This window comes from Tamandua tetradactyla, chromosome 2 (assembly GCF_023851605.1).
Source record: "Tamandua tetradactyla isolate mTamTet1 chromosome 2, mTamTet1.pri, whole genome shotgun sequence".
NCBI lineage: Eukaryota > Metazoa > Chordata > Mammalia > Pilosa > Myrmecophagidae > Tamandua > Tamandua tetradactyla.
In genome coordinates this window covers 132,965,949-133,102,531 of record NC_135328.1, presented here as the reverse complement: position 1 = coordinate 133,102,531, position 136,583 = coordinate 132,965,949, and the positions used below count along the sequence as shown (strand labels likewise).

The 136,583-nt window shown below is 57.9% G+C and overlaps 6 protein-coding genes across 13 annotated transcripts in view; 3 read left to right on the top strand and 3 right to left on the bottom strand.

The window, feature by feature from the left end:
• ADAMTS13 (ADAM metallopeptidase with thrombospondin type 1 motif 13) overlaps positions 1-9,773 on the top strand; it is a 30,960-nt gene extending 21,187 nt beyond the window's left edge. For 3 of the 7 annotated variants that reach the window (XM_077149068.1, XM_077149067.1, XM_077149066.1), the window contains exons 23-29: positions 528-657; positions 779-958; positions 1,938-2,120; positions 4,374-4,578; positions 5,374-5,686; positions 6,571-6,717; positions 7,017-8,365. In XM_077149068.1, coding sequence (XP_077005183.1) covers positions 528-657; positions 779-958; positions 1,938-2,120; positions 4,374-4,578; positions 5,374-5,686; positions 6,571-6,717; positions 7,017-7,618 — 1,760 coding nt within the window. In that variant the 3' untranslated portion in view covers positions 7,619-8,365. Of the gene's footprint in view, positions 1-527; positions 658-778; positions 959-1,937; positions 2,121-4,373; positions 4,579-5,373; positions 5,687-6,570; positions 6,718-7,016; positions 8,462-9,196 lie in introns of those variants that run through there. The other 4 variants (XM_077149070.1, XM_077149073.1, XM_077149071.1 and 1 more) reach the window with 4 other exon arrangements.
• A 331-nt stretch (positions 9,774-10,104) lies between these two features.
• Positions 10,105-17,750, top strand: CACFD1 (calcium channel flower domain containing 1). Of its 2 annotated transcripts, none has more exons than XM_077149063.1 (5): positions 10,105-10,292; positions 13,101-13,173; positions 14,577-14,702; positions 16,995-17,102; positions 17,536-17,750. In XM_077149063.1, the coding sequence occupies exons 1-5, from the start codon at positions 10,172-10,174 to the stop codon at positions 17,624-17,626; spliced, it is 519 nt and encodes a 172-aa protein (XP_077005178.1). In that variant the 5' UTR covers positions 10,105-10,171; the 3' UTR covers positions 17,627-17,750. The 2 variants fall into 2 exon arrangements, with proteins under 2 accessions (XP_077005178.1, XP_077005179.1); XM_077149064.1 differs by lacking the exon at positions 10,105-10,292 and adding an exon at positions 12,494-12,681.
• A 1,508-nt stretch (positions 17,751-19,258) lies between these two features.
• SLC2A6 (solute carrier family 2 member 6) lies at positions 19,259-26,816 on the bottom strand. Its single transcript, XM_077149065.1, has 10 exons — positions 26,696-26,816; positions 25,970-26,132; positions 24,778-24,984; positions 23,996-24,095; positions 23,151-23,362; positions 22,664-22,816; positions 22,014-22,122; positions 21,481-21,666; positions 21,228-21,373; positions 19,259-20,648 (listed from the first exon to the last, which is right to left on the bottom strand). Exons 1-10 carry the CDS (start codon positions 26,785-26,787, stop codon positions 20,493-20,495), a joined length of 1,524 nt encoding a protein of 507 aa, XP_077005180.1. The 5' UTR covers positions 26,788-26,816; the 3' UTR covers positions 19,259-20,492.
• A 35,346-nt stretch (positions 26,817-62,162) lies between these two features.
• MYMK (myomaker, myoblast fusion factor) lies at positions 62,163-72,109 on the bottom strand. Its single transcript, XM_077135843.1, has 5 exons — positions 71,483-72,109; positions 67,441-67,555; positions 66,226-66,374; positions 63,509-63,625; positions 62,163-62,788 (listed from the first exon to the last, which is right to left on the bottom strand). Exons 1-5 carry the CDS (start codon positions 71,798-71,800, stop codon positions 62,639-62,641), a joined length of 849 nt encoding a protein of 282 aa, XP_076991958.1. The 5' UTR covers positions 71,801-72,109; the 3' UTR covers positions 62,163-62,638.
• A 9,970-nt stretch (positions 72,110-82,079) lies between these two features.
• ADAMTSL2 (ADAMTS like 2) lies at positions 82,080-117,333 on the top strand. The gene is given in 20 exon segments (XM_077149062.1): positions 82,080-82,165; positions 84,000-84,090; positions 85,280-85,309; positions 85,311-85,423; positions 86,136-86,214; positions 86,322-86,424; positions 86,929-87,074; positions 87,177-87,300; positions 89,580-89,660; positions 91,914-92,089; positions 96,592-96,937; positions 97,817-98,174; positions 104,285-104,382; positions 109,475-109,601; positions 111,333-111,546; positions 111,665-111,820; positions 112,345-112,515; positions 113,019-113,195; positions 115,793-115,937; positions 116,569-117,333. Coding segments are annotated over 19 exon segments (2,853 nt in total). The 5' UTR covers positions 82,080-82,165; position 84,000; the 3' UTR covers positions 116,688-117,333.
• A 2,473-nt stretch (positions 117,334-119,806) lies between these two features.
• FAM163B (family with sequence similarity 163 member B) lies at positions 119,807-120,784 on the bottom strand. Its single transcript, XM_077135837.1, has 2 exons — positions 120,692-120,784; positions 119,807-120,211 (listed from the first exon to the last, which is right to left on the bottom strand). The coding sequence occupies exons 1-2, from the start codon at positions 120,782-120,784 to the stop codon at positions 119,807-119,809; spliced, it is 498 nt and encodes a 165-aa protein (XP_076991952.1).
• Positions 120,785-136,583: the final 15,799 nt, after the last annotated feature.

Genomic DNA, 136,583 nt, shown 5'->3' with positions numbered 1-136,583 from the left:
CACAGGAGAATATTCAGGGAGGTTGGGACAAGTACACAGTGAATGTGTTGATAGTTGAGAGAAAGATAGAAAAAGCCAATAAAGCCTGGGCATATAGGTACCCAAGAGAGTTGCTTGGGGCCAACAGAGCTGCAAGGGACGGGCCCCACACTTAGCTCTGAGCTTCCTAGTGGCCAAAGCAAAGAAACAAAATTAATTGTAAAATACATAGTGTTCATGAACCAAAACTTTAGCCACTTATTCAGTAAAACCTTAACATGTTTGGAACAGAGACCAGAAAGGGCTAACAGCATCCTTATGGTAAGATATGCCCGGCCCTTCATTATAAATGACCCAGTAAGGAAGGCCCCATTATATGAAGAATCTGAGGCTCAGAGACGTTAAATCACTTGTCCAACGTTACACAGCTGGGAAGGGGCAGAGCTGGGACTCATGCCCACATGGTGTGAGTGGGAGATCAAGCTCTCCTGTGCATCCTTGCTGAGGCCTCCTCTTGGGTCCCGGGGTCCCCTGCTGCCTCCCTGCAGGCCTGATGGAGCTGCGCTTCATGTGCGTGGACTCTGCCCTCGGGACAACGGTCCAGGAAGAGCTGTGTGACTTGACCCACAAGCCTGGAGACCGGCTGGAGGCCTGCCGGGCAGCCCTGTGCCCCGCTCAGTGAGTGAGGCTGCGCGGGGACGGCGGTCTGCCCCCCACCCCCACCCTGCTCCCGATCCAGGAAGGGAGGAATCTGAACCCGGGGCAAGGCCCCTGCCAAGGGCTGCCCTCCTTCCCACAGGTGGGAGACGCAAGCCTCTGCACCTTGCCCTGTGAGCTGCGGAGGGGGGCAGGTGCCGCTGGTTGTGCGCTGCGTGAGACAGGAGCATGGCCGTACCGTCCCCCTGCCGCACTCTAAGTGCTGGCCACTGCCCCGGCCCCGCCCCCAGGAGGACTGCAGTCCCGAGCCCTGCCCTGCCAGGTGGGTCCTTCCCAGTTAGACCTCAGCCCTGGGTGCCAGCCCTGGCTCTGCCACTTGACCGCCTTGTGGCTACTCGGACATGTTGCCTCCCTCCTCAAAGCCTCCGTTTTCTCTTTTGGACACGGTGAAGTGGGCTGAGGGGTTCCTCCCGGGTAGGGCCCTTCTGCTCAGGAAATGGCTAGCCCAGGCCCAGCCTGGGGGAAGGCTCCAGCAAGAGGGGCTCTGTGGAGTCCGGGAGGGTTTAGCCAGGTGGCAGGAGAACATGCTCTGGAGGCCTTCTGGAGTTGGCAGGACCTGCTGGCTGTGCGTGTTGGTGGGTTAAGGGCCCTGGAGAGGAGGGACCCCAGGGGCCCCCGGGTAGCCGCCTGCGCCCTGCCTGTGGAAGGCGTGGTGAGGGCAGGTCCCCAGCAGCCTGCATGGAGTCTAGCCCTCAGCTGGGGTTCAGTCGAGCTTTCCTGTGCAGGGGGCTTGGGAGGGCTGCATGTGCCCCAAGGTTGAGGGTGTCAGCTCCGCAGTTGGACGTCCTGGGTGTACGTCCTGGCTCTGTCCTCACCTCCGAGCCACAGCTCCCTGGTCCTCCGTGTCCTCACTTGCAGCTGACCCCCGAGGCTGTGGGGTTTAGTGAGACAGCGCTGCAGAGAAGTCACGTATTTATCACCTGCTCTGTGCTGAGCACCTGCTCTGCCCAGGGACTGCTCTGTTAAGGGGTAAACAAGCAGTAACAGGACAGTCGTGGAGAAGACAGACGCACATCCCTCCTGGAGCTGATGTTCTCGGATGGGTTGGGGGGTGTGGCCAGACGATCAGTAAGACAGATGGGTAAACACAGCTGCAGTGATTGGAAAACCACAGCAGGGAGGGCTGGGGGTACCAGCAGAGGAGCTTTCTAGGAAATGAAGGACTTTACTGGCAGTTGGGGGCAGTGGGGCTGGTGCTCTCGTGGTCCTGTTGTTTGGGCTTAGCAGCTTTGCCTGCCCAGGTGGCAGCACAAAGTGGCGGCCTGTAGCGTGAGCTGTGGAGGAGGGGTCCGGCGGAGGATGCTGTACTGCACCCGCGCTCGCGGAAACGACCACCAGGAGGAGACCCTGCCCGAAGCCCAGTGCCAAGGGCTGCCCCGCCCTGAGGAGCAGGAGGCCTGCAGTCCTGAGCCCTGTCCACCCAGGTCAGTTGGCCGCCCCTGCGAGGGGAGCCACGGGACACCCAGCGCAGGGTCACACAGACGAGACCAGCCTCCAGGAGGCTGTGACACCCGGCTGAGCTCGGTGTCAGAGAGAAAGGGGGGCTGTGGGTTCGAAGGGATGTGGGTGGGAGGAGACCTGGGGGTGGGTTCCCAGGGGAGGAAGCAGCATTTGAGAGGAGCCCGTGGGTGTACATAGCAGCTCTCCCAAAGGAGGGGACAGGGAAATGGTGCTGTCCCCTGGATGGGCCAAAGCTCAGCTCGGGCCTCCTGGACTAGGAGAGAATCTGTGCTCAGGCCAGTGGGGTCTGAACAGGTGGGTTAGAGCCCAGGCTGGTGGGTGAATTCCCCTGCAGTCTTCACAATTCTTTCATGATTTATTTTTTTTCACTTTGCATTTTCATTACTGAAATGCTTTCCTGTACTTTTACAGAACAGACACTCACGTTCCCACCACCCAGATTTGATAGATGTTAATATGCGGCCATACTTACTTCACACTTTCTCCTTACTTTTAAAGAAATAAGCCATTACAGAAATGATTTCATTTAAATTTAAATATTTAACTTACCTGTCTGGGGTATTTTTGGCAACATAGGGGACAACCTTTATGTTTCCAAATTATGAACCAGCAGCGTATGGTGTATATGCCACTGCTTCCCCACAGACGTCCTTTAGCAGAGCCTAAATCTTCGTGAATGTTGGGTCCTGCCAGGCTTTCCACCGGGATCTGTTCCCCATCCCCTTGCCCGGGCTACTCTCATTTCTAATAAAAGCTGTTTAAAATATCGTAGCTTTCTAATACATTTTAACTTCCACAGCCCAAATGTCTTCATTTCTTTGTTTATGCTGAAGTTCCTTGGCTATGGGCCCTGTTTTTTTTCCACTCTGAATTTAGAGATGATCTGGGATTTTTACAGGAATTACATACACACGAGCTCTGGCTACCTTTCAAGCATTGCTGTTGCCACTCTCGCCTTCTCACTGTTCTGGAACATTCCAGGAATGCTCCTGCCTCTGGGGTTTTGCACCTTGCTTGCTGCCTAGATGTGTCTTGTCTGGATGTCCCCAGGGCCTGCACCTCTATCCTTTCAGGCTCAGCTCAGACCATATAGCGGGGAAAGCAAAGTCCTCCCTGAGCACTCACAGTCCTCCCTGAGCATTCACAGTCCTCCCTGAGCACTCACAGTCCTCCCTGAGCGTTCACAGTCCTCCCTGAGCACTCACAGTCATCCCTGAGCACTCACAGTCCTCCCTGAGCATTCACAGTCCTCCCTGAGCACTCACAGTCCTCCCTGAGCATTCACAGTCCTCCCTGAGCACTCACAGTCCTCCCTGAGCCACGTTCTAAAATCCATTGCTCCCCCCGTCCCCCTTTCCCTGCTTTACTTTTCTTAATAGCATTTGCCAGCATCAAACATTTATTTGCTTTTTATTGTCCATCTCTTTCTTCTGGACAAGTGGGTCCGAGCCAGGGCCCTTTCTTTTTTAAATTTTTTTATTAATTAAAAAAAAATTAACAAACAAAACATTAAGATATCATTCCATTCTACATATACAATCAGTAATTGTTAAGCCAGGGCCCTTTCTGCTTCCAGGGAACATGTGGTAAAGTCTGGAGATATTTTTGGTTGTCACAAATAGGGGGCTTTTGCTCCTGGCACCTAAGTGAGTGGAGACCAGGGATGATCTGGCCCCAAACGTCCATGTCTGCAGCTGGGAAGCCCAGCTTTAGGATCTAAGCTCTGAGAAGTGGACCCAGTGCACAGCCCTCCAGATCCCTGGCACCTAGGATGTGCCCAGATCGATGGGAGGCACATTTGAGAGGCAGCCTTGAGGGCCTAGGACTCTGTGCTCCAGCACGGGTAAGCGGGCTCATGTCCTGGCTCTGAAAAACAGTGGTGTTATTGTTGGCTAGATGATTATAAATCCATTTGGGTGGGATCGCCAGTTTTATAGTCCTTTGCCTCCCCATGGATCCTGGAACACCCTTTCTTTGTGTTACTGAGATCAGCAAGCAGCAATACGGGGGGTGGGGGTGGGGCAGTGTTGAAGAGAAAGAGCTGTGTTCAGGTTTCTTTCCTCCAGAGGCTCTTCAAAGCCTTTCCCAGGCTGGTGAGCTTGGTGACTGGACCCGAGGAGGGCGTGGGGCCTGTGCCTCAGAGCTCTCGGATGCCGGGGGCTGAATGGAACCCGGCCCGGGCAGCACCACGTCCCTGAGGTCTCCTCTTCCTGTAGGTGGGAAGTCATGTCCTCCGGCCCATGCTCAGCCAGCTGTGGCCTTGGCACCGCCACCCGCTTGGTGGCCTGTGTGCAGCTGGACCAAGGCCGGGTTGTGGAGTTGGACGAGGCGGCCTGTGCAGCTCATGTGCGCCCACGGGCCAGCATCCCCTGCCTGGTCGCCGCCTGCACCTACCGGTGGCACGTGAGCCCCTGGATGGAGGTTAGCCCTGCCACGGGGGCAGGGGAAGACATCTGCTGTGGGACCTCCCACGTCGGGGGGCTGAGGGCTTGGATCCATTGGTGGGCCCACAAAGGGTGGGGCGAGCAGTGGGACCAGGGCAGCCTCTGGGACTGCATCCCCTGCGAAGTTCAGTTTCTCTCACCCGTGCTGGGGCAGAAGGGCAGGGCCTGGAGCCGGGCAGCTCTGTGTTTAAGGGACTTCTACGTGAGCTGCTGACTTTCCATGCGCTAGTCTGTTATTTGGTGGTAGCAGGGGCAGTTGGAACCTACAGCAGACAAGAGCTGGGCTTTAGAAGCCCCAGGGGTCTGGAGAAAGTGGGTGATGCTAAGCAGAAGGCCCAGTAACTGAGTGGCTGTATGGTCCAAACACCTCGCCAGACCTCAGACAGACAAAGATTAACGGGGCTCCGTCTCCCTCTCGAGGAGTCACGCCCACTGTGGAGGGGCTGGGAGAGTCCGAAGCCCCTGGAGGCCTCTCTGCAGCCACTGCCCACCCTGGACAGGGATGAGAGCTGGGATACTGGTGGGCAGGCAGGAGAGCAGGGCAGAGGGCAGGCAGATGGTGGCTGTAGTGGCAGGGGTGGAGGGGTCAGTCATTCTGAGGAGTGCCTGGCCCTGTGCCCCTCTGAGCCTCGGTTCCCTCACCTGCAGGATGGCGACACGTTGCCCACCTCCCAGGCTGTGCAAAAACTGTGTCTATTCACATCTGGCCAGGGTGTGTGCTCGGTAACAATCGTCATGCTGTCCCTACCACCCCCATCCCCTCTTTCCGCAGTGCTCTGTCTCCTGTGGGAATGGCATCCGGCGCCGGCACGACACCTGCCTGGGACCCCAGGGACCCGTGCTGGCTGACTTTTGCCAGCACCTTCCCAAGCCGGCGACGGTGCAGGGCTGCTGGGCCAGGCCCTGTGGAGGGCAGGGGATGTCCCGCCTAATGCCCCATACGGAAGCCGCGACTTCAGGTCAGACCATAGCTGCCACCGCGGATGCTTCCCCAGCTCGTCAATTGCCTCAGAGCCACCTGCTCTCTCCAGGCCCCCAGCCTCAGGGACTGCCCCCCACGCTCCAAGCAAGCCCAGCGGAGCCCAGTTACGTTCCTTCCTCCCTTCTGTCGAGCGGCTACTGTGGAAGGGTGGGCAGGCCAGGACATGCTCCTGGACGGGGTCCCCCGATGTCCTCCTGTGGCCTCGGCACTTCCCAGCACACTGAGGTGCATGCACCTGGCTGAAGGGGTGTGCTTGGAAAGCCGGGCTCTTCCTCCCCCAGAAAAGCAATACCCACCTTTGATTGTTAACAAGGTGAAAGGAACTTGCCTAAGTTTCCAGGAGTCAGGATTTGAACCCAGGTCTGTGTGTCTCTGTCTTAGTTTCCTGCAGCTTCCATGAGAAAGCCCCACAAACCAGGTGGCTGAAGGCATCAGGAAGTTATTGTCTCCCAGTTCTGGGAGGTAGAATCCAAAGTTAAGGTGTCAGCAGTGCCAGGCTCCCTCCGAGGCTCTTGGGGATAATCCTCCCTTGCCACTCCGTAGCTTCCATGGCTTTTGGTAATCCTTGGTGTCCTTGGCTTGCAGATGCCTCCTGCAGTCTCTCTTCCATCTTCCCCTAGCCTTCTCCTCGGTGTCTGTTTTCCTTTTCTATAAGGACACCACTGGAGTAGGGCCCACCCCACCCCAGTACGACTTCATCTGAACTAATTCCATCTGTAAAGGCCCTAGTTCCAAATCAGGTCATGTTTTGAGTTTCTGTGTGGACATGGATGTTGGGGGTACCCTGTTCACCCCGGCCCACATCCCCAAACCCACAGAATTCTATACATGTTCCACACACTGCCTACCTCTCGCTGTAATGCCCGCAGGACCTCTGATCCCTGGGTGGCCACATGCGACCCTTCACCTGGTGTCCCGCAGCCCCCTCCCCTGAGCTCCCCGCCTCCCGGAAGCTCTGCTCACCTGTGCTGCCTGCCCCCTTTCCAGGTGCCTGTGGGAGGCAGTACCTGGAGCCAGGGGGAACCATTGACATGCGCGATGCAGGCCAGGCTGACTGTGCAGTGGCCATTGGGCGGCCCCTGGGCGAGCTGCTGACCGTCCAGGTCCTCGAGAGCTCCCTCAACTGCAGTGCCGGTATGTCCAGGGGCCGCAGCAGCCATGGCTGTTTGGCACGGGGCCAGCCAGCAGCTTCCCGCACGCCTACTCCTGGCAGGATGCCTCTTGTGCATTGTCACTTGTAAGCATCATGGCATCTCGAGGCTGGGGTGCGATCATGCCCATTTTACAGATAAGGAAGCCAAGGCTAGGAGAATCTGACACATCCATTCCTTGCAGTCATGTAGTTAGGGTGCAGGAGAGCTCGTGCTGTCTGAGCCCAGAGCCACTGCGCTGGAATGGGGTGGGCTGGGTCCTCATGCACTGCCAACTTCCAGGGGACGTGCTGCAGCTGTGGGGCCGGCTCACATGGAGGAAGACCTGCAGGAAGCTATCGGGCAGGACGTTCAGCTCCCAGGCCAACACGCTGGTGGTGAGGCAGTGCCGCAGGGGCCCAGGAGGTGGTGTGCTGCTGCGCTACACGAGTCGGCCTGCTATGGAGTCCTTCCACCGAGGTTCCTTCCCGCCTGCCTCCTGCCGGACCTCTCTAGCCAGGGTCCTGATGGGCAGTGGGCAAGGCAGAGGCGGTGCCACCCCTGAGCACCCTGAGTCTGGGGGAGGCCCATGTGGCCCTGCCCTGGGGTCAGGACAAAGTCCTGGGAGGGATGCTGCGACCCTTCCCCTCTGGGGCCATGGAGCACTGTGGGCAGAAGTGGGACCCCACTCCACACCCCTGCCCTGGCACTCAAGTCTTTTAAGATACCTCGGCAGGAGTGGGAAACAAGGCTGGGTAGAGAGCAAGCTGCATCCCCCAAGCCCTGTCCCGGGGTACCACCTTCTTCTCCTCCCCAGCAGAGCTGGACACATGCATGCATGCCTGCAGACACACGTACATGCACATGCGTGCTCCCCCTGCCACACTCACCTCAGTGGAGGATGACTTCCCAGGAAACCCTGCCTTGTCCATGGGACCCATTGGGATCCCACTCCCATATCCCTCTCTCACCAGCCCAAGCTGGCTGGAATTCCCTGGCTGCTTCTAGAGGTTTCTCGGCTCCACCAGGCCTCAATGAGAGGGGTTAGCTTCCGTGGAGACTGAACTCACAGCTGCCCCTGCTCCAGCCACCCTTTACACAGCCGCCCACAACTGTGCTTTCAGTTGTGCTGGCATCTGAGAGCACAGGAAAGCCAGCTGCCCTCCCCTTCATTGTGCTCACTCCCTGCGTCCCCAGCACCTGCCTTGCGGGGGGTGGGGGGATGGATTGGAGATGGGGCGCCTAGCATAGACTCCTGGCCATAGCGATGGTGCCACGATGGGATCACCTCCTTTGTGCCAGGGTCAGTATCTAAGGCTTTTGCATGCTTACCTTCACTGGGTCATCCTGAAAATGCCCCATACCAGGTGTGTGCTGTTATCCCCAGCACTCTTACAGAGGAGGGAACCCCAGCTCAGAGAGGTGGGGTGGAGGTGAGGTACCCCGGAGCCTGACCCCACTGCTTCCTGGCTGTGAGCTGCCCTGGCCCCTAGACTCAGTGGTCTGTCCAGACTCCTAGGTCCCCAAGGTGGCCCACAGTCCCCCACCTGCTCTCCCCTGCAGAATGTGACATGCAGCTCTTTGGACCCCAAGGTGAAATCACGAGCCCCTCACTGAGTCTGGATGGGAGGAACATGGGGGGCTGCCGGGTCTTCATCGACGTGGCCCCCCAGGCCCGGCTCGCCATCCATGCTCTGGCCACCAACCTGGGCTCAGGGACCAAGGGGACCGATGCCAGCTACATCTCGGTGAGGCTGCTAGGATGGGGACAGGAGGGGGTTCTGGGGCAGCCAATCCTGGGACTGAGTGGACTTCAAAATCAGCAGTGAAAGAACGGGAGAAAAGAGATTGCTCCACCCCTTCCCCCAACAAATGCTTATTGAGCTCCCCACAGGAATGAGAAAGGAAAGGCCTTTTCTGACGGCATGGCCAGTCTACTCAGGATCAAAGTGTAATTGTAGGCCCTAGTGTAACCCTTGCTAGAGGAGGGGACCTATTCACCCCCACCCCCGCAGAGGTTTTTTTTCCCCCAGTTTTTATTGTGGTAACACACAGACAACATGACATTTCCCACTGGCACCTCCTCTGAGTCCACGAGTCAGTGGTGGGCACTGCAGTCACAGTGTGGTGACTGCGTCCATTACCCAAGTGTCCCCGTGACCCCAAACAGAAAGTCTGCCCCCATCCCCCTGAGGCTTTGTGGGCTCGGGAAGGACCCTTGTCTGCATGTATCCGCCCCTGGAGGAGGCGGCTTGGCTGCTGGAATCCGATGGACCTGGGCCCATAACTAAGCACCCCTGGCTGCAGGCCCGTGGGGAACCGAGGTCACTTCTTGGGGCCTGAGTTTCTCAGCTGGGAGAATCGTGGCCTCCTGCCAGGGCCCTTCGGAGGGTTAAATGTTGTGCTGAGTGTATGATGCCTCATATTTTAACGGTCCTGTAAATGCCAGCTAACTGTCATTTGTGGCTGGTCCTTCCTCCCAGATCCGGGAGCCGCAGAGCATGAGGACCATGACATTCCGTGGGCAGCAGTGGCTCTACTGGGAGTCCGAGGGCAGCCAGGCAGAGGTGGAGTTCAGCCCAGGTTTCCTGGAGATGGGCGCCAGCCTGCGGGGCCGGTACTGGACCCTGCCACCCAGAGTGCAGGGAGAGCAGGCGCCTAGCCCAGCCCTGCCCTAGTCCCCTCGCCAGGTACGTCTCTGGTGACCTGCAGCACCGTGGGTGCTTCTCCACTGCGAAGGAAGAGCTGCCGCTGGCCAATGGGGAAAACCGGCTTCTGCTGAATGCGTGCCAGGTGCCAGCCCAGCCTGGAGGGTTGAACTCTCTGCTCTCTGGGTACTTTTTGGTCCTCACTTCTCCCAGCCTTACTTATCCCTTTGGAGTTTTCTCCCAACGTGCCAGGGAGAACCCTCTGGGAAGGAAGCTCCAAGGCCTTCGGGTACCAATAAACGGATTGTACAGCCTAGGTGGCGTCTTCTTCCTGTAATCTGCCCAAAGCAGGCTTGAAAACTCATACCACGGCGAGGCGGGGATTCCCTGGTCGCGATGGGGCTCCTCGCCCATTACTGACAGCCCCGCCCTTGCTGTCTTATTCCTACGCGGGGAGGACAGGTGAGGAACGTGCAGGCAGGACTGGTGCTGATGCAGGTGCACCTGAAGCCCCGCCTCCACGCCGTGCCCAGTCGGGAGCGTCTGACAGCTGGGGACGGCTGTCCCTTCGCCGCCAGGCCCCGCCTTCCGAGTGACCGAGCCCTCCGGGTCGCTCCCCGCTGCGACCCTGCGAGCCCCGCCCCCACGCCTGCGAGCACAGAACGCTCCGGCGCCTCTCACTGTGGCGCAGAGCCCCGCCCCCTATGTTAATGAGCCCCGCCTCTCCCAGAAGGCCGCGCGCCGCCCGCCGACGTGGGGCCGGCTCCCCGCGCCTTTGTGAGGGTGTCGGGCTTCGCCGACGGCGGCGCCATGAGCGGCTCGGGCGGGGCGGTGGGGGCGCCCGCCGGCTGCGCGCCGCCTGCGCAGGAAGAGGCCATGACGTGGTGGTATCGCTGGCTGTGTCGCCTGTCGGGGGTGCTGGGGGCCCTCTGTGAGTACCCCGTCCCGAGGCGCATGCGCGCGCCGCCCGCCGCCCCAGCTGGGTCGGGGAGGCGCCCCCGGGGCAGGGGTGGCGGGGTGGTCGGAAGCCCTCGGGGTCTCCGTGGTGACCAGCCCCGGCCCGGGCGACAGACGCTGGGAAAGATACCGTGGGGCCGAGCAGGGGGCGTGCACGGGCCTGGGCTCCCAGTTCCCGGGGGCACGACCCTTGGCCGAGCCGCGTCTTTTGAAGAAGGGCCGGACAGCACCTGTCTGCGGGGCTGTGCCGCGGTCGTCCCGGGATGTCCACCTGAAACAGCCGGCCCCTGCCTTGGGGCTGGCGGGGGGCGGCCGCGTCCCCTAACCTTGGGGCCAAGTGGGGGGGGCATGTCTGGCCAGGTCCGTGGCCCACGCGGCTGGCTGCGAAGTTTGGGGGGCCTGGTGGTGCCAGCAGACAGGTGGTCCCGAGGGAGGGCTGCAGGGGGCCGCGGGAGCCGGTCCAGGAGGCCAGCCCTCGGGCTCTGCCGTCTACTCTTGCCTCTTCTGGTGGCCTCAGCTCGCCTCCTTCTACCTGGACCCCGGTCCTGGACACGCACCCCAACTTCAGGTTTCTGGGGAAGCCGGGCTCTTTCAGCACAAGCTCAAAAAGAACACAGGTGGGAGGCAGATGTGCTGCGGCTCGTGGTAGCAGGCCTTCCCCAGGCAAATACAAATCCACTGGAATGGTCTCTTCTTCCCGCCCATGCTGGCCATGAGGAAACATGGCCTGGAGAGAGGGTACAGGCTGTGGGTCTCAGACTGGGAGCGTCTGTCAAGGAGTCCGCAGGATTTCCACAGAGCCTGCGGGGCATGCGACTGGGGGGTGGGGCGGGCTGTGGGGGTGCAGGCAGCTGGGGCTGCCGAAAATGATGGTGGTCAGTGGTGGAGAAGGGAAAGGGCCTGACTGGCCTGCGGCCCAACCTGGAGGGTTCAATTCTGCTCAGGTGGCCTGTGGGCTGACCCCTGCCCCTCCATCTCCAAGCCATCAACCCTGCCAATGCCCAGTTAACCCCGAGGGCACATCCAGGTCTGTGCTTCTCAGGTGGGGTACCCATTCTCACCCAGGAGGTCACAGCGCTGAGCTGGGACTACAAATGAAGCCTCAGGAGAAACTGGGGGCATTGCCTGTAAAAGGGTGCATTGTTACATATGTGCAAAATGATCCATTGCAGGGCAGGCTTCAGAACGCAGGGAGCTTCAGCGATGGGACCGGTGTGCAGGAAGGGTTGTGTTTCTGCCGGCCACTCTGGGGTGGGGTTGCCCTCCTCTGCAGTGGGGATCCCGGGGGCGGGGTGGAGGAGACCTTTGCCCTGGGTCCCAAAGAGCATCCAGAGGCTTTGGGAGGAAGGAGAGTGCATGGGGCTCCCCCCTCATGTGGAAGACAGCTGAGCCTGGGAAGCTTCCAAGTGGATGCCCTTGAGCCCTTCCCTGGGGAGTTCCAGGCTGGAGCCTCTGTCTGGGGGTGGAGAAGGCGAGCTGGGGGAAAGAAGGGGTAGGGTTTCAGCTAGAGGTGAAGATGCTGAGCACAGCAGGGGCCAGGGAAGCAGGTGGGGTCAGGCCCCACTGCATCTCAGGTACACATGCCCTGGCCTTATCGGTGCTCTGTGGCCTTAGGGACCCCTGCTGCCCGGAGCCCATGTTGCTGATGTGCCAAGAGTGAGTGCCACCTGATAGGCAGAAAGACTGTCCATCGTTTTAGAAGGAGGGCTTGGGGTCACAGGAGGACACACCCATTGTAGTTTGGGCTCACTCCTCTTCCCTGCCCTGCTGTCCAGAGAAGCTTCCATGGGACAGTGGCAGTAGAATTCCTGACTGGGTCAGGCTATCAGGTGCACAGGAGCTGCTGCAAATTTAATGAGGTGGTTGCTAATTGCTGCCTTGCTTGACCCAGCTTCCTTCCCTGCCCACCCAGGATGGCTGGGCTTTGTTTCCTGCCCAGTGCCTGCCCCCGCCCCCCCCCTCCCCCCCGGCACTGCCTCTGAGTTCCCTGGTCTGGGTCTGCTCTGCTCAGTGCCCTGGGCGGATCCCAGCTGCAGGCAGCAGGTAGAGGAGGCGAGCGCTGCACACTCTCATTCGGAGTTGCTGGGGGAGGAGACAGGCCAAAGAGGTCATATTTGGGGCATGGAAGAAGCCAACTTCAGAGGCAAAAGAAGACCCCTTCCTCCTTTCACAGCCCCTTGACATTTCACAGCCAGGGGGCTGAGCTGTGGGGGCCAGAAAATGGGCCTAGAAAGATGAAGAGGGCACGTCATGGTCTCTGAGTGGATGGAAGGCAGAGCTGGGCCCAGGACCCAGGACATACCTGGTCCAGATCCTTGCTCCAAGTCCCATGCCACTGACTCAGATGACTTCCTCTCCTCCAGGTGGGCTCACTCCTGGTGAGCCCTGCCTACACGCATGAGAGATGGGGGCTTGTTTGATCCCAAACCCCTACAAGATGGGTGCCAAGACAGCCAGCCTTCAGCGTGGCTGAGTGACTTGTCCAGTGTCACGGAGCTAATGAGAGCTGGTGCCTCCTCAGCACCAGGGGTGGAGGGACGGGAAGATACCTGGCAGCTCCCTGGAGTTTGCGGTCCAGGATAATGAGAGACCCAAGAATAGACCATTTCAAGGCAGTGCACGGAGGGAGCAGCCCCTGCCACTGCTGCACTGCTGCCTTCCCTGTCTGTGCCCTCCCCTGTGCATGCCACCTCACCTGAACCTTTAAGGGTTAGGGTTACAAGGACTCCCCGCCCTCCCCCAGCCATCTCCCCGGCTAATTCCTGCCCACGTCTCTTCCCAGCTTGCGGAATCTGCGGCCTCTTCAACTGCATCACCATCCACCCGCTCAACATTGCGGCCGGCGTGTGGATGATGTGAGTGCCGAGGGGTGGAAGTGGGGTGGGGGTGGGGGGGCGAGGGCAGCGTGGGGATCCTCACCTCCTTTCTGCCCCGTGGTGTTTGGTTTTTCCATAATCTGGTCCACAGTCGAGGCCACAGCCGTGTCTCCAGCACTTCCTCTGGGTCAGATGGTGCTGGTGCCTCCTGGTCCACTGAGATGGACCACTGTCCTCTGGGAGCTCCCAGAGCCAGGGCCTGGAAAACCCACCACCAGGGCTGGTCTAGGACTGAGTTGACAGGGTAGGGTGGTCAGCCAGGTGGTGGGTGAGCAGGACCAGAGAGAGATGCAGGGTGGCTTGAGAGAGGGGACACTCGGGGCTTGAGAGAGGCAGTGCCCAGCAGTTAGAGAGCCCCCTTTGACAGTGTAGCCCTGGTCCCCTTGGAGGGGGAAGGCCAGGGGCAAGGGACTGCCTGGGCCCCTTCTGACCCATGAGAGAAGGCTGTGGGCCTATGGGGAAGTACTGGGCAGGGTACAGATACCCTGGCCACCAGAGAGCTCAGAGGTCAGAAACACCCCAGGGTGGAGTCCTGGGGAGGGCACTGGCCCAGACTTCTGGGGGCAGGTTGCACAGGGAGTGGGGGCCTGGCAGGGGCCCCAGGATGTGAAGGCACCTGAGGGGCTCACTGACCAAGGGCAGAGGCTCTCCCAACACCAGCCTGCCTTTCTGCCAGACAGGGGTGACGGCACTTTCCAGGTAGAGGGCCTGCACGCTGTCACCCACCCAGGAGGATGCAAAGAATAGAGCAGTCTCTGCAGTCATTTGTGGCTTAGCTGTCCACAGTCCAAACATGGGGCTGGACAAAATGGCCCCGAGTTCCTTCTTCGCCAGCATGGGCTTCCCAGGGGTAGCCCTGAGGCTGTCCTTTGTAGATGAACTGCTTCTGGCTCTCTCCTCTCCTGATGGAAGAGCCGGCGCAGGGGCCACCGTCCTGGCATGGATGGCTGTGGAGGTGATGGTGGGGAGGTCCCACCTGCTTCAGCACCTCAGGCCAGCATTCACCAAAGCTACAGGAGCCTCATGGGGAGGAGGGCTTTATTTCCCTCCTTTCACAGGCAGGAGGACAAAGGCAGGTAGAGACCCCGAGGTGTCCCTCACCCGTATACGGGGGAGCAGCTGGGGAATAGCTGGGCTGGCTTCCTGGAAGAGGGGGCAGGCCTTATCAGTGTCTGGGGTGGAGGAGGGAGGGCACGGGCTGGGGTGTAGCCTGGCAGTCTGAGCACGGGGAGGCGTCAGGGGTGTTCGGCTGGGTGCTGCACCCCCTCCCGCCCCCGCCCGTCAGGGCCAGCCCTTCGCGGCACCCCTCGCCCCGCTCCTCCCTCGCTGTGCCCCCGCCCATCAGGACCAGCCTGTGTCCGCCCTGCCCTCCCGCCCTGCAGCATGAGCGCCTTCATCCTGTTGCTGTGCGAGGTGCCCTTCTGCTGCCAGTTCCTCGAGTTCGCGACCGCCGTGGCGGAGAAGGCAGACAGGCTCCGCGCCTGGCAGAAGGCCGTCTTCTACTGCGGGTGAGAGCCGCCAGGCCCCCTGCCTGGGTCTCCCTGGGGTCTGCTGCCTCTGTGACCCAGCGGGCCGGTGCTAGGGTGGTGAGGGCAGGCGGGGGCAGGTGCCCTCGTGCTCTCTGCAGCCATGGCTGCCCGGAGTTGGCAGAGGCGTGGCCTCTAGCAGCTCAGCCCCCAGCCGGCGGCGCTGTCAGTGGGGGGCAGGGGCCACCCTGGGGTGCGGGCCCACCGCGTGGCGTCGGTGAAACAGCTGAAGTCGGTCCAGAACGTGCTTCCCTGCAGCCTCTCAGAAGCCGGTGGTCAAATCTAGCTGTCCTAACGGGAAAGGGGAAGCAGGTTGCCAAACAGAAAATCCTGTGGCCTCCAAATAGGGTTTTCTCTTATTTTCATATTTCTAACAATAGTACTTTCATCTGAGTCATGAGATCTGACTACGTTAGAACTGGACTAGGGCGTTGGAGGCATTGGCAACAGCTGGTGGTGGCAGCGGCAGTAATTACTATTACCCAGATTATTTCAGGACCAAACGTGGCCCTTCCCGGGCTCCTTCGGTTTGGACGTCAGAGCACAAAGATGTGTGTTCAGTTCCAGAGCCGTGTTTCACTCCGTTGAAACACGGGATCACAGAACCCGAATTCTAGGACTCTAACATGTGTCATCATTTCTGTGCCTTTTTTAAAGCTCACAATAATGTAGATTCATTGAAAATAACGTGGAAAGTAGAAGGAAAAACATTACCCATCACGCCAGCACTTGTTGATGTGTGCCTTTCCCATCCGCGGTCATTTTTAAAAACCTGTTTGTGCCGTCACTATAACCATTCCTAACAAAACACATTTTTTTCCCACTTAATATAGTAATTTAAGCATTTCAGCTATTATAACAGATTTCATAATGTCACTTTTAATGATAGTGATATTTATTCCACTGGATATATCATGGTTTTCTTAACTTACAGACTGGGATAGATGTCCAACGAAGAGGAACATGTGAGCTCAATCTTTTTGTGGTTTTGATTATTTCCATTAGGATGTGTTTCCAGGTTTGGAATATTAGGTCAAAGATTAGGATCACTTAAAAATTTTAAGTACATGAGACTAAATTGCTTTCCAAAGAGGTCACGCCGGCTCCTTCCCATCCCGCAGTGCTGTGTACGATTTTCACGTTTGTTATCTCAGGGCGAAATATTTTCCCATATGATCTTTTTTACTAACTTTCTGTTTTGAAAATTCTGTGGTTTACTTTTTAACTATTAGAATCTTGATGTCTTACCTAGCAAGTTATATATGCTTTCTATATTAAAGATTTCATAATCCTTTGTTACATTTCCAGCAAATACTTTTTCCAGCCTGTTGTTCACCTTTCATTTTGTTTTGACTGATTATCCCCCTGTAGGTGTATGCCTTTTCCATTGTAATTTCTATGGTTTTTAAACTTGGACATTTTATAAACTAGAGTAAAACCTCATACTCACATGTCCCACAATAATGGAAATACTTCACATATGATGCAACTGAACATAACTGGCCACTGCGTCCTGTCTTCCCTGCCCCACCCCTGCTTCATTCACCTCACGACTGCAGCTAACGTGCTTCTCCGTGTACCAGGCGCCCCAGGCGCACAAACGGGCAGAGCGAGGCCTGGCAGGAAAGGTACAGGCAACCTCCTCTAGGGAAGTGGCAGGAGAGAGTCTCCGGTATTTTCCAGGTAGCAGTTTCCAGGAATTGGTACCACTAGCTGGAATTCCCAGCCGGCCACCGGATCCAGAATCACCCCTCTTGCTATTTCAGCCAGAACGTGTAGTCTGGAGACCTGGTAGCACGTTAGCTGTCCAGTCCATCAACTTTGTGGTGCTTTTTACTGGACTTAAAAGAGTTCACTTTGACGTCATGCTCATGCAGCCCTTCCTGCCGTGGGTTTAAATGCTCGCCAAGCCTCTCCTGAGGTCGGCTCCCCACTCCACAGGAGAGACTGGACATGAGGCACGGGGGGCTGGGCTCCTCTGTCCCTGCTTCTCCCAGGACCTTCGTCCGCCCGGTTTTCTGAACATTGGGGTAGGATGGATCCATCACAGACTTGTCCAAAAATCGGACAAACACTTTGGGTCCTCTCCTGCACAACATTTTGCAGACAAATCCAGGGGTATACCCAGACTTTAGGGAGCCTGGCTGCAAACCTGTTAATTTCTCGGTGTGCCCTCGGTTGCCTGGGAAGGGTCTGGGGTGACTCAGGGAAGCCTGGAGGGTGTGTGGTCAGCTGAGGGTGGGTGTGGACCCTCGACCTCTGCTGCTCCTGCAGGATGGCCATTGTTCCCATCGTCATCAGCCTGACCCTGACCACGCTGCTGGGAAATGCTGCTGCCTTCGCCACCGGGGTGCTGTACGGACTCTCTGCTCTGGGCAAGAAGTGCGTCTGTGGGCCCAGCCCTGGGGAGGGCTCTGAAATCTCAGTGAGCAGGTTCTAGGAGCAGCCCCTTACCCAGTCATGGACACTGGGGCCCAGAAGTTGTCTCCAGGGTATCCAGCTCCAGGGAGCGAGAGCAGGAGAGTCAACAAGACTGGGGGGTTGTACTGAGCTGGCTCATGAGAGCCTCTTTGCACCCAGGGCCCCCCAGGTACCCCTGTCAGAAACACTCTGGGCCCTTCTCAACTCAAGAGCCCAGGCAGCCCCTGCCATTCTTAGAGGGTCGCAGCACGCCTCTGCCAGCCCAGCAGTGAGGTCTCTGGGAAATCCTAGGGACTGGAGGCTCTGCCTGTGATCATGCCTGGGTCGGGCCAGGCTGCTTGGAGGGCTGTGGGCTGGGCTTGCCCCCACGCAGCCTGGTTTGCTTTCTCTCCAGGGGTGACGCCATCTCCTACGCCCGGATCCAGCAGCAGAAGCAACAGATGGATGAGGAGCAGCTCACAGAGACCCTGGAGGGGGCTCTGTAATGCTGGCCAGCCGCCCTCCTCCCTGGCTTGTGGGACCCTCCCTGCCTCTGGTTCTCATGGGTACATCCCGCAGGCACAGAGAAGGAGCCTTGTCCTGGCCCCCATCACCCTTGCCCGTCTCTGCACCTGGACTCCTCTTCTCTCTGCTCCTTTGTCCAGTTTGGCATTCCGTGGCCCTGAGCTCCGAGGGCCTCGGCCAAGAGCAAGGGGGTAGAGGGGCCGCAGGTGGAGAAGCCTCCGAAGCTGCCAAGGCCACAGCAGCTGTGCGTGGAGAAGCATGGCCCAGCAGCCCATCCCCACAGCTGGCCTGGCCTCAGACTGAGACTTCATGCAGCTGGCAGAACTGTGGCTCTGATGCGGGCCTTGGAAAGGAGCTTCCCCAGGGGAGAGCCGTCCTGTGCCGGCACGTGGCCGCTCGGCTGGCCTCCTTGTGCCCTGCCATGGGACTTGGATCCAGGGGGTGACCTGTTCGAGCCTCCTCTTAGCTACCCAAGAGGAGAGCATCCTGCAGACTGAGCCACCCTGGGCCCTGCCTCTGCCTGCCTGCCGTCAGGACAGTGCACCTGTGGTGGTGCAGCAGCCCGAGGTCTGCCTGCTGCTGCTCCCACCGCCCTTCAGCTCTTAGTGGGCGCCCACGGTTCTCCCAGGATGTCTCCCGTCTGGAGGGCAGCTTTGGAGGTGTCCAGGTAGCTCAGCCTGGGGGGCATGTCCACTCCCAATCTGCCCATTCCCACCCTCCCTGCCACCGCCTGCTGCAGGCCTTGGTGCTAAGGAAGTAGGGAGAGCAGGCTTTCCCCTGCCCCCGGGACACCCACCCAGTTTTGGTGTGTGCTGCCCATGTCTGCAGTGGCACACACCACTGGAAGGGCTCAGCTTGAGTCCTCTCAGGTCTTTCTCCCTGGCTCCCCCAAGTCCTTCCTGCCTTTCGGGAACTGGGCAGAGGTCAGAGCTCCCTCCTCTGTGAGCTGTCCCCTGTCCCCTGGTTACCAGTGAGCAAGGCCTGTGTGAGGGCATAGAGAGCTGGTAGAGGGTCCGCCATCCTGCTTCCCTGCAGCCTGTCCCCCCTCACTGTGACACACCATAGCCACTCAGAGCCAGATGGGTTCACAGCTGTTGTGTCTGGCTGGGCCTGGAGCAGGGGTGGGCAGATGTGGGCTCGTCTACAAAGTGTTCCACCAGGGCCCAGCTTGCAGTCTTCCCACCTGCTGTGACCCCACCTGGGGGCAGGGTCTGCATAAGCTCGCAGAGCTTGGGGACCGGGTTTTGGTGTGGGCCTGAGCCCAAAGGCTGCCCCAGTTGTTTCCCAGAAGGGCCTCTCATCTGCAGGAGCCAGAGGGCACTGACCCTCCAGTAGGCCACAGGCTGGAGCGGGTGTGCTGGGCACGGTGCCCTGGCTGCTCGGGGCTGCCGGGTCCTGCTTCAGCAGACCTTTCCTCCCAGCCCTCCAGGACGCTGCACCCTGGGCGACAGGTGCTTGGCCTGGTGGGGTGCCTGCCTTCAGGGGGGTCCGGGGGCTGTGGGTGCATGGCCTCCGTGTGTGTGTGCGTGCCTTCTCCTGAGTGTGCAGTGAAGACCGTTCTACCTCTGGGAGGAGCCAGGCCCCGCCTGCCTCTCTTGGCTCATTTCTTATCCAGGAAGTGGGACTCGGGCTGCTGCTGCCCAGCCCTGCCCAGGCAGGGCTTCCTCACCTGCAGGGGTGGGGGAGAGAAGGGCATCCAGGGTGGCCTGGCCGGACCCTGCAGGTAGGCCACAGAGCTCGGGGCACAACGGAACGGCCTCAGAGCACCCAGGGTTTCCCCCTGGTCACAGGCCAGGGCTGGTCACCTGCCTGGGGGTCCCAGAATGATCATCATCCGGGGGGGTCCTGTCCTTGCAAGGAAAGTAAATGTCCCAATGGCAGAGGGGTCTTGGCCAGCCAGGCCACCAGGTGCTCCTCTGCCTCCCGTGTGTCCGGATCCACTGTCTGCCTCCCTTCACCTGCCCTGTGTTTCCCTGTCAACATTTTGCTGGCATTTGGGCAATAAAGTGAGGCTGTGGTTCATGTACTTGCTTGCTCCCTCCGCTTGTAGCTTCTCTCTTTTTGGAGCCCATGGGAAAGAGGAATGGGGTACCCACCCCTTGTGCCCTAACAGGGCCACTGGTCCACAAACAAAGCTGTTTCATTGAGCGCCTGCAGGCCGTGTCTCAGATGGGAAAGAGGTTCAGAGGAGATGACCTGCCCAGGGTCCCACAGCAGGGAGGTGCTGGAGCCTCGGTCAGAGGCAGGCTCACATCAAGGAGACCTGCCTGGGGCAGCAGACGCCATCCCTTCCAGGGCCAATTTATTGTAATAAATAGGATGAACACAGTTGGCAAACAGGAACACTTGAGAGCCCCTGTTCCTCGAGGTCAGACTGGTGCAGGAGGAGGTGACTGAGCGCAGGGCCTGGGCCCTGGCCTTTGGGAATCTGGAATGTTCCCATGATGTCCAATGAGACCCTTATGGGTGCAGACCCCCCCCTTCCTCCCCAGGCCACAACGCTCGATGTGGCCTGCTGGTCAGAGCCATGTCCTCTCTTCCCTCACCACAGAGGGGAGCTGGGAGCATCGCTGTGTCCAAGCAGGCTGCCCAGTCCTGTCCCAGATGCCTGGCCTTGCTCTCCGGTGGCCAGGCTGCCTCCCCAGTGGGTCTCAGCCAGTGTGTGTCACCCACAGGCTGTCCGAGTTGGGGCTGGGGCTGGCTGGGCACTGCCGGCCCGGGTTCTCGATGCTTGGTCTTGCGCCTCTGGGGCTCTGGGGCACGAGGCCAGTGGCCGCTCCTCCTGGCCTTGGGGCACGAGGCCAGTGGCCGCTCCTCCAGTGGCCGCTCCTCCGGGCAGGCCCCAGCCTAGCGCAGGAGGGATCTCCTCTGGGTGCGGAAGAAGGACTCGATCTGCTCTAGCGACCGGCCCTTGGTCTCAGGCACGCAGCAGCCAGTGAACAGCAGGTTCACCAGGCAGATGGCGGCGAAGAAGAAGAAAGGAACCTGGAGGCCGAAAGCGTTCTGGGGGCACAGAACGGGTATGGGGTCATACGGGGGGGACCCTGCTAATGTAGGCCAGACTCACTGGTGCTGGCATCAGCTGCTCCCCTGCCCAGGGCTGTCCAGGGCCTCTGCGTTGTTTCCAGGAGGAAACCCACAGGCCTTAGTGTGGCATCTAGGGCCTTTAAGGTCTACAAACAGCGTGCCCTGCAGCCTACCTTCCCAGGAGCCTGCCCCGGCCCGGGGCCTCCTGCCTCAGCCTCAGCCCAGCCCTCTCCCCCAGGACCTGCCCATCGGGTTCCAGTGGCTTAGCTCCCGCCTGCAGGCCTGGCCACAACTGCCTGACTGGGGGTACACTCACTCTCTTCTGGGGCACCCCTCAGGCCTCGTGCCCTACGCCCTGCAGCTCCACTCTGCTGGGACTGAGCACACACACACACACACACACACACACACACACACCTGCACAGCACCACTGGGCGCTCAGTGTGAGCCCCCCCTGCAGACCTCGACAGGAGGCCTGGCTCCCCTCGGCCACTCTCAAGGCTACTTCTGTTTCTCATGAGGAGAGGCCTCCCTGGTCCAGGGCCGGGCACTCACCACCACTGGCAGGAAGGACTTGGTGAGGGCGAAGGCTGTGAGCCAGCTGCCGAGCACACAGAGCCCCGAGGCCACGCCGCGGGCACGCAGAGGCAGGATCTCGGACATGAGGAGCCAGGTGATGGGCCCCCAGCCCATGGCATAGCCTGCCCAGAGAGGGGAGAGGGGCAGCTGACGGCCGGCATGCAGGCCTGACACATGCCACCATGCACAGGCCGGGCCTCTTCCCTGGCTGCCCGCCACCCGGCCTCACCCATGATGAAGGACATGGCAGCCAGCAGGGGCACCAGCGTGAGGTAGCTGCTGGAGGTGGCCGGGGGCAGCTCTGTCCCCACCACGGCCCCACTCTCCAGACCCACAGTGCTGTTAGGGGTCAGAGGCCTTGGACCGAAGTGGATGTACAGCCCCAGCGTCAGGTTGGCGGCGAACATGATGGATGCTATGGACAGACAGATGGCCCTCCCGGGGCCAGGACCACTGAGGCAGCTTCTCTGGGGAGGCCCCTTTGCGAGCCCCCCACGCAGCCCATGCCCGTGCATCCTGGGGCTCATGGGGGCCAATGTGGGACTTCCCAGCAGAGCAGCAGCTGGTCCAGAGCTGGGTCCCATGGAACCCACCGTGGGGTGGCCAGTGTGGCTTGTCTATTCATGCAGCCCACTCCAGCAGACCCTCCCGGAGCTGCTGGTGCCTGCCCACCTCAAGGGCAGGCCCGGGCACTCCCCAGTCCCAGGCTTACCCAGTGCACACCCGGCAAGAGCGCCCAGGGAGGGACTGGGGAGCACTCACCCGAGACAAAAAGCAGCACCTTGCGGCCAGCCAGGTCCATGGTGAGGGCGGCTATGAGCACAGAGAGGAGCCTCACGGCCCCCACGATGGCTGCGTCATCCTTGGGGGGCTGTGGGGAGGGAGGCCCCACACTGAGAGGCAGCAGTCCTGCCCCTGGCCCAGGGCAGAGACATCTGTCGCCTCCACCCCTGCCCCTCGACCCTGAGCCTCTGGATCCTGCAGAATTGAGGCTTAAAAATGACTTGCTATTAATCTCCAAATCTCATCTATGTCTGAGCCTGAGCACAGGCTCGTGAAGCGAAGCTCTTATCTGCGCTCTGCAGACGAGGAAGCTGAGGCTCACAGGGGAAGAGGCGCTCCAGCAGGGGCAGGGCCGTGGGGGCCCCGAGCCCGGGCGCGTGCATGCCTTCCCACAGCCCTGTGCATTTCAGTGGGAACTACCTGCGCTTGGGCAGGTGAGGGCCCTGGTCGCCTCCACCCCGCGCAGACCTGGGTTCGCCTGTCTGCTCACTGCTGGGTCCCTGACACCTGCTCGGGGCAGGTACCCTGAGAGCACAGGGGGCGCTTTGAGCCCAGGCCTCTGTGAGGGGCCTGGCCTGGGCAGGCGGATGGCCAGGGCCAGGCTGCGGCGGCAAAGGGGCCACGCTCACCAGCAGGACGTTGGTGCTGTCGAAGATGGGCTGCAGGTAGACCAGGATGGGCGTGACGCCAGTGAGCTGCTGCAGGAAGCGCATCAGCAGGGCGATGGCGATGGGCCGGTGCACATGAGGGTCCCGGACCTCTGCCCACGACACGCGGCTGCTCTGGAGACACGGGACTGCCGCTGAGGGGGCGGTGCTGGGGGTCCCAGCAGGCGACCGCCCTGATCCTCCCACTGCACAGCGGCAGCAGCCCGGGCTCTGGGGACAGGCCCAGGGGAGCCCTACCCCCACCCTGACTCCTGGGGGAACGGGTTGGCGAGGCAGACTCCCCCTTGTCGCGCTCTCCCGGCAACCCAGAGTGTCTGCTGCAAACCTCTCACCTCACCTGACCCTCACTTGGCCCAGGTCTGGGGCCGGGACCACCACTATCCCCACAAAGAGCAACCAAGGCTCAGGAAGGCTGGCTGCCCGCGTGGGTGCCCCACCCCTCCTGCACCTGAGTCTGGACGTTGTCCTGGATCTGCTCAAACTCCCAGCGGATATCGGCGTCCACCCCGCGCAGCCAGGCCAGTGCCTGCCGTGCCTCCTCCTCCCGGCCCCGCGAGAGCAGGAAGCGTGGCGAGTTGGGCACAAGGCTGAGCAGCAGGACCATGGCGAGCACGGGGCCCTCACCGGCCACCGCCAGCCAGCGCCACGGCAGCAGGAGGCCTGGGAGCGAGAAGGGGGTGAGAGGCTGGCGGTCTCAGCCCACGGCAGAGCTGAGCCTCTGAGCAACCTCATCTACCCTTCAAAGTCTAGCCCAAGTACCACCTCCTACAGGAAACCTTCCTGGATTGCCTCGGACCGCCCATGATCTCAGCTAGGAGTGGCTGCAGACTGTCCAGGCGCTAGCACACAGTGGGTCCACCACAGAGTGGCAGCTCCATAAAGGGTCTCAAGGGCCACAGCAGGGTGAGGCAGGGGCCAGCTGCTCAGGCTTGGCCCTGAGCCTCCACCTCCCCTCCCCGACTGCATCAAGCAGAACAGCTGCACTCTGATCTGCTGTTTTCTCGAGGGACTTCCCACATCAGGCTGTATTTGATGGAGCATTCTGTTTAAAGAGCACTTGAAGAATGCTGGTCCAGGAAAAGCCCTAATGCCCAGACAGGGTGGGAGACAGGTGACTAAAGAGGGGCAGGAAATTACCTAGAGGCACACAGCATACCAGTGGTCGAGCTAAGCCTGGAAGCCGGGTCTCTTGCCACCCAGGATTCTTTGGGGTGAAGCATTATTTCCTTCTCATCCGGGTCTACTCCGCACCCCATCACTCCTCCCTCCAGTACTTGTCTGAGCAATACTTGCCAAGGGCATACAGGGACAGCGATCCAAACACTGCCATGAGCTGCGGTGTAGCCCCCAGGGCCCCACGCACTCCTGGGGGAGAAATCTCAGACACGTAGACCTGGAAGACAAATGCGGCCCCCACCAGGCCTTTGGTGAGGAGGTGCAGGCCCCCCAGGCCCAGCCTGGATTGGGGAGGCTGGCTGTGGTGAACTGGGGGCAGCAGGAGGTAGGAGCAGAACTCAAGCTGGGCTTCTCATGGCCTGAGGAATCATGGCCTGATATCCCCCTGCCTCAATTTCCCTCAACGTAAGTGGGCAGAAGACTCAATTTCCAGCTTCACTGGAAAGCTAGAAATTAAGCAGCCCCAAGGACACCCAGCCTCTGGCCAAGCAGTAGAATCTGGGTTACCATCAAGGACCCTTACCCCATCCTCTGAGCTCCCTCGGGCCAGCTGACCGGTAAGCGTGGAGCTCGGAACAAGATCAGAAATTCCCAGGGAAGGCACCAGCAGCGACTTCCCTTCCCCAGCTCTTACTCAACAAGGATTTTCTCCAGTTGAGCAATGTATCTCTCTGTGGTCAAGAAATGGGTCAGGAAGTGTGGGGAGTCCGGCGTGGGGGCAGCTAGGGACATGGGGGCAGGTCTCCCTGAAAGTAGCTGCCCTGGCAGAGGCAGGTTGGAGCGGTAGGCTGAGCCACAGAGGAAGACAAACACATTTCCGTTGTCCAGTGGGGACAGAAGCCAGGACCACAGTTAAACTGAGGCTGTGAGGAGCCCGGGCTGGACGGGCCTGGCCTCACCGGTATACAGGCAGCCGTGAGCCCCCCAGCAAAGCCCGTCAGCGTTCTTCCCAGCAGCAGCATCCAGAAGCCGTGGGCACCTGCCATGAGTGCGTAGCCGGCGGCCGAGGGTACAGCTGAGAACATGATGCTGAGTTTCCTGCCCAGGAGGTCGTTGAGGACCATGGCGCTGAGGCCCCCAGCTGCCGCTCCCAAGGTGAACACGGACTGCAGAGAGAAGAGGTGAAGACAGACGGAGGGCACTGAGCCACCCCAGTGCCCACCAGAGCCAAAGACTGCCTCTTCTCCAAGCTGCCAGGCTGCCTCCAGGAGGCTGTGCTGCAGGGCAGCTGGTCCAGGGTTCAAGCCAGCGATGGTAGTAAGACTCCTGTCTCTGGGGGCATATAAGCACCATGTGGACACCAACTGTTAGGGATGCCACAAAGGGGGTCCTGCTTTGGGGAGGAGTGGGGGCCGCATGTCCACAGTAGCCCTGTCCAGTAGGAAGTTTAAACGTCTAACATTCAGGGGTAGTGACCAGGTCCCAGTCTCTGCTACTCACTAGGGCAGTGTGACTTGGGCACAATGTTTCTCCTGGCCAAGACTCCCCTTCCTCAGCTGTATTATGGGGAGAGCAAGAGTACCCAGCTCTCAGAACTGCTCAGGGGGTCAAGGGACTTGGGTGCAAAGTGCCCAGCTCATGCCTGCACAAACTAAGTGCCCAGGAAACACACAGGGTTTTCTCTTGGTCACTCTGCCATAATTCTAAAACCCAAGGCTTCTCGGATTGTGGCTTGAGAATCCTGGGCACTTAGATCTGGGCCCTTTCTCCCCATTTGCCCACGCCCTGTCCTGGGCACATGCATGAATGGTCCCTGGAACTGCCTCACCCCATGCATGCAGACAGGGTGTCTGCCCTATCGTCGTAGCCCTTCCATGACACCTCCCTGCATGGTGTGTGGGTCTGCGGAGACCTTGAAGTATACCTCCCTCCGCTCTTACCCACGCCTTCTCTGCTGGCTTTCACTTCCTCTTTTGTTTCAGGGCAATCATCTGGCCTCACCCCAAGACCTAAGCTTCCTGGGAATGGGGGGAGTGGGGCAGGCCCTGGAGGGGGTCTCAAGGCTGGCTTTTTGGGGGTCTCTCGCTGGGAACAGAGCTCGGTGGGCCCTGCCTTGCCCCACCCTGTCCCTGTTCTGAGCCTGGCCCTTACCCCAAACCAGGAGGCCTGGGCTTCCGTGAGACGCAGGTCCAGGTCCAAGGAGCGCTCCAGCGCCGGGATGACCGGGGAGGTGTAGACCAGGGCATAGCCGAAACTGAAGTTGCCCAGCACCGCCGCAAAGGTGGCCAGGAACACCCTCCTGTTCTGCAGGGCCCTGGTGAGGAGGCGACAGAAGGCCCGGGCTCTGATTCCCTCCCCCCCACACTGCTGTCGGCTTGGAGCCCAGCAGCCCAGCTCAGCCAGCAGAGCCGGGAGGCCTGAGTGGAGGGCGGGTCTGATCGGCATCCTACCCACCCACCCAGGGCCAGTAAACCCAGCTCTCCTGGAAAATTCTCCGGGCGTGGGAATAGTCTGAGGCTGTGTCTGGTCACCAGGGCTGGGTCATTTTTCTCCAGGCAAGAGGAAGCTTGGGTTTTGGTCCCAGCTCTGTCACTGAAGGCTTGCTGTGTGACCTTAGCCAAACCCCTCACCTTCTCTGGGCCCCAGTCTTCCTGTCTGTGCCAGCTGGGGGCTGGGTTCGGGACTCCTTTAGGTGGCCCTGCCCTAGGGGGAACCAGTTCCTTAGACGACTACAGGGCCTGAGCCAAGAGGGAGTCAGATGGCCGGTGGGTGGCCATCCACCAAAAGTTAAAGGATGCCCAGGTGGGAGCCAGCCGCCTGCCGGGGACCAGGGCCATTCCCAGCCCCCACCTCCTCCCCACGCTCTGCGACTCTCACCCGACCCGCGCCCTCTGCCACTGCGACGGGGGCGGCCTCTCGGGGAAGGTGTCGTAGTCCCGGGCCTCGGCTCCCAGCAGGGGCTCCTGCATGGCGGGCCTCGCGTCTCAGGGCGCGCCCAGGGGGTCGGGGCCCGGCAAGGACGCGCTCGCGCCCGCAGCGGCTCGGAGCCTGACATCCCGCCCGGAGCGCGCAGCTCTGCGCAGGTGACCCGCAGGGAGGCTCCGCCCCGCGCCCGCCATTGGCTGCAGGGCGGCCCTGCAGAGGCGGTGCGGGCCAATGGGGCGGCCGCACGCTGCGCGGATGCTCGGGATGCGGAGCCGCTGCCCGCCGGGGCGGGGCGGGGCGGGGCGGGGCGCGGGCGCCGGACTTTCCCCCGCGCGGCGGGACCGAGGGGGAAGCCCGGGGCGGAGGGACGGGGTCCGGCCGCGTCACGCAGGGCCTCGAGGGCAGCCCGGGTCCCGTCCAGCCGGGTTCCCGCTGCACGCGGCGCTGCCCGCTTCCATCTGTGTGGCAGCTGTGGGGCGGGCACCGTGTCCCCTTTCTGTGGAAGGGGGCAGGTGGCGCTCAGAGAGGCGCAGCGGTTCGCCAAGGTCACGTAGCGCGTATGCGAGGAGAGGGCATCTCACTCCCCCCCAACGAAGCCTGTGCGCCTCGCCTGACCCCCCCCCTCCATCGCGTCCCAGGGTCACCGCTGCCACCGGGCTTCCCCTCCCTGTAGGTGTGGCTAGTATCCAGGACAGCGGAGGGTGTGCGGGATGGGGGCAGAGGAAAGAGGGGGCAGGCAGCTCCACCGACGTCTGTCTCTGTTCTTTTCTAGATTGTAAAGATAACTTGGGCTTGTAAATCACTCGGGTGACAAAACTGAAATGAAAAAAAAATTAAGAAAAGCAGAAACTGAACTCTCCCTAGGAGCAGCCTCCTAAAACAACACAGTGGATAGCTCCAGCTCGCCCTTTGGATTTTTTCAGGAAGAGGAAGAATTCCCCTGTGGGATGGATGTGTCACAGATATTCTTAAACTGGTCGCTTGTTGTTGAATATCTGGGTAATTCCCAAATGATTGGAAAAGCTGTCAAAATAGTAAGGCTTTCCCAAAAGTTATTATAATTCTTTTTATTATAATTGTAATGTAACTATGGAGAAGTGATAGAGGGAGAAATAGGGAGAAAGCCCTGTCCATCTCCCAACGGGGTTTCTTTATAAAATTAATTTTAATTACACAAATAATTCACATTCCGCTTGTAAAAATGAAAACATTTTGACCCTACCATGGTCTTCTTTCCACCGCTACAGAATTAACAACCCAGCAGGGTTTTTAGTGTCTCCTTCCTTCCAGTCTTTTCTCCCCAAGGGCCTGGTTTGCATATTTGTCACCAGGGTGTGCAAACATTTTACACGACATTGTAAATAGTTTCTTAGACTCAGGCTCACTCAATAAATGGTGACTTATAGGTATTGATATACAGTCCTTGTAACTGTATTTTAAAAATTGAAATATAACAAATCTTAAATGTACAGCTCAATGAATAAATCTCTCTGTGCACCCCCATAATCACTGCCCAGAGCAAGAAATGGAAGATTTTTGGTCAACCCAGAAAATCGCTAGGAGCCCTCCCAGCCATGCCCCGGGAGGCTCTACTGACCTCTCTGTGCGTCATTTCATTTCCCTGTTCTTGAATGCCATGCAAATGGAACCACACCCTTTTTGTTTCTGCCTATTTTCTTCCCTAACATTATTTTTTTCTTTTAAAATCAACTTCATTAAGGTATAATGTACATACAGGAAAGTGCACCTAACCCTGACCCTAACCTTTTTTCTCTTTGTTTCTTTTATTTTATTTGTTAAGGATACCAACATACAAACACAAACATCCTTACCATATGATCATTCCATTCTTGATATATAATCAATAAGTCACAATACATCACATAGTTGTATATTCATCATCATGATCATTTCTTAGAACATTTGCATCAATTCAGAAAAAGGCATAAAAAGAAACAGAAAAAAATTCATGCATACCATACCCCTTACCCTTCCCTTTCATTGATTTCAATCTACTAAATTTGTTTTGACATTTGTTTTCCCTATTATTTATTTATTTTTAATCCATATGTTTTACTCATCTGTCCATAAGGTAGCTAAAAGGAGCATCAGACACAAGGTTTTCACAATCACACAGTCACACTGTGAAAGTTGTATCATTATACAGCCATCTTCAAGAAACATGGCTACTGGAACACAGCTCTACATTTTCAGGCAGTTCCCTCCAGCCTCTCCATTACACCCTAACAAAAAGGTGACATCTATATAATGGTTACAATAACCTCCAGGATAACCTCTCTGCTCTGGAATCTCTCAGCCATTGACACTTTATTTTGTCTCATTTCTCTCTTTCCCCTTTTTGTCGAGAAGGTTTTCTCAGTCCCTTGATGCTGAGTCCCAGCTTATTCTTGGATTTCTGTCCTACATTGCCAGGAAGGTCCACACCCCTGGGAGTCATGTCCTATGTAGAGAGGGGAAGGGCAGTGAGTTTGCATGTAGTTTTGGCTGGAGAGAGAGAGGCCACATCTGAGCAACAGAAGAGGTTCTCTAGGGGTGACTCTTAGTCCTAATTTTAAGTAGGCTTAGCCTATTCTTTGCGGGGTTGTTTCATATGAACAAACCCCAAGATTGGGGACTCAGCCTATTGCTTTGGTTGTCCCCACTGCTTGTGAGAATATCAAGAGTTCTCTACTTGGGGAAGTTGAATTTTCCCCCTTTCTCACCCTTCCCCCAAGGGGACTTTGCAAATACTTTTTTATTCACTGTTCAAATCACTCTGGATAACTCTAACCTTTTGACGACTGTATAACCTGGTTAGCTGCCACATCGATCAAGATATAGAACATTTCCAACCTCATACAAGGTTCCCATTCTGTCCCCCTCTCTCCCACCCCCAGGAAACTGCTGGTCTGCTTTCTCTGACTGTAGATTAGATTGATCTTTCTAGAAATTTATATGAAGAGAACTATGTCTTAAACTCTTTTTTGACCTGACTTCTTTCACTCAGCATGCTTATGCGATTCTTTTATGTTGCTTGTTGAGCTTTTTAGTTTGTTATGCTTTGAGGCTGAGTAATGTTAAGTGAACTAAAATGGCCACCTGCATCGGACATTGTGGGAAAAAGACCTGGTCCCAAGAAGGGTTTTGCTAGAGGACAAACGCAATTGACCTGTAGGTGTTTTCCAAGAAAACAGAACACACCCTACAGGGTTGCTGAAAAGGAGCACCTGATGACAAATTTAGTTTCCTTGTAGTAAAGAGAGCTTATCAGAGGGGACAAGCGAATTGTACCAATTGATGTACATCTGCTTCCCATTTTGTGAGACCCCCCCCCATGTAAAATTAAAAAGTTAATATTGGCCAATCAGACAATGATTCCGCATTTGCCCTAAATGAGCTTACCCTTTCCACCGCAAGGGTGGAGCTCCCTTCTATTTTCTGATTGGGATGCTGCTCGATTTCATGAATGACTCAGTAAAGCTGTGAGACCCTAAGTTGCGTGAAGTTTGTCTTTCATCAGTTTTGCATCAAGAGTGGGACCAAAGGAGAAAGGTGAAGACGGCTGCTGAGCCCTCTGAGTTCTCTGTCCCGGGGCTGTCTCCAAGAGCCATGAGTAAGGCCCTCTGGAAACTGAGCTCCACTCTCTTTGTGTTGGAGCCTCCGATCTCACTAGCTTTTAGCCCAGAGACTGTGAGGCAATCTTTTAGGCCAGAAGGCTCACATTTTAAGACCCGAGTCTCTAGCCTTTTGGTGCAGTCTGGAATTTCATTCTTGCTACTGCTGGTTTCTTTGTCCTGTGCACCAGGTAAGAAGTGAACTGATACAGATGGAATCCTCAAAGACTAAAAGCATTGATTTTCACCGTCTGGCACCCCAGCAGACCATATGTTAAAACATTATGGACCCGAGGGCCCGGGTTCGATTCCCGGTGCCTGCCCATGTAAAAAATAAATAAAATCAATCAATCAATCAATCAATCAATCACTGGGCGGGTCATGGTGGCTCAGCAGGTAAGAATGCTTGCCTGCCATGCCCGAGGACCCGGGTTCGATTCCCAGTGCCTGCCCATGTAAAAAAATAAATAAAACAAATAAATAAATAAAAAACATTATGGAGCCCGCGCAGGTGGTTCAGTGGCAGAATGCTCAGCTTTCATGCGGGAGACCCAGGTTCGATTTCCAGACCATGCACTCCCCCCAAAAATAAATTTAAAAAATTTTAAAATTATGGGACTGGAAGCTATGCCTGTCTAACCAATAGGAAAATGTCACAAAAGTCAAACTAGAATTGCGATGGCCTTCATAGTAAATGTCCCAGTTAGACAAATTTACTCATCTCAGAGGTGCCGTCGAAGAAAAGGGTTGCTGAGTTAGGCCAAGAGGAATGCCTGTATTAATTGGTACCCAGATTCTACTAAGAAAAGCAAGACTGTAAAACAGTTATTATAAGCTAGTGAGTTTTCTATTTCTATGTTTTCACATCTGACTTGTGACTGAAAAACCTGAAATTGAAACTATATGCTCTCTATTTGTGTCTGGGTCTGTGTGTTCTGTCTCCAGATGGCATTATCAAATTAACATGTAAGAACTCTCAAAGAGTTCTACTCAAATATAAGCATGTATATAAAAATTAGTACTCCCACAGTCCTGGAAATTAAGGAAACCAAACTTCTAATATTTCTAATGAAAAAAAGAAAATTCATAGAATTATAAATATTTTTAAAAATTTCAAGCTCAAAAATAAAAAATAAATAAATAAAAAATAAAAAAATTCAAGCTCATGTAATTCAGAAAAACCTTTGATCAATGGGACGAGCTTAATATTGTTAGTTAAATAAAAATGACTATGCCTTATTAGTTATCAAGTAAAATACAATCTAAACACAATTTTATTTTAGTTTGGTATATTCTCCCTAAATTTACCCTTCTTTGCTAACCAAATAAGCTAGCATTTTATCTACTTGGTCTTTAAGATGATGAAAAATATAAATTTGTTGTTAACCAGGTTGAGTTGTTATTCTGACAAACTTTATTTTGAGAATAATTGTGTCTTGTAGGAGGTCAGCTTGAAGACAGTTTCTGAGATCTTTTTGGTTACTTAAGCGTGTGTCAAGTATGCAGGACGTGTTTTTGTTAAGAAAAAAAATGGCTTTGTCCAAAAGTGAAATGACTGGTTGTGCAGAATGAGGGAGAGAATGGATAGGGGAAGCCCGAATGGATACTGGAAGTTGTAGAAGGTTTGCAGGAAAGGAATTTCATTTGTCGTGGTCAAGAGTGGCCAAGATTTGTTGCGGGTCAAGATGGCGGTTTAACAACGTGCGCATTTTAGTTCGTCCTCCAGAACAACTACTAAATAACCAGAAACAGTACAGAACAGTTCCTGGGGCCACGATAGTGACCAGACACACAGCATACCCCAGTCTGGACCAGCTGGACTGGCTGCGAGCACCCCCCAGAACCGTGAGTTCCCAAAGCTGCGGCGGCCAGCGCCCCTCCCCCACAGGCTGCTTCCCAGAGGGGAAAGGAAAGGACTTTACCAGCAGCAGGGGCTGGGCACAATCCAACGCCAATTGTGGAACTAATTAACAAATTCTGACTACTAAAAATAGGCCCCCAGCTTAGGTGAACCTGATCAAAGCGGAGGTTGCTCATTTTTGTCCAGGCGCCAAGGGGCAGGACTGACAGAAAAAGGGGGAAAAAAAAAACCAAGAAGGAAACAGAGGTTTTTGTGGCTGTATATCTACAAAGGCTTGACTGCCTCTGGATACAGCAGCAGGACTTTTCAGGCTGCCACTGCCCCAGGCACAAGTGAGCTCTTTTGGGGGCTTGTCTGGAGCCTGTGCCTTCCCGGGGGGGGGGGGGGGGGGGGGGGTGTGTGAAGCCCCACCCAGGTGGAATCCCTCCATCAAGGAATTCAGACCCCAGGGCTTGGTAATTTGAAGCCATTAAAACCAGCCTACACCCTCTCCTCTGTCTCCACCACGCCCCCAGCAGGGAGAGTCTGCCAAAGTTAAAGGTACCGCATCATCTTATGCTGGTGGGACCTGCTGTCAGACAAGCACCACATACTGGGCAGGATAAGAAAAACAGAGTCCAGAGACTTCACAGGAAAGTCTTTCAACCTGCTGGGTCTCACCCTCAGGGAAAACCGACGCAGGTGACTCTTTCCTAATGATAGGAGGCCAGTTTGGTCTGGGAAAATCTGGCTGGGTCTATAATATCTAAGCAGACCCTCCTAAGCGTGTGTGGGGGCGGGGTGGGGGGGAAGGCACAACACAACCAGGGCAAGGAAATAAGAACTGAAAATTTCTCCTCTGTTAAACAAAACTTAAGCTAAATGTTCAGATAAAGCTGAACGGAATGTCAAACAACAGATAGAAAACAAATTCATCCAGCAAGAAAACCCTAGGTAAAAGAAGTGAAAGCAATCTCCAGAATAAACTAATTAAGGTAATTAAATGCTTAGACACCAGCAAAAAATAACAAATCACACTAGGAAAATTGAAGATATGGCCCAGTCAAAGGAACAAACCAACAATTCAAATGACATACAGGAGCTGAAACAATTAATTCAGAATGTACAAACAGACATGGAAAACCTCATCAAAAACCAAATCAGTGAATTGAGGGAGGATATAAAGAAGGCAAGGAAAGAAAAAAAAGAAGAAACTGAAAGTCTGAAAAAACAAATCACAGAACTTATGGGAATGAAAGACACAGTAGAAGAGATGAAAAAAAAATGGAAACCTACAGTGGTAGATTTCAAGAGACAGAACATAGGATTTCTGAACTGGAGAATGGAACATCTGAAATCCGACAAGAAACAGAAACTATAGGGAAAAAAATGGAAAAATATGAGCAGGGACTCAGGGAATTGAAAGATAATATGAAGCACACGAATATACGTGTTGTGGGTGTCCCAGAAGGAGAAGAGAAGGGAAAAGGAGGAGAAAAACTAATGGAGGAAATTACCACTGAAAATTTGCCAACTCTTATGAAAGACTTAAAATTACAGATCCAAGAAATGCAGCGTACCCCAAAGAGAATAGATCCAAATAGTCATACTCCAAGACATTTAATAATCAGAATGTCAGAGGTCAAAGAGAAAGAGAGGATCTTGAAAGCAGCAAGAGAAAAGCAATCCATCACATACAAGGGAGGCCCAATAAGACAGATCTCTCAGCAGAAACCATGGAGGCGAGAAGACAGTGTGATAATATATTTAAATTATTAAAAGAGAAAAACTGCCAACCAAGAATTCTATATCCAGCAAAATTGTCCTTCAAAAATGAGAGAGAAATTAAAACATTTTCAGACAAAAAAATCACTGAGAGAATTTGTGACCAAGAGACCAGCTCTACAAGAAATACTAAAGGGAACACTAGAGACAGATACGAAGACAGAAGAGAGAGGTGTGGAGAAGAGTGTAGAAAGGAAGACTATGAGTAAAGGTAAAAAGAAGGAAAATTAGATATGACATATAAAATCCAGAAGGCAAAATAGTAGAAGAAAGTACAACCCATGCAATAATAACACTGAATGGATTAAACTCTCCAATCAAAAGACATAGTCTGGCAGAATGGATTAAAAAACAGGACCCATCTATATGCTGTCTCTACTCAAAGGACACGAGGCCAGGGACACAAATGGACATTTACACATCAATGTTTATAGCAGCATTATCAACAATTACCAAGAGATGGAAACAGCCAAAATGTCCATCAACAGACAGTTGGCTAAACAAACTGTGACATTTACATAAGATGGAATATTATGCAGCTGTAAGACAGAATAAAGTTATGAAGTATGTAACAACATGAATGGACCTTAATGACATTATGCTGAGTGTGATTAGCCAGAAACAAAAGGACAAATACTGTATGGTTTCACTGACATGAACTGACATTAGTGAATATACTTGGAATATTTCCTTGGTCACAGAAACCATCAGGAGATAGAAATAGGGTAAGATAGTGGGTAATTGGAGCTGAAGGAATACAGATTGTGCAACAGGACTGAATATAAAAACTCAGAAATGGACAGCACAATATTACCTAACTGTAATACAATTATGTTAAAACACTGAATGAAGCTGCATATGAGAATGATAGAGGGAGGAGGGCTGGGGCATAAATGAAATCACAAAGAAAGATAGACGATAAAGATTGAGATGGTGTAATCTAGGAATGCCTGGAGTGTATAGTGATAGTGACTAAATGTACAAATTAAAAAAATGTTTTTGCATGAAGAAGAACAAAAAATGTCATTACTGCAGTGTGCTGAAAATAGATGGTACTTAATATTTAAAAATTTCAACTAATGTGTGAAACTAAAACAAAAAAATGTTTATTTGGTACAAATCTATACTTTGACTAGTGCATCTCCTAATATAACTTATGTAGATAGTTGATTGAACATCTTAAGTACGTGGAATTTTGTATGGGACATGAGATTTTGTTGGTTTGTCCAGGTGATGCCCTGATGAATCCCAGAGTGATTTGATCAGTGAGTGGAAAAGTATTTGCAACGTCCCCTTCGGGGAATGGTGAGAACGGGGGAAAACTCAACTTCCCCAAGTTGAATTCTTGATCTTCTCACAAGCAGTGTGGACAACCAAAGCTATAGGCTGAGCCTCCAGTCTTGGGGTTTGTTCATATGAAACTTAACCCCACAGGGGATAGGTCAAGCCTACTTTAAATTAAGCCTAAGAATCACCCCCAAGAGAACCTCTTTTGTTGCTCAGATGTGGCCTCTCTCTCCAGCCAACACAGCAAGCAGACTCACCACCCTCCCCCTGTCTATGTGGGACATGACTACCAGGGGTGTGGATCTTCCTGGCAACATGGAACAGAAATCCCAGAATGAGCTGAGATTCAGCATCAAGGGATTAAGAAAAACTCTAGAATGAGCTGAGACCCAGCATCAAGGGATTGAGAAAACCTTCTCGACCAAAAGGGGGAAGAGTGAAATGAGACAAAGTGTCAATGGCTGAGAGATTCCAAACAGAGTCGAGAGGTTGTCCTGGAGGTTATTCTTATGCATTAAGTAGATATCACCTTGTTAACCAAGATGTAATGGAGAGGCTGGAGGGAACTGCCTGAAAATGTAGAGCTGTGTTCCAGTAGCCATGTTTCTTGATGATGATTGTATAATGATATAGCTGTCACAATGTGACTGTGTGATTGTGAAAACCTTGTGTCTGATGCTCCTTTTATCTACCTTGTCAACAGATGAGAGGAACATATGGAATAAAAATAAGTAATAGGGGGAACAAATGTTAAAACAGATTTAGTCTGAAATGCTAGTGATAAATGAAAGGGATTAGTAAGGGGTATGGCCTGTAAAATTTTTCTTTTCTGTTTGTTGTATTATTCTGTTGTCTTTTTATTTCTTTTTCTGAATTGATGCTAATGTTCTGGGAAATGATCATGATGATGAATATGCAACTATGTGATGATATTGTGAATTGCTGAGTGTGTGTGTTGGGAATGTTTGTTTCTTGTAATTTTTTTCAATTAATAAAAAATTAAAAAAAAAAAGAGTGGCCAAGATTTGAGAGAATGATACTATTTTCCCGAGTTTTCTTATCAGAGAGTATCCTCATGCAAAATTAGAATTTGGTTTTCTCTCTGTTAAAAATGACAACATTTTCTTGCATTAATGGTCTGCTTTTAGTGAGAGGTTATAAACCACAACCTCTTAACCATCTGAGTGATCTGCCTAGAAGGCAAAGATTCCACGTCTTATCAGAATAATACCCCTTATTCATATTTATATTGACCTTTATAGTTTTAGAGAACAAGTCTTCTTACTTTTAAAAGAACTGCTTTTTATTTATTTATTTTTTTTACAATCATGCTAACTCCTATTTCCTCTTAAAATCTTTTATTGTCACTTTGGTTAAATGGGGAACCAAGGGCGGGCCTTGATGGCTCAGCAGGCAGAGTTCTCGCCTGCCATGCCACAGACCCAGGTTCAATTCCTGGTGCCTGCCCATGCAAAAAAAAAGAAAAAAAGATGGGGAACCAAATGTTGTTTCACAGTGACCCATTTTCCTATTGAACAAGCAAAGCATACTCATCAATGCATGTCTGCACCCCACTTTGTAAGAGCCGCCGTTATAGTTTCCTAGGCTGCTCCAAACAAATGCCATGAAATGGTCTGGCTTGAACAATGGGGATTCATTAGTTTACAGTTTTGAGGTCGAGAAAATGTCCAAATCAAGGCATCATCAAGGTGATGTTATCTTCCTGCAGACCTGCTGCGGGCAATCCTTGGCTCTGCCACAGGTGAGGCAGCTGGCAGTGACCGCAGGTCTCTTCTCTTCCGGGTTTCGTTGCTTTCAACTCCTTGATTTCATGGCTTTCTTTTCTCTTCTGAATTTCATCCTCTTCTAGAGGACACTTAACTGAAGTGCCCTTAATAAAAGATCCAACTTGTGATGGGTTTATACTCACAGAAATGGATTAACTAAGAACACCCCTTTTTGGGGGACACAGAGCTTCAAACCCACCCACTCCCCGCCCCTGACCATGCAAAATGGAAAACTAATGCCAGCCAATCAGAATATTTCCCCATGTGCCGCGGCATCTGCCCTCTAGAAGCCTCCCCCTTCCAGCCCCTAAGGGAGCTCCCTTCTCCTTAATCTCGTTGGAACGCTGCCCAATTCATGAATTGCTCGACAAAGCTGTGAGACCCTAAACTGCCTGGAAAGGTTTTCTTTGATCCATACGATCTTACAGTATGGATGTAGCACCGTCTGTTTATCCACTCGCCCTTTGATGGATGGTAGGGTTGTTTCCACTTTTGGCTGAAAGAGCAGAGCTGGTCTTGAACATGCCCACGTTTAACTGCCCTCAAGCGTCCCACTGAGTGGCTGGACCTTCATTTGTTGATGAATCTGCCATCATTGGACGTTAAGGCTGTTTCCAAATTTTTGCTTTTAAAATGGGCAAGGTGATGGGCATCAGTGCCCTTGACATTTCCTTCTGCGAGCACTGTTCCTGTGGCCCCCAAAGCCACTTGTCACCCCCTGTGGGTGGGTCTGCCACCTTCTCTTCTGCCACTGCCTCCTGGCCCTGCCCCAGACAGGTGCTGGGGGGCCTGGTCTCTGAAGATGCCTGCGGGCACTGTCTTCCTGAGCTTGGGCACCGAGGGCTCAGGAAGCCCCTCTGTTTATCTTCTTCAATCTGGAGCCCTCTCCCGCTTGCCCCACCCCCAGGCTGGAAGCTTCAGCTTAGGAGCAGCGCGTCCTCTGCTGGGTGACCTGGAGTTGCGCTTCGCTTCCCCTGCCCTCCCCACCCCCTTCACCCTTGCTCCAGCCCCTCCCTGAGGGAGACCTGGGGAGGGTGGGTTCTTTAGAGAAAGGGCCAGAGTCAGGCCACTTGCAGGTGCCTGGCCCTGGGGAGCCTGGCAGCTCTGGGGTAGTTCCCTCGCAGGACCCGGGACCCCCGTGGCTGAAAGGTAAATGCTCCGCACAGCTGCTGGGGTGGGCAGAAAGGAGGTCTGGTGGCCCACCAGGGGCAGGGTGCTGGGGACCCCTGACACCTGGCTTGTCTCCATCCCTGGCCAGTCCTGGGCATGGGATCTGAACTAATGGCTGCGGATGAGTCACTGGTGGGCCAAACCCTGTTCCCGGGCTACCTTCCCAGGTCTCAGCTGCCCCTCGGGGGCTTCCTGGGAGCCACTTTGCTGGCTCGAGCCTCATTTTTCTCCCCTGTAAGATGGACCTTGGCGCCCACCTCCCCACCCCTGCAGGGGGAAAGGGAGCTGGCCGTGCAGATGCTGCCCCTTTGCGGTTTGACTTAGGCCCCTCCAGACAAGTCTGGCGGCTTCCAGTGCCAGCAAAACTGGCCCAGCTGCATGCCAGGACCCCTGGCACCTGGGTAGAGGTCCCGGGGGTGGGGGGTGGGGGGTGGCTGCAGTGGGAGTGGAACCTGAATTTCCAGACCCGTTTCTCTCCAGGGGGAAGGTAAGGAGGTGGGCGTGGGGTGCCAGGACCCGCGGTGTTGTCACCTGACGCACCTCACTGCCCTTTGCCATGCATGCCCAGCCTGCAGGGGAGGAAACCGAGGCAGGGGGTATCCCCGCTGAAGGGCACCTCGCAGCACTGTGCTCCTGCCCACCATCCGGCGGTATCTGTGAGGGAGGGTGGGGCCTTGCCCAGAGGACTTGCTGCCCCTCACCCCTCCTTCCCACAGATGGGCCGGCCAGGGTCCCCATGGGAGACAGTTGCTGGCACCCAGCTGTCCGGCGCCCCTGAGGCCCTGGGCGATGACCCCAGCGAGGCCGCCCCCACCCCGGAGGACTCGGACATGGTGCCCTCTGTGACCCTGGCTGCGGCTCTCACCCTGCTGCTCTTCCTGCTCTCAGCCTGGCTGATCTGGGATGCGCCCCTCCAAGGCGCCCCTCCATGTGGGCTCCCTGGGCGGATCCGGGATGGCTCCAGCTGTGCCCTGAGTGCACTGGAGACCAGCCGTGGTCGCGGAGCCAGCAGGGTGGACGGGCCCCCAGGCACGCCCTGGCTGGACCCTGAGCCTGGCCACAGCAGCCCCGCTGCGACCCTCGCCGCCGCCGGAGACCTCAAGACCCCAGCTACAGGACACGGCTCTGCTGGCCAGCTGCAGGAGCCCGAGGAAACCCTGGCCCTGCCCTTGGACGAGCTGCGGTGGGGTGGGGTGGGAGACAGCTGAAAATCCAAATCCCGCCCCCTTTCGCGGTTTGCTGGAGGCCCCGCCCTCCGGGGCGAAGGGGTGTCTACAGCCCTGCGCGCCCCCGGCTGTGCTTCACCGGAATCCCTTCTCCATCCTGGGCCCCTGCTTTCCCAATCAGCAGATAGCGGTAGCGATGCCTCCTTCTGGGGGTGCTGGGAGAGCCGGCGGGGACGGGAGCGCTGCCACCTGCTCCGGGGATGCGCTCCCTGCACCCCCCCCCCCCCCGCCCCGCTCCAGGGGGCGGGTGCGCTGGCCTATGCCACCACCTGGTGGCCGCATGCAGAATTGCACCATCTGAGATGTGGCTCCCATGGGGTGGGGGGTGGGGGGCACATCAGGACAGAGGAGAGGAAGCGGGTGTTCTGTTTTTTTTGTTTCTTGTGGAAAATTTTGAGATTGCGCATCAGCACAAATCCCATCACCCGGGAGAGAACTGCCCGTGTTTTTTGTTATTTACCTTCTTTCCTCCGTTTCTGTATCTATAATCTTAAAAATAAAAAAATCAAGGAAGGAGGCAATTTGTGAGCTGCCGTGCGGGTGCGGAGGGGCAGAGGGGCCTGTTTGAGTGCGTTTCAGGGGCGCCCGGTGTGGGGTGCGGGCTGAGGGGTGCCCTCTTGGGTACGAGCCCCCCACCCCCAGCCTGCTGACTCCCAACAGGGGGTGGAGGCCCGGGAGTCCTTGGAGGTGGGGTCTGGAGGCTCCAAGATTTCCTGTACCTCTCATTGAACAAATATTTATCGAGACCTGCTATGTGCGAGACCCTGGGGCAACTGGACAGGGACGCCCCCAGGAGCTCACTGCAGGACACCGTGGTGGGGGAGCATCTGGGGCCCGAGGAGGAGCTGGTTGGGCCAAGGGGTTCTGGGGGAGGCTGGTCCAGGAGGAGGAACTGACTGTGCAGAGGTCGCCGCGGGATGGGGAGTGGGGTGCTGTGCAGGGCAAGGCGGCTCACTGCCTGCCCTGGGGTCCCCTAGCAGAGGCTCCTTTTCCTCCTCTTCCGGCTTCTTGAAGGCAAACTACCTGCAAGCTGGTCCAGGCTGGGGTGGCCTGGGGGCTGCAAACCCAGATATGGGTGGGGCCTTCAGGATGCTCAGAGACTTTCCCTGGGATTGAGGTGGGTCCCCTGGACATTGAGGGGACTTCCTGAAGTGGGGATGTGCAGTAACCATCTACCCCCCCTCCCTCCCATCAGGCACCTTCCCCGTGCCTGCAGGCCCTGGGCTGGGGGGCAGCAGAGTAAGGGTTCTGCCATGGCCCCAAGGAGCTCCAGGCCTGCGAGGGGGATGCAGACAGCCAGGAGAGTCCTCCAGCCCTCTGGCCTTCTGTCCGGGTGCAGGGTCCCCCGGGCGTGGGGCTCGTCCCTACCACACCTCTTTCCTGCTGGCCGAGGAGGTAGGACGCAGGCAGGCTCTACGCCTCCACTCCTTTAACAGGGTGCTCACTTTTCCACTTTCACCCTTCTCGATGCATCTCTGAGGTCCAGCGTGGAAGGGGTGCTTCGTAACCCACGGGGTGAGGAGGAGAGCCTGGGCCATGGGCTTCTCCCGGGCAGGACCCGCAGACCCCACATCCCACCTGGCATCTCTCGGAGCTGCCAGAGCCCGGGCAAAATCTCCCCAGCGCGGAGACCACGTCCACACCTTCCAGGCACTCCCCAGCCCCACCCCCACCCTCCACTTCCCACCCTCTCCAGGACTGGGTCAGCAGGAAGAAGACCCCTGTGAGCCTGGCTCCCCGGCTGCCCCGCACTAACGGGAAACGCAGGCGGGTTCCGTGGGTTGGCATTTCTGAGTGGTGCCCGCCAAGCGCCGTGCGGTTTTTAGCTGCATTTCAGGGTGGCCGACTCGCCAGAAAGGTCCGGCCCCACTGTCCCCTCTCCCGGGAGCCTTCTCGTCAGTGCCCAGGCTAGCAGAGGCATCTGTGCACCACTCGGCCAGGAAGTAATTGCATCTGAAAGGAAAATATTTTTCTGTATAATTCAGTGACCCGTTTTATAAACATTGTGGTTCCACCTTGGGATTTTTCCTGCCGCGGACCCCACCTCTCCTCCCCACTCTTCCAGGGGTTGCCTGGGCAGCCAGATGCCTGGGGAGAGGAAAATATGTGCTTTTGGGGGGCTGGGCCCAGGGCAGGGGTGGGCCAGCCCGAGAGGATCCCGAGGTGGGGCAGATGGATGGCTCCTCGAGAGGGCTTGCAGAGATGCCAAGGAGACAGCACACTGGTGTGTGTGTGTGTGTGTGTGTGTGTGTGTGTGGCCTCCCTTCTGCGTGTGGATGTGAGGGGATGCGGAGTGAAGCTGACATTTCTTTCTACCAGTCTGGTGGGTGGGGGCTGTTGGCAGGGCGAGGGTAAATCCACTGGTAGAAGGGCAAGCCAGTTTCTCCTTCGGGGAAGAGGTCATTCAGTGCCCTTGTTAAGAGACCCAGTTCTGGAGGCAGAGGGCCCCAGATTCAACTCTCTTTTCGGGGCTCTCTAGTTTGGCAAACTCGCTCAACCCCTGAGTCTTGTTTTAGAACAGGCAGCTGGAGCTCTGGGGCTGATACTGCCATTTGCCCTCCCTATCTCCATTCCTGTCTGTCTCATTCCTTCAAGCCCCCTCATTTCATTTGGGGTGGTCAAGTGCCTGGCTAAAGCACGCTATCCCCCCCTTCCCTGGCAGCCAGGTGGTCACGAGACTCGGCCATGGCTCATGAGGTATAAGAAGTGTCTGGGGAGGCAATGCTTCCTGATTAGAGCCAGAAAGTCTTACCAGGGAAGCTTTGGTTTGGATCCACCCTCTTCTTCTTGCCCGGAATGCAGGCGTGTTGCCCGGAGATGCAGCTGCTATTTTGCAATCATGAGGGTGAAACCCCCAGGCTAAGGACGGCAGACAGGAAGGAAGTAGGAGCTGGTTCTTTGGTGGTGGTGTTGATAATTGGACTCCATTTTTACTTGTTGCAAACTCATTCAATCTTAACCCGTACGGAACATCAACCCTGACTACTTGGGGGTTACAGGGTCTGTAAGACTGGCACGTGGACACGAGGGTGTGCCCGGAGCTGGCTGTGTGGAAGGGGAGCCTCCTCATGCCCTCACTCTGAGCAGAACACTGAGATTCAGCCTCCAGAGGGTGTAGGGGTGGCTCTCGAAGTCAGGCTAGGCCCTGCCTCTGCATGCTGGAGCTCCAAGATGTGCTCTACCTCAGGCTTCCCGTCAACAGGTAAGTAGCCCCAGGTACCCGGGAGGATAGGACTCACCTGAGACCGAGTGCCAGTCAGTCCCTTCTCCCAGCCTCCATCTCCTCTGTGAGCCGGGGACAAAACCCCGATAAGGTTCAAATCCCGGGGTGGTGGGGAGACAGGAAAGGGGAGGTGTGGGGGGGACTTCTCTCTCTCCAGCCCCACGGGGTTGAGACAGAGGAGCACCCACTGGAAAGCAGACAGATGGACAGGTGGTAGAGGGGGTTGCTATCCTTCTGCATAAAGGGGGGCAGGATCCCCCTGCAGGGTGGAAGCCAATCCCGAGAGCCAGGCCCCGCAGGAACCCTCTCTCCTCCTTCCCACCGCTAACCTGATCGGACACACCTGCCCAGACGTGTCCTCGCTCGCGGGGCTTCCTCCTGGGGTTTCTCCCAGCTCACCTGAACTAGGTGTCACCTGCTGGGGAGCCCGAAGGTGAACGGAGGACAGTGTGTGGCTGGAATGCCCCCTCCGCTGGCCGGTCAACCCTTCTCGGGCACTGAAGCCCCTGCCCACTTGCTCCTGAGATGCTGACCTGGCAGCCAAACAACCCGGCACTGAGTCTTTGCTGTGCCGTCCTGCACACCACGGGGTGGGGGGGGAGGCGGGCTCCGTTTTTCATCTGGGAACTAGGGCGAGCAGAGTGGCCTGGTTTGCATGGACAAACCCAGGCTTGGGTGTCACGTGCACTTAGCTGGCTTTGGTTCCCGTGATTTTTTTGACACACAGGGATCCGAGGCCCGGAGGCAACAGTGTCCCTGGATTGAGGATGAGGTGTCAAATCCCGATGGGGTGAAGGGAGTGCTTTGGCCCTCCTACTGCCCCCCCACCTTCTTCCCCCGCAGCCTCTGGGACTGGCCAGGCTCGGGGGAGCCTGAAGGGGGAGTGGGGGCTCGGGCACAAATGCCCCCCAGTTAGCAGAGGCCCGTGTCCGCCCTGCCAGCCTGGCGCCTCTGCCTTTTTGTGGCCTTAGCCAACAGCCTCTCCCAGCTCCCAGCCAACTATTTGTGGGCTGCTAAGTAGCACAACAGCTGCTTTTCTTGCTAAAGTGTGACAGGACATTTTTCCGGGATGGCCGGACGCTTCCTGGTCTGAAGTGTGCGGAGCTCTGTCTGGCTGTCTCCGCGTCCCCGCCCGCCCCCCTCTCTGTCCTGGCCCACTGGCAGCCAGGTCAAGCCGGGACCTCTCTGGCTCAATGTGCAGACAGAGCCCACATACAGCCCCCAGGGCTGCAGGCAGCCTGGGCTCCCTCCCGACCCCCCACCCCCAACGGGTTGTTTTTGGCCCCCGTGCTGGGCCGTGGATTCCCTGCCAGAAGCAATTACTGAATTTTCATCTTGTTTTGCTGACGGTTTAGAGTATGTCAAAAATGTTCCATGGGGAGGTCTGGCTCACTTTGGGGGTGAGTGGTGGGGGTGGGGGGATGTGGGGACTCGGGAGCCTAGCTGTGGCCAGGTCCCCGGGAGCAGCTTTTGGGGTCACTGGCGAGGTGGCGGGGGGCAATTAAGGGTGGGTCTGCTCATAGTTACAGTTGTCGTTTGTCGGTGCAGTCTGCAGACGCTGTGCTGAGTGCTTGTGAGCCTCACCCTGTGGCCCCATTTATCCCCAAAGCTGCGTGGGATTATCCTCTCCCATCTTACAGAAAGGGAGACCGAGGCTCAGGGTCACGGTGCAACCTGCTGAGGTCACAGCCCTGGGAAGAAGTGGCCGAGGGGTCTGTACCTCAGGCCAGCCAGCCTGACTCCTGCGTCCCCCCTGGCCCGCAGTGGGCTGGGGGCTGGGGGTGCCAAGAGGAACCGGGCAGGGACGGGTTCCCCTGCTTTCCCTCTCACCGCTGGGGTTGGGGATGGGCTCGGCCTAACTGGAAAAGCCCGCTGGGAGCCCTCCACCCCACTGCCCCCAGAGGAGGAGTAGGAAGTGGGGTGGGGGTCAGGGGCTGCCTAGGAGCCCAGCTGTCCTGCCCTGGGGGTGGGCGGTGATACCATGTGGCCACACCCTCTGCCTCAGTGCCCACCCCAGGGGAGCTTGCAAAAGGGGCTACAGCCAGAAACAGGGCTAGGGTCTCCTGGGGAGAAGGGTTTGTGCACCAGAATATGGGCTGGGAATTTAAATCGTGCTGGGGCGTTTGCAGTTCGTGGGTCCGGTCTGGAGCCCCTGAGGGCCGTGGGGAGGGGCCAGGTGGGCCCAGGGCTTTGCAGCCTTGCTGCCCGTGACTGCCCCCACTCATGTTCTTCTCGGGGTGCAGAGAGCACCTCTGCCGTCGCTCTGCCCGTCCGGTGCTGCTCTGGGGGGGAGCCCACTCCCTGAGGCTGCAGCCAGGGAGAGAGGAGGGACACAGCCACCAGCCCCTTGGAGCTGGAGCTGGAGCCACTGCCGGAACCAGCCTGCCCAGCAAGTGCACGTGCTGTCTTCATGCACATGTGTGCATGTGTGCGTGAGCCCCACAGACACGCACACGCCCGTGAGCACCAGTGTCAGTGGTGCAGGTGTGTGCACATGCTCGGATGGGTGTGCTGCATTCTATGCACACGTGTACATGCGGACATACATGCATGCACACGTGTGTGTTCATCATGCTTTGACAAAGCCATGCCACTCCCCATTCAACATGCCCCGTGCTTGGTCATAGCCTCTGCTCGCTTGTCAAGGTGCTTATCGAGCCGTCTTAGTACCCAGCCCCATGGCCCACCCTCGGGGGGCTCCCGCTCTGGGTAGTGGTGGTAGGGTCCGGCCTCAGGGGCGATGTACATGGAGGCATGCGTGGGGTGCCATGGGGCTCAGCAGAAGGCTCTGGACCCAGCCTGGAGTGGGAATCCAGGATGCATCCTGGCAGAGGTGGCACCTGAGGTAGGTATAAACATAGGTGTGGGTTGAGGGCATTCCAGGGTACGGTGGGGGTTGGGTGTGGGGGAAGGGGCTGCACTGAGTGGCATAGCGGGGTACAAGGGCAAGGGGCCAGCCTGCACGGGCAGGGCGGGCCTGGGTGTGGGAGGCACTTGTAGGTGCCGTGCGGGGCTCTGCATGTGTGCACACGTGCGTGCGTGTGTCTCGTACCTGCATTTGCACGGCCTGGGGCTGGCTTCGCTCGGCCCTGTGGCCCTGAACAGACGCATGTGCTTGGACTTCTGGCAGCCATGTCAGGGGAGAAGCAGCTGGGTCCCTGCCCCTCCCCGACGTTCGAAGGCTTCATCTGGGAAGAATGCAGCACGTCGGTCAGAGGCGTTTGGCCCAGGCCGGCGCTGTGACCCAGGAGGCCAGTGTGAACTGGAGTTCTGGGTCGCGAGCTCTCGCTGGCGGCGCTGCATGTAATTGCATAAGTGCAGCTCCTTGGATGAGGTCTGGGGGCCGGCGCGCCAGCTGCCGGAGGAAGTGGTTCTTCGGAGAAGGCCCTGTTCCTTCTGGTAGATAAGGAGTGATTTTGCTTTCTCCCGCCTGGAGGATGGATACCAGGTCTCCGCTGTCCTTAATGGGCCCGGCCGGCGGGCCTGCAAGGAATGGAGAATTTGGGCATTTCCGGGAACAGCTGGGGGAGGGGCTGCTGGCCGTCCGGGGCATGGAGTCCTTTGCCTGAACAGGTCACGGCCCCTTCTGCCCTGGGACCAGGCCGTGGACCGCCAGGATGCAGAGCCCTAATTGGCTCTGAAGCCACCAACACTGGGCACCCCCTGTGCCCGGCAGGCTGCCACTCCCACACACTGCTGCCCGGCTTTCCTCGTCCCAGCTCACCTGGGCCCACTGCCACCCTCTTCCAGGGTCCTGTGTGAGCCGGGGCCACGGGGCAGAAGCCCAGGGAGAAAGCAGCAAGACCAGCTCGCATTTTTGTGAAGCTCCTGACTGCCTGGCGAGTTGGGGAAGACCTTGTAGATTTATCCTGGTCGGCCCCATGGCTGCCTATTGATGTGACACTCTCCAGGGTCCCGTGCAAAGGGCACCTCTAATGGGGAAGCCCTCCTTTCTTCCTGCCAGGAGCCTGCAGGCCCCTGTATTGGAGTTGTTGGGACAACAGTCGCCTTCCTTCTAGAATTGTCGGTTGGGCAGGTCTTGCCAGGACAGACTCCCCCGGGAAGGGGCTGGCGTGGGCTTATGCAATCCCAGAGCCCTACGGTTGGGACCTGCGGCCAGCAAGTGGGACCCCCACGGGCCCTGGTGAGCCTAAGCATCCCGTGTGTGGGGGTGGGTGGGGTGGAGCTGGAGATGGCAGATGCTGGTGCCCGGTTGGCCCCTCAGAGAGGCTGCCTGGTTCCCCAGGGCAGGAGGGGCTGCAGCCCCTGGCAGCCAGCTCCTCTGGCTCACACATTCCCCTTTCCACGAGACACGTCCTTAGCAGAGTGAGCGCTCTCGGTGCATGCAGGTCCCTCTGCTAGGGCGAGAGATTGGTCCCTTCCCGGGACTCCCTTCCTCTACCCTGGCTATGTTCCCTCCTGCTTTCTGCAACGCCCAGACAGAATGCATCTAAATCAAACGTTCCCAGCACGGGGGGCCTGGCCCCTAGAGTGGCTGGGCAGGGGGGCGTCTTCTGTTCCAAGACACCCTGGCTTTGAAAACTCTCGCAGATGCACTTGGAAGGAGAGGCTTGCATGAAGGATTCCCCCAGGTCTGCGTGGAGCCAGCCCCATGCCTCTCTCTGGGTAGCTAATATTTCCAAACACCCCAGATGGTGGCTAGGGGAGCCCCCCTAATAGCACAAGGCCCACCTCTGCCTTGGAGCAGACTTGTAGAGGTGAGGGACGCTCCTGATACCTGAGGCCCAATCTAACCCGAGTGCCTCATGCTTCAACTGAGTTGCATGGCCTCTTGGGGGGAGCAGAGATGGTTTCCAGGGCTCAGCAGTCTCCAAGGTTCCCTCCGTGAGAGGCAGGGTCAAGGATAGCAGTCTCACCGTTTGGGGCCTTGACAGCCCCCTCCCTGCAAAGCTGGCTGGCCCGAATCGCAGACGCTACGACCTGGCACAGGCCCCCGGACTCTGGAAGGCTGGGCTGCAGCTGACTTGGCCCTCTCTCTGGTCGGGGCTGAAAACCTCGACTCCTGCCAGGTGACTGGGGTGCTGCCGCAGGCCAAAAGCAAAAAAGGCTGCCTGGGGCCGGCCCTCCAGAGCGGGACCCACCCGGGAGCTCCTGTCCACCGTCTGGGCTCGAACTGACCTGGCGGTCTGGGGTGCAGACTGCCCTGGGAAGACCAAGGGATCCCTGCACGGGAAGGCGCTGCTGAGGGCTTGGAAGGTGAGACCGCCGGGACAGCCCCAGTTCTGCTGCAACACGAATCCCCAGCTCAAGGCCTTCACCAGTGCCTCAGTTTCCCTCAGCTGTTAAATGGGACGAGAGTGGCACCTACCGCTCAGGGCTGTTGTGCAGGGGGATTAAACGGGTCTGCCCATGGGCGAACTTTCAACAGCAAGGAAAAGTGCCTGCATTTCAGACGATTTTGTTCTCTTTTTGTCTATCCGCATGGTCCAATTTTTCCACAACTCATGGTTGACTGGGGTTGTTGTTGAGAAAGGTAGTTTGTGTTCTTGAAAAAGCCTAAACTCATCAGCTGGCTGCGTGTTGCTTGTCTCAGAAAGAAGTAAAAAGAGAATTGACAAAAAATGCCTGCAATGGCTCAATTTAACCCATGCTGATGTGGTGTCCACTGATGCTCAGCTGAGGACAGGAAACCCCCCCCCCCGGACATGGGGTCCCGGCTCTTGGGGGGCTCGGCTGAGTGGCTGTCTGGTGGTGGGGGGAGGGGTCTGTGGAAGAGGGAGAATTTAATGAGTAAGATTTCAACAGCTGGGGTGCAGCAGGACCCAGGAAAGTACCAGGTAGAAGGAACCTGTGCTGGTGCACATACCTGCACGTGTACACACACATACACGGATGGGCGTGCACACACACGCACACGGATGGGCACGTACACACATGTCCACACACGGGGCACAAAGCCTGTGCTCAGGGTGGGGGTGGAGATGCAGTGGAAGACGAGCCTGTTGAGGGTGTCTGGGCCTGCTTACTGGGGCAGAGTTGGTGCAGGGGTGAGGTGGTGAAGGAGGGTGGTGACGTGGCAGCAGTGTGCCCCCTGGGATGACGGGTAGAGGGCAGCATCCCCAGGCCTTCCACGGGGCGCCTCGCTGGGGGAGGTCTAAGCCCAGGGGGGCATGTGTGCAGGGTTCTGGGACCAGGGTCTGCCAATTTCATGATTCTCAGAGGTTTCTCGGGGACAAGCCCCAGAAAGACATGGCGTGGGGTCCTAGAAGTCGCAAAACACTCCCCGCTGTGTCCCCAGCCACTCGGCCTCACCCTCAGGGAAGACACCAGGGTTGGGAAGGTCTGCGGAGAAGAAGCCTGCATGCTCCTCTGGCTTGGGACTGGAACCGTCTCTGACTCCCCAGGGCCAGGGGCGTGGAAGGGCTGCTTTGTCGGGCTGGGAGGGGCCAGCTGAGCCCCAGGACATGCTGTCCTGTGACCTCCGGGAGCAGGGCAGTGTCGGGGATGGTGTCTGACCTTGTGTTCCAGGGCGGAAGGGATGGGGGTGGGGTGGCAGAGTGTCCTCAGGACGCAGCTGGGCCCAGCTGTTCCCCGATGCCTGGGAAGCCACCCAATGCGCTGCAGCTCTGCTGACCAAGGGACCACCTGTCACAGGTATCAGGGATCCACGGCCTCAAGGGAATAGGACAGAGCCAAGAGCTGCTTGGCTGGCAGAATTCTGGATGGTCTGCAGGCATCCTGAGGGCTTCCCAGGCACCCCAGGGCCTAAAGAGGTGTGCTGACAGCCCAGCTCTGAAGATGCCCTGTGCCCAGGTAGGCAAGGGAAGACCCTGGCATCTGATGCAACAGCTTAGAGCGCCTTATCATGCTGGCCACAGTCTGACAGAGAGAAGCCAGCTGCTGCTGGCAATTTTGCTGAGGATCTGGAGACATTCATCTTCAGAGATCTTATGTGAGTTCTGCTGGGAGCATTCACCATAACAGGGAGCCCTCGCCATAGCAGGGAGCACTCGCCATAGCAGGGAGCACGGCAGACCATGGTACATGCTCTGAGGCAGACCTTGGGCAGGTGACCTTTCCTCTGTGCACCTCAGGGCTCCCATCTGTTGACTCTCTCCTGCAGCTGCCTCCTAGAAGCGGGGGTTCCCAGGATGGGCGCAGGTCCCTCTGGAGGGGCAGAGCCTCTGCTCACTGTCCGTTCCTCCCAATGCGTCTGCTGGGCTCTAGCAGCCTCTTCTGCTTCCTCCTGTCCCTGCTCCCACTGGTATGTCCACTCTACGGGGGCTGGGACTCTGTCTGCCTCATCACTGCTGTCTCTTTAGGGCCTCAAACAGTGCCTGGCACACAAAAAATTTAGTGGATGGATGGATAAATTCATCAATTATTGACTCGTTTGTTGAGAAGGGCAGAGTTTAAGAATTGGTCCTTGGAGGCAGGCCTCCTGGGTTCCAAGGTCTGAGTCCAGGATTTCCAGGCTGTGCGACCGTGGGTGGCTTATTCAGTATCTCCTTGCCTCAGTTTCCTCATCTGTAAATAAAGGTAACACTTTTCTGTTCCTATCAATGTGGCCAATGAGAAAAAAAAACAGCTAAAAGCACTGGATAAAAATATTTAAAAATCCACCATCTGCAGCTGGTCAGGGAGAAAGTAATGCTCACACCAGGGACGGAGAAAAGAGAGAACCCAAAGCTGGGTTCTGCTTTGCATGGTAAGAGAGGCCACTATTCTAAATCTGAAACAAACAAACGAAATCAGAATTTATTGTTTGCTGAGCAGGGGAGAGCTCCAAGGGTAAGGCTCAGATTCCCTGGACCAAGCTGGTCTTACCTAGAGGTTCAGGAAGGGTGGAGCTCAGGGATGGGAAGATTTTCACAAGTGGGAGAGAGTTGATCTTAAGGACTGGTTGATTTCCAGCTATGGGGACACAGCTTGGGGAGTGGGAGATTGGAGGTGAGGGGTACCTGTTGCTGACTGGTTGACTGAAGTGAATTGTCCCCAATAGATTGAGGTGAATTTTAAGGCAGTTTTGGTGTTTCCTTGTCATTGCTCTGGCCCGAGAACAATCTGTCTCTTCTTTTTACGTTGGAGCATCGGAAGTTTGATTCTCACAGTTAAACTCCAGCACAGTTAAACTTTTGCTGCCTTTGGGGTGAGGGGACTGTGCTCGTTTGAAGCTGTTGTGCACCCCAGAAAAGCCATGTTTCTCTAATCCAACCTTGTGGGGGCAGACACAGCGTTGGGTGGGACCTTTTGATTAGGCTGTTTCCATGGAGATGTGGCCCCACCCACTCAATGTGGGTCTTAATGAGCTTACTGGCATCCTTTAAAAGGGGAACATTTTGGAGAAAGCTCAGACACAGATGCTTGTTGATTCTGAGAGAGCCGTTTGAAACCAGGAGTCCAATCTAAGACATCCAGGGAAAGATGCCTTGGTTCAGGAAGGCCGATGAAGTTCAGGGTTTCTCTCTCAACTAGCAAGGCACATGGGGAGCATGGTGACATCTGCTAGCTTTCTCTCCGGGCTTCTCGTTTCATGAAGCTCCCTCAGGGGTGTTTTCCTTCTTCATCTCCAAAGGCCTCTGGCTGCATGGACTCTCGTGGTTCTTTCTAAAATGTTTCCTCTTTTAAAGGATTCCAGTAAACTAATCAAGACCCACCTGGAGTGAGTGGAGTCACATCTCCCTCTAATCCAAGGTTAATACCCACAGTTGGGTGAGTCACATCTCTGTGGAGGTAATCTAAGCAAGTTTCCAACCTACAGTACTGAATAGGGATTAGAAGAAATGGCTGCCTCCACAAGAAGGGTCAGGATGAAAACATGGCTTTTCTAGGGGGCATAATGCTGTCACACTGGCACAGGGAATCTAAGGAAGAACCCCTCCATAAATCTGGGACTACCAAGGGCTCCAACCCTGTGTCGACATAAACTAGAAGATCCACCTCCCCCACCTTCCAGCTTGTGCAACAACACTGCCTACGGCAAGCCTTGGTGCTGAGTAAAGGAGGAAAACAATTCCTCAAGAATTAATCATCACAAACTGGTAAACTCTTTCTGCCCTTACCTCAGACTTAGAAAATTTCTGTGAAGTTCTATAGCATACGAACAGTACAGAGTAACATATCATTAAATCCACAAGGAAACGAGGTACCGTGAATGAAAGTCAACAGAAACAACAGGCAGTAGAATCAGATCAGCTGAAAAACTCCTGCTATTGGAGATATCAGACCTAGAAAATAAAATGGATATGTTTTAGATAAGAAATCAGAAAAGGATTGACTACATTAAAGGACAAGCACGTATGAAAAAGAACCAAGTTTAGCTCCTAGGAATTAAAAAACCTAGTACATGAATTTAAAAATCAAGGAATGGTTTATAACAGTTTAGTCACAACTAAAGAGGAAATTAGTGAACTCAAGGCTAAGGCAAAAGAAATTAGGAAAATTGCCCTGAGAGATTAAGAATTGAAAAATATGAGAAAGGTAACAGAAAACATGGAAAAGAGAATAAGAAGTTATAACATATGACTAGTTGGAGATCCAGAAAGTAAGGAGAGATAGAATAGGGACAGGGAAGACATTTGTAGAAGATTATGGCTGAAATCATTCTAGCTCTGATGAAAGTTAAACTGGAAAACCCACCCTCCCCCTTAGCTATTGCAAAAACTGCCTTAAACACAAATTTAAGAAGCCCAATGGAAATTGAGAAAAATAAGGAACCAGGAATCCACACCTAGTCACATCAGAGTGAAAATGCAGAACACCAAAGATAAAAAAGACTTTAAAAAGAGTCAAAGATAAAATATAGATTACCTTCAAAGAGAATTAAACTGAGCACTTATGTTTCAATAGCAACAATAAAATTTCTAATTCAGTAGAAACTAGAAAATGGAGAAATACTATCTTCAAAATATGGAGAAAAAATAACTTCCAACCTAGAATTCTATATCCAGTAAAAATGGACAGAAATAATGGCAGTTTTAGGCAAATAAATATTGAGAAAATATTGCAAAAATCAAACCCTTGCTCAAGGAAATTGAAAGGATTTACTGGAGGCAGAAGAAAGCAACCCCAGATGAAAGAGTTGTGGTATTAGAAAAAATGAAAAAACAAAGAAATTGTTATATATGTGGGTAAATATAAACAAATACTTACTATAAAAATGTCTTATGGGGTCTAAATAAAGACAGTAAAAATACAAGGTAACACAACCCTGAAAGTTTGGAGAGCCATGATTGAAATGTAAAAGTTCTAAAGTCTTGTGATGTTCACTCACTTCAGACCTTGATAAGTGGAACAGTCACAAAGGAAATAGAAATAGGGTAAATAAATTCTAAATCAAAAAGAGAAAAGTGGGATAAAACAGCTCCAATAAATCAAAAATAAAGCAAGGAAGGAGAGAAAAAGTGGGATAGATAGAAAGGACAAAATAAGCTGGTAGAAATTGCTATAAGTAGATTGACAATTGCAATAACTAAAAATTAGTGACATGTTCCAGTTAAAAGATAATGACTTCAGGTCAGATAAGAAGGACAAAATCCAGCTATAAGTTCTTTAAAAGGAACATCTCTAGAACATAAGGATACAAAAAGGTCAAAAGTAAAAGTTTATCCAAACACCAAGTCAGAGAAACTTGGAAAAACTACATTCATATCAGAAATATATACTTTAAGTATGAAAGTATTACTAGAAATTGAGTTTATTGCTTGATGAGCAAAAAAGTTTGATTTATCAGGAAGTTATAACTGCTCTTAACTTAAATGCACCTAATAACAAAACCTCAAAATATATAAAGCAAACTCTGACAAGAACCATAAGAAGAAATCACAAATCCACCACCAGACTAGAAGATTAAAAAAAATGCAACTTTACAGAGTTATAATTTACATACTGTAAATTGACTATTTTAAGTTCAATGAGCTTTTGTAAATTTACAATTATTGTGTGGCCATCATGATGTTAAGCACGCCTAAAAATCCTCTCCTGCCTCTGCAGTCAATCCTTCTTCCACCCCAGCCCTAGACAACCACAGGAAAATATGTCCTTAAACTTAATCCATTGTCCTTAAACCTACCATGGCAAGTAGGACCTTTCAATGAGGTAACTTCCAGTAAGGCATGGCCCACCTCAAGCAGGATGGGACTTAATCACGTTGTCAAAGTTCTTAATTAGAGAATGAAATTCAGGAACAGAGAGACAGCCATGGAAGCAAGGAGCTGAAGTTCAACTGATAGAGAATGTAGAGCCCAGGAGGGGCCGCCATATGCATTGCCACGTGACAGAGGGGCCCAGGACTGAAGATCTCAGGCAGCCAGCACCGGAGTGCCAGTCATCGGGGAGAAAGCATCATCTTGATTTGGACTTTCTTTTAGCCTCAAAACCATGTGCAAACAAATTCCATTGGTTCAATCCAGCCCATATTTGCTTGAGCAGCCAGGAGACTAACATACCATTCTAGTGGGTGTGAGGTGGCTCCTCACAGTGGTCTTTACTGTGTTTCCCGGATGACTGATGGTGTGGAACATCTTCTCCTGTACTTGTTGTCCATTTATGAGTGTCCTTTGATGATGTGTCTGTTTCTATCTTTTGCTTATTTTTATTGAGTTATCTTATGACTGAGGTTTTTTTTGGTATGCTGTATGGCGGGGGTCACATTTCATTCTTTTTCCATGAGAGTATCCTGTTATTATAGCACCATTTGTTGAATTTTTGTTTGTTTTATCTTTCTTTGTTTGCTTGTCTGTTTATTTTTGGGAAGTGCATGGACCGCGAATCGAACCCTGGTCTCCTACATGGCAGGCGAGAATTCTACCACTGAACTTCCCTTCTATCCCCTCTAGTGATTGAGTTTTGAGAGTTATTTACCCATTCTGGATATAAGTCTTTCAGCAAATATATGTTTTGCAAATATTACCTCCCATCTATGTTGTGTCTTTATTTGCTTAACGGAATCTTTTGAAGAGCAAAAACTTTCAATTTTGATGAAGTCCAGTTTTTCTTTTATGGATCACACTTTTGGTGTCATATTTAAGGAAACTGCATAGCCCAATTAGGACTCTGATCCATTTTGAGTTAATTTTGGGGAATGGTATGAGGTAAGGGTCTAGGCTCATGGTTTTTGCCTGTGGACATCTGGCTGTTCCAGCGCCATTTGTTTTAAAGACTACCTTTCCCAGAGTGGGAAAATTTAATACTCCTCTCTCAGTAACTAGTAGCAAACAGGCAGCGACCTACCAAGGATACTGAAGATTTAAACAATGCAAGCAAACAAGCTGGATTTGATGGGCCTCTCTAAAATATGAAGAATCAACATTCTTTTCATGTTGGGCAGTAAGAAAAATGACCCCCACCGGGTCATTTTGTAGGATTGGTAGCTTATAGATGGTGCCAGTTAGAAACTGATAACGACAATAATGAGGATAAAACAGCTTATAAGTCTCCTTATGTAGAAATTTAAGAAAGAAGACATCACAATGGAAATTAAAATGAAGCATGCCCAGTGCCTGTCCCTTGGAGGGGTAGAGAAGCTTCAGAGCTAGCATGCGAAAACACTGTCCAGCGCGTGGCAGCTCAGCGCCTCAACGAAAGCGGCACTCAGCTCTTTGGCCCCCACCTGCCCCCTCTCCCTCACAGCTCGTTCTCTGCTCTACACACTTGTTGATCTGCTCGAGGTCACCTGCTTGTGCACTGGGTCTGATGGTGGCTGTCCAGAATTCTTCTCCAGCACTCTGGTGAAGCAACAAATCCAAAAGCCACATTTCCCGGGACTCACAGTCCAGGCAGCAGGGCCAGTGGTTGTCCGACAGTACAGGGTGTGACAAGGGAGGCCTGTGGGGTAGAGGCCGGGGCACAGGGTTTAGGACACTTCAGCGTGGGACCAAGTCTCGGCTCTGTAAGAGCTGTGCCTTGGGACCTCGGGTCCAGTAGTGCTTCATGGGTCCTCCGTGTTCCAACCTATGAAATGGGGACAGTGAGACGCAGCACAGTGGGGAAGTGACCCCAGGAGCGAGCACCCCTTCCAAGCTATTAAACTTGATTTGGGTTGTGATGGAGGCCACCTGTGGTATAAGCCAGTGGCGGCCAGGGGAAGAGACGTGTTTGCAGGGGAGACAAGCCAGATCATGCAGGTCACTGAAGGCCTGTGGCCACTGTTCGGCCATCCCCCCGGGGCTGCAGGACACCCCAGTTTCCTCTGTGCTCCTCCTTTCCTGCCCTGGAGGGCTGGAGCAGTCGGGGTGCCTGGCAGAGGCTCACGGCTTCCTGGAGTCCTGAGCCAGGCTGCGAGGCTCCCTGGCGCTGTGTGTGGGGAGGGGGTCTCGACCTGCCTGAACATCTCCCTGAAGTGGTTGCAGCTGCCCAACAGCCTGGCTCTGTCCGGGGCTGCAGGCCAGCAGCTCCCTGCTCACCGAGCCATTAGGGAAATACCACTCAGGGAAGTGAGGGCCCCGCTTCTCCACCCTCAGAGAAAGTGACAGGTCAGGAGCCCCCCAGGCCCACATGTGGACCCTCCAGTGGGCTGTGCTCAGGGGCTGGGGCAGCCGCCTGCCTTCGGCCCAGGCCGTGGCCAGACCCAGAGCCGGGGTCTGCGGGGTGGAGGTGGGGGGGCGGTGGCTTTGCTGCATTGTCCCATTGGATGGTCCCAGCAGTGCAAGCAAGTGTCACCTATCTGGAGGTGGGGGGAGCCCCCTGGTCTACCCTCACAGAGGTGCAGACCTCACTGGGGGTGCCCTCACGCGGGCCCGGCCCCCTCTGCCTCACTGGGCACTAAACTGCCGCGTGGGGCCTCTGCTGCACTTTGCCCGGCAGTGGCCCTTCCCATCTCTTCCCATCCTTCCCCGCCAGGATGCAGTGGTGGGGGTGACCAGGGACCCCTCCTGGATGACCTCGGCTCTGTGCCAGCCACTCAGATGCTTCATACCATGGTCAACGGGCAGCTCCCCCAGACTCCCCTCGCAGCCCAGGGCAGTCCGCGAGCACCCTGAGAGCACCAGGGAGCCCCCAGGGGAGCCCTTGCAGGCCTCCGTGGCTCTGCCCTCCTCTGTGCCCCGTCCTTGGTGGCAGGTCCTCGACCTGTGCCCTCCTCTCCTGCCCTCCTCTTCTCAGCTGCTGGAAACCTCTACGGCAGCCTTGGGGACAGGCCCCACTGCGCCCGGGTGGACCTTGCTCTACCCGCCACCCCCTCCCGGGGCCTCTCACCCTTCCTCCTTTCAGGTCACCCCCATGCACGTGCCGTGTAAGAAGCCTTTCCTGACCCCATCCCAGCCCCATCCCACCTCCCCTGACGGCTCCTTCATTTATCCACCTCCCCCTTTAGACTGTGCGTGTCCAGAGGGCAGAGGCAGGTGGGGACACTGTCCTGAAGCTTCGGGGGCAGGACGGAGGGGCACAGGCCCTGGCTTCCTGCCAGTCCAGATCAGACCCTGGTTGGGGGGAAGAGGGTAAGGACGTAGGCAGAAGCTCCCGAAAAGAGCAGGTGCTGCAACAGCGGGGCCACGACATGCTGTCGGGAAGGAAGGCCGTCCGCCCTCTGGGAAACAGAGCGTGCGAGGCTCCAGTGCGCCCACCGCCTAAGGCCTGTTACCGTATTCGGTTTTGTTTTTTTTTCCCACATTTAAAAAAAAATTTTTTATTAATTAAAAAAAATTACAAGAAACACAAACATTCCCAACACATACACCCAGCAATTCACGATATCATCACATAGTTGCGTATTCATCATCATGATCATTTCCCAGAACATTAGCATCAATTCAGAAAAAGAAATAAAAAGACAACAGAAAAATATAACAGACAGAAAAAAAAAATTTTACATGCCATGGTCCTTACTGATCCCTTTCATTGATCAGTAGGATTTCAAACTAAATCTATTTTAACATTTGTTCCCCCTATTATTTATTTTTATTCCATATGTTCTACTCGTCTGTTGACAAGGTAGATAAAAGGAGCATCAGACACAAGGTTTTCACAATCACACAGTCACACTGTGAAAGCTATATCATTATACAATCATCTTCAAGAAACATGGCTACTGGAACACAGCTCTACATTTTCAGGCAGTTCCCTCCAGCCTCTCCATTACATCTTGAACAACAAGGTGATATCTACTTAATGCATGAGAATAACCTCCAGGGTAACCTCTCGACTCTGGAATCTCTCAGCCATTAACACTTTGTCTCATTTCACTCTTCCCCCTTTTGGTAGAGAAGGTTTTCTCAATCCCTTGATGCTGGGTCTCAGCTCATTCTAGGGTTTTTCTCAATCCCTTGATGCTGAATCTCAGCTCATTCTGGAATTTCTGTCCCACGTTGCCAGGAAGGTCCACACCCCTGGTAGTCATGTCCCACGTAGACAGGGGGAGGGTGGTGAGTCTGCTTGTTGTGTTGACTGGAGAGAGAGGCCACATCTGAGCAACAAAAGAGGTTCTCTTGGTGATTCTTAGACTTAATTTTAAGTAGGCTTGACCTATCTCCTGTGGGGTTAAGTTTCATATGAACACACCCCAAGACTGGGGGCTGAGCCTATAGCTTTGGTTGTCCACACTGCTTATGAGAATATCAAGAAGACTTCAACTTGGGGAAATTGAGTTTTCCCCTGTTCTCACCATTCCCCGAAGAGGAATTTGCAAATACTTTTCCACTCATTGATCAAATCACTCTGGGATTCATGAGGGCGTCACCTGGACAAACCAACAAAATCTCATGTCCTATACAAAGTTCCATGTACTTAAGGTGTTCAATCAACTATCTACATAAGTTATATTAGGAGATGCATTAGTCAAAGTATAGATTTGTACCAAATAAATATTTTTTTGCTTTAGTCTCACACATTAGTCGAAGTTTTAAAATAGTAAGTACCATCTATTTTTAGCACACTGCAGTAGTGACATTCTTTTGTTCTTCCTCATGCAAAAACATTTTTTGAATTTGTACATTTAGTCACTATCATTACACGTATTCGGTTTTGAGCCAGCCCTCACTGCTGGAGAGGGCAGGGGGCCTCCATGCAGACACTTTCCTCCACCGTGGGCCATCGGTGACCATGAGCACCAGACAGACGCCCGCCAGGCCAGACTGTCCCTCTCTCAACTTGGATTGGCGCTCCAGAGGAAATTAAGTCAGCTCTCCCCCAGGGCAGTCCAGTTTCGTCCTGTTCTGGTAGGAAGGGTGCAGACGGTTGGGGGGCAGGCTCAGGGCAAAGCCGGACAGTCCAACTCAGAACTGGGCCCCGAGAACTAGGTATGTGCAGGCTCACATGCTGGCGTCCACACTGTTCTTCAAGTCTCAGCCTCCGACTCGCCTCCTCCAGGCAGTCTGCCTTCCTTCCTCAATTCATAATCTTTGGCTGCTTGATGGAAAACATTTTGTTTCCACGGCAAAATGGGGGCATTGGGTGCTTTTTCTTAAATGACCCTGATGCCAACTATGAGTGGTGGGTACTGTTACACTTGGGGAAACTGAGGCTGGAGAATGCAGGGCGCCTGGCTAAGGTGAGAGAAGGACCTGGATGCAGGCCTGTGTGTCTCGTGGCTCCCACCGCTGCCTGTCCTCACTTCCCAACCACTTCTGGATGCAGCCAGTGTGGACCCGATCCACCCACCCAGGTTCCAGCCACAGGCAGGGAGATGGGGAGAGGGGGTGTGGGGCCAGCAGCTGCATGCCCAGGCCATGTGTGCCCCTGCTGCCCCCTGCCCGCTCGCTGGCCCTGGGTCCATTCCCTGGGGCTGTCGCCTGCCCGTAAGCTTCTTGAAGGCAGCGCCCCCTCGCCCCCATCCCACCACCTTCTGTGGGACCTCCCCTGCCACGCCCCCAGGGCTGGGCGGTGAATTCGTGTCCCCCCCCCCTTCCCTAACTACAATCCCAGCCGAGCAGGACAGTATATGAAGTGGATGGGGAGCTGTAAAGCCTGTTTAAAAGGGGCAATAAAAGTTTTGGGTTTCGGATCGTCTTACTGAAGAGGAGAAAAACAGAGACAGGAAATTTCAGTAGCAGACACGACAAAGGTCGGACACAGCGGCTGCGCTCAGATGCAAAACACCTCCGCTGTGCAAACAGAGGGCGGCTGGCGGGGGTCCCAGCGCCAACCCCACCCCATGCCAGCCCCACGCCAGCTCCAGGGGAGGCAGAGGCGGGGGCGGCCGCTACAATAGACTGTTTTGTCTAGTCGTTGTAAATGTTTATAATACTTCTCTGCATTTGCACTGCCCGAGGTATGTGCCCCTCCCGCCGAGCCGGGCTGCCAGTCTTTGAGTGTGCACGCGTGCATGTGTGTGTGTGTGCGTGCGCGTGTGCACCGCCCAGGCGTGGGAGATGCTGGGGCTGGAGTGTGGCGCTGGCCTGGACGGGTGCTAACTGCCTCCTTCCTGCTGAAAGCCAGGGAGGCGTCCACTGGGTCCCTCAGGATCTGCACTCGGTGACCCGGGCATGGCCAGACCTGGACCCTGATGCCCCCCCAGCCTGTGCCACCTGGGAAGGTCAGGCTTTCCCACGCCAGCACGTCCCCGGGGCCGCGCCGTCCCTGTCGCTCCCCTAGACACACCATCCAACCCTCTACCAACCCGGGAGCCCCTAGCCACAAGGGTGGGGTTGCCCGATAAAAGGCAGGAGGCCGAGTTAAAGTAGAATTTGGGATAAACAGCGGAACATTTTTTTCGGATGAGTGTGTGTCATGCAAGTATGTTGCAAACATTGCATGAGACGTACTCATACTAAACAACAACGAAAAAATCACTTTATCTGAAACTGTAATCTGCCTTGGCGTCCCGTAGCTTAGCAGGTGACCCTGCACACATGGCATTTAAAACTGATTTAAGATATGCAACCCCGTTGCAGGAGTGATGTGTTCAGGAGACGCATGTGGCCAGGGGCAGTGCCCCGCGTGGTGTAGAGCATTTCTCTGTGACAGCAAAGTCTCCTGGCCGCACAGCTCTGCAGCCTGTGGGAACAGCTAGAACTTCTCCCTCCGTTGGGAGCCCTCAGGACTGGGGTGGCTGGGGATGGCGTGGGAGGGGGACCCCCGGGGACCCCCTGGGGACCATGGTGCTCAGAGTCCACGGACAGGAAGACCCCAGGGCTGAGGATGTTTGTACTCTTCCTGCGTCTCGAGGTGTTGGGGGGTCACCCCCAAACCTGGTGGGAGTCCCCAGGTAGTCAGAGCTGGAGGAAATGCTGGGGATGATAGACGAGACCCAGGCACTGCCATCAGCTGCCCAGTGACCCTCTGAAGGGCCTAGGAGGGGCGGCCGGGGGGGCTGAGGGCTGCAGCGCGCCTCCTGATGGCCTGTGACTTACAGCCCTGGCCGGGAGCCCGGACGGCCTTCCCGAGTCAGCTCCAGGGAGTCGCCCAGGCTAGGATGAGGTGGGGGGGTGGTCCTTCTGAGCCCGCGGGCCGTGCCCTTCCCCAAGCTTTCTGGAGCACCCGCCGCCCTGGACTTCCCACAGCGGAGAGGGTGGGTGGGTGGGGGCCACTGTAGCAAGGGGGTGGGGGGAGCAGGGGGCACCCAGGGGCAGTGACCCCCTCACTTCCCTGTGGCATGGCCCCCAGGGTCCGTTCCCCACCTCCTGCCTGTGGGGGGCACTCAGAGTCTCCCTTCAGGGAGCCGTGGGGAAATGGGCCCGGGAGGGCAGAGTGTGCGTGTGCAGGGACGTGCCTGCGCGTGCATGCGCGTGCTCCTCCACTAGTCCCGAGAGTGGGGACAGTGCCACACACCTGCGACCGCTGGCCTGCGGGGGCTTCTGCAATCCGTGCAGGCCGGGGAGGTTCAGCTCTCTCGTGCGCAGCAAGAGGCTGATGATGCTGCCCTTCCCCAAAGGGCAGGGACCCGGAGAGGGGGTGGGGATGGGAAATGGGCTGTGGGCTGCGGGGCCAGGGAGTGGCAGGACAGGCCCCCTGCCAGGCAGAAAGAGGTGAGCCACGGGTGGGGGTGCCGAGGCTGGGCTGGTACAAGGGTGCAAGGAGGGTCTGCAGGCATGGGGGCTTAGACCAGCTCTTCCTGGGGCCCTGGAGACAGCAGGAGGTGCCGTCAGGACAGCAGCCAGAAACCCTACTCTCCAGAGGAGGCCCCTCCTGGAAACACAAACAACCCCAGGCAGGTGAAGGAAACTTGCTGCCCCCGGCGGTGAGGGGTCCCCAGGAGGTCTTGGGTTCAGGAGGTGATATCTGAGAGACCCACTCCTGCCGCCTTGGGGTGTGGTGTTGCCAGGAGAGTTCTGAGGCGTGGCGGGGCGGTAGCTGGCTCCCCCCGGGCACCCTGCTGAGCAGGGTCCTGGGCCAGCCTGCCCCTGATTCCCTGGGCCCCCGTTCAGGCCTCCTCTCCCCCTCCCTCGCAGCAGGGAGCTTCAGGCAGGATCGGACGTAGTGTGCAGAGCCCGAGGGCGGAGGGGGCTAGAGCCTTCCGGCGGGTAGGCCCTGGGGGCAGGGGACCTCAACCTTGAACGGACTCCCCACCTCAGAGCTCACAGCCAAAGCTGTGTCCCCACCGCTCTGCTCGCTCAGAGGCTTGCCGATGAAGTAGCACACGCCACATGTGTGGTACATAGCAGGATTCAATAAACAGGAGGCCTCAGATCGCTCTCAGCCCCTGCGTGGTCAGGGATTGGGCGGCCTGGTGGCCACAGGGCTGCCCCACTGGCCCCTGAGTGGGCCTGAGACGTGCAAGGTCAGTTTCCAGGAGAAGACGGACGGAGGGCGCACAGCCCCCTTGGGTCTGGGTGAGGGTGGCTGTGGCAGGTAGGGTCCTGCCAGTTGCGCCCAAAGGAGCAAGTTCTTTCCTTTCCCGCAGGGTGCTCAGTGCCTGGTAAATGCTCAATAAGTGGGTTCTTTATAGGCACTCAGGGTCACATGGATGCATAGCCATCCTTGGGGCTGCTCAGGAAACCAGGAGAGGACTTTTTTCCTGGATGCTCTGTGTGGGGGTGAGGCGGGCGGTGGGAGCATCTGTCTGGGGCTCTCACCAGGCACAAGTGTTGGGAGGGAAGGCAGGGTCAGAGGTTGAGATCGGGGGTTGGGGTCAGATGCAGGCACAGCAGAGGGTGGAGCAGTCCAGCTTGGCAGGGGTCCCTGCGTTTCCCGCCTTCTTGTTGGTCTTGGGCAGCAGCAGGACAAAGGACATGGCCAGCGCACAGTGGTAGAAACTGTGAACGTAGGTGTAGTCCCATTCCTGGGGGGAGGGGGAGCGGGGAGGTGGGGGTAGGGTCCGCCTGCGGCCTCTGATCCCCTCTGAGGCCTCTCCCTTCCCGATCCGCACTGCCTCCGACCCCGCTTGCATAAGCTTCTCTGTGGCGGGTCCATGGCCCCTGGCCAGGGACATAGGCCCTGTTTGTCCTCCAGACCCCAGCCCAGGGCCTTTTCCAGAAGCTTCCCTTCCTTCCCAGGTCATAGTTGTCCATACCTCTACCTAGGGTCTGTCCCACCTCCTGGACATCTCTCAGGTGAGGCTGGGAGGCTGGGGCTCTCTCCTTCCCTCCCTCCTCCCTCCTTCCCTCTCTCCTCCCTCCCTCCTTCCCTCTTTTCTCCCTCCTTCTCTCCATCCCTCCTCCCCTCCCTCCCTCCTCCCTGTCATGACCCACAGGCCCCTCTGGGCTCCTGTCTAACGCCCGCCCTCTGCAGGCAGGACTCACACGCTGCTGGGGTCTCTCCGGGACCCTCCCCAGCTCCCCTTAGAGCCCCCAGTGGAGCTGGCGATACTGGGGTCCCCTGATGCGTGGAGCAAAAGCGCCAGCAGGAGCATGTGGCCTGAATGCTGCCAGGCCTGAGGATGCACACGGAGCCCCTCGAGGGCAGCCCCGCAGACCCAGAGGCAGGTTGGGGTGCGGGGCGGGGCATGCTGGGCGGGGCGTGCTGGGCGGGGCGTGCGCGGGGCGTGCGGGGCGCGAGGTACCTCGAAGAAGAAGCGCAGCATGAGGGCCAGCGCTCCGAAGCAGAGCCCGGGGCCTATCTGCTGGGCGTAGACGCTCTTGTCGGGGTACAGGCCCCTCTTCTCCTTCATCTTCTGCAGCTGGTAGGGACAGGGCGGTAGGGAAGGCGTGCTCAGGCCTGGCATCCAGGCCTGGGAGGGGGGCGACGGGGGGACGGGGGGGCCTCCACCCACCCACACACCCTCTTCCGGCTGGCACAGGGAGAACGCGGTCTGGGCGGCGAGCTCACAAGCCTCCCCCTACAGGGAGAGGGTTTATTTTGCCATTGGCTCCCGGGCACAGCCAAGGCACAGAGAGCTCAAGGGCTCGCACAGCGGCCTGGCAGGGTGAGGCTGCACTAGAGACCCCCGACCCAAACCACCCACATCATCGCCAGAGCTAAGGGCATGGCTGGCCAGCCCAGCCCTGGGCCTGCAAATCCTGCGCCTCCTCCAGGCCGTGCCAGGTTTGAACCCTGCTCTGCTGGATGGAAGCTGTCGGCTGCTCCACCCCATCAAGTCCCTGCTTCTAAGGGGTCTCCTCTTCCAGGAAGCCCAGGAGGGCTCCCTGCTCCCCTCCAGCCTCTCCAGGAGCTCCTCGCACGGTTTCTACCTCCCAGCCAAGGGGAACAGACGCGGGGTTCATTTACAGTAAAAGGACAGTAAGTCTTCTGCCGGGTCTGGTCAGCCTCGGTCACCAAAGGATTTATGAAGCCACGTCAATTTTCTGTTTCCTGGAATTCGGCGTTGCCAATGAGGAATTGAGGGCCTGGAATGGTGCTGGCAGATGGGGATATGGCAAGGAGGTGGGAAGCTCGGTCTGGGTGACTGTGCCAACCAGTCCTGCGGGCTCGGTGGTACCCTGGGAGGGAAGGCACCTGCCCAGAGCCACGGGCTGAGCCTGAGCCCCCGCCTGCCCGCCCTCCCTCTCTCTCCACCTCCTCTCCCTGTTCCCAAACCGCTCACGCAGAGGGTCAAGCCCCTGGGAAGAAAAATCCACCCTCGTTCCAGGAAACAGACTGCCTTTGAAAATCCGAAATAAGCTCCACATTAAACGGTCTAGAAAATGCAATGTGATGGAGGGAAGCAGGAGGTCCGACCACTGTCTCCAGGGCCTAGGACAGCTCTGGGGCATCTCGTGGGAATGCTGGAGAGTGAGTTCTGTCCTAACTCAGGCAGGACCAGCCTCCGCTCAGGCCTTGCCAAGACTGGCAGGGGGAAGGAGCCTCCAGTGTAGAACAAGGAGCTTTTATCCTCTTTCTGGCTGGGGAACGAGCCAGATGATCAGAACCGAGAACTCACGGCTGACGCGTTCCTGCACGTCCGTTCATCCCCGCAGCCCTTGGTTGGCCGAGGCGAGCCTGACGGCGACACGGATTGGCCAAGGCCTCATAGCTTTGAGTCCCCAAGTCCAAGTGGACGGCGTCTCCCTTCCCTGCCTCGTCCTGCCGGGCCACTGTGTGAACCCCTGAGCTCCCTGTTCCTCGGCTTTGCCAGGAAACCAATGGCAAAATAAACCCTCTCCCCGTCGCAAGTAGAAATGCATGACATGTGTTTGCAAGTTCACCACTGGCACTCTCGCCTCTGTGTGCCAGCCAGGAGTGGGTCGGTGGGCACCCCTCTCTATCCACCTGGCTTGGACGCCTCCTCTCTGAGCCTGTCCTCCTGCTCCCGGGACAGAGCAGCCTGTTTACGCCTGGAGGCTGTGCCATCCCAGGCTCTGTCACAGACCTGGAGTGGGCGTGCAGCCTGGGCTGGGCCAAACCAAATCCTTCCTAGCACTTGGAGTTGGGGCCCTGGGGTGCTTTGAAGCTGGTAAAATTTGGAGGGTTTCAACCTGGAGCCTCGGGCCACCGGCCAAGGACCCTGTGGCTTGCACAGCGGGGCCAACCTGGGGCCTGCCAGCATCCCTGCACTGCATTCCTGTCCCCTGAGAGGCACAGTGTCCTCCCTGCTCTTGGGTCCCAGAACACGTCCTGGGTCCATCCTGCCCTAAGGTCCCTCTTTAGCTTGGGCCAGTGGGGGTGAGGCTGGGGTCTGATGCTTAACAGCTGGGCGAGCCTTGGAAAGACAGGGGGTACTGCAGAGATTGGGGACCATGTATGAGGGGCCTCATGGGCTGCCTTGCTCCTGGGGTGCCCATCAAGGGGATTCCAGCTCAAGCTGCTTTGACACTTATGAGCCATTTCATCTTCCCTCTTTGGTAGAAACAAGCTTAAGGCTCACCCCCTCTAGGAAGCCAGCCCAGATTAACCCAGGCCATCTTCCAAGCTGTCGGAGAATCTCCACAGTAGCCTTTCTCTTCACTAATAATAGCAACAAAAACTGATGATAATAATGATAATTCACTGGTACTGCTGAGCACACTAGAAGCCAGGCCCCTGCCAGGTGCGTTGTTTGCATTGACTCAGCAGGTCTGTAGAAGGAACCCTGGGAGGTAGGCATGTACCGACACAGCAATCGCCACCTTACAGAGGTGGAAACCAAGGTCAAGGGGTCAAGCAACCTGAGTTAGGTCTAGAGCGAGTGAGTAGAGACAAGATGCCAAGCAAGTGTGCCGCTGGAGTGCCTGGTGGGTGCCTCTTGTGTGTTTTTGCTGAACCTACAAGGGCAGGAGGGAAGTGGGGACCCCGAAGTGGGAGGACGGCCTGACCCCACCCCCCACCAGCTGGCCACCCCCACTCTCACCGGCCTGCACGCACCCATTTCGCAGCGATGATGAGGACGGCTGTGCCGATGGGGCCCGAGTACACCCCGTAGCCCCAGCGGTCATGGTAGACCCTCACAGCGATGGTCAGCACCCCGAACATCACCACTGTCGACCTCCGGGGCTCGTCAAAGTCAGCCAGGGCTGCGGGGCCAGGAGCGAAGTCAGGGCAGGCCAGGCAGCCCCTCCTGCCTGCCCACTGCAGCTCAAGGGGCGCCGCAGACCCCTCAGCAAGCAGGACCCCAAGGCCCAGCCCAGGCTCGAAGGAATCTGAGTTCCAGACAGTTTTCAAGGAGAGGAGCAGGCTGCTTCCCAGTGGCCCCAGAAGCTAGGATGCCACTAAGGGGAGCCCTGGACACAGACCTTTGTACAGATGCACAGGTATGGATCCGTTCTCCCGACTGATGTGCAAATGCACAGGTACGGATCCGTTCTCCAGACCGATGTGCAAATGCACAGGTACGGAATCATTCCACAGAGGACACACGCCCGTGCCCACGATGGAGAAAGGACCTGAGTCCTTCAGAGGGGCTGGTTAAAAGTAGGGGGCCCGGGCAGGCCACGGTGGCTCAGCAGGCAGGAACGCTTGCCTGCAATGCCACAGGACCCGGGTTCGGTTCCCGGTGCCTGCCCATGTAAAAAAAAAAAAAAGTAGGGGGCCCTTGAGTAGCCGAGACAGATGTGCCCTGACATCTAAGAGTAGCCATGAGGTGACATTAGGTGAGAAGAAAAAACCACGTTGTGGAACCATGTGCTTTTGAACAGTCTCAGGTTGTAACCGGAACTGAAAATGAGGTGTGTGTGTGGATGTTTGCATGGGTCTCAGGAGGGGTCTTGGAGGCCAGACCCCGGACAGCTTGTGAATAGGTCACCTAGGAAGAGAGGGAGGGGGCGGAAGGAATTTTGCTTTGCTCCTTCGTACTTCTCCTCTGCTGTTTGAATTTGTCATAGCACGCATTTATTAAGCGTGTAATTTGTAAAGGAGCCGAGAAATAGGAAGCAGGGCCTTTGAGAACTGCTTACTCACTTTCATAGGTTAAGGCACGGCTCTGAAACGCAGGAGTGGGAAGCGGCTTCCACGGAGGAAGGGTCAGGGGTGGAGGGTCAGTGAGCTGCCCTCCAGTGCTGGGGCCGGGCTGCAGGTGTCCCCAGCAGGTGGACAGCCAGCAAGAAGCCCCATTTGCAGGGCTGGGTGGGAGGGGCCACTCACCCATCAGCGAGACCCACATGCTCAGGGCTGTCCCGTAGACACTGAAGTATTCCAAGATGTCCTGACGCAGGAAGCACAGCATGGACAGGCCTGGCCCCGTGCAGGCGTGGTAGAGCTGCCAGAAAACCCAGAGAACACGTCCCTCCTGGGGTGACGCCAAGGGCTTCCCTCCTGAGTGCCGGGCAGGGTGGGGCTGGCTACCTGGGACACACTCCCGGCCCAACGGTTGTCCCTTCAGGAGAAGCCTCTGACCTGACACAACCGAACCAAGGCTAGGGTTCCCTCAGATGAAGACCCCACCAGCATGTACCCTCCACAGCCCGGTTGACTGAAAATCACTTAAGTGTGTATTTAGTCACTCGTCTTTGGATGTGAGGCCAAAGCCTTCTCTTTGGTGGGGGTTTGTTCTCCAGAGGGCTGTGGGGGCTTTTCTGCATAAATCCCCCGCTAGCAGCAGCTAGAGTGTACATCCGAATTCCTGGGGACCACTGAGCAGCCCCCCACCCCCACCCCTGACGTGCTGTTCCATTAGATTGGGGGTGGGTCAGAAAAGTTTGCATTTCTAAGTTTCTTGGCACTGCTGGTGTCCTGGGCTGGCAAGAACCACACTTTGAGAACTGTTCAACTGGACTGTTCACCTCCTGTTTCTTTTAAGTGGAGGGAGATCTCAAATGCAGCAGTTTAGGTGCAGCCATCTCTCCCCCTTCCATGATCTCCCCACACCTGATTTAAAAGCAAGTGTGAAAGTAGAATGCGCTGAGAGTATTTTCCAAACAGTTGACTTACTTCTTACAGAAAAAACCCAACTCTGTCCTTCCCCATTCACATTTCCTCATTCTTAGGAATATTTAATTCCATGACATAATTATTTTGATAAGTTCAAGGAGCACAAACAGGCTTGGGCACCAGCACAACTGAGTTCCTCAGCAGGAGGGAGCAGGAGTTCTGGAGAACAGCCCAGTGCTGGGGGTCGTCACAGAGGAAGTGGGGCCCCTGGGGAATCTGAGAGTTGAGCAAGTGGGAGTCTATTAAGAGGACCCTACTGATTATGATGCTAAGCAACCGAAAGTAAGGTGAGCCCGGGGCACATTAATAGAGGTATAGAGTCCAGAACAAAGGAGGAAATGGTCCTGCTTCTCTCCATTCTGGTCAGGCCAACCCAGAGAACTGCGTTGGGCTTCAGACGCTGGACTTTTTGAAGTGACCTTGGCAGAGAAGAATCTAGAGCTGAGCAGCCACGTGGTCGAAATGGCTGTATTGCTCAGGAACGAGAAGCTTCAGGAGGAGCCTGATCAAGGTTTTCAAATCTCTGTGGGGGGAGGAGGAGACCTGCTGTCCCTGCACTGGCCCTGCTCTGTGGGTGACTCGGACATTCTCCCACTGCCCTCCTGCTCCTCCCAGAATTACATGTGCCTCCCATGCCTGACGCCCTTGTGTGCTCCCAGGCAGATCGGCATGTGCTGTTACAAACTGAATCACCATGTGATTCTGGGTGGTGTCAGAGTTTTGCCCACACTGAGAGCAGGAATGACGTTTGTCTTGTCTCTGCAATGACCCCGGCACCTAGAAGAGAGCTGGCCCACAGTGGTGCTCAATAAGTGCTGGCGGCGTGGGGACAGGCTCTGCGGGGCTCAGGACTCACATGTCCCCTCAACCCCACCGCCCTCAGTCCAGCCTGTCGGTGGGAACTCAGCTGACCCCTGCACGACAGGTGTGGAAGGCGAGTCCAGAGCAGCACGCCTGGCCCAGGAGGCCAGGGCAGGGCAGGGCTTGGCAGCTGGCAGCCAGGCCTCCCAGACCAACCTCCATATTCTGCGGCAAGGGGCAGTCCCCGCTGAGCTGGGGTGCTGGCGGTGGCAATTGGGGGGTTACGTGGTGACAGTCCCAGCTCTGGAGACTGACGGGGTGCCTGGGCACTGGCTGACCATTTGGGTCTCCTCTGCCAAATGGGACAAGAATACCCACCCCATAGGGCAGGCGGGGGGAGCTCTGTGTGACAAAGCACTTGGCATGGTGCCTGACCCAGAAATGGCGATCGCCATCCACTGGGGACGTCTCCCTGGAGCCATTTAGGAGGCTGAACTTGTGATGGTACAATGCGGGCTTTTGGGAGAAAGGGGCAGAGTGTGGTCTTGGGCCTGGAGGGCATTTGTCACAGGGACCAGCTGTCCCTGCCACTCGAGGCTGGCCGCAGAGGCAGCTGTGGGACCAGCCGAGACCCAGGCTGGGGGTGTCGGGGAGTGGTCTGGCCGATGCCTGTGGTGTCCTGGGCTGGGTCTGACATGGGCCTGGAGACAGGACCCCTGACCTCGCTCCCTGGCCCTAAAGCCCTGACACCGGCAGAAAGGTCCCTCTCCCTGCTGGACCCCTGTTTCTTGTCTAGACTTTCTAGCCCTACCCAAACTGGGGTCCTGTGAGGAGCAAATGAAATGGCATTTTGGCAACATGCGTCCAGTGGGCTGGGGGTTTGGGAGCATGTTTGGTTTGCACTGCGACCCAGGGGACTTGACCTCCCCCTGGGCCTCAGTTCCCCTCCCCCCCCATCCAATGGGAATCATTTTCCTGATTTATGCTACCCAGTGCCCTCCTGGCCCTGCCCCTGGCCAGGCTGGTGGCATGGTCACCATCACCGTGAATGCCTCCCCCTCGGCAGTGGGGTCGGAAGACCTCCAAGGACCCGGCCTGACCCAGCTCGCCGCTATCTGCAGGATTTATCTCTGGGATTGTCTACGGGACGACCGTGAGGGCATACCGGTGTGCATGCGTGCTGGGTGACCACCACTGTGTCCGTCGATCCCACACACACACTCACATCACGCGTGCTCCCTGACACGCTCGCCCCAGAGGCCCGGCTGCTGCGCGGGGAGGGGAGGCTGGCCAGGGCCACAGGCTTCCACCTGGTTGGCACTGCCATACCAAGGAGTCCGGGTGGGCCACGGCCTCCCCGTTGTGGGCCCCATGCCAGGATCAGGCTGTAAATGAAGGGAGGATCTATGGGAGATGAGAGAGGAAGACTCAGAGAGAGACGGGGTGTCACTGAAACAGAGACGAGGATGAGAGATGGGTGGAGATTGGCAGGGAGATGATAAGTTGATAGAAAGATGATAGGTGATGGAAGTCAAATGGATGGTCGCTGGGGGGTGGCTGGCTGGAGGGAAGAGGGGACAAAGTTAGAGAGGGAGAGGGCACGGGATTTGGAAAGAGCTAATTCCGTGGGGGTGTAGTTCCAGAAATCAAAAGAGAAGCAGACACAGATGGAGAGAAAGAAAAGAAAGACAGAAGCAGAGAAAAAAAGAGACAGAAAAAAACAAGAAGAGAAAACCAAAGGGGCAGAGATCCACAGGAAGGTAGAGGGGGGCTGAGATAAGAAGACACCGAGATGGGCAGAGACAGGCATCATGACGGAGAGCTCGAGGGCTTGGAAATAGGGTGCCAGGACCTGATGACAGCTACCCAGAAGCAATCAGAAGGAGGGAGAGAGAGGGAAAGGCAGAGAGAGAGAGAGAGAGAGCACCGGCCAGCAAGCCAGCCACACAAAGAGAAAGACAAAGGAGGACCCAGAGAATTCTGGAATCAGACACACTGAGGCCCCCACACCTCCTAAACCACCCTTCCCTGCTCAGCTGCTTCAGGGTGCCGCTGGGGGGGGGGGGGGCGGAAGCGGGGGCCCTGGTGTGGCGGGCATTCCCCGGTGGCCTCCGGTGGCAGAGCTCGTGCCCCGCTGGCCGACACAGCGCGTGGCGGGCTCGCTCTCACTCACACCCGGTTGGGACCACAAAGGCTTTATCTAGGACACATCCACTGGCACAGATGGGGAAACTGAGGCCCAGGGAGGGGAAGGAGCCTCCCCAACCCCTCTCAGAAACACACCTAAGATCCCAGTCTCCTGCCCCCTCCACCCCGGGCTCTTTCTTCAGCCTCCAAATACCGCTTTTCTTCATCGCCCCGCAGAATGAAGGTGGGGGGACGACGGCCCCCTCTCCCACCTTCGGAGCAGGGCCCTTGGGTGGGGGTGGGGTCTTCCCGCGGCCCCCGGACTCACCGCCACGAAGAACATGGTGAAAAGGTAGACCATGGCCTCCATGTGGAAGCGCCTCCTGGCAGCGATGCTGACCGCGGGGAGGAGGGCCAGGCTGCTGAGGGTGGGCAGCAGCAGCTTGGCCACAAGGGTCCCCATGGGCAGGGGAGGAAGGCTGGCTGGGAGGCGGGGTGGTGCCGGCCTCCCGGGTCCCCAGGAAAGGGGACACGAGAGGGGGACGGGCTGCTCCCTTTCGCGGGGGCTCTGACGGCAGCTGCGCTGAGCCGGCCAAATGCCCTGAAGGCAGGCGGTGGTATGCAGGGAACCTACCCAGCGACACATGGAGAGTCCGACAGCTGAAGGTCACGTGGTCCGGCACTTGTTTCTGATATAGATATATATATATATTTTTTTTTTGAAAGGCCACACTGATCTTCAGTGAGAGAGGAACCCATGGGTGCCATCCTCAACTTCCAGCCATTTCCCACCCTGGTCCTCTCACCAGGCCTGAGGGCCCTGAATGTAAAGGTCAGGGGGCTCTGCTGCTGGGTGTTGTGTCCGTGGGTGGTGAGAGAGGAAAGTATCCAAGATTTAGCCAATTCTCATGGTTGAAAATCCCTTCCAAGCATTACCAGCCTGCACTCATTTCCTACTGGCTGGCTCTCTGCTCGCTGCACAGCAGGTTGCCCTGGTGATTTGATGAATGAAACCAGGGTCTCTCCTACTTGTTACATTGTTTCACACCTTGAGTAAACACACCCGGAAAATATCTTAGTGTTCAAAGCACAAAACGGACACTTGGCTTAGCCTTCTTTTCCTCTTTAATAACAGCTCTTTGGCTGTCCTTTAGGGAATTACCTTCCCCATTGTGAGAGGTTTTGTGGGGGCTACGTGCCAGGGCACCCCATGATCTCCTGGCCAAGCTGGGCATTGTTCTGAGCCCCCCTCTCCGCCGCCAGGCACACTCTCTCTTCCTGCGTGGGTGGATGGATTTGTTGATTGATGCGTGGACTGATTGAGCAACAACAAAGGAACAGCTTTTACTTCGACCTCTCTTTTTCTTACCCAGCATAATTTACCTACAATGAAAAGCACAGATTTAAATGTATAGTCTGATGAGTTTTGTTAAGTGTACCAGCCCATGTAACCCCCACTTTAAGGTAGCTGCAGGGCATGGCCATCACCCCAGGCCATTTCCTGGTGCCCTTCTCCCAAACACTGAGAGAGACGCGGATGTGTTGTGGAATGCCCCGTGAGTGGAGCCACGCAGGGGTCGGGCTTCTCTCGCTTACCCGACCTGCCTAATGCTTGAGACCTGCCCCCTCGGTGCTTCTGTCGGTGGCTCCTTCCCTTTTGCTGCTGGGTGGGAACGACTCGGTGGCCCTGCCGCAGCCTTTCCTCCTGGACGTGGAACCTGGGGGCAAGGATGGCAGGAGCCAGGCAGAGGGAGGCTGAGTGACATGGGTCCATCTCCACAGCAGCGCCTCAAAGAGAGGCTGAGGTTGTGCTGTCCTCCCGGGGCCAGCTGGCTCTCATTTTCCCTTTCGGAAATCTTTTTTTTTTTGGGTCTAAGGCTGGCCAGAGCCAGTTGCTGCTGTTTGCCAGGAAGGTCCTTCCTGATACATCTGGTCACTTCGTTCTTCTGTTCAGGCCCTTCCAAGTGCTCACAGGACTGCCCCCCCGCCCCCCAGCCCTGGCCCCCTGGCCCCCAGGCCCCCAGGCCCCAGCCTAGCCTGTCCCCTCTCCTCCTCCCCACCAACCTGACACGCCCTCTCCTCCCAGCCTCTCACCCCCTCCCACCCTACGGGAACTCCCTCCCCTCCTCCCCCCCAGCAAACACCCTGGGGCTCACTGCAGTGGCTGTGGGGGAGGCACCCGAGCTGAGTCCCAGGCGCCCCTTGCTTCCTGTCCCAGCACTCACTCTGCTGTGTCCTGGAGGCTGGTGCTGGAAGGCTGGGATTGCTTGTGCCCCCACTGCACCCCTGCAACCCGAGGCAGGGGCTGCGGCCAGTTGGCTCGTGCCGTAGCTCCCTGCACCCAAGCCTGGCCACGGTAGGTGTTCCGACAAACACCTGCTGAATGAATGACTGTGTGAAAGAATGAATGAAAGTCCCGAGGAGGCTGAGCAGCTACTTCAGCCCTGCCTCCTAGGCGCGCCAGCTCCCTCTCCAAACGGGAAAACCAGAAGCTGCCAGGCCCTAGGCTCCGGGTTAGAGCTTGTTGGAGGCCGCAGCCTCCTTCCCCGCCAGGACGAGTGGAAACCGGGTGGGGAGGAAAATACAATTAGGTGTCAGGTGTGTGGAGGGGCAGCAGAGGGGAGGAGGGCTCTCCAGAGCCATGAAGCCCTCTCAGAAGCAGGAAGACATGTCACAGTTGGTTTTGTGCATGAGTGTATGAGTGTGTGTGTGTACGTGCACGTGTGCATTGCTGCTGTAAACTCCAGGGCTCAGGGAAGAGAAGAGAGAAGGGGGAGGGGTGGGGCCAGCTACGTCTGCAGTTACACGTGTTGTAGCAATTAAGGAGAAAGGAGGTGAGGGGGGCTTGTATCAAAGCAGAGAGGTGGGTACTTTGCCTAGCAGCGCCCACTGAAGGTGGGGCATGGAGTGGAGGTGGAGTGGGAAGCTTCCTGTGTGCAGCTCCTGTCTGGGACTTGGCCGCCTGGCAACAGACCAGCTGGCTTGAGGAAAGGTGTATAGCTCTGCACAGGACTGGAACAACCCATGGCTCTCCCTGGGGCAGGAGAAGAGATCGGCCCTGAGATGGGGAGAGAGAGTGGAAGGGATAGGCTGGCTGCTTTTGGAGGTGTCACTGCTCCTGGAGATATGGGGAGCCAAGGATGGGGCCAGGTGGGTGTGAGGTCCACCTGGGCAGGCCCTGAACCAGCACGGACGTGAGCTGGCAGCCCCCTCCCCCATGCCTCCCACCCTCAAAACCCCTCTCAGCCTCACTTTCCCGTGTGCCATTTGAGGCTCCCCTAAATCCTGCCCACAGCCTCCCCACCCATCCCCAAAGGCTGTACGCTGTCCAGACTTCTTCCCAGGCCACGCGCCCCTCCTCCAGTCCATACTGTACCCATCAGCCTTTCGTGACCCCCAGCTGGGCGCGGCCCCTCTCAGTCCCAAACCCCAGAGTGCTGCGTATGTGTCTTGAAAACCACTTAACAAACACATGGACATTTATTCAGCGTAGGCCCCGGGCCAGCCACTCTACCAGCGCTTTTCACAGCGAGCCCCGTCGTATCCCAGGGCAGCCCGTGGGGTAAAAGCTGCTACTGTCCCCATTGTTTTCTGTAAAGGACAGTGCGCCCAGAGGCCCGAGAAGACAGGGGACCTGTCCGAGCTTACCTGGCCGACCTGACTCCCAGCGCAGGACCCTTTCTCCAGCTGGGCCTGCCGCCCCCTAGGGACCGGGGCAGTGTCCCTGCGGCACCCCCATCTCTGCGAGCACCGGCTGGCCCCTGCCCAGAGCAGGGTCCTGGCAGACCCCGCCCCCTCCACATGGCCCCTGCGGCCAGCCCAGCGGCACCCCTTCTGCCCAGCAGGTGGCGCTGGTCCCAGTGGGACCCAGCAGGGGCCAGTCCTGGCCGGCAGACCTGCGCCCCCAGCTGCCGGGCACTTGGGTTTTACAGTGGTACCCGAAGCGCACAGCATGCCGGGCAGCTCCGCCTGGCCTCCAGGGCAGCTGTCTGAGTTTGCATTGGTGTCTTCCGCATTTTCAGCCTCTGTGTGCAGTGCTGGGTCATCCGGAGCACAGCGGCCTCTGGCCTCAGCTCTCCATGTGGGGGGCCCTTCGAGGCACCCCCGAGGGAGTGGGGCCCGGGCTCGGGAGGCAGCGGCCAGACGGTGCTCCTTTTTCTTGGGTGTCCGTCTGCTCTGCAATGGCAGTGGTGACGGGCCACCAGGAGACACCTGCAGTCGCCGGCCATGATGGGCAGCTCAGGCCCACCCTGGCTTCTGGACGCCTGCCTGGCCCGCAGCAGGCACACTGCCTTGCTGAGCCTCAGTTTCCTCGTCTGTAGCGAGCCGCCTCCCACAGACCCTCCAAACCCAGCGCGGAGCAGGGGGCTCTCCCTCTCGGAGGGGAGGGTCTCATTATCCATTTGGGGGGATGACAGATGGCTGCCTGCGGGCCCCCGTGCTCTCGGGGCCTGGGTTCTGATTCCGAGACCTGTGGGACAGCCACGGGACGGCCTGGGATCCTGTCGGCAGGTGCGGAGGGGAAACTGAGGCTGACGGGGACGAGGGTGTGTGCTGGGTCACCTCAGCCAGCTTCTCCCACAGAACCAGGAATTCGGGTTTCATCGCTGCCGTAACTCCTGGGGGTGGTGCTGGCCGCCCTTGGGGAGGGGACCTGGGGCAGTGGAGGGGTTGGTGGGGACACGGGTCAGGGAGCCGGGGTGGACAGAAGATCCTTCCCACTGGCTTTTGTAGGTTTGCTGGGAAATCACTGACCTTTGTTCTTGGGACTGCCGACCCGTGTCCCGGGCAGCCGGCCTCTGTGGGTCTCAGCCCCGGGGGGAGCGTGGTGCCGGCTAGTGCCTGTCCAGCCGTCTGTCCACTCGGCTTTACTCCCCTGGAGTGTGGCAGTGAGCTCCCTTCTGAGGTCAGCCATGTCAGCGGCTCCCGGCCCCCATCCTGCCACAGATTTGGGAATGAAAGAGCCATTTTCTTTTGGCATCTGCGCCCACAGCGGCCTAAATGCCTCTCCTCTCCCACACGCCTGAGTACCCATCCCCCAGTTGAACTCAAAGCCTCAGCCTAAGAGAAACTTCTGGTGATTTTGATCCAGAGAGAAGGAGAAACAGGAGGGAAAGGACAGTCCATCTGTGGTCTGGGCAAAGCATCCGAGGCATTCCCCCCACTCGATCCCAGCAGTCTGCAGCCCTCTCCTCTGCTTGGTTCTGATGTGGGGATGGGGTAAGGGTGGGGCCCAGAAATGTCAATTCCACAACTGTCGCCTGAGTCTGGGGACAGAGTACTCCTGGACGGACACTGAAGTGGGTTGGGTGGACTCCGGGGAGCCGGGGGCCGGGGGCAGGAGCATCTGGAGCAGGCGGGCAGCTCCACAGTTCCCCATGGGCCGCCCCTGCACACATGGCCCCTCCCAGTCCCTTGGCAGGCCCTGTTGCATTCTGTTCCAGCCTCATGTCCCTGCGGTTGCTTCTGTATCATAACTGGCCTGGCCTCCTCCCATGTCCCCAGGGCCCCACACCCCTCAGCTGACCAACCCCTGAGAACAGCCGAGCTCAATCAGGGTCCAAGGACCTTGGGCTCCGGTCCCCAGGGGCCACCCCGGGAGGAGGTCCCACAGCTGGAGCGTGCTTCTGCACAAACGGCTGACGGCAGGAGAGCCAGGCAGCTCTGGGTGGCAGAGGGGGCTCAGTTCCAGCTTCAGCCCGGGCCCGCCATGGCCTCAGCGTCTTTCTCTGCCTGGAGATGACAGAAGGTGCCAGACGCGGCCCTCGTCAGAAATGGGTCACATCACTGATGGAAGCGATCAGCTCGGCATCTGCCAGCAAAGCCGATGGCAGACCCAGGCTTGACCCTTTTCCCCGTCAGCTCGTGCGACGCTATCGCTGCCCCCACCGCCCCCCGTTTTCCAGGCGAGGTTGCTGAGTCACAGAGAGGGTTCAGCACTCGCCCACACCACGCGAGGGGCAGGGGCGAGTCAGGACCGGAACTGAGGGTGCCTGGCTGCGGAGGGGAAGGCCTCGTCCGCAGACGTGGCCACGGGTGCTATGGTCTGGAGGCGGCTGCGCTCTGTGCTGTGTCTGACCCTCCGCCTCCTAGGCTGCCCTTGCCGCTGTGTGCTCCGCGGCCCGGCTCTGCTCTCCCTGATCACTCTGGGTGGCAAGAAGAGAGAGATAGGGGACCGCGACTGCCCCTCAGTGAACATCCCTGACATGGGGGGGGTGTCACAGCTGAGCAAAGGCCGCGAGGGAGCCCTGGGCTGTGTGTGGGGAGTGGGGACCGTCAGACGGAGCTCCAGGGGCCCTGGCACCCCAAGAAGGGGCTACTGGGAAGGAGAGATGGGAGAGGGAAAAGGGGCGCTCCGACCCCTGCTTTTTTCTGGGTTATATATTGGTTGTTCTTGTGAGGTCTCTGCGCTGGCTTAAAGGGGGGACTTTTGGCCTTGTCCAGCAGAGCAGGAAACCAGCCGATCAGGAGGCGAGAAGCCTGAGGGGGCCAGGCTGGCTGGGGGCCGGGTGTAGGACCCGGCAGGGCTGGGTGCAGCAATGACCTCTGGGGAAGTTAAGTCCTGCTCTGTGCTGGGCGAGTCTCAGGTAGTGGGGGCGGCTGCTGGGGCAGCCACAGCCCCTTATGCTTCCCCTGGCACTACCCCTCTGAGGCCCGGACACCCTGTGGCTCCGATGACCCCTGCAGACTGGACCAGTGGTTCCTTGGTGGCCATGAAGCCCTGGTCAGTTGGTTCAGGAGGCCCCTAGGATGTGCCAGGCCCCAGTGCTGCAGCAGAGAGGACACCTGGGGTGTTTGGGGGGAAATGCGGCCGAGGGCCTGTACTTGCAAGCTGGGCTGTGGATACTCTACTGCCTGGGCCTACCATGGCCTCCCCAGTGGGGTCCCCAGACCCTCCACCCTATCCCCCACAGCTCACCTGCTCTGGCTCACTGCTCCCTTCTCTTCCCATGCCTGCCCCAGAAATGTGCTCCTTTTCCTGTTTCCCAAGTGACTTCTCAAAAAGCCTGGAAAGCTCCCAGGGAAAGACAATCTTTCCAAAGGACAGGTGACCCCAGGAACCTGGGCATGAGGCTGTCTGTGCTGCCAAGGCGCTGGGACCATCAGCAGACCTGCAAGGGCGTCTGCCTAGGGGAGAGCAGACGCAACTCCTGACCCTCAGGCCCCGAAGACCAAGGAGCACAATTCCCCTAATACGGGCTGGGCACCCAGGGTGGCAGCTGCGTCAGGAGCAGCCCTGGCTCTGGAGGGCCCTGGCCACAGCTCAGGGGTGGTAGTGCTGGACAGATGTGAGAAGCCAAAACAAAGAGCTGGAGAAGCTGGGGAGACTTCCCTGAAGAGGTGGCCTTGGGCGGATTGTGAAGAGACAGGTGCAAGGGACCGCGGGAGGGGAAACCGGGGTTTGGGATTGCTTCCTTCAGCAGCTTTCCAGAAGCACCAGGCACAGTCGGAACTATGAGTGATGCTTGGCGGGATGGGGCCAGGGAGACGGTGACCTCCCGGCCAGCCACGTGATTCAGGGAACCCCGTGCACAATAGAGACACAGGCCCCCTCTTCAAAAAGCAGGACAATGCATTTTCCTTGCTTTGCTGCCTCGGTCTCTTGTGATGGTGTTGGATTTTTGTCCCGTGTTCTGCTCCTGGGGCGCAGGGGTGCTTGTGAGGTGGGGGCCCAGGACCCTGTCCCGTGACCCGGTGGCTGACCTTTGCCCTCCTGGGGTGGGGGAGCCAGCCAAGGAGAGCCTGCGGGGAGGTGGGACTGCCAGGCCCAGAGCGCGCTCCATTGTCCCACCAGGCGTCACTGCCAACAAAGATTCAGAGGAAAACTTACTAAGACTCTTGTATATACATATACAAATTTGTATATACATATACAAATATATGTCATTTTTTAGAAAAATAAAAAAGTTGATGGTAATGATAAAAAAAGATTTAAGCCCTCTAGCCTCCTATACTCTGGAGCAGCTAGAAGGAAAAAACCTGAGAGGATCGTATGGTAGCCCATGACAAACTCTGGGATCTGTCCTGTAATCACTTGTTGAAGAGTGCTTTGAAAACAATTGCTTTTTTATTTCTTTGCTTTGCTTATATGTTATACTATACAATAAAAAAGTTAAAAAAAAAAAAAAAGAATTTCGAGACGGCTGCAGAACATGAAATCTCAAACACAGGTCCTCCCGGGCGGGTGCTTCTGGGTGGATCCTTCCAGGCAGGTCCTTCTGGATCCTTCCGGGCAGGTCCTTCTGGATCCTTCTGGATCCTTCCAGGCAGGTCCTTCTGGCTCCTTCTGGGCGGGGCCCTTCCGAGCCGGGTCCTCCCAGGCGCCGCCCTGTGCGAATATATACAGCTGTGCAGCAGCCTGCTGACCCTGGCACGTTAGGTTCTTGCTCTCTATCCTCTCCAGGACCCTGCAAAGGTGGATCTAGAGGGTACGCGGGCCAGGGGTCTCCAGTGGCTCGTGGAAGGAGGTATGGCGACCCCGATCCCCGAGGGGTGTCTTTCAGAGAGGCACTTTCTGCCCAGACGGTCCCTCTCGGCCCCCACCCGGTGCTCCTCAGGGCCTCTGGGGTCCCCGTGCCTGGTCCCGGTGCCTCCCCTCCCCTGGTGCCCCCGCGGTCAAGCAGCAGCCATGGCCTCCCTGTGAGCCCCGAGACGGGCTTGCCCTGGGGTAGTAGGCTGTGGAAGAAGCCCTGGCAGCCCCGGGCCGGGGGCCGGGGTGGGGGATCTGGCTGGAGCAGGGAGCGCGGCCTGAGGGCAGCACACCTGCAGGAGGTCACAGAGACAGAGGTGGCTCCCCCAGGCCTGTCTCCCGGGTGACCGTGACCGAGCCGCTGGAGCTGAGAGAGGACGCTGGGGTGTTGGTGAAGTCTGCCGCGGGGTCCTTCCCAAGGGAAACCGTTAGTCACCCTGGCGCTGGCTGGGTGTGGCTGCCAGAAACGCTGGGAGCTCGGGGTGGGGCCAGGGCACAGCGCCTGGCGGCTGGCTGGTGGGAGGGTGCTGGCGAGGCCGGGGAGGGTTCCCGGGAGGGTGTGCTTGGGTCTGTGAGTACTGTGCGTGGGTAAGAGTGTGAGTAAGGGAGCGTGTGAGTGCATGAGAGGCTGTGGGAGTGTGCCAGAGAGTGTGAGTATGTGAGGGAGAATGTGTGTTGGGCAGTGTGAGATGAGAGTGTGGGTGTACAAGACGTATGTGTGAGGATTGTGAGGGTGTATGTGTGCAAGAGTATTGTGAGTGTGTGAACATATGTGAGTGTGTGAATGTATAAGAGTATGGGTGTGAGGGTGTGTGAGGCAGTGTGCATGTGTGGGTGTGGAAGAGTCTGTGTGTGATTGTGAGAGTGTACAGGTGTGCACATGTACTATATGAATGCATGTGAGAATGTAAGAGAGCATGAGTGTGTGAGTGTGCATGTGAGTGTGGGTGTGTGCAGGCACAGGAATGGCGGATCCGTCACATTTGCCCTGCAGCATGCTGACTATGGCGGGGGAAGCTCGGGTCCCAGGACCCCTGGGGCTAGGTGACAAGGGGCAGCCCTGACCGCCTGAGCCCCTCCTGCAGAAATGGGATTCCTAAGACCTGCCTGCCCCGGTCTGCTGGGGAAGACAACCACTCCCACACCTGAAGGACCCCACAGACACAGAGGGCACAAGCGGGCTGGGGTCCCAGACTTGACGCCTATCTGACCATGGGCATTTGACAGCATCTGGGCCTCAGTCTCCCCGTCTGTAAAATGGGGCTGATAAGATGCTGACCCGGCAGCCCTTGCCACATAGGAAAAACTCAGTAAAGGGTGGTGGGTGCCATCCTTTCTGCTGTTACTGCTGGGTGCTTTCTTCCCAACCCTTCCCATCAGTAGTCAGACTCAGAGCAGAACTTCCCCCTGGGTGGAATTTTCAGCCGCTCAAGGAGGCAAGTGAAGGAGCTGTCCACAGGTGCCTCTGGCTGGCTCCTGGGGAGCAGAGGCAGGGGATTGGGGAAATGGCTCGAAAGACCTCAAGAATTGCTGCCTGGCTTCTACCCCTCCCCCACCGTGGTCCAGGACGGAGGGCTCTGGGAACAGCCTTGCAGAGTCCGGGTCCGCCCGGGGTTTCCCAGAGGGGCTTCCTCTCCAGCTGCGCCCTGTGTCTCTGACTCAGCAGGAGCAGAGGTCTGGGCCCAGCCAGGCTGCCGGGGCCCTGCCAAGCCGGTTTTGAACATCTGCAGAGCTCCCCGCCCCTCCCCCACTGGCCCTGGCCACTCGGGCCGTCTGGCCAGCAGGCCGGAGGCGCTTCCGTCCCCTCCCTAGAGCCCTTGGCTGTGTCCTCGCCGGGTCTCCCTCAGTCCGTCCAGCTGCCTGGAACGCTGCCTTCTGAGACCGGCAGACGACCTGGCGGCCGGCCTTCCCTGCCGACCTCACTCAGTCTTTCCATCCGTGAAATGGAGAGATCCAGCCGGCCGCGGCCCGAGCCCCAGACTCCGACCCGCCTCCCTTTCCGGGAGCATGGGGGACCAGGCGCTGCTTGCGGGAGGACATGGGCCAGGCCGGGCTGGGGGCTGGGCTCTGCCACCCCGACCACCCCCAGGACCCGGCGCTGGCTGTGTGCGGCTCCCCGCCAGGCCGGCCGCCCCGCTCACCGCCCGGGCCCCGCAGCCAGCAGGCAGCTGGGCCGGCCTGGCCGGGCTCCAGAGGCGCAGAGCGGGTTAAGGCGCGCGCCAGGACGGCCGGCGGGGCGGGGGCGCGGCCTGGTGGGAAGTGTGAGTTCCTCCCCGCCTGCCTGACAGCTATAAAGGCGCCGCGGGCCGCCGGGCCGCCACTGGGCTGCGCGCCCTCCCTGGGAACCCCCCTCTTGGATGCTCTTTGAAGTGGGAGAGGGAGGCGGTGAGGGGGAGGGGGAGGAGGAGGAAGGGGAGCGAGGCAGGCCCGGCAGCGGCTCTGGACTCGGCGCCTCCCCCTGCACGGACGCACCTGGCGCCTGCCTGCCCACCGCAGCTCGCTCCCCTTTCTCCAGGAGGCCAACCTGCTGACCCCGGCCAGGTAGGCATCTGACCCCAACCCCGCTTGGCACGACTGCCCTCCTGGGGGCACGGGATGCAGCCCACCCAGTGTGGGGCTGGGGGCCGGGCTGGCAGAAGCATCTCCCCCAGCACCCCTGGGGGAGTCATTACATAACAGGAGGGGGCCAGCAGGGAGGGGGTCAGGAGGCTCGGAGCAGGGTGCAGGGTGGCCCCTCAGCTGCCCAGCCATGGACCGCCCGAAGCTTCCGTGTGCACAGCAGCCCTCTCCTGGCCGGCCAGCCGGTGGTTTTGGACCCCAGGGAGGGATGGATCCCGCGTGAGCCGGGCCTGGCCTGAAGCCAGCGGTGTCTGGGAGCCTTAATGAGAACCAAGTGTGGGGCTGTCTCAGCACCTGTCTCGGCTGCAGGCAGGAGCTGGGGGCACTGGTTAGCTCGTGGGGGGGTCGCCCACTGGGACTCTGGGCTGGGGTGCACGTGGATGGAGACCTGCGGGGGAGGGGCCGCCAGAGCGCAGGGGTCAGCGGTGGGTAGGCAGGCCGCTGGCAGGAAGGGGGTCTCTGGGATTCAGGCTCCAATTTCTAGGACAGACTGCGGCCTGGCCCAGGGAAGAGATGTTCTTGGGGGTGCAAAGCTCTGGAAAAACTGCAGGTGTTCAACTTGCAAGGAAATGAAAGTTTGATGGAGACTGGTAGAGAGGGAGAGAACAGGGCAGGTCTGCAGTCAGCCCTAGCATGGGGGTGGCTGTCATTCCTGCCTCCCTGGGAGTTAGCTGGGTACTGAGGACAAGGCCCAAGTTCTCTCTGGGGTCTGGGGCTCATTCTCCTGCCTTGCTGTGTGGCTTTGGACAAGTTGACATCCTTCTCTGGGCTCTGGGTTTAGTGGTTTCTGATATCCATTCTGACACGCAGGGCCTGAGGAAATCTTCAACAGAGGGGACAAAAGGGCCCAGTCCTTTCCTTGGTGGGGGGTACAGGGGTGTATGCTGAGGAAGCAGTATGGGTAAAGGGGCCTGGACCAAGAGGGTAGAGGCAAAAAACAACAACAACGCCAAATTCCCCAATTTGAGCCCTAGCAGGGAATGCCAAGTGGTTTGGGGCTGGGGGTACTGGACTGTCAAGAGGGAGGGCAGCCTGGGGCCCTGGCCTGCCGGCCTCCAGGGCATGAGTGCACCCCCCACCTCCATGTCCTCGGCCCCCACAGGTGCCTGGCCCTACCTCACCTGCACATGACAACAGTGAGCATGCTCCTCCCAGAAGGAGGGGCCCTGGGGGCTCAGGGGGTGGGTGGGGAGGGCCTGGCAGCCCCCTGTGTATCCATTGGCTCCTTTGCAGCACCGTGAGCTTGGCAGGGAGGGCCTCACAGCCCAAAGAGGTGTGAGAGTTCATGTGCCTTGCAAGTGCTGAGCAGGTGTAAAACCTGAGTTGACCTAGCTCTAATTCTCCCATCCAGGCACTGGAACCTGAGTCCGGGTCAAATGGCCACTTTGCCGGAGGTTCTTTCTCGTCTCACGATCCCCCCTCCCTGGCAAGCCTGTGCCTGCAGCCCTCTCGGCTGCCCCTGCTTTCCCCTTAGGCACTTTCCAGGGAACCCAGGCATTCAGAGGCATGGCATAACATACGCACCTCTGCTCTGGAGTCCTGGCCCACGGCAGGCATCTCCAGTGGCACCCTGAGCCTGGATGGATGGTCCATCCCTCCCCTAGGGCCCTTCAGGCAGCCATAACCAGTCAATCCTAGATAACCTTGCAGCCAGGGAGCTGGATGGGGCAGAAGGGCTTATCCCTGAGGTGTACCTTGGTCAGCTGGAGGAGGGAGCTGGGCCTTCTCTGAAGGTGACAGTGGCCTTGCTTCCTAGGATGGATGGCAGACGGCGGCGTCCATGCTGGGCCTGGTCACTGCTGGCTGTAGTGCTGGTGGCCAGGGGAGCTGCGCCTGCTGGGTCCACGGTGAGTGGGGCAGCACTGTCCCTCCCAGGCCAACTCGGCCTGCAGATGGGTGACTACTCCCAGGTGAACTGGCCTCAGGAGGGGCCATGTGGTAGGCTGGGGGCACATGTCCAGGGCCTGGAGCTCCACCCTTAGCTCCCAAGAACTTGTCTTCTCGGCCAGCATGACCAGCCCCTCCACGGGGGTCGGCCCCTCTCGAGCCCCTGCCTTTCACTTCCCGAGGGAAGGCCCGGGCTAAGACTCCCAGCCTGGGTGGGTCATGCCCTGTGGAACCAAGGCTGGGCCCAGGTGGCTCAGAAGAAAAAAGGTGAGGGCGATGAGGTCACCGTCCTAGGATGCTTGAGGTCTTCAGACCTGGGGGTGCCCTGTGGCCCCCACCCCTGTAGAAGTCCCTCTGCAACTGCCCAGGAGCTTTGAACCCTTCCTGGGAGTCAGGGCCTCCTCTCCCACGGGCAATGCCCTAGGGACCACCGCCTTTTTTTTTAAATATATTTTTATTGAGATACCTTCACGCATATACAGTCCATCCACAGTAAACATCAGTGGCTCACAATATCATCACATATTGTACACCCATCACCATGATCACTTTTAGAACATTTGCATCACTCCAGAAAAAGAAATAAAAAGAAAAAAGAAAAAGAACTCATACATCCCATACCCTTTACCCCTCCCTTTCATTGACCACTAGCATTTCCATCTACCCAATTTATTTTACCCCTTATTCCCCCATTATTTATTTATTCCTTACTTTTTTACTCATCTGTCCATACCCGGGATAAAGAAAGCATCAGGCACAAGGTTTCCACAATCATACGGTCACATTATAAATGTCATTATACAATCGTCTCCATAAATCAAGGCTACTGGAGCACCGCTCCACATTTTCAGGTACTTCCCTCGAGCCTCTCCAATACACCATAAACTAAAAAGGGGCATCTATATAATGCTAAGAATCACCTGCAGGGTAACCTCTCGACTCTGTTTGACATCTCCCAACCACTGAGACTTGTCTCATTTCTCCTCCCTGTTTGGGTTGAGAGGTTTCCTCAGTCTCGTGGGTCCTGGCTCATCCCAGGGGCTCTGTCCCACACTGCTCGAGAGATTTAGACCCCTGGGATCATGTCCCACGTGGAGGGGAGTGGTGGAGAGTGGCCTTCTTCTGACAGTAGTGGGGCCTCTCTCCCAGGACAACAGCCCAACGTCCAACAGCCTGGAGGGGGGGTGCCGACGCCACGGCCTCCTGGTGGGGCGAGTGGACCAAGTGGACGGCCTGCTCCCGCAGTTGCGGGGCTGGGGTGACGTCGCAGGAGCGGCACTGCCTGCAGCAGAGGTGCGGTGGCCGTGTGGGTGGCTGGCTCGGCACAGGACAGGGTGACCTGGTAGGGGGTAGCGGGACAGGGTTATTGGACCGGTACAGGGTTTCAGATGTGCGGTCCCGGGAGTGACTCAGTCTCCCCACTGGCTTCCTTTGAGGGCGCAGCTCCTGCTAGGGCCTAGGCAATGGTATCCTCCTGGGCGTTGAAGAAGCACGGGGAGGTGGTTGGTCCAGAGTTAAATAGATGAGCAGATCTGAGTGCAAATCCTGCCTCTTCTGAGCTGTGTGACCTTGGGAAAGTCACTTGACGTCTGAGCATTCTCATCTGTAGTGTGTAAAGCCCAGCTCACGTTTCTGAGAATGCACAAGGCAGTGTGTGTTCCCACTTTAGAAGAGGCCCAGCTCGTGGTAAACTTGTCATTGCTATTAGTATGATTGATTTTGAGGGAAGACCCTGTGCCATGTGCGGGGGTTACAGAGGTGACTCGGTGGGTAACCCCTTTCTCGGGGCGTGGGAGTGTAGGAAACACATCCAGTTAACCTGAACACCTAACCAGGTGGCGGTTCCGGTGGAGGGGCAGGCGCTGATAGGGGTTGGAAGGAACCCCTCAGCTGGGGGAGCTGGGAGGGGCTTCTGGAACGAGGAAGTCAGAAGCACTCCCCGAAGCTGGGCCACAGCCTGCTGCTCGAGGGCCTCTGCTGCTGCTCAGCCCCTTCCCTCCTCTAGAAAGAAGGCCATCGCCGACGCTGCGGGCAACCGGACCTGCACCGGCACCTCCAAGCGGTACCAGCTGTGCAGGGCCCAGGTGAGAGCCCGCTGCCCCTGCCGCAGCCCGTCCTGCCCAGCCTGGACCTTGCGGCTCTGCTGGCCGAGCTGGTCCTTGTGCCTCTGTCCTGACTCCTTGCTCCCCAGGAGTGTCCGCCAGACGGGAGGAGCTTCCGTGAGGAGCAGTGCATCTCCTTCAACTCCCACGTGTACAACGGGCGGACCTACCAGTGGAAGCCCCTCTACCCAGGTACCGGTGGCCCTGGGGCCCCGCCTGGCGGGAGTGGGGTGTGGGGGCGGCCCCTTAGGCATCCCCACCCCCACACGATGTGTCATACCCCCAGGGAGATAACAGAGGGCCAGTCGGCTGTAGCTGGTCATATCCCTGTGCAGCGGCTGAGAAAGGCGGGGTGGACAGGTGGGGAAAACTGAGGCCCAAGGGAAGCGCTTTTTGAGGGTCTTGCATGGTCAGTTGCAGAGCTGGGAATGGACCCCAGGCTTCGTGCCCCTCCTCCACATCATCCCCCCAAGCATGTGGGGACCACACTCCCTGCAGATTTGGCCCCTGCAGCAGAGAGAGTAGCCCCATGTGGGTGATGGGGGCTGCCCTCTCTGCAGGGAGGCAGAAGGCTGGAGCGCTCCGAGCCCTCCTGGAGACCCACATCTCAGCCTGTTACCACCTCGAGACCCTGCAGTGAAGGGTGCTGTCTCGGTGGGAGGGTGGCCCTGACACCCTCTGGCTGGCCTCTCCTAGATGACTACATCCACATCTCCAGCAAGCCCTGCGACCTCCACTGCACTACCCTGGACGGCCAGCGGCAGCTCATGGTGCCCGCCCGCGACGGCACGTCCTGCAAGCTCGCCGACCTGAGAGGGGTTTGCGTGTCTGGAAAATGTGAGGTTGTTAAACATTGTAGCAAAAGTACCGCTGGCCGGCTTGCGCCGCGCGCCCCCCTTTCCCCAGAGCCCTCCCAGCAGCCGGCGCCTCCTTCCTTCCTGCAGCCCATCGGCTGTGACGGGGTGCTCTTCTCCACCCACATGCTGGACAAGTGCGGCGTCTGCCGGGGGGACGGGAGCAGCTGCACCCACGTGACGGGCAGCTACCGCAAGGGCAACGTCCACCTCGGTAAGGGGACCCAGCCCTGTGGCATCGGGGCTCCCGCTCCCCAGGTGCTGAGGGCAGGCTCCTTCCCTGCTTGGGCCACCCTATTCTTCATCCCCAACCGGGTGGGCGGCTGGGGGCTCTGAAAGGACCCTTTGGGCAGGGAGCAATGAGTGGGTGTTCGATAGGCGCCAACTGCATACCTGGTGTGTGATATGCATTTGACTCGGGGATTGCATTTAGCCTTTACAGCAGCCTGTCAGGGAGGTGTGGATATCACACCCATGCAGGGGGGAAACTGAGGCACGAGTCCCAGTCCTTGCAGCTGACTTGGGATTGGAGTCTGAACTGTTGTGTTCTGGGCCGTGGGTCTCTGAGGGCTGGGGGAGGCTTCTCAGCCACTCTGGGCTGGCTTGGCAGAGCCCCTCCTTTGCTTGGGCAGTGACTTGCCACTTTTCAGAGTAGGTTGTCACTTACATTTCTGGAGGGCATAGAGCACCCAGCATTGGCCTGAGTGCATTTCTGGATCATCATAATTGCTTGTAGAATTAGGCTGGGCCATCACAACTTCTGGATGAGGAAAGGCAGAGCACGCTGAAACCCACCTAGCAAGGTGGGGAAACTGAGGCACACGGTGGGCTTTGATTGCTTGCTGTCTGGCCTAGAGCCGACCCCCTTAGGCATCTGTTGGTGTCCTGAAGGTTGAGGACGTAGCCATCCCTGTTTCTGGTGCCCTGTCCCCAGATGAGGAAGATTGCCGAGCTCTGGTCAGCTTACAGGCAGGTCCCCACAGGAGAGGGCTGGGGCAGGTGGGAGCTGGATGGGACCCAAGGAGGGCAGTGCCAGAGTGAGTAGGGCCAGGGCTAGGGGAGAAGCTGTGTCCCGTTACTGGAGGTCCCAGAGGCCAGCTGAGGGTCTGTGGGCGAGCATTCTGCCAGGTGCAGTGGGCAGAGGCCATTTTCTCTGGGGCCCGGCTGCAGGATGAGGCATGGGCAGAGGTGCCGTGCATTACCCTCTTCCTTTCACAAACCCATGCAGAGGCCTCTGTGGAGCTCTGGGACTTGGAGGCAGGGAAGGCCAAGGGGCAGGAGACCTGTCTTTGTTTGGGCTCCTGCTACACGGCCCCAGAAAGCTAAGTAAATACTTGGGGAGTTTGAGAGCTGATTGTTATTAAATAGCCATTATTAAAAATTAAAGTATATACATCTACAGACAAATAGAGTCTATCAGAAGCAAAGAGAATAGATGCCCCAAATGCGTCATTTCCTCATCAGGCCTCTGCTCACCAGCTCTTTTATCTGCACTGGATGCCCAGCCCCTCATCTGTGGGTCTCACATTGGCAGGATGTGGGGGGTTAATTGTCACCCCCACCCCCCACCCCGAAAGCTGCAGCTGGGCATTCACCCTTGGCTTTGGAGGGTGAGCTCAGGGTCCTCCAGGACCTGGACGAGGAGGGTGGAGTGAGGAAGAGATGCGGGCGCTGGCCTGCACTCACCCGTGGGCTCCAGCCCTTCTTACGGGGAAGCCCAAGAGTCAAGACTGACCCCCAGTGGACCTCTGACACCCAAGAGCCCCTTTTTGCTGCCCTCTCCCTGACGCTGTGGGACTCTAGGGCTTTTTCTTCTTCCTAGTCTTCCCCTGCCCCCACTGCTGGCAGGGACTCTGCTTCCTTGGGCCGCCCTGGGGCCCTTGGCCCCTTTCTTGTGGGGTGCACCCTGAGGCTGCCTTCTTGCTCTCCCCCGGGGGACTCGGCGATGATGGGCCGATGGCTTTACCTCCTACAGACCTTGTCTCAGTGGATTGTCAGTTCTGCCTGTGTCTTCCCTGCACTTTCTCACGCACAGCATCGGATGGAGTCAACCATTGTGATGTGGCCATTGCGGGGATTTAAAAATACATAAAATTGTGGGCTCCACATGCTCAGAGCCTTCCAACATCACCCCAAGTTACAGAAAGAAAACCGAGGCCTGAGGGTTCCTGTCATGGGCCCAGGGACCCTGGCTTACTTGTGGGCCCTTGGGCTGTGCATTGCTTGGGCACGGGTGGGGCAGGAAAGGGCAGAGGTCCTGGGTAAGCATGGGTGGCTTGGCAGGGCTGAGAACTCACCGCCAGCGTGGGCGTGCAGCTGTAGGGATGGGCGCATTCCCCTGGCCGCCCTCGCCCACCCCGAGCACAGCCACCCAGGGCTGCCTTTCTGGTCAAGAGGGGGCGGCCAGGCTGGGCCTCACCCACCACCTGGTGATGCCACGTCAGCCGTGGGCTTCGCTTCGGCCAGTGACCAGCAGCCCTCCCCCACCCCCAGGTTACTCTCTGGTGACCCACATCCCGGCCGGGGCCAGAGACATCCAGATCGTGGAGCGGAGGAAGTCGGCTGATGTCCTGGGTGCGTATGGGCCCTCGGCAGCCTCACAGGCTTGCGGTCTGGTGCGGGGCAGAGGAGGGGGCTGCTTGCGCCTGGAGGCCCCACAGGGCCTAGTGCTTGGGTGTGTCTGGGAGAGGGGGTGGTCTTAGGGAAGCAGAGTCCCCTCCCCTGTGTGAAGCACCTTGTGTCTGCTTGCCAGCAAAGAGGGTTGCGATGACAGGTAGTGAGATCCCCATCACTAGGAGAACTTGATACAGGCAGACACGATGGTTGTTCAGTGGGATCCCAGTCTACACCGGGTTCGGGGGTGAGACTTAGAGGTGAGAAGGTCAAGTTAGAGCTGCAAGGAACGAGACGGCCAGTCCGAGGTCATGAACAACTGAGGGAGGATTTGAACTCGGGCTGGGGCTTCACAAGCTGATATTCTTGGCGCCAGATTATCTCTGGTGGGAGTTGGACCTCTGTGTGTACGTGTGTGTGGGGGGGTATCTACCAACTTGAGGATTCTGGAGTTGTTACTTGCATAGTGGTCGAGGCAGTGAGGCCCCGCCTCATAGAGATGTCTGTGAAGCTGCCTTGGTGAGCCGTCAGGCCACGGCAGGCGGGTGCTCTGAGCTTGGCCCCATCCTGTCCCGTCCTGTCCCAGAAGCAGGTACCAGGCTATCCGCTGACTCTGGGCTGCGTAGGAAGCATTCTTAGCCGTAGAGGCAGCCCCCTATCCCCTGTGCTTTGCGCAGACACGGCTCTTTCCACCAGGCTCACCTCCCTGGTGCTGTGACACCCGCTGTTCTCACAGACCCAGATTAGGAGAAACGCTTTACTCAGTGCTCGAGCTCGAGCCTGGCCCCTTGGCTCTCCTGCCCCTGCCCCGACCCACCAGGCCAGCCCTTGACACAGGGCCTGGGGCCAGAGTGTCCAGCGACCCTGGGGGCCGTTCTGCTTGCCCACCAACCGTGGGGAGCTGCTCGGTGTCGCCAGGCCCCCGGGCTTCTGGCCAGGCCAGTTGCTTTTGTCGCTGGGTAAGCTGAGGAGGCTGGAAAGCAGCGTGTGCCCGAGCTGGCTCCAAAGTGCTCATTCTTGAAACCGATGTGTGGAAGCGCCAAGTGCTGCCTTGGAGCGCTGGGAAAGCTGCAGGGAGAAAGGTCATTACTGCCGCAAAGCAGATTTTGGAGTCTGGCCCCTGTTTTAACCCCTGAGGCTCACCCCGCCCCACTCTCAGAACTGGTACTTTATCCAGGTTATTTTTTGACGCTAACAGGCAAAGGGCATTTGTCCAGCCAGCACGGTCTGCCCATGGCTGTCAGAGAACAGAAACTCTTAGCTCTACGCCCCTCTGCTCATGTGGCAGCAGGAGCTTCGGGAGCTGACCCCTCTGCTCCCACGGGCCAGCTCCCGGGACCTGCCTTAAAGGCAGCCTTTGGAAGACAGGCTGCTCCCAAGTGCCAAGTCTGCCTCTGAGGTCCGGATGCCCTTGCCAGCCCCAGGGGAGCACAGCTCGCCCTGGGCAATCAGCTCTGGGCAGTTTTCCCAGCCCCCCAGGGGCAGCGGGCCAATGGACTGCCAGGAGTTTGCATACCTGCTCCTTTTTGCCTTGTGCTGTGGCCCGGGAGTGCCTGTACCCCTGAGACCTCCCAAGTGTCCCCCCCGGACCCTGCTGCACAGTGGGGGTGACTGAGACAGTGCCCTGGCCACCCTCTTGGGGTGGATGGAAGGGGAGAAGCTCAGACCAGCCGTGCCAGCTTTCTCAGTAAACGTCGTCACTCCCAGTGGGAGGATAGAGTTGGCCAGCGTAGGGTGATGCCCAGGCCGGACTGAGACTGTGGCAGAGCCAGGCTGGATCACCCAGCCCATACCTGGGAGACACCTGCCGCTCAGTGCCTGCCTCCCGGGCCGTGGGTTCCAGGTCCAGCCTGGTCCCTGGGGCGTGGCCTTGGCTCGACCCCTCCTAGCCCCTCGGCTGCTTCAGAGGCGGCCAGAATAACAGGACCAAACAGGCCCCCCGCCAGCTATTTTCAGTCGTCTAGACAAGTCCTTAGCTGTTTATTTTAGGCTGATAGGAACGTGCATTCGCATCTCCCGGCGCTCCCTGGTCGTGTTTGACATAGTGCTCCCGCTCCCCCGCCGTGCAGGACGCCTCCCTCTGCTCTCTGCTCGGGGTGTTTTGAGGAGGGTGTCGGGGGAAGGGGGGACAGGGTTGGCCGGAGTCCCCTGAGTGTGTGGCCGGCAGCCCCCACCCCCGCCTGGCCGGCTCACGTGACTGGAGCGCCCCTTCAGCCCTTGCAGACGAATCCGGCTACTACTTCTTCAACGGCAACTACAGAGTGGACAGCCCCAAGGACTTCCACATCGCTGGCACCGTGGTCAAGTACCGGCGGCCCATGGACGTCTACGAGACGGGCATTGAGTACATCGTGGCGCAGGGACCCACCACCCAAGGACTGAACGTCATGGTGCGTTCCCGGGGGCTCCGGGGGGCTTCACTCACCCACTCAGTGACGCACCCGTTTGTTCGCTCGCAAAGTCGCTGCCTCGTTCATTCACCCAGTTCTAAGTCCATTCAAGGAGTCCCTCATTTCTTCATTAGTCCATTCGTTCATTCACCTGACCACTCACTTGCATAATCGTTCATTCGTCCGTTCATCCAGGATGCGGCCAGCACCTCTGGTACACAGGCATAGCAGGGAGAGGGTACTGTGGTGGAGTTTCCGAGTCCCCCTTAGTTTCCTGCCCACCCCCTGGTACCGTGGTGTTTCTGGCAGGGCCTCAGTGCTAGGGGCCCAGGACAGTGCTGGTGGCCCCTGGTCCCCTGCCTCTGGGCAGGCCTGACCCCCTTGGACACTGCCTCCTCCAAGAAAGCTGGGACCCTTTGTGCCCAGATGCCTCGAGTGTCCCGCCATGGCTTGTGCCTAGGAACAAATGTCAGAGTGGCTTTAGGGGCTTGCCACTGAGGTCTGGGCACGTCCAGATGAGTTCTCTGGGGGCCTGTGCCTTTCTAAGATGCCAAGGCCGAGGAAGTATGGCAGGGGAAAGCGTTCAACCAGGGTTTGATGTCACCAGGCCACCATGGCAGATGCAAGTGTTTTCGCTTTACAGGTGAAGAGACTTGGGCAAGAAGCTGGCATGATGCTATGGCACTGTAGGTGACGGGTCTGCCCAAGGCTGGGGCCAGCCGTCCGTTGGACTCCCAGATTGAGCTGTGAGGCAGCTGCTACAGGGACCTTTGCCCACCCCATGGGGGGCTCTGGAGTTGAAGTGTAGCCCGCCAAAGTTATTGCAACATGAAGCCGTGGGCTGAGCCTTTATACCCTGGCAGTGACCTGTCATCGGATGCAGATTGCCCCTTGGGCTTTGTGCCCTCTCCGTAGGCCTAGGCACGTGCGTCCTCTTGCCTGGACCGACTTGTCCACAGCCCAATCTCTACCATCCAGGCTCCAAACCACCAGCCAGGCCACGTCCCACTGCCCCCAAGTTGGTACAGAGCGTGACACTGGGCCACTTTGCTTTCCTTACAATATGGATGGCCACAGGCGCTGGCTGAAGCCCCCTGGGAGAATTTTCCTTTATTTTCCGGGCCCCCGGAATGGGCTGTAGTGAAGCGCCAGTCCATTTCAGCTTGCACCCCTAAGTGAAGTTGACCAGGCTCTGAATCAAGCTGGTCCATTTCATCCCCCCTCCCTGTATCGCGAGGGTTCCCCCACAGGGCAGCCATGGGCTACTGGAGAGATGCTGGTGCGAGTCTTGGATGACGTGGCAGTTTTGTGCATGTGCCGATGCAGCTTTCTTGTGCCCTCTGGCTCTGGGCGTGCCTAATCTGGGACTTAACATTTCCATTTTATCATGGAGTGACCGTATGACCCAGGTCATTACAATTAACTCTGGCTGCACGGGTGACCGATGACCTGTGGTTAAAAGTTCCATCTCCAGCGGAGCCGGTGGTGCCAGGAGGGCTTTTCAGATGATGCTTAGTTCTTTGCTGCAGATGCCCCGGCCTGGCTCCAGAGCCCTAGCAGTGTACTGTGATGTCTCCTGTGGCCTGTAACAGGTAGCTCTGTGGTTGTGGGGTCTGGGAGGTCATCTGGCCCAAGGGGCATGGCCGCGTGTGCCACTGCCTGGAGCTGCTCCAGAGCCCATCCTACTCAGGGTCCATTCAAAGCTGGTGGCCTTCATGTCACCTGGGACATGGAATCGACCAGAATTCTTCCTCGTGGCGGGCATGTTGGGGTGGGGGCAGAGATCCGAGGTGCAGTCATTTACCCTTCTCTTCCAAGAGGAGGTCCCGTCATTCCCTAGACTAGTGGGCTCTGGAGCTTTCCTTTGGGTGGGGGACTGCTGGAGTCACAGGATCTGTGGTCCCATGGATGGCCACGTCTCACCACGTCCTCAGCGTCCGGACTGCTTCCCGCATGTCGGGTCCGGTTACCATGGCACCATCGGTGTGGAGGATGATGTCGCCCCGTGGGACGGTCCAGCCCATGTAGTGAATTATGAGAGGGTGGAGGGAGAGTTCCTAAGGCTCTCAGTCAGAAGTTTTAGGCACACTATTGTACAGCCCATGGGGATTCAAATTGCTTCTGGACCTCCTTTAAAGAGGTCCAGAAACCTATTTGCCTGTTTGATGGCTGTGTACCGTCAGCCTGCGACAGATCAGTCTGCGCCAGGAAAGACCCCATTTCTACCCCAAAGCTGCGCCTGCAGACCCTGGGGTCCCTGTCTGGGTGAGCTAGTCCTCTCGTCTTGGTTTTGTAAGGAGTCATACTGCTGAATTAAACGACGCGGCTGACCCCCTGAGCGCATTAGCGCCAGTCTGTTTCCTCCAGGACGTGATATTAGCTCTGATTCACTCTCTGGATGGGTTTGTGGGGGGTGGGGGGTGGAGGGGGTGCAGAGATCAGGTTCAGGGGCTACCCCTTACCTTTTCCCACTTGACAGCTCTCACCTCACAGGCCAAGGGGCCAAAGTGGGGGTTCTACCACCTCCCACCCAGACCCTGGTTCCGAAAGTCACAGTGTTTGTCCATTTCTCCAGTGTGCAGTCAGCCAAGCAAACGGCTGTCGGCCCTTTGGGGAAGACCCAGCAGGGATTGTTATTATATGCATGTGCGGTGGGGCCTTCCCGGGGGAATCAGCCTTCCCTTCATTTAATGGATCCTGGGTCTGAAAACAGGTTCGGATGTGGGACTTTGGCACAAGGCTGTGCATTTCATGGGGCAGCTGGCCTCCACTCTCTTGTCATCCACTCTCAATTTCGTCTGATTCTGTAGATTGAGCAGTGCCTGTTCTGGGCACATCTACCTTGCCCCTCAGGTGCTTTGTCCTGTTACAGAGGTGCAGAGGCCTCTGGGGGCTTCCCTAGGGATGTGGGGCCTGAGGACAGTGGCTGGCCCTACCTTGCCCCAAAGGTTCTGTTGCCCCCACTGCCATGGGGAGTCCCACTCTGTCATGGCATCTCCTGCCGTCAGCCTGGTCTACAGAGGACGTGCACTGCTCTTCCAAGTGCCCTTCTAAACGACACCAGTGAATAGTGTACACTCTACGCCCACCCATAGAAAAGTTTACCGCAGAAGTTTCCAGCCTTTTCATCTCTGTTCCATCGGCTGCCACGGCTCACCCTTCACTTGGAGTTGGCCGTCGCATTCTCCAGTCTTCCAAGACCCATCTGAGTGGCGTGTGAGCCCTGGGTTCTTCCAAGGTTCCTGCCCAGGGACTAAATGCTTTATCCCAGGAGGGTCTCCCACGGGACAGCCTCTCCCTCCTGCAGGCGCCAGCGTCCCCTGCTCTCCTGGCTTCTGCCAGGTCCCACTGGCTGGACCCCTAGTTCCCTGTCAGGGTTAGTACGCCACTCGCCCTGAGTCTGGAGAGGCCAGGGGAGGCCTGGGGTGGGGGGCCAAGTGGCCTTGCGAGTCAGAGGTCTCTGCAGCCTGGAACAGACGGATGGGGCACGGTCTCAGACCAGGGGCTTCAGGGCATCTGAGATGCTGAGTTTGTCACGCCAGTTGACTCAGCTCTCCACACCCTGTGTTCCGGGGTCTCCTTCTTCCCAGCTGGGACCTGTCCCTGTTTCTCTGATACTTCGTGGTTCAGTCCTATGCCAGAGTCTCTGCCTCTTCTGCCCTCAGGCTGCAGGGCACAAGTGTTTCGTTACTGTTACCGGTTACCACCCTCTGGCTTTATCACCTGACTCCCTTCCAGGGAGTGGAGGACTCGGCTGGGGGCTCCGTGCGCACCCGTGGGGGCTTCCCATTGCACACGGCTGGGGGTGACCCTGCCCCCAATCCCAGTTGAAAGTCTGCTTCCCAGGGCCATGCCTGCCACCAGCCGCTTTGGGTCGCTGGCTCTCACTCCTTCGGCATCTGGGGAAGGAAGAGTTTCTGGGATAGGCTCAGAAATGACCCTCACTGGGGGGCGGGAAGTGGGCTGGGGCAAGGGGAGAAGCTGGGCTGTGATGCTGTCTCAACAGGGGTCTCGGCACCCCCGCCCAGGGGTGGCCCCTCCGGGTTGTCCTGAAGTGAGGCAGGGGTCTGGGCTTTGTAGTCCCACCTCGGCCAGCCGCAGTGGAGGGGGTGGGGAGTGGCAGCAGCGCGGCCTGACAAGGGGGAGTGGCAGCATTTAGAGTGGCCGACACGCGGTGGTAGTAAAGAGAAGCTTGGCTTGACCCCTTTTGGAAAGTTTCCCGCCTCCTGTGTCCCCCTTTTGCCTGCACCCAGGATGGGCCCCTCTCTGGCCCTCTGGCGGTGTGGACGTGGGTATGGCTGGGGCTTGGCAGCCTCCTCTGGTCTGGGGCAAGGCCTCGGTGGGGAGCCCACTGCAGGTGCCTCTCCCGGCAGCTCAGGAGCCTGCAGGGGCTCCCAGGGGATGAACCCAGCCTCCGCCTGGGCAGGGGTGCGGAGGGGTGTGTGGGGCCTGGACCGCAGTGAGGCCTTGGGCCAGGGGTTGCACTTCTTCTCCCTCCCCAGGTGTGGAACCAGAACGGCAGGAGCCCCTCTATCACCTTTGAGTACACGCTCCTGCAGCCGCATGCCCACCCCATCCCGCCCGTCTTCTACACCTTCTCCGAGCCGGCCTCCGAGAGCACCGAGAGCCAGGAGCTGGACGGGGCCAGGCTGCTGGGCTTCGTCCAGCACAATGGCTCCCTCTACGGCCAGGCCTCCTCGGAGCGGCTGGGCCTGGACCACGGGCTGTTTGGTCCCCCTGGCTCCCGAACTAAGCTGGGGCTGAGCCAGGGCCGGGAAACCAACGACGTGTGTGAGCAGGCTGGCAGCGGGCTCTGCAAGGGACCGCCCAGGGGCAAGGCCTTCCGAGGTAACTGGGAGGAGGGGTGCTGGGGGGGCTCCCTAAGGAGAGGGGCCTCGGACCACCTTGTGCTTGCAGCAGAGGTCCCTCGGGGCGGGACTAGGGTGGGTGCTTTATCTGCAGCTGGCTTTGGGCCGGGACTTCACCTCTGCCCGCTTTACGTTTATTCCTGGGTGCAGATGCAGTGATCCCCATTTGACGGGGGGGGTGGGGGGACTGAGGCTTAGAAGAGAAAGTGACTTACCCAGGTCACACGGTCCGCTGTGGAGTCCCTACTCGGGCTCACTGAGTGGCTGCGACAGAGAGAAAAGGGGGCGCTTGCGGGCTTCAAGGCTAGTGGAGAGACAGACAGACAGACAGCATAACAGGATATGGCAAGAGCCCAGGCAGGGGAAGAACAAGGAACCAAGGGGCCCAGGGAGGGCTCCTGCACAGATGGAGGGGTTTGACGTTTCAGGCGGGGTGAGAGTGTGTGGCAGACAAGACAGCAGGACGGGGTGAGAGTGTGTGGCAGGCAGGGGCAGTGGAGACCCAGGTAGGTGAACACAGGTTTTCCTTGCTCCTGGGAACAGCAGGACACAGAGGGCTTGGGGGAGGAGGGGCTGGAGAATAGCCCAGACTTCAGACGAATGCCCTACGTGCATGTGGGGGCAAACTTCTGAGGCCCTCGGCGTCCTTATGTAGAAGGACTTTCTGAGGTCGACCAGAATCCCCTTTACAAGAGCTGTCCGGCCTGCCCTGGATGCTTGTGCAATCCACTCGGTGACCTCGGCCAACTCCTGTCCTTTCAGGGAGCAGAAACCTGCCTCTCGGGCGCTGGCAGCTCAGCTCCCTTGGGGTCCAGTCCCACTGGTCCCCTGGGGCTGAGTCTCCTCTCTCACTCTGTAGGTGGCAACACCACGGGGACAGCTCTCGCGGGGGACAAGGATGCCCAGGAGGCAGATGCCCGCTTCACCTTTCCCTCGGCCAATGCCATTTCCGACCAGCTCCCCAGCGCGGGATCTGACTCGAAGGAGCACCCCGTTAATGAGACTGGGAACAGCATCTTTGCACAGGGTGTCCCAAGGAGCACCCCAGCTGACAGTTTCTATGTGGACTACGAGGAGAAGGAAGGGGTCGGCCCCCACCTGCTCAACGGCTCCTTCCTGGAGCTGAGCAGCGACCGGCTCGCCAACACCTCCTCCGAGACCCTGTCCCCCAATGCCAGCCTGCCCACCTTAGCCGGGAACAGGACGCAAAAGGCCAGGTAGGAGGCGACCCCCCATGCCTGGCCCTCGTCCAGGGTCCTCTGCAGTGTGGGAGAGGCCAAGGCCCGTATGGCAAAGGGGGCCTCCCCACGTGGGTCCGGCCGGGGACCTTAGAGGTGGGTAGGAGCCAACATTGTCAGTGTCCCCAGAGTCACCCTCAAGGACCTCAGTGGGGGTCAGAGCCTGCGGGGGGAGCCCCTGAACCCAGCGCCCGTGTCTCAGAGCCAAGGCTAGGTGGAGAAAGCTGATGTTTCTGAACACAGGTTGTGAGCATAACTCCATCAGCAGGGAGACATTTGGTCCTCACGGCCATCCTGTGTGTTAGGGACAGGACCTGGAGGCCCAGAGCAGGTGAGCGATGGAGCCTGAGGGTTTAGTGTCCCTGGGTTCTACGTCCAGCAGCTCCCTTGGATCCACAGCTCTGATGCTGCAGGCAATTCCCGAGCCGGGGGTGGCTCAGCACCCACCTTCACTGCAGGCCCGAGAGAGGAGTGTGGAAGGACCCAGATGGCTACTTAACCAGGACCAGACCCTGGAATCAGGGATCAGGAACAAGGTCTCCTGCTGTCTGGGTCAGCCCTGCCTCTGGGATGGGCCGTCAGACACCCTACGTGGGGTCAGGCCCCAAAGCCAAGGCCACGGCCACGGCCACAGATGACTGGGCAGCCACCAGGACAGGAGACCCTCTGGGTTTGGAGCTGACTGGGGGTGGGGTGGCCCAGGCCTGCCACTGTCCCTGATGGAAGACAATCCCCAGTGAAGCCTCTTGGGCCGGGGGCGGCCACCCCCTCCAAGAAGGGGCTGCAGAAGCTGCTTTCCCCAGAAGCCCACTGGGCAGTGAGGCTGATTTAAATGGGCTGAGCCAAACTCAGCTGCAAATGGTGGTGGGTGAGCAGTGGAGGCAGGAAGGGACTTTTCACTTTGAAGACCCACCCAAACCCGTTGACTCTCAACACCAAAATGGATTGAAGTTGGGACAGGGCCAGAGTGGGGACGTGAGGTGGGTGTCCTCCAGGAGCTTGGGGCTCTGGTGGGTGACGCAGGCTCTGCTCTTGCGGTGATGTGGTTTTGGGTGACACTTTCACCCTCCCCCGCCAGGGGCCAAAAACAGCAGCACCCCCTCCCCGGTGAGCTTGGATCCGGAACTCGCTTCGCTCCCCTCCTCTCTTCCCTTTGCTCGTTCGGTTTTCCGGGGTGTCACTCACAGGAGGTGTGGGGTCTAGTAGGGCCACGGGCCTGGAGTAGCTCTGAGTCGGCAGAAGTGGGTGAACTGGGAGGTCTGAGTCTTCCAGGGGCCCACTGTGATACCTGCATCCTAAGAGTGTTCCAGGGCGGGGCTGGGGGGTGGCTGCTGTGTGGGACTCTGGGGCTGGAAGGGGGTACGAGGTCTGCTTTGAGGGTATAGGGGTCTCAGTGCCAGGGGAGGCTCATGGGAAATGAGGATGGAGGGCGAGCCCAGCCCTGGTAGCTTCAGTGGGCGGTTAGCTGTGGGCCTCGTGTGGGTTTCACCTCCCCTGGCTGCGGCGGGGATTGAATTTTATCCTGCACGTGAAGCACATGGCGAGGACTTGAGAAATAGACCCATGTTAATAAACTGAACCCCCAGGTCGGGGAGGGCCCCTTCCGGAATGAACGACCCTGGGGGGTGAACAAGGCCTGCTGTCCTTGTCTGCCGAAGAGGCCCCACCGCCCCACCTGGCTCATGGCGTGGAAAATTCCGGCAGCCTTGTGAAGCAGAGGACTGGACACCAGGGGCCTGTCTCAGCTGTGTGTCCAGGCGTGTGAAGCTGGATGCACCTCTAACCCCCCTGGGCAGCAGCTTCTCCATCTCTAAAGTGAGGGACTTGTCCAAGGACGCCGAGGGGCCACCAGCTCAGAGAGGCAGGGGGTCCGCATCACGGCCTGGGCTGGACACAAGGCTTTGGGGCCCTAAGCCAAAGGTCTCTCCTGTCCCCCTTCCAGGTGAATCTCACCTGTCCCCTCTTCCAGGTGAATGTCACCTGCCCCCCCCATTTCTAGGTGAATCTCACCTGTCCCCCCTTCCAGGTGTATGTCACCTGCCTCCCTTCCAGGTGAATCTCACCCCATGCTGCTCAGTCCCATGAACAGAGTGGATTTCTGAGCCTGTGTATGTGGGGGGGGGGGGGTGCTTCGGCCCCTGGTGAGTCCCTGATTAGGGGAGGTGAAGCAGCTCCCCTGACTAGGCCACCCCCCGAGGGTGCCACCCACAGCACCAAAGACAGGCTGGGGAAAGGAAGGGCCAGGGAGGCTGCCGGGGAGTCCACCAGGCCAAAATAGCCACGTCTCCGCCGTGTTGTCCAAACACAGGAAGTCGTGTCTGCTCGCAGAGAAATCAAAGGGGCAGCCCAGAAAGGAAAGCCTATTTTTATCTCAGAAAAGCTTCAAACAGTCAGGGGCAGGACTAAAGCCAGCAGACCCACACTCTGGGAAATCATGCCTGCGCTCGGAGATGTGCCCCCTCGGAAGCCTGGGGTGGGAGAGAGGGAGAAAAGGACGCTTTCTGGTTCGCGTCTCCACAAAGCCTGTCATCTCAGATGTCTCGGGCCTGGGGCCTGTGTAAGCCCGGGCCCCCCAGGTGGCTGGGCAGAGACCCCACCTGACCTGCAGGTAGGGCCCCCCAGGAGGCTGGGCAGAGACCCCACCTGACCTGCAGGTAGGAGCGGCCGGCACGGCAGGGTCCTTCCTCCAGGTGGAGGCCAGAGAAGGTGCTTCGGCCGCTTCCCAGGCGTTGTGCTTTCAGAGCTGAGCACCAGGTGTGGCATCGTCGTGCAAACGCACACAGGGCTCTTCGAACTGAGTTGAGAGCACTGCGTGGGGAACTGCCCCCATAAATACCTTTTTGGGCTTAAAATCCCAAGGGTTATTTTGAGCCAGGCCTGTGCTCTCCGGGTGGAGTGCAGGGCGGGTGTGCATCACGGGATAAAGGCAGCGGAGCTTCTCCCTGGCTGGAGTGGCAACACTGGCCGCATCTTTTCATCCACCTCCTTTTGTTGTTGGGGAGAATTTGAAGCTGATGGCAGGCAGGGTGGGGAGCCTTTAGGGGTTGGCCTCCCAGGCTCTCCTGCCCCCCACAGGCTTTACCTGCCCGAGCTGGGGAGACGCACCAGTTAAGGCTCTGTGTGTTCCCAGATCCTTTATCCTGAAATGACCGAATCTCAGAATACTGCGCCCCATTTCAGTTTTTTTTTCTTTTAAGGCTCCCAGTTCTTTAATCTGGGGGACAGATGTCCCCCTAAACCCACACTTTCCCCATGGAGGGAAAAGCCCTGGCGTCAGAGCTGCCTCCTCCTTCCTTCCTTCCCCAGCCCCTCCCCACCCCACAAGCTGGACCGGGGAGGAGGTGATTTTGGGGCTCAGCCATGGCCCCCTCCACCCGTCACTGCCCTCTGCCCTGTGACCCAGATACCAAGCTCAGAGCCAACCCCAGGAGCGTCTCCCTTCTCAGCGTTCAAGGGTCACGAGACCCCCACCCCACCCCCACCTTCAGGAAGGTGAGAAGCCATCTGGCTGGAAGGGCCCTTGGAGAACTTCAAGTTTCAATGCCCCATTTGACAGATGGGGAAACTGAGGTGGAGGGGAGTGATTTGCCCAACGTCACACAGTACTTTGGTGCCAAGTGGAGATTTAAAGCGAAGCTTCCCAGATCCTTGAAAAGGACTCTGTTCCAATGAGCTTGTGCTCTACTTCTAACCTCGCTGTAGGAACCAGGGGTGAAAATATACACATGTATATATAATACATATAATATCTTTAAGAAATAGATATACATCGCTAGGTGTGGGTTTCCAGAGCTTTCCAGATTCAACAGCCTTGTGTCTGCCCCTTCCCTTGCTCACTATCAGCCCTGTCACCTACAGCGTTTCGCCTGGGGCCCTCTCAGTTTTAAAGCTTCCTCTTATGTTTAGGAAAGAGGATGGGGGTGGTGGCCACAGCGAGTGTTGGATGGACCTTGGAGAGACCTATAGAGCAGCCGGTGGTCACGGCCTCCCTAGGCCTCTGTCTCTCTCCTCCTTATACCCCCCTCATCAGGGAATTCATTACTAAGGCCCATGCTGGGAGATTTCCTGGGGCAAGTTTCAAAGTTCTTCCTGGAAGTGGGAGCCTCTTGGAAATGTAAGCCAATCCAAGCAAAATGGAGGAGCATTATCTGACCTACTTCTGAGACTCCAGAAGCCCAGAAGTCAGCTCAATCCCCCCAAATCAACTCCCCAGCCAACCCATGACCGTGTATTTATCCCGGGATCAACACAAAAGCCTTTTAGAATAGGCATCTGTAACCCAGCTTCAATACTTTCCCTCCCTTGCCGTCCACAGAAGTGAAATAAAGTCCCAAGGAATGGGCCCGTGGGGTTGCCCAGGTGCAGGCACAGAGAAGGGTGCAGGCACAGAGAAAGGGTGCAGGCACAGAGAAGGGGTGCAGACACAGAGAAGGGGTACAGGCACAGAGAAGGGTGCAGGTACAGAGAAGGGTGCAGGCACAGAGAAGGGGTGCAGGTACAGAGAAAGGGTGCAGGCACAGAGAAGGGGTGCAGGCACAGAGAAGGGGTGCAGGCACAGAGAAGGATGCAGGCACAGAGAAGGGGTGCAGGCACAGAGAAGGGTGCAGGCACAGAGAAGGGTGCACAGAGAAGGGGTGCAGGTACAGAGAAAGGGTGCAGTCACAGAGAAGGGGTGCAGGCACAGAGAAGGGTGCAAGCACAGAGAAGGGGTGCAGGTAAAGAGAAGTGTGCAGGCACAGAGAAGGGGTGCAGGTACAGAGAAAGGGTGCAGGTACAGAGAAAGGGTGCAGGCACAGAGAAGGGGTGCAGTCACAGAGAAGGGGTGCAGGTACAGAGAAAGGGTGCAGGCACAGAGAAGGGGTGCAAGCACAGAGAAGGGGTGCAGGTAAAGAGAAGGGTGCAGGCACAGAGAAGAGGTGCAGGCACAGAGAAGAGGTGCAGGCACAGAGAAGGGGTGTAGGCACAGAGAAGGGTGCAGGCACAGAGAAGGGTGCAGGCACAGAGAAGGGGTGCAGGTACAGAGAAAGGGTGCAGGCACAGAGAAGGGGTGCAGGTACAGAGAAAGGGTGCAGTCACAGAGAAGGGGTGCAGGCACAGAGAAGGGTGCAAGCACAGAGAAGGGATGCAGGTAAAGAGAAGTGTGCCCCCTTGGGCCCAGGGGGGCTGTACTTGGGGCCATGCAGCCACCTGTAGTGTCCAGCTTTAAAATGCAGATGGAAGCCTGAGAGATCTGCTAGGCCATCTCCCCTTCCCTGGCTTGGGGTGGGGTGGGGGTTTCTCAGGACCCAAGCCGGGTGGGCCCTGTCTGTGTGGGCTGCCACTGGAGCAGAAAACCCCAAGCCGTGAGAGTTGTGGCTCCTGCTGCCACTTGCTGTGTCCCAAACGAGCCTATCCATGAGACTTGGGGACCGGGCCTGGGCACACATCAGCTCCAAGGAGAAAGTGTCCCAGCAGTCGCTGAACGGGGGCTGCCTGGGTCCTGCCCAAGAATAATAAGCTGGTCATTGGCCGGAGACCACAGGGGCCTGAAGTGAGGGTGGAGGTTCCGCTCCCCTCTTCTGCAGCTGAGCTGTGTCATTTTGATCAGCGGAGACTAAATGGCTAGTTTCCCCATTCAAGCGGAATCCCAGCTGAGAGAGGCCGCAGGACAGAATTCTGGCACATTCTCTGCACGGAAGATGCTTTCTTAGGGCGGAAAAGGGATCTGCTAGCAAGAAGCCTGCATGTGTGCAGGGAGCATGTAAGACGTTGGGGAGCCCCACACTCTGACCCCCTGGTAGAGAAGGAGACACCACAGCTTTAGTGCCCGGAGTGCTTGTTCGGGTCCTTGTGATGGAAAAGTGCCAACCTCAGGTCAGTCCTGAGATGCCTCTGCGTGTGGGGGCTTGGACCCTTGGACCAGTTCTCTGCTTTCGGTGGTGGCTGCTTGGGCCCCGACAGGTGGGAGTGACACCCAGGGCCCAGGACAGGTGTGTCACTAAAGCAAACCCAGCTGCCCCCCATCGATGAGCAACACTGACAGTGGCCTGCCCGAGCCCCGGGGCAGTCCCCGCGGTTCTCACGCCCTCTCTGCTTGACCTCGTTTGCAGGATCCGGCCCAAGGCCCGCAAGCAAGGTGTGAGCCCAGCAGACATGTACCGGTGGAAACTCTCATCCCACGAGCCCTGCAGTGCCACCTGCACAACAGGTATGGGGCTGCCCTTGGCCATGCCTGCTGAGCCCAGCTGTCCTGAGGAGGGGAGCCCCGGTGGCCCGCAGGGAGCCTGTCCAGAGGTTTCCTCACCTGGGGGGCAGTAGGTAGGACCAAGGGGGCTGGGTGTCAGACAGAGGCACTCTGTGCTCGTGATCAGATCCGGAACCCCTGGGGATTACGCAGCCCCACCCGCAATACTCCCTCATTTACCATCATTCATCTCTTGTTCTTATCAGAGCAAGACTTTTCCTACCTTTGGTTGAAGAGCAAAAAAATCTCGGGGGGTGGGGATTTAACTTTTGTTTACAGCAAATACAGAAGGGGAAATGGACCCCTGGCCTAGGGAATTGGGCAAATTCTGGGCCCTTCCAGCAGGGCAGGGGTTTGGAGGGGAGCAGAAAGCTCCGACCCCCAGGGTGCTGGGACAGACGGATGCTTGTGCCCAGCGAGCAGCGAGCTGGGGTTTGAAGCTGCCGCCACACTTCTTTCTCTAGGTCAGCTTCTTTCTCTGGCTCCCCACCCCTAGGTGTGCTGGGGTCAGTTTCTGGCCCGGAGTCAGGTCCCGGGGCTTTGGTGGTGGGAAACTTGTGGGGAGGCCCTGGTGCCAGCTCTGAGCTTGGCTGTTATCTGCATTTGGGGCTCCTTGCTTGCACTGGGGATGAGACGCAGGGCCGCCACTCCCCGGCTTTGTCGCCCCAGCTGCAACCCTGGCAGCCAGCTTGGGAGAGGGGTCACGGCAGGAGCTGGGAGGGGCAGTGCAGGGCTCTGAGCAGAACCAAGTCTCTTGCTCACGTCCTGCTCGCGCTGGCCCATCTTCTCTTGAATGAGTCTCTACAGGGGGGCGTAGGACACACTCGGGGCACCTCTCCGCATTCCCAGGGGAAAGGCAACCTTTGGGGGTGCGTGGGTGGGGATTTGAGCACATGAATCCTACTGTCTGGCTTCCCACCTGCTGTGGCGGCAGGCTGCAGATTGCTGAACTGGGATGTGTGCTTAGCTAACAGGTCATTGTGGGGGTCGACCACAAACAGGAAGGGAGCCTTTGGGGTACAAGCTCCAAATGTGGACACTGTTGCTTGGCTTGTGGAGAGGCTGCAGCGCAGAGCCTGCCCAGGAGAAGGAGGGTGCTTGCCTGGGAAGTGAATCTTGGCACCGGCTACAGGGCAGAGCTGATATGACCCTGGGATGGTGGCCCGAGTCTCCTGGCAGACCCGGCTGTGGGCCTGTCTTGAATTGAGAGCCCCTCAGTCCTCCATGTGCCCCTGGACCCTGGGCTCCCGACCCACAGTGCTGGGACTGCCCAAAGCATGTGCTCAGAGCCCACCCGACCCAGCCCAACCAACATGCTGGCTGGGGAGGCGACATTGCTGGGATGCCTCAGTTTGCCAGGCTGCTGTGTCAAGTGTCACACCCCAGACGGTTTAAATGACCATCATCATCTCACAGTCCTGGAGGCTGCAGACCTGATAGCAGGGTACCGGCCAGGCCAGGCTTCCTCCGTGGGGTCCATGGTACTCTGGTGCCTGGCGCCTCTTGCCCGCACCCCTGCCCTGGCGCCTCTTGCCCGGCACCCCTGCCCTGGCGCCTCTTGCCCGCACCCCTGCCCTGGCGCTTCTTGCCCGCACCCCTGCCCTGGCGCCTCTTGCCCGGCACCCCTGCCCTGGCGCCTCTTGCCCGCACCCCTGCCCTGGCACCTGGTGTGCTCTCCTTGTGCCAGCTCTTCCGGTGTCTGCAGATTTCCGGCTTCGAGCTCCCGTGGGCTCTCCCACTCCTGGCTTCTGGTGTTTTCTCTTCATGGATTATGGATTTAGACCCACCGTGGTTCAGTTGAGCCACGTTTCAACTGCAAAGAGCATCTCCAAAAGGGCCCGCTTATGTCACACGCACACCCACACCCACATAAACGTGAATCCAGAAGGATGCGCCTTTTACTAGGGTGAGAGATCCACGTACCACAAGCGCCTCTGGAGCAAGATGGCCATGGAGGTGAGAGGCCCGGCTCCAGGTGCCAGAGAGGACACAGGGCCTTCTTTCAGCACCCAAAGAGTGGCCAGGCAGGAGAGGACCTGGTCTGTCCCATGCGGCCCAATGTGTGAAGTGGGACAAAAAATGAAGGACAGAAAGAAGACGGATCCAGCCCTGGCCAGAGGGAGATATGACCTCTAGATAAAGCTGTCCAGGAGCCCCACGAGGCCCCCGAGAAAGAGGGTGGGCCCCTGTCATGGCAGGAGGCAGTGGGGACGTCGGAGGAGTGCTGCAGCAGACAAAACCAGGCTGTCCTGGGCATGGTGCCCTCCCGGCACCGCGGAGGCCAAGTGCCTGCGAGATCCCATTTTCCAGGGTCCTGAGTCTGGGGGCGGGATAGGTCGTACACCTGCCATGGCATGCGGGGTCTGTGCTGACGCCCAGCACAGTGTCATCGGCGCCCCGCCAAGAACCTGTGCAAACGGCTGTCAGAGCTGCCTGGATCTGCGGCTCTAGGAGGGGTCTTTGTTTTCCTTTTTTAAGACATTCTTTTTGAGCAGTAGATATACAGGTACATTAGTCTGACCCTCAGCGTGGCTCTCAAGCGTTGATTTACAAACCATTCTGTAGCCCCTGTGGGGACCTGGAGGTGTTTTCTCCTCTGTCTTGTCCCGGGCACCCTGCTGCTCAGCTCTGTTTAAAGGAGCTGCCTGGACTCAAGAGGCTGGAAGATCGCTGCCTGCGAGGCTGGAGTTCCGACCATTGGTGCTGCCACTCTGATGCCACCCTGGGAAGGGGAGCCTTGGGGTACCCACTTTGGAGAAGAGCAAGCCAAGACTCACTGAGCCTGGTGGGGTGCTTGCTCACGTCACATCACCCAGGGGAGACTGAGCTTGGGTTTTAGTCCCAGGCCATCTTGACAAAGACCTGCCACCTGTCCCCTGTGCCACGAGGAGGAGCAGAGGGAAAACCTGGTGTTGGTGAGTGTCCGGGATCTCGAACCTCAGATCTCCTAGGCCCAGAGCTGAGGCCTGGAACATTCCGACTGGACCTAGCTAGGAAGGTCAGCGCTCCCCTTAGAGGAGGGTAAAGATTACACAGCCCAAAGCACTGGCAGGACAGGAACCAACTGCAGCCTGGCTCTGCCTTTATGAAAAAAAAAAGAAAAGCAAAACCTGTGCCGGCTGCTTGCAGGCTGCTTCCTTCTGTCCAGGGTTGGATCTTGGAAAGGCAGGACCTCACTGGCCTTCAGACACGTGCTGCGGGGAATTGGGTGGGAGATCGAGGTGTCTGGGAACTGGCCACCCCAGCAAGAGCATTTCATTCCATGATCTCCATCATCCAGAAGGCTGGGCCTCTCTCTCCTTCTCACTTGCACACTCTCATGCATCACCTGTTACCTGCACATGTGCATGCATACACACACACGCACACCAGCAAAACCTAACCCTACCCAGGGGCAAAGCATTTACCAATGCTCGCAGCTCTCCGTGAGTTGTCCTGGTCTCTTGGCCCCTGTTCATGTTTGGGTTGTGTGCCAGCCTGGTGCCAGGACAAGGGTGCAGGGATGAGGACAGGGGAGTAGAAAGTGGAGGCGAGGTCAAGGAATTAACAATATAAGACGAGGGCTGCCCTTTATATACAACGGTGAGATTTAGAGTCCTAAGGAGTACAGAAAGGTGCACACACCAAAACGTCAAAGAAAGTTCAAGGGGACATTGGAGAATGATTGGGCCATGCCCTGGGCAGGCAGGGAGGGCTGAATACCTGATATGGCATCTGGGGAGGCTGGCAAGGATGAGGGTGGTGAGGTTTTATATCTACCCAACCATCCACCCTTCCTTCCTTCCATCTGTCCATTCATCCACCCATCTGTCCATTCATCCACCCTTCCTTCCTTCCATCTGTCCAACCATCCACCTTCCTTCCTTCCATCTGTCCATTCATCCACCTTCCTTCCTTCCATCTGTCCAACCATCCACCTTCCTTCCTTCCATCTGTCCATTCATCCACCTTCCTTCCTTCCATCTGTCCATTCATCCACCTTCCTTCCTTCCATCTGTCCATTCATCCACCCATCCATCCATTCATTTAATTTCTTTTGTGCAGTCACTCACAAGAGATTCATTGATCTGAGAACTGAAAGCACGCTTTGTGCAGCAGGTTTTAACTTCTAGAGTCTCAGGTTCCTTGAAAGGTGAGAAAGGTGCTAAATTGCCATCACACACACACACACACACACATCCAGCCTTCCGCACACAGCCACACATGCAGCTGCACGCACACGCACACGCGCACACACACACACACACACACACACACACAAATCCACAGACGCACATAGTCACTTGTCAGGAGAGATGTGGGTCCTGTATTGAGAACTTCTCCTTTCCATGTCGTCTGTTTCTTGTTTTATGGATGGGGAAACTAAGACTGAGAAAGCAGAGGCCTTGCCCAAGTCCACACACTCGGTGGCAGGGTGGGGGGATCTACTGGAGGGGTCTTTGACGGTATCCCTGAGGCCCAGCCCCAAGAGAAGACGTGTCTGTGAAGCTGCCTGTGGGCTGACCAGGAGAGGGCAGGCGTCAGTCCACCTGGCCGAGGACTGGCAGTGCCCTCACCGTCCCATGAATCGGGCTCTCCGCTTCTGGAGGACCACTGGACTGCCCTGGCGAGTGGCTGGCGGGCGCTCAACTTGGCTTGTTCACAACTGCATGTCCGTCTTCTTCTTCTCCTGGAAGTGCAGCTTCAGTCCATTCCTGGGGCCTGGGCGCCCTGGCATGCCGTCTCCTCGCTCTGACCCATGACCCTGCTCGTGCCTGGCAGGGTGTAGATGCCCCCTGAGCAGCTGCTGAGGGCTGTCTCTGCCCCTGGGCGGGCTACTTTAATTTATTCATGGCTCAGGTTCGGTGGTGAATGGCGTGGGTACCCAGCCGGGGCTGGGTGCAGCGAGGGCAGGGTCTGGGGTGTGGGCGGGCAGGCCAGACCCACGGAGCTACCCTTCCTGAGCCTTCCCAACAGAGAGCGGGTTGGCTCCTGCCGCCATCCTCCATGGGTAGACCAGGAAGCCACCTCCCAAGGCCCCAGGTGGCCTACAGCCTCTCCCCTCTCCCACACACAGGGGTCATGTCGGCCTATGCCATGTGTGTCCGCTACGACGGCATCGAGGTGGACGACGCCTTCTGTGATGCCCTCACCCGGCCCGAGCCAGTCCACGAGTTCTGCGCTGGGAGGGAGTGCCAGCCCAGGTACCCGCCACCAGCATCCTGCAGGCTGGGGGACGGCGCAGGGCTCTGCTCTGCTTCCGCCTGGCCAGCAGCCAGACCCACGTCCTGCTCCGTCACATCCCGACCCAGCATGGTCCTCTCCGCACTTGCCCCTCGGCAGGATAACCTGTCCCCAGACATAGATTACTGAGCATACAGTAGGTGCTCAATAGATGCTCATCACTGAAGATTTAGAAATATTCTTGAAGGTAGCGATACTTTAGGGGCACCCTTGCCTCCCCACCCCCAGCTCACTTGGTATGTCTAGAATTTTTCTTGGCATGGGCAGGCACCGGGAATCGAGCCCGGGTCTCCGGCATGGCAGGCAAGAACTCTGCCACTGAGCCACCGTTGCACCGCCCTGTCTAGAATTTTTATGAAGAGATCTACTGGCATTCCCGCCCCAGGGTGCCTACCCTTGTAGACCCCATCAGACGGGTTCCCGAAATACATCCTCTTCACAGTCCTCATCATGGTGGGGGCAAACGCTCTGTGAGCCCACTACAGCTGCTGCCCCTGGTTTCCAAACAGGAAAGTGGGCCACTCCTGACCCGAGCACGGCTGAGCTCACTCTTTGCCTCTGGCCTTCCAGTCTCATTCATTAGCCCAGGCAGCTTAGGCCAAGCCGAAATGAGAGGTCTCCCCGTGGCATGTTGGGGTTCTGCTCCAGAAGTTGACCTTATGTTCATTTCCACCACGGTTGAGAGTCAGGCCCTGATTCTGGGTCAGGGAGGGGAAGATGTGAGCCAGCAGGGGAGGAAGGGCTCTGGGCCTGGACTGGGAGTGGGGGAAGGGGAGGAGGGCACTCCAGAACGGGACAGTGTTAGTGGAGGGTCAAGAGGGGATTCGGGCTCCCCTGATGTGGCTGGAGCACATGGCATGAGATTCAGAGGTAAGAAGAGATTAGTGGAGGTGAAAAAAGGTAGAGTGGGTGGAAGAGGTGAGAGGAGAAGAGGGGAGGTGGTGGGGGAGGTGGGGGAGGTGGGGGAGATGGCAGAGGTGGAGGAGGTGGGGGAGGTGGGGGAGATGGGGGAGATAGAGGAGGTGGGGGAGGTGGGGCAGGTGGGAGAGGTGGGGGAAGCATGGGAGATAGAGGAGGTGGTGGAGGTGGGAGAGGAGGTGGGGGGTGGGGGTGGAGGTGGAGGAGGAGGTGGGGGGTGGGGGAGGTGGAGGTGGTGGAGGTGGAGGTGGAGGTGGGGGAGGTGGAGAGGGAGGTGGGGGAGGTGGAAGAGGTGGGGGAAGCATGGGAGATAGAGGAGGTGGGGGGGGTGGAGGAGGAAGTGGGGGAGGTGGGGGAGGAGGAGGAGGAAGTGGGGGAGGTGGGGAAGGTGGGGGGGATGTGGAAGAGATGGAGGAGGTGGAAGAGATGGAGGAGGTGGGGGAGGTGGGGGGAGGTGGGGGGCAAGTGGGGGGGAGGTGGGAAAGGAGGGAGAGGTGGGGGAGGAGCTGGTGGAGGTGGGTAGGTGGAGGAGGAGGAGGTGTGGGTGTTACAGGCTCCTGGGGCAGGTCAGCGCACACTCAGAGCTCCACCGTCCTGGTGGGACTCCCAGAAGAGCACTGGGTGGTGGGGACTCCCTCGGCGGACCTCACTGCCTTCTGCCTGGCTTCCCCTTGTGATTGGGTGTCCTGGGTGGAGCGGGAGGCCATGCTGTCTGGGGTGAGGGCGGTGTGGGGTCGGGCCTGGGAAGCTGAAAGTACCCGCCCCCGAGGCAGGTGGGAGACCAGCAGCTGGAGCGAGTGCTCGCGCACGTGCGGCGAGGGCGTCCAGTTCCGCATCGTGCGCTGCTGGAAGATGCTGTCGCCCGGCTTCGACAGCTCCGTGTACAGCGACCTGTGCGAGGCGGCCGCGGCCGCGCGGCCCGAGGAGCGCAAGACCTGCCGCAACCCGGCCTGCGGGCCCCAGTGGGAGATGTCGGAGTGGTCGGAGGTGCGGGCGCGTGCGGGGGCGCGTGCGGGCAGCCTGGGGCGGGGCTTCCCGTCCGCGCCCGGGAGAGAGGGCCCATCTGTATTGGGGGGACAGCTGTGACCCCCCCATGTCCTTTCAGTGCACAGCCAAGTGTGGGGAGCAGAGTGTGGTGACCAGGGATATCCGCTGCTCGGAGGACGAGAAGTTGTGCGACCCCAACACCAGGCCCGTGGGGGAGAAGAACTGCACGGGGCCCCCCTGCGACCGCCAGTGGACCGTGTCCGAATGGGGACCGGTGAGGGCAGGTCCCGGAGAGGCGTCCTGAGGCTCCAGGAGAGTGGGCCTTGGGCCTCAGTTTCCCCATCTGTCAGGGTCAAGGACATAGGGAAGAACCCCCCAACTGGTCTTTCTCCCCATTGTTACTGGAATCAAAACTTTTATCCAAGATCAGGTGGCTGACACCCTGGTCCTGTTTATAAGCCCTCTGTACCTCTGTCTCTCTGTGTCCCTCTTTCCTTCTCTACCTCTGTCATGTGGAAGAGGGACACTGGGATGCTAGCCGGGTCCCCTCTGGCTGGGGGGTTCACAGACCGCTCCTTTGCAGCTGCCTTTCTTCCCCTGGGTGTTTGTCACCAAGCGTGCGTTATTTTTGTGATTAGAAAAGAAACTGTGATTTCAAAAGCGGTTACCATAGCAACCACGCCCCCACACTGCCTGGGGAGCCCTCCTTCTCCCCTGGAAGCAGTGCCGGGGTGGGGGTGGGGGTGGGGGTCTGGGCGGAGCGGACGTCCCTCTGACCCCACGCCCTCCCCACCGCAGTGCAGTGGGAGCTGTGGGCAAGGCCGCATGATCAGACACGTGTACTGCAAGACCAAAGACGGCAGGGTGGTCCCCGAGTCCCAGTGCCAGCTGGGGAGCAAGCCGCTGGCCATCCACCCCTGCGGGGACAAGAACTGCCCTGCCCACTGGCTGGCCCAGGACTGGGAGCGGGTGAGTGCCCCCGCTCTGACCAGGTGGCCAGAGACCAAACTGGCCGAAATGGTAAAAAGGCTAGAAGAGAAGCCTGAATCACCAGTTGTGAAGGCTCAGTTCATTCAAGATTCATCTGATACAGACGAAGCCAAAAGGGTAGGGAAAGCCCTCGGAACCTGCCCAGTCTAAAATGAGGCGGATGCTCAGAGATGCCACAGCCCTGCCCGGACCCCTCCCCACCCCCAGGCCTCCGGGAAGCCAGGGCGGGGCTGGTGGAGGGGCAGCAGCTCCTGGCCTGCAGCCCTGGCTGTGAGGACTCTCTGTCCCCGCTGACCTGTCGTCTCACCAAGTTGTCATTTCAGCCAAATCCCTTTCCACTGGTTATTCCAGGCAGGTCACAAGGAATTAAAACTATAGCAGGCACAGCTTTTTTCTGCTAAGCTGCTTTTGATGGTTAGCGACCAGGGTTTGCTGAGGGTGTGTGCTGGTCGAGCTGCTGATCCCTCTGTCCCCTGCCACAGTGTAACACCACCTGTGGGAGGGGTGTGAAGACGCGGCTGGTCCTGTGCATGGAGCTGGCCAACGGGAAGCCGCAGATACGCAGTGGGTCCGAGTGTGGGCTGGCCAAGAAACCCCTCGAGGAGAGCACGTGCTTTGAGAGGCCCTGCTTCAAGTGGTACACCAGTCCTTGGTCAGAGGTGAGTGTGCCCGTCAGCCCCCCTGAGGCTGCTCCAGTTCAGACCTGAGCTCTGATCCCACTCTTGGGCCTCCTGTCCTCCCTCAAATGCCTCAAATGTCCCCTGTCTCAGCTTTCGTTGAGGTTGTCCTCCCTTGGAAAGCTTTGCAACTCTGCCAAGTAGCCTGGCCACCACCTCCATGAGGCCTTCCCTGATTTCACCTTGGGTTGCCCCAATCCCCCCACCCCCACCCTGGGCCACTTGAACACGTGTGCTCACTAGAACCTGTGCCTGGCACCCACCAAGGGGCAGATGGAGGCCAGGTGGGACCTGGGTGCTCTGGGCTGAGTCTGACATGGCCCAGGTCCCTGCAGCACAGTGGAGGCAAGAACATAGCTTTCAGGGATACAGTGGGGTGGCTGAGTGTAGCACGGGATGCCGACAGGGTCAAAGAGAAGCTTGTGGACACAGGCCTGGACTCTCCATGAATCTGTGGGTGCTTCAGCTCCCAGAAGCCTCCAACCTGAGGATGCTGGGTGCCCAGAGTGCTTCTCACCTCCTGGGCTCAGAGGACTATGTGGCTGGGCCTGGGCCTGATGTGGCTAGAGGGACCTCCCTTCCTCCTCCCATCAGCACCTGGAGGAGGGCTCTTCTCATTGCTTGGAGAAAGAGCCTGAGGGTCAGAACGATGCCTGACCTGCCCAGGTCCCTGACCCACTGGGGAGCAGCGAATGTTGGAACCCCAGTTTCCTGTCCCAAAGTCAGAACCAGGCGGGCGAGGAACTTGAAATGAAGGGAGACCCAGACCAACCCCCCACGGCCCCAGGGCAGGGAGCCCCTAGGTGGGCTGGGGCTGGCCTGCCTGAGATAGGTGCGGCCTGTGTCCCAGCTGGGGTGCAAGTGGGTAGGTGGGCCATCCAGCAGAGCAAAGTATGTCCGGCGGATTTCTCCCGCCGTCTTTCTCTCTGACTTCCGCCCTCCCTGAGGAGGCCTGCTGGGGATCTCAGGGTCCCTGGAGCTTCTCAGAACCCTGACCGTGTCCTTCCTGGAGACACGTGGGTTTCTATCAATCGTCCCACACTGCACCCCATCTCTCGTCTATCTCTGAGCAGCATGGCCATCATGTGTTCCCAGCCCGTCTTCTCAGCTTTGGAGGCCATCAGCTCTCAAGGGGGATGAGTGGGGGCCCCCAAACAGTCTTTGAGAGCACTGGTGATAGACACAGTAGAGCATGTGTTCCCGCTGCCACCACTGCCATGGTCAGGCTGAGACCCGGGCTCTCTGTGCCTCAGTTTCCTCATGAGCCAACCCTGAGTTCCAAGGGGATGCGGTGGGGGTGGCAGTGGGACTCAGAGTCCCATAAGCTCCAACCACACCTGGGTCCTGACACCGACACCCCAGGCTGCCACGCTCAGCCCCAAACAGGTCAAAGGTCAAATTCTAAAATTTGAGAGTTCACTGTGGAGATCTGAGTCTATATGCCTGGGATGAGCGAGGACCAGACTGGGTTCAAGGTTCCAGGGGAAACTCAGGCCACACACTGCCCCCCCCCCCCGACAAAGCAGCCTCAGGGGGCAGCATTCCTGAAGTGCCCTGATGTTGGGGGGTGGGCAGGATGAGGGGTGCCTCTCCCCAATGGATGCAGGGGACCACCCATCTTTTCGTCCCTGGTAGGGAAGTACCAAGCTCTGTCCTGGAGGTGGCATCTCCCCATGACATCGGGACCTAGGTGGGGGTCAGGAAGTGTCCCCCCCTCCCCGCTGCCCCCTCCGCTGCTCTCCAGGCTGCAGGGACAGAGGCTGGCTGCAAGTGCATTCCTCCTGCTGACCCCCAGCGGCGCCTCAGGGGCTCTGCTGGGCAACTGCCAGAGGCAGATTGTCCTCTGACCGCCAGTGCCAAGCCAGCCTCTTGCTGCCTCTGGACCAGGCAGCCCCCAGCAAGTGGGCCCCCTGCCCAGGCTTAATCAGTTCTCTCTGTGCCTTTGCACACAGAACCAGAGGGCAGCCCCGGGGCAGAGGTTCCCCCCACTCTGCTGCCCCAACCTCAGGGAGCCAAGGGCTCAGGTCCCAGACGTGCCTGGGTGATGTGGGGTCACCATGTGGCAGGAGGGGGGTGAGACAGCCACCGCCTGTGGGATCTTGGCAGGGAGACTGCGGGGTAACTGGGGTCAGCAGATGTCCTGGTGCTCTGGAAAGCTCCGCGGGGTTTTCCAAGGGGAACATCTGGAGGAGGGAGCTGGGTGGCTTCAGAAGACGCATCTAACTGGCCCCTGGCAAGCACAGCTCTGGGCGTGTGTATATTTCTCGAGATCACAGCACCCCAGGACCGGCCCCAGAGGGCTGGGGAGAGAGGGAGGAGGGGCCACCACCTCTGTGCCCTGCACGCCCCCTTCCCCTCACCGCCTCTCCACTCTGGACGGCACATTCAGTGTTCTCAAATGTGCGTCCCTGCGCCCTGCGTCCGCGGAGATCCTGGATCTGGCCCACGGCAGTGGGTGGGTGGGTGAGATTTCCCCACGTGCCAGCTGAGTGTCCGGGTGGTAGGCGCCCACCTGCTTGGGCCGAAGCCCCTCCTGTTCGGTTAGGGACCCTGCCTGTGTCGTCTCTCCCCCCACGCAGTGCACTAAGACCTGCGGGATGGGCACAAGGATGCGAGACGTGAAGTGCTACCAGGGCACCGACCTTGTCCGCGGCTGCGACCCGCTGGTGAAGCCCGTTGGCAAGCAGACTTGTGACCTGCAGCCCTGCCCGACAGAGGCCCCTGGTGAGGGGGGCTGAGCATGGGCAGGGGATTCCCAGAGGAGGTGTCATCTCAGCCAGCACCTGGAGGTCTAGGGAGGAGGCCCTGGGAGGCGGGTCCTGTGGCAGGGTGGGCCAGGTGTGCTCAGGGAGGTGCAGCTAGACGGGTGTGTGCGTGCGTGTGTGCGTGTGTGTGTGCGTGCGTAGGGTGGATGGGCTCGAGGGCCCCCGGGAGCCACGCTGAGGCCTGTGGTTTAGAAAAAGCATCCAGCTCCCTGTGGGAGGACAGCGGCAGGCCCGGGGCCGGCTTTGGCACGGGCAGGGGCACGTGACGAGTTGTGCTTTGGACATAATCGGGTGAGATTTGCCACTCCTGTGAATGTTGGCCCCTGGGGCAGCACCCTTCCCACTGCACACAGCAAGGTGTGCACACCCCGGGGACATGGGGGCAGGAGTGGGGTGGCTGCCGCTCTGCAGAGAAAGAGAGAGCCATCCCCTGATGGGGAGTTGGAGGGCCCCTGCGTGTGGGCACAGAGTAGGGTGGAGAAGGAAATGGGGAGCACAGGGGCCTCTCCATGGTCGAAGGGAGGGATGGGCTGGGGGTACATGGAGATACCTCCCCAAGGCCCCTCCTGATACCTTGTGCCCCTCCCCAGACGACAGCTGCCAGGACCAGCCCGGCACCAACTGCGCCCTGGCCATCAAGGTGAACCTCTGCAGCCACTGGTACTACAGCAAGGCGTGCTGCCATTCCTGCAGGTCGTCTCCCTCCTAGGGCCCCCGCACGCCCTCCCTGCACGGCCGTGACGCTGAGCCTCAGCCCAGGAGAGGGCCTATCGCGGCGGCCGTGAGACTCCGCACTCATCCGGGACAGAGGGCCCCCCAAAGTGCCCGTGCAGATCCCACTCCAGCTGCGGGAAGTTGTACATAGAGACGGAGGATCGTGTGCCTGGGGCCGCCAGCCCCCTCCCCGGGCAGGGGGTGCTCCCTGAGCATCATCACCACCCAAGAGATTACAGGGCCTGACGCCCAGGGGTGGAGGTGACCCTGCCTGCCAGTCCCTTCCCTCCTCTAGGGTCAGCCTTCTCTGGTCCTTGTGGATTTCCCCGACACCGAAGAATGGGACGGGGCAACCAAGGAGACCCACGGGTGCCCCCCGCAGAGCTGCCAGTACTTAGGTGTGTCTTCCAGAGGGTTTTATTGGCAGCACAGTGTCTGCTCTGAGTCTCCACCCAGCTCTCGTGTGCACAGAGGGACCCGTGCCTCGTGGGCACGGTCTGCGCGGGAGGACTGGGGTCTGTCCCTGCGCACGTCGCCACAGCTCATCGTGTATGTTAATAAAGTGCTTCTATTTATGGGGCATAGGGCAGTCTCTGTGGCTTCCGGCAGGAGGAACAGGGCCTGGAGGCACGGGGCAGCCATCAGGGAAGCATATGCTGAGCCCTGGTGCAGGCATGGACACGGGCCCTGGGGGAGCTGGGGGGCTTGCAGGACCTGGGGACCTGGGACGGGGGGAAGCCTGCCTCAGGGCCCAGGGTGCGGGGAGGGTGGCAGGACAAGGCCAGGCCGCCAGGACCACTTCCTTGGCATATGGGCCCTGCTTGTCTCCAACCCGGCCGGCTGGCAGTCCAGCCCCCCAGCTTCTGCAGGACTTCGAGATGCCGCTTACAGCTTCTTCTGTGTCCCTTTGGGAGAACTGAGACGCCAACCCAGCACCTTCCAGCCCTGTGTGCGTGTTGTACTTGCATCTCAGGCTGGGAACTGAGTGACGACTGGAAGGTTCTTTTCAGACCCGTGAGATCATGAGGTCCCAGGCAGTGGCTCAAGGTCCCCAGCTTGTTTTGAGGAGAGCTCAGTCACCATAAGCCAGGGGTCTGGGGGCCTCCGTGCCCTCCCCCATGCACCACCTCTCGTATTTCCTGCTCCATTTTCCTTTCTGGGCTCTGACCTGGACCACTGTCATCCCCTAGTGTGGATGATTCACCCGAGACCCAGAAGGTTCTGTCTGTGTCAAGACCTCCAGCCTGCTCCCCAGGAGCCTGGCATCAAGACCGGTGCTTCCCAAATTCTGAAGAGCCATACAGCACACCCTAGAAACTAAAAAACCCATCCTCCCCAGAGGGCCCTAGTCCTGATCCCACTGCCCCCGTTGCGGTCGTGGCCCCTCTGGAAGCTGCGGAGAGAGGGTCTGACTGCGGAGGGGCCCAGGCCCAGGGAAGGCTCTGCAGGGGTAGAGCCAAGTTTTATTTGCTCTGGGGCTCTTAGGGGGCACAGCCGCAGGTCCACGGTGGGGCTTGTGGGCCAGGTGGACAGGCACACCTTTCATCGCAGAGAGCTCACCGTGTCCATACGAACGCTCAAGACCAGGAAAAGGGACAGGACACTGGAAAGCAGATAGCCACTGGAAACGCTACCTCCTGCCCCCCACCCCGAGTCTCCTACCCCCCAAGTTAACGCAATAAAAACGAACTAGATGGGGATTGGACAAAGAGTGGGGCATCTCGGGATGGAGCCTATCAGCATGTCCACCCTTCAGCCAGAGGTGACAGCGAGGGGTGGGCAGCAGTGCAGAGAGTGACCAGAGGAACCCCCAGCTCCGTGCACGCCCTGGGGGCTCCGAATGCATTGCATTGGCCCATGCTCGGGGCCTCCCGCCCCCACCTAAAAGACTGGTCTTTTGAGAAGTTTTCTTAGCTGGAGAGCACGCTCTGCATTCCCTGGGGGAAAGGGGCTGCCCAGAGGGTGAGGGGCTTTGGGGGACATGCTGTGGAGAGAGCAGAGGTGGGGGAACCAAGCACCCCTGGGTGTGGGGCATTCCTCAGGGTGGGCTGGAGGGAGCTGGAGGGTGGGTCAAAGTTCTGAGCCCTGGTGGGAGCTCGGCCAAGTGGGCTCAGCTAGGTCTCTGTCGGGGAGCAGCCCCCTCTAGCTGGCTGGGGTCCGGCCGCGGACAGGGGCTGGTCTCAGAGTGCTGCCCCTGCAGGCTTCTGGGAGATGGGGGACAGGCTGGAGGGGTGACTGGCCAGACCGTCTCCCCTGCACCCTCAGGAACTCCTGAAAGCCAGAGCGCCAAGTGCTCCTGGAGACCAGGCCCCACATGGTAGAAGACGGGGCCACCGAGGCCTCCTGGGGGGTTAGTGGGCCTTTAACCCCTGGTCTGGGGATCTGGCCCCCATACTGTGCCTCAGGCCACCTCTTTGATTTCAGCTTTGGGGCCATGTCTGGGTGGAGGCACCGGGCATGTATTTTAGGGCTGCCACTCCCCAGTTGGGTGGGGTGGGACGTGGCTCTTCCCTCCCTTTATCCCAGAAAGCGGTTCAGGGCTGAACCTCCCTGTTGCCCCTGAAACTCCCCCTTCAAGGGGTAATCCGTTCATCTGCAGGGGATGCAGCTGGCATGGCCCCTCAGCCCAGGCAGGTGCTTCAGAGGGGGAGGGAGGGAGAGGGGGCCCCAGAGCTCAGGGTGGTGGGGGCAGAACACTTACTTGGCCCCTGACGGCCAGGGCCGGCCCATGCTGCAGGCCCCGGACAGCTGTGGTCACTGTTCCTTGAGTAGGTAACAGGTGAGGCCGCACAGGCCTGCGGAGGCCGCCCTTCCATCCCGCATTTACGAGGCGGAGCCTCGGCCCCAGGAGTCTGGCTCCCGCGGGCAGCCCCCTGCCTGCCTTCCCTCAGGTCCCAGTCCCCAGCGCCCTGACCCCGGGCGACACCCCCCTGCACTGAGCCTCACCCCTGCGATGAGCCTGGATGCTCCCCGAGGGCGGGGCCACGGGGACCACAGAGCCCCATGCCCGGGGCCCCCCAGCCGGCGGGGACGTCAGGAAGGCTCGGCTGAGCCCTCTTCCGGGCGGGCACCCCATGGAAACGCCCCCGCGGTCTCGGGACGCCCGGGCGGGGCTCAGACGTCGGTGCTGACGCTGCGGCTGCGGGAGAAGGCCTCGCGCATCGCCGTGAGCCGCTGGGGGTTGAGCGCCTGCAGGCCCCCGAAGCCCGCAGGGGGCAGCTCCGCGTCCTCCTGGCCGGCGCCCTGGCAGGCCACCCTCTCCCCGCCGTTGCACGCGTCCTCGTCCTCCGCGGGCTCCTGCAGGAAGAAGGTGGGCGGCTCGTAGTGGGAGCAGCTGCGGCAGAGGGCGCGTGCCCGCGGGGACCGCTGGCTGAAGGAGGTGGAGGCGGCCGGGTAGAGCGCCGGCCCGTTGGTGAGCACCAGGCTGCGGCTGGGGGGCAGCGGTGGCAGGGGCGAGTGCACGGTGAAGTCAGTCTCCTCCTCGTCCTCCTCTGACTCCTCCTTCTTGCAGCAGTAGTACTGGGGCAGAGGGTGGGGGCGCTGCGTGAGCTCCGGGCCTGCGGAACCCCGCTCCCCACCCAGCCCCCGTGCAGGCACGCCCTGCAACCGCCCCTGCAACACAAAGTGTGGCCAGCGCTTTGCAGTGATTGGCTCATCGTATCCTCACAGTCTTGGGTTGTCAGCTCTGCTTTGCGGGTGGGGAAACCAAGGCACAGAGGAGCTAGGTAACTTGGCCGGAGCTCAGGCAGCCAGGTTGGGCTCAGGCACCTCGCCCCCGTCCAAGGCTTCCCCGGCTTCCCCTCCATTCTCAGGAAGACCTGGACACTGCCCGGGAGGGGAGCGCCCAGGCCACTTGGCTGCTGGGTACTGCTGACCCCGACTCTCACCCTTTCTGAGCCTTAGTGTCCTCGCCTGACAGGTGTTGGGAAGCCTCCCTGCCTGGCCCCTGAGGACCTGCCCAGGCACCCCCCCAGTCACCCCCCCCCCCCCACCGCATACCTGCAGCCGGCAGTAGCACAGGACTGTGATGATACAGAGACGAATTACCGTCGCCAAGATACCCCCAGTGATAACCACCGACCCAGCTGTCATCCACCCATGTCTCCATCAAAGGCCTGTAAAACACACCCCTCAGGCACGGTACCCCCTCCCCAGGAGGGGACAATGAAGTCCTCTGGGACAGGCACAGAAGCGGCAGGTGCTTGGGCTGCGAGTTCAGGCTCTGCCTTTGTCAGCAGCTTGGCTGGGGCCTCTGTCTCCCAGTCGGGGAAAAGAAGGCGCCACCAGCGCCTGCCCTCGCGTGGCGTGTGGGATCCCGGGGGCCTGTGCTTCAGCCCTCCGTGGAGGGTGTACCAGACGCTGGCGTACTTGCAGCCGGGCCCCTTGCGCTCCTGCATTTTTAGGTTGACCCAAGTGCAATCAAACCAAAGATAGGGTTTCAAAAGGCTGCTTTTCTCACCTGATGGGAAGGTTCTTATTTTCCCCTATCCTTAAATAGTATTCTGCAACATCAATTCTCCCAGCTCCTACTTGGATTCTGTTGTTTAACATAACTGACCCTCTTTTGATATTTAGGTTGCTTACATTTTTATAATATTTTAAGTGATATTTTAATGAGTGTGTTTGTAGCTAAGTGTTAGGGACCGGCCACTTGAACCACAGGCCTAATGGATGACTTTTTCAGGAGAAATTCCTGGAAGTGGAATTTCTAGGCTCAAGGACGTGCCTCCCTGTGCAGAGTCCCCTATATAGAAAACATCACACACACGAAGCAGAGAGGACAGACACACGTCCCAGCAGCACTCACACTGCTCTTTTGTCTCACCTCTCTGTCTAGCTGGGTGCTGATAAACCAACCCTCTGGAGAACAGTGCCCCAATTTATGGCAAATACTCCTGTCATGGCCAGTTTCAAGCCACCCAGGGTTAAATCTGCTCTCAAAATCCCTGTGCGTGTAAAGGTCTTGCCAACCACAAACCAGTGGGAGCCAGCCCAGCCCAATACTGCCTCTGTGTCCCAACCTCCCCTGCCCCCACCTGTTTTGTTTTTGCAAGGGGTGGGGTTGGGTGGGTGGGAGCCTGGAGTACTTTAAAGGAAACGCCAGAGGATGTCAGTTTACCCATAAACACTTCAGTGAAAAATCTAACAGATGAAGACTTAAAAAATATATACATATCTATATATATATAATTATATATATATAATTCTCTTTTTCCAATCATCTCCAAAATGCCTTTTTACAGTTGGTTTGTTCAGAGCAGAATCCAAACCAGTGGCAACAGGCTGTTGTGACTCTTACAGCTCTCCCTAGAACAGTTCCTATTCACTCTCCCCTCCCCCCCCCCCACCTTCAACTCATGTTGTTTAGTAAAGAAACTGGGTCATTTATTTTATAGAATTTTCCATGTACTGGATTTGGCTGGATCCTCATGGTTGTGTTGAATGTATTCTGGGATCATTGGTTTGTCCTCTAAACTGGCCAGTAGACCAAGCTACCCACTGTAGTCCGCGTAGGGGTCCCCGATGTGTGGGAACCGCTGTGGTCAGCCTGACCCGCCCATTGCAAAGCTCCCCATCCGCCTTTCCCCTAGCTCCTTTCACAGTCAGTGATCCCATTATTTCATTAGGAGTTGCAAAAATGTTGTCATTTCTTCTGCATGTATAAGCCCTGCTGCTTCTCTAAAGAAGACCTTTCCTTTATAATCGGAATGGCTTTCCCTTTACCAATTTTCAGAATAAGAGGTTGGTGCTGTTCTAGTTTGCTAGCTGCCAGCATGCAACACACCAGTGACAGACTGGCTTTTAATAAAAGAGGATTTATTTTGTTAGTTCTTCAGAGGAAAAGCAGCTAACTTTCCACTGAGGTTCTTTCTTAGGTGGGAAGGCACAGGGCGATCTCTGCTGGCCTTCTCTCCAGGCCTCTGAGTTCCAACAACTTTCCCCGGGGTGATTCCTTTCTGCATCTCTGAAGGCCTGGGCTGAGCTGCGAGTGCTGAGATGAGGTATGCTGAGCTGCTTGGGCTGTGCTACGTTGAGCTCTCTCATTTAAGCACCAGCCAATTCAGTCAAACATCATTCACTGCAGCAGGCACACCTCCTAGCTGACTGCAGCTGTAATTAGCAACAGATGAGGTTCACGTACCATTGGCTCATGTCCACAGCCACAGAACTAGGTGCCTTCCCCTGGACAAGTTGACACCTGAACCTAACTACCACAGTGCCTTAGGAGGATTGTGGTGGTTTTTATAATTTGATTTCTATAATTTGATGTGTTTCCATCCACGGCAGCCAAGATTCTTTCAAGTTCAAGTTGTCAAATTGTTTAAATTTGATGCTCCCTCCTCTTGGCTTCCGTGTCATTCTGATGAGGTCCCAGCGGTCCCCGACAGATTGTGGCTTTTAGGTAGAAGATGGTCGCAGCTCCACTGCCCCAGGCGTGTCTCTGATGCCCCTTTGTAAGGTGGGAAGTGGACCCAGGACCCCTCCATGGGGCTCGGGTGCTCCAGTGAACAGAACTTGGGAGCAGTATTTTTTTTTTTTTAGGTAGAGAAAAATAAAGCATGTGTTCCTACTGGTATTTCTGCTAAAAATTAAAGGTGACAGGGACTTTATTTGTTGAAGTTTGATATCTCTATGTCCTTTATGTGAGAACCTTGCTTCTAAATGACCCTAGCTGAATTATTATTTGCCTTATCCTACTATATGTAATACTTGAAAAATAACATCACCAATATTTTTACTAATGAGTCTACTGAGTGGAACTTGAGAGCTCCCTGTTATTTTTCTGTTCGTATTCCACTGGAAATGTGGAATGAAAAAGACTGTTGCAAAGTCGTGTGAAATAATTCTTAGTGTGGTTTTCCACCAACTCCACACCAGGCTCATTTGTTTCACTTTATTGTCAATGTTTTTTTTTAAATGTTGATCTAATTTTCCTTTTTAATTATAAAAAGCAGTTGGTTCCAAAGTTGGAATCATCAAACGTGGGACCCTTCCATCCCTGCCCCTCCTGCTGGAGGGAGCACTTTAACCCAGGGTCTCAGTTTTTCGTGGCTGCTCTAACAAATACCACGCGCAGGCCGGCTTACCGACAGGGCATTGTCTCATGATTCGGGAGGTTTGAAGTCTGGAGTGGAGGCCTCAGCAGGCCGTGCTTTTTGCTGGAAGCTGCAGCATCCTAGTGCTGGCTGGCCACTGTCCTGGGGGCTCCTTGGCTTCTGTGTCTGCCCCTGTCCTCTAGCCACCTGCCTTATTCTCTGTTTTTTTTCTGGCTTCTACTTTTGTGCCCAATTTCCTTTGCTAGTAAGAACTCCAGTCTTATGGATTGAGGGCTACCCTGATGCAATAAGTTCTCATTGAATAGGATCATTGGAGATGCTATCACATGAGTCCACCCTTTTAAAAAGTAGCAACACCTCCAAAGGTCCTATTTACAAATGGGTTCACACCTGCAGGGACATGGATTTAAGACTCGGTCGTGGCTTTGTGGGGACAGGATTCACCCCCCAACACTTAGCTCTTGCTTTATCCTCCCATTGATTATTTTAAAATATATACATATATCTGCCTCCCTCTTTCAAATAAAAGCAGCATCCTGTACGCACTTTTCCTACCCCCAGGGGCCCTCTAGAATATGCCTGGAGCCCCTGTGCTCCTTCTCATCTTGCACAGGGTCCATTCCACAGACGGGCCCCAGTTTACTCAGCCAGGTCCTGTGGACGGGCACCGGTGTCGTTTCCTGTTGTTATTACACATATATATTATATATATGTATTATTGTCACAATGTTCATTGAAGAGCTTTGTGGTATGCACATTTCTAACGTTTTTGGTAAACGCTGCCAAAGACCTGTTAGCACTTGGACTGATCTGCTCTCTTCCAGGACTGAGAAGAACTGACAGCCGGGATGTGTGATTCGGACTCAGGTGCAGGTGTTGGTGGGACAGAGGGGGCCGGGCAGGGGTGGGAGAGGTCAGGGGCACAGGCTCCAGAGCCGGACGGCGTGGGCCAGGCTGCCCGGAAGGGAGGCAGGGCAGGGGGGCTGGAGTTCCTATCACACAGACGGGAAGACACAGGCCTGACAAGGAGGCAGCTCGCCCAAGCAACTCTGGGGTTGAGGCAACTCTGGGCCTAGAACCCAGACCCACAATGGACAGATGGCGAGGGGATGGGGGGTAGCTCCAGACAGACCTGAAGCCACGAGACCGACGGGACACAGACAGAGAAACAGAGACAGATGCAAACAGACAGAAGTGCAGACAAGCAGAGCCAGACACACACGCAGCGACGGAGGCAGGGTTTTGAAGACACAGTCCAGGATGTGCAGGCAGACACAGATGGATGGGGAAGGGGCCCGGGGATGTCCCGCATTCCTGGGCTCCTTGCCTGCTGGGGTCTCTCTGCCTGGCCTCCAGGGCGGCGGAGACTTGGCCTTCTGCAGGGAGGAGGCGCCTGGGGTGGAGGAGGTGGCGGCTGGCGGGTGGCGGGTGCTGGGAGAGGCCAGGCCCACCTTCCAGATACGTTCCGTGCTCCTCACCGAGGGGACACAAAGCAAGGCAGCTGGTGGGGGGCTGTTGGTGGGGGGCAGCTGGCGGGGGCTGGCTCAATGCCACTGTCTGGGGTCCCCAAGGATGCTGACAGCAGGCCTTGGGCCATGGCAGGGAGAGGAGATGGCCCAAGGGCACCCACACTTGCTTCCTTTGTCTTCCTGGCCATTTTGGGGGGCAGGAGGCAGGGCAGGCCCAGCGAACGCTTGATTTAGCAGGTGAGGAAACTGAGACTCGGCAGGGGAGGGGGTGGTCCTCAGCCATCCAGCCAAACCCCAGGACCCGGCTGGAGCAAGGCAAGTCTGCAGGCAGCTTCCCAACACACGGGCCCCACTTCAACCCAAAGCCCCGACATCAGGCACCCGAGACCTGGCCACAGCCCCTTTTGAAGTTGAGCAAACTGAGGCCCAGAGAGGTGAAGCCACTGCCCATTCCCAGCAGCAGAAAGTGGAGGAATTAGGGGTCTCGTCTTGGGGCAGAGACTTGCTCCCCCTTTCCCCCGACCGTGGAAATCCACATCTCCAGTGCATGGACTCCCTGAATCCCCCAGCACCTTCACAAGAGGTGCTGTGCAGTGACTGAATGCGGTGTCTCCCTGCTGTAACCCTCTCCCCTGCTCCCTGCCCCGAGCTGGGCATGCTGGGGCCAGGGTGGACGTGTGTCCCGGGCTGGGCCAGCTGGCTTCCCTCTTCTGGGAAGTGCGATTGGGGTGCAGGACGCTGGGTGCCCTGACCTCTGCAGGCAGCATAATCGGTGCTGGGGCTGTGTCCAAGGGTGGGGTCTGGCCGCATGTGAGGACGGGCAAAGGCAGCATCCACAGAGGGAGCGAGGGAGACGACCTGGAGAAACCTGGACCACAGGTCCGCCTTGGGCTCCAGGACCCTCCCCGGTGTCTTCAGTATGGATTTTTCTTTGAAAAGCTCTCTTTGAGGGAGTTTCTGTTATTTGTACCCAGAAGGATAATTCTGGCTCCCCTCCTATTGATGAGGGAACAATGGACATCCAGAGAGGTGGTGTGAGCTGTGTACATGGCTGAGCAGGGATTAACGTCTTCGTGCTTGCAGCTCAGACGCCTCCCCTCCCCCCGCCACCGCAACCCCCCCCCCCGACTACCAGGGGATGTGGCAGGCGGGCTGGCAGCAAGGCAGGGCCACATTTCCCAGGGAAAAGCAATGCTTGGGCCCAGGGGCTCCCCTGGGAGGTTAGACCTGAGCTGGAGGCGGGTGGACAGCAGGCAGTTGAGGCTTGGCAGAGCCCCCTATGCACCCCCCACCCTTAGGACCCATAAGGGAGAGCCCCGTGCGCACGGATGCAGGGCTGACCCACCCCATCCCTGCTGAGCTGTAAGAATGGGCTTTGAATGCCTCCGTGTCTCGGTGCCTCGGTCTCCCCCTCCGTAAAATGGGGAGAACGTCAAGAATCCCCCAAGGCGGCAGGTATCAGCTCCTACAGTGCCACACGGGTGTTTGTCGTGGGTCTGGATCCCTCCTCGGGTCTCTGAGGGAGTTGGGCAGCAGCTGTGCTGGCTGGAAAGGCTTTCCCCGGCTGAGTCCCTGCTCTGGGCCTCCTCCAGCAGCAGGCAGCCTGGTGGCGTGATGGGAAGGTGCCAGCCCAGGCCGGGGGCCCAGGGCTGCCAGGGCCACCATGCCCTGCACAGCCCCCACCAGCTGTGCATGCCAAGGAACAGCGACGTCCGCGACGGGTGCCAGGTCCCAGGGCCGGGCCTGGCAGACGGCCATGCAGGGCCTGGAGCTCCGCCTGCGTCCCGGCCTGACATCTCAGCCCCTGAGTTAACGAAGAACAGCCCCTGAGCTGGGACACGGCCTCCCGCCAGCCCCACCCTCCTGCCTTCCGTTTGCCTCTCCAAGTCTTGCTCTACCATCAAAGCCCAGAGCACACCCGACTCCTCCAGGGAGCCCCCCCAGACTTCTCTCATGCCCATCACAGAGCCCCAAAATGCCAGTGATGGGAGGGACCACAGGGAGGAGGCTGATGCCATGAGGGCGGTGACCCACTTACGACCTCAGTAAGGAATCTGAAAGACAGTGACCGAAGGCGGCTGCCCCAGCCCCAGCACCCTGCTGCCTCTATTGAACTCCTGCTTCTTGGGCCTCCTTCGTGCCACCCTCAGGGTCTGCCTAACTGGACGTGAGGGGACAGAAGCCCGGCCTGCAGTGGCAGTGTCCAGTGACATTGGGTGGGAGGCCTCTTTCTCAGGGTCTCAGTTTCCCCATCTGTAAAACAGTATGGCAGGGTTTAGAGGACCAATTTCTCCCAGCTCTGGGCCAGAATGACCTGAGTTCGTGCTTTTACCCGACCGGAGAGGGATTCAGCTAAGTTTGAGGGTCTTGAATGAAACACAATGCTGGCTGCTGGTCCAGCCGTCCGTCAAGACTCCATCTTCCAAAAGCGCAGCTCAGCGGCTTGTGGCTGAGAAGCGCACGTACCTCAGATAACCTGAGGTGCACTTGCTGGGGGCCTTCCAGACGGAATCCAGTGAAGACACTGCCCTCAGAACAGCCGGGCTGAATGCCTAGAATGACAAAGGGCCTCGGGGCCTGGATGACGGGAGATGCTGGTGTTGGATGGCGGAGAGGTCAAGGGGGTCTTCCTGGAGGAGGAGGTCCTTGAAGGACGGTCGACCTGGCTGGCTGGGATGCAGAGGGAGGAGTGGGCCTGCGGGCACAGGGAACAGCACAAGCAAAGGCCCAGAGGCCCAGACGCAGCAGTCAGTGCGGGCCCGAGCGGGCCTCCCTGAGGCCCGGGAACGATCCAGCAGCTGGGCCAGCATCTCCTCAGCAAGCTCGCCCCACCCGGAAGTTTCTGCTCCGCCAGCCAAGACAATTTGGCAAGGATTGCGCTGAATTGTTAATCGGCCCCCTGGGACCATAAACGGTTTTAAAGCTTTATAAACAGCTTTGCTTCCTTGTCCCCACCCCCGACTTTTGCAAGGGCAGACTGCGAGACGGGGGCCTCTGTGCACACCCCTCCCCCAGAGCCCGTGGAGAAGGGGGGCCTGGGCGGGCCGCAGTCCCCTCTGGTCGGCCTGCGTCTCGCTGGCCAGCCCGGCGGGAGAACCAGACGCTTTTATGAGCTCCGGTTGTCTCCTGCTGCATCGAAGACCAAATGGGGTGGCCTGGGGAGGTGGGGAGATGGGGGCTGGGGCGGGGGAAACACCTGGCCGCCGCCGAGCCAGACGGCCTGCACGCCACCTGCCTCTCCCCCCAGCCCTGAGCCCCCAGCCCCAGCATCTTCCTCTGGCATGAGTCCCTGCACTGCTGCCATGTGGACTTAGTTTCAAACTCGGCTCATTTCCTCTGCCCCCTTGCCCGTCCCCACACCCTCGTTTGCCTCAAAGGCTCCATAGACCAAACCTCCGCTGTCTGTCTTGCACCACCTCTCACTCATCGCCCTAGAGCCTTGCATGACGTAGGGCATACAGTGGGTGCCTAATGAATGCTTTGCCTGAGATGCCCAGTGCTCCTTGGAGCTCCCAAGCCAAGCCAAGCCCTGCATCCTCAGAGCAGGCTGGGGCCTTCTGGACCACCCAGGGCAGCGGCTTCCGAACCTACCAGGTACCCAGGCCCGTGGGTGCCCCGTCTCACGTCCAGACGTCCTGCTCAGTGGGGTCTGACGGGGGCTCTCACTCTGCCTGCCTGCCAGGAGGCCTTTCTAACCAAGTGGGTGGTACTGCAGCTGGGGCTGGGGACCCAGCAGGGGAAACCGAGGCTCAGGGAGGCGCCGGCCGGCCCCAGGGGAGCAGCAGCGGAGCCCAGGTTTCCTGCCTGCGGGTGCAGTGTCTCCCCACTGCTCCTCCTCCATAAACACATCTGTCTGCAACCACAGCGCTCCGGCTACCTGGGGGCCCCGGGACCCCGGCGCCCGGCAAGCAGGAAAGCAGGGCCCGCAGAGTTCCTGTCTAGACCTGCTGCACATTTGTTCCTAATTTCACGCTCCACGGGCTCCCAGATTCCCGCCTTCGGTAATAAATAGAGGGGAAGGGCTCAGCGGTGCTGCCGCGCTTGGTCTCCGAGAAACTATCCAGAGCCCGGCTGGGGGTGGGCCGGAGAGGAAGTCCCAGCAGGACCTGGAATATCTCCCCCAAGCTCCGGCCTTGGCTCAGACCGGCTCCCCTCTGAGCTCAGCCCCCCTGGGCACGTGACCCCCTGGGAGTCTGGAGGCCACCAGAGGCCAGAGGGTGGAGCACGGTGAGCTGAGCCCGTGTCCACCAGCAGCTTCTGGAGGGGGTCTGGGACCCACCCTCGGGGGTCTGCTAGTCCACTGGGGAAACCACACTGGTGCTATGGGGGCTGGACATGCCCATGGCAAGGGGGCATTGGCTCCTCCAGTCTCGAGGCAGGGATGGGCCGGGGCTCCTTGAGGGACCCCCAAAAAGAGAACAGGGGCCAGGACCTTTTGCTGACCATTTCTGGGGCTTGTGGATTTCTAAAAGATTTCCTGGACCTCAGCTGAGGAGTCCCCTTGGGGGTCAGCACTCGAAAGCAAGGGCCTGGCCTGCTGTTCGCTGCCCTATCCCCACTACACAGCCTGGTGCAGGGCACACAGTAGGGGCTCAGCATGCACACGTAAACAACGCCACAGGGGGCCTGGATAAGGAGTGCACTGGTGAGTGTGGGGTCCTTTCCTCTCTCTGGACCTGAGCTGAATGCCGTCCTGATGCGTAATGGCAGCCGTCACCTCAGCTCCTCCCATGAGCTCTCCAGGGACTGCCTTGTACGGAGCCAGGCATGAGGGCAGGCACTACCCAGCCTGGGACATCTTTGGAAGGGCCAGTTTCAAACTCGGGTGTCTCTTGACCTCTGCTGGGGGAGACCGAGGCCTGGATGTACCCCAAAGACGCAGTCTACCGACTTGCAAGTTACCCAATCCAGATTTGTTAGGGGGCCAGCAGGGGCCAGAAGGGTGGGACGATGCCCTGAGCAGGCGACGATCCGAGAGAGTGAGCAACCCTCCTCCTGGCCCGAGAAGCCTGGCTGGGGCCCCAAACCCAGCCCTGTCCTGGAGTCCGGCTTCAGAAGGAGCAGTAAAGCCAGGATTTAAACCCAGAGCAAACTCTGAAGCCGGAGCCCTGCCTGGCTGGCCAGGGACAGGGTTTGCAGCTGAGTGAGGAAGGGAGACCTGCGCGTCCTGAGGACTGGGAGGCGGGGGTGGCCGGAAGCTACGGGTCAGGAGCAGGAAACAGGAGCTGGAGGGAGCAGCTGCTCCCCACCGGGGCCACGCAGGGGCTTCACATCTCTGCTGCCTGAATGGCCATCCGGCCTCCTGGCAGGTCCTGCAGGCAGTCACTGTCCCTGGCCTCAGGAGCCTTCAGGCGGGGTGGGGTGGGACAGAAGGAAGTCCCTCACAGCTCTCATCAAGGGGCTGTGCCAAAGCCACCCAGGGTGGGGGAGCCCTTGTCAGGGCTCTCCCTGCACCGGGTGCCTTACTCGGGGCACCTGCCACTCTGTTCATCCCCCTGTCCCTACTTCCCCGGCAGCTGGGGGCAAGGAGTCCATGATGGCTGGTTTGGGCAGGGCACAGAGGGTGCAGCCAGGTGGGGGAAGGTTATCGGCCAACCCCACCCACCGGGGTCCTGGGCTGGGATTCTGTCTGGCTGGGGTGCAGCCCTCCTCCCCAGAGGGGAGCCCCGTCTCAAGCCCCAGCTCCTGCTCTTTCCTGAGGCCTCTCTGGGGTCCATGGGGCAGGTGGGGAGGGGGAGAGAGAAGGAGAGGAAGAGAACAAGGTGATGGGAGAAAACAAGGTGTGAACAAAAGGGAAAACAAGGGCAAGGTGGGGTGTGAGCCAGGGAAAGGCGAGGAAAGCTGGGCGTCTGAGCCCCTTGTGTAGACAGGCGGCTGCTCCCCTCAGAGAAAGAGCCTCGGCCAGGGTCTCCCCAAAGGGCTGGCGGCACAGAGAGGGCTGCCTCCCGGGACCCCAGGGGAGCAGTCGGCAGAGCAGCTGGTTGCTGGATGCCCCAGAAGCCTCCCGACTTCCTCCTTGTCTGATCGTCCTGTGGACATCTGTCAAGAAGCTCAGGGTTCTGCCCGTCTCCCTAGCTGGCCCTTCCCAACACTGTGAGCCCTTCCTTCAGCAAAGGGCTGCCCAGAAATGTCCCCTGGACTTGGAAATGTCATGCCCCGGGATCCCTGAACCACCAGTCTGAACGGGCCCTGCCTTGCTCCAGCACCTTGCAGGTGCCCCAGGGCCTCGCGTCCTGCTCTGGGCACACCTCTGTTCCAGGAAGGGGAGCAGCCCCACCTGTGTCCCCTTTCATCCTTGACGGTGCAGCTGGGAGGGGGGTGTCTTATTACCCCATTTCCTAGATAAGGAGGCCGACACCCAAAGAGGTTCAGTGGGGCTTGAAGTGCCCAAGGTCACAGCTAGGTGAGGGGAGCCAGCAGTGGCCTGGGGCGCTGGCCCAAAGCTGACCCTCTCTGCCCACCTGCCCTCGAGCCCACCCAGGGGCCCCATGTCAGCTCCCCCAGGGCAAGCACCTGGGTTCTCCCGCCACCAGGGTCAGTGTGGGGCCAGCACACGTGGGGGTAGGGGGTCTCAAAATGGGGTCCGTTGGGTGAGCCTGCACCCCTGCCCCCCCAGAGCGCCCGTGTCTGGCGTGGGAAGGATGTGACGGGTCTTGCCCTGTGCCCCCCACCTCCGTTCCCAGGGTCCCCGTCCGGAGAAGGCTGCGGAAGGTGCCTCCTTCCAGAACTTTCTGAGGCGGCTGTTTTTCCACTCTGTGGGCACTGTTATCGGGAAGTGGGGGGCAGGTGGGAATTGGGGGGCAGGCAGGCGGTTGTGGAAACCCAGGTGGTCCCAGCTATACACGATGCTTTTCCTCTCCCTTAAATATAACAATGTGCAGAAAATGGGTTTTCAAAACCTTTTCTGCCACTTGACTTGAATTTTTATTTTCGGCTGCTTCTTCCCAGAATGGAGTGCAGCTCTGGACTCTGATGATAACTTTGGACCCCAAACAAGGGGCAAAATAACAGCAGCCACAACACAGAACATCCCGTCTCTGCTGCACCCCACCTGACCAGACAGTCCCCACGGACACACGGACCAGCAGCTCAAGGGCTTCTGTCGACCAGGCTCCCTTCCTTCCCCAGGCCGATGGCTCAAGCTCCTTTCCTGTCCCTCACCCGCCAAACCCTCGTGCCACTGACCACCCTGCCTAGTCCCTTAGACATAAAGGGGCCTCTATTGTCCTCCCCGGGCTGAAGTCTGACTTCAGATGCCCACCACACTGGGGCCTGAACAGTCCTTCGACTGTGCCCAGTCTGTCTCTGGACCTTCTTCCAACCTGACATTGTGGTGCCGAAACAGGCCTGGAAGGTGGCGAGGACGGGGCGAGCCCAGGATTCAGCAGGGCAGGGGCGGGCTCAGCTCCCCACACACACTGGGCACTTAGCCAAGGGGCCCAGCCTCTCTGCCCTCGCGGGGGCCGTGCTGAGTGCACCGCAGGCCCCCCACACGGAAGGAAACCAAGGCCTGGGGAGGGCCTGGAATCCATGCCGGCCCTGAGGGCATTCGGCGGCTCCCTGCGGACTCTGAGCCCAGCAGGGCGGAACACACAGACTCAGAGACTCAGCAGCCCCCCCCCCCCCCGCCCAAGGACTCGATGATTTGAGAGGACGGAAAGTGCGGGGGCCAGGGGATCCCCACGTGGCCGCCAGCAGAGAGGAGCCGTCCCTGCCCCAGAGCTCCATCTCTGCGGCCTGGGGACAGCACCCCCCGCCCCTCAAGCCCCTTCCTGATGGCTGGAGCTCTGCTGTTCCCAGCTTGGGCCAGGGACTTTACCCCACCCCAGGGTGAGGAGAGGGATCCGATTCTACCCCCAGGCACAAGCCCGGGACAGCCCTCAGCCCCCTGCCAGAGATGCCCCCAGGCCCCAGCCATCCTGACCAGGAATTCCCGTCGCGCCCAGAACTGCGGGTCGTGGCCTCCCTCAGTGAGAGGCTGGGCGCAGAGGGCCGAGAGCCGTCCTGTCTGTCCCGGTGCCCTGGACCTGTCCACTGTATTTCAGAAGTCAGGGTCTCCCCAGACCGCAACAGAGGGTCGAGCCCTGAAAGGCCCCGGGCCGGGCAGCTGGCCGTGGGGTGAGACAACCGGGGGCTGGGAGTGGAGGCAGGCAGAGCCCAGGTCACCTGAGTTAGTGGCTGCCTGGGGGGAAGGAATGAATTCCAGGTCACACCCTCCAAAGGCACAGAGCCCCAGCCTGTTAGATAATAGACTCTTCTCCCAGGGCCTGCCTCTGCCAACAGGGAGGGTTCTCATCTCACAGCCTTGCAGATAGGCCACTTGCCCGAGCCTGCCCCAGGCCTGCAACCCTTCATTTCTGGGGCCTGCTGCAGTCCCATCGCCTTGGAACTCATCAGATGCAGAGTCCCAGGTCCCACCCCGACCCACTAATTCAAATTCTGGGAATGGGGTGCAAGGATCTGTGACTTTGCAAATCTCGCAGGGGATTCTGGAGCACCCAGTGCTTGCCTTAGAGCACACTGGACTCACAGGGGGCTGCAGCTGGCCCCTCCCCCAGGCCCAGGCTACACCAGGCCAATTAAATGAAACCGTGGGGCTGGGGCCTGGGAACTAGTACCTTGAAAGGTTTTCGGGGAGCTCCAATGTGCAGCTCAGGCTGGAGACTCCTGACTTGGCAACAAAGCTTTTGGGGTGCAGTTGCTTATCTGCCTTCTGAGGGGGGGTGTCAGAGCCGCCCCCTCAGGCCATGACTTGACAAAGCTTTCCACACCTGTGGCCCTCATGTGCCCCTCAAGACAGACTCTCCATTGTGCAGTCCCCATTGTGCAGATAAGAAAACAGAGGGAGGCAACTTGCCTGAGGTGGCCCAGCTAGCAAGAAGCTCCCCAGTCTCTTGCCTCTGCCTGTACCCCTCCCTCTTTGGAGCCCTCTCCCTGCAAACCCTACCCAGTTAGTACTCAGCCCAGCCCCAGAATACAGAATCCATTCCCTTTACCACCCTGGAGCATTTCACCCGAGCTGCCCTGGTTTATATCCCTTCTCCTGTCAGATTTGCCCAGCAGCCCCTGACAATCCTTGCTGCCTGGTGGGCCCGGCTCTGATGCCTCCTCCTCCAGGAAGCCTGTGCCAATCTCAGCTGGGAGCAGCAATCCTTCTTTCCTCTGGACACACCCTATGCTGTGTCTGTTTAAGTCTCAGAGGCAGGGGAGCAAGGATGCCTGGGGGTCAGAGTTGGGTGCAAATCCAGACGGTTCTCTCCTCAACGTCAGAGTGAGCATGTGCCACTGTCTCCTCGTTTTTAAAATAGGTGGATAGAGCTTGCTCCAGCCCTCATTCCCTCCTCCTTTTTCCCATCCATTGAGTCTGCAGTGAGCCTAGCACTGTCCTGAGTGTTAAGGCCTTTTCCCGGTGAAGACGAGGGACAGGGTCCCCCTTGCGCCAGCCCCAGGGAGCAAACTCTTGAGCTCATGGGGTGCAGACTCCCAGCCTGGCACACCCCGTGCTGCCTCTGGTCAATGGGTGCTAGTGGCCTCTGGCAGCTCTCATGGGCCGCCTTGCCCTCCTTGGCTCCTGGGTCTGTGACTTATCCTCTCTCAGACCCCGCGCTCTGGGGCACGGGCCTCTTGGGCATGCACAGGGCACTCGCTGAGTGTGCTTAGAGAGGATGGTGAGGGGTGGGCTGGATGGCAGCCTCCGTATGCTGTGGGATCTGGTGGGCTCGGAGTTGCAAAGGCATCTCTGAAGGCTCCAACCTGAGCCTGGAAGGAATTGCAGGCAGAACCTGGGCTCCTTTCTGCACAGGTCAGTAGCTTGCAGGAGACCCTACCAGAAGGGCTCATGCGTGTGGGCCTTCCCCATCCTTGGCGGGGTCTGCCCAGTGGGCGTCAGGTCCCCAGGGACAATGGCTCACTGCTCCCCGCCATCACTGTCCGCACACCTGCATGCTTGCACCGCAGCCTCCTGCCTGCACAGCTTCATGAGCCCTGCCAGGGCAGGCCATGGCCATCCACTCTCCAGGGGCTGCTGCCAGCCCCTCCCAGGTTGAGCCCAGCCCTGCACAGTCTCCCGATTAGAGGGTCTTCACTTCTGCACTGGTGGCACTCAGCCATGGCCATGGGAGTCCACATGGAGAAACGAGATGTTGCCCATGGCCTGGGCAGGGAGGGGTCAGAGCCCAGCACTTCAGCTGCACCAGGGCTGCCGATAGTCAGGGAGAGAATTCCAGGTAGAGGAGATGGCATGTGCAAAGGCCCAGGGACAAGTGGCGTGCTGCCTCTGAGGACCTCGGCTCAGCAGCAATACCCTCAGCCATGTCAAGGCTTGGGCTTTCTGTGGTAAGCCACCCCACTCTCCCCTGAGGCCGAACTGTCTGGCTGCTCCTTCCAGCTCATACTCCGAGTCACAGGGAGGGGTTTGCCTGAGTCCACTTGAGTCCTCTCACCCCTGACAAATGCAAGTGTCCAAAGAATCACAAGGGAGAGGCAGTCCTGGAAGGTTTACCAAGCTCCTCTCTGTCCACTACTGCCCACGGCCCATGAGGCTGGTCACACAAGACCCATTTCACAGATGCAGACACTGAGGCCCAGACACAACAGTTGACCCAGTTGATGGAACCACTAAACTCAGACCCATCCTCCAGGTTGCAAGGATAGAGTTCCCCTTTCACAGCATGGACAGCACTTTCCTTCCTTCTTCATCCTTCTACACCAGATGAGGCTTTTGGGTGAGAAGAGTTCGGATGCTGTTGAGTAAAACCACCCAAAGGGAACCCAGGTCCCGTGCCAGCCACTTGGCTAAGCTCTAACAATACATGGAGGGAAGTGCTACCATTATCTCTATTTTACAGAAGAAGACACTGAGGCTCAGAGAGACCCCATGACTTGTCCATGGGAATGCTCCAAGGAAGGGGCAGGGTCAGGGTCAGGACATAACCCCAGGTCTGATCTGGCTTGAGAGCTGTGCTGCCACCCCAAAGGCAGGTGGGGGTGATGGACCAGGGCCGGCTGGGGGCTGGCTAGGGGGCTGGAGCTTGGCTTTGCTTCTGCCCCTCCTAATAGTGCCCCAGTTAGGTCACTGGTGCCTATCCTCCACCCCCCAAGCTGCATGTGTTCACACAAAAAGACCCAACCATGCAGAAATGCAGAAGAGGAAAAGCGCCACCCTGTCAATCCTCTAGAGCAGAGGTCGGCAAACCACCACCCGCAGCCAATTCCAACTTGCCTCCTGTTTGTGTAACTAAGTCTTCTGGAGGCAGAGCCATGCCCATCACTTACCCCTGTGGCTGCCTTTCAGCTTCCAAGGCAGAGTCGAGTGGTCATGGCAGAGGCCGTGGAGCCCACAGAGCTGAAACTGTTTACTCTCTG

Coding starts and splice junctions, on each gene's coding strand:
- CACFD1 (XM_077149063.1), top strand. CDS start 10,172: ATGAGCGGCTCGGGCGGGGCGGTGGGGGCGCCCGCCGGCTGCGCGCCG. Junction 14,703..16,994: donor AAGGCCGTCTTCTACTGCGG/GTGAGAGCCGCC, acceptor CTGCTCCTGCAG/GATGGCCATTGTTCCCATCG. Junction 17,103..17,535: donor CTCTCTGCTCTGGGCAAGAA/GTGCGTCTGTGG, acceptor CTTTCTCTCCAG/GGGTGACGCCATCTCCTACG.
- MYMK (XM_077135843.1), bottom strand. CDS start 71,800: ATGTGTCGCTGGGTAGGTTCCCTGCATACCACCGCCTGCCTTCAGGGC. Junction 66,375..67,440: donor CATGTGGGTCTCGCTGATGG/GTGAGTGGCCCC, acceptor CTGGCCCCGCAG/CCCTGGCTGACTTTGACGAG. Junction 63,626..66,225: donor TCATCATCGCTGCGAAATGG/GTGCGTGCAGGC, acceptor TGTCCCTACCAG/CTGCAGAAGATGAAGGAGAA.
- SLC2A6 (XM_077149065.1), bottom strand. CDS start 26,787: ATGCAGGAGCCCCTGCTGGGAGCCGAGGCCCGGGACTACGACACCTTC. Junction 24,985..25,969: donor CCCAGGCCTCCTGGTTTGGG/GTAAGGGCCAGG, acceptor TTCTCTCTGCAG/TCCGTGTTCACCTTGGGAGC. Junction 20,649..21,227: donor AGTCCTTCCTGCCAGTGGTG/GTGAGTGCCCGG, acceptor CTGTGCCCCCAG/AACGCTTTCGGCCTCCAGGT.
- FAM163B (XM_077135837.1), bottom strand. CDS start 120,784: ATGACAGCTGGGTCGGTGGTTATCACTGGGGGTATCTTGGCGACGGTA. Junction 120,212..120,691: donor TGTGCTACTGCCGGCTGCAG/GTATGCGGTGGG, acceptor CCTCTGCCCCAG/TACTACTGCTGCAAGAAGGA.